This window comes from Durio zibethinus, chromosome 10 (genome assembly GCF_047325235.1).
Source record: "Durio zibethinus cultivar Kanyao isolate XHJ-2024 chromosome 10, ASM4732523v1, whole genome shotgun sequence".
Classification (NCBI taxonomy): domain Eukaryota; kingdom Viridiplantae; phylum Streptophyta; class Magnoliopsida; order Malvales; family Malvaceae; genus Durio; species Durio zibethinus.
Genome location: NC_143171.1, coordinates 9733716 through 9875490, shown reverse-complemented (window position 1 = coordinate 9875490; position 141775 = coordinate 9733716). Strand labels below are relative to the sequence as shown.

The 141775-nt window shown below is 31.0% G+C and overlaps 16 protein-coding genes, 1 non-coding gene and 3 pseudogenes across 28 annotated transcripts; 12 read left to right on the top strand and 8 right to left on the bottom strand.

Moving 5' to 3' along the window:
- Nucleotides 1-4299: 4299 nt before the first annotated feature.
- Nucleotides 4300-7061, top strand: LOC111292170 (hyperosmolality-gated Ca2+ permeable channel 4.1-like). Its single transcript, XM_022884416.2, has one exon. The coding sequence runs from the start codon at nt 4529-4531 to the stop codon at nt 6935-6937; it is 2409 nt and encodes an 802-aa protein (XP_022740151.2). The 5' UTR covers nt 4300-4528; the 3' UTR covers nt 6938-7061.
- A 156-nt stretch (nt 7062-7217) lies between these two features.
- LOC111293295 (uncharacterized) lies at nt 7218-10715 on the top strand. The gene is made up of 3 exons (XM_089766736.1): nt 7218-9850; nt 10043-10094; nt 10194-10715. The coding sequence occupies exons 1-3, from the start codon at nt 9693-9695 to the stop codon at nt 10380-10382; spliced, it is 399 nt and encodes a 132-aa protein (XP_089622862.1). The 5' UTR covers nt 7218-9692; the 3' UTR covers nt 10383-10715.
- Nucleotides 10716-10780: 65 nt separating this feature from the next.
- Nucleotides 10781-14545, top strand: LOC111292490 (aspartyl protease family protein 1-like; annotated as a pseudogene). The gene is made up of 9 exons (XR_016345750.1): nt 10781-11326; nt 11441-11576; nt 11995-12230; nt 12373-12553; nt 12707-12808; nt 12895-12968; nt 13056-13155; nt 13248-13305; nt 13654-14545. The product of XR_016345750.1 is annotated as an aspartyl protease family protein 1-like (transcript).
- Nucleotides 14546-18046: 3501 nt separating this feature from the next.
- On the top strand, nt 18047-22406 carry LOC111291795 (aspartyl protease family protein 1-like). The gene is made up of 10 exons (XM_022883815.2): nt 18047-18536; nt 19171-19306; nt 19545-19780; nt 20218-20436; nt 20575-20710; nt 20795-20871; nt 20944-21043; nt 21127-21184; nt 21816-21887; nt 21976-22406. The coding sequence occupies exons 1-10, from the start codon at nt 18241-18243 to the stop codon at nt 22185-22187; spliced, it is 1542 nt and encodes a 513-aa protein (XP_022739550.2). The 5' UTR covers nt 18047-18240; the 3' UTR covers nt 22188-22406.
- A 161-nt stretch (nt 22407-22567) lies between these two features.
- On the bottom strand, nt 22568-25558 carry LOC111291796 (Putative methyltransferase family protein). 4 transcript variants are annotated; one of them, XM_089766734.1, is made up of 8 exons: nt 25282-25558; nt 25089-25193; nt 24933-25019; nt 24590-24610; nt 24354-24447; nt 24174-24258; nt 23872-24025; nt 22568-23790 (listed from the first exon to the last, which is right to left on the bottom strand). In XM_089766734.1, the coding sequence occupies exons 1-7, from the start codon at nt 25417-25419 to the stop codon at nt 23881-23883; spliced, it is 675 nt and encodes a 224-aa protein (XP_089622860.1). In that variant the 5' UTR covers nt 25420-25558; the 3' UTR covers nt 22568-23790; nt 23872-23880. The 4 variants fall into 4 exon arrangements, with proteins under 4 accessions (XP_089622860.1, XP_022739552.1, XP_022739551.1 ...); XM_022883816.2 differs by having other exon boundaries at nt 23453-23790; nt 24560-24610; XM_022883817.2 differs by lacking the exon at nt 24590-24610.
- Nucleotides 25559-25618: 60 nt separating this feature from the next.
- Nucleotides 25619-27419, top strand: LOC111291797 (uncharacterized). 3 transcript variants are annotated; one of them, XM_089766735.1, is made up of 5 exons: nt 25619-25953; nt 26163-26281; nt 26413-26470; nt 26571-26648; nt 26766-27076. In XM_089766735.1, exons 1-5 carry the CDS (start codon nt 25752-25754, stop codon nt 26864-26866), a joined length of 558 nt encoding a protein of 185 aa, XP_089622861.1. In that variant the 5' UTR covers nt 25619-25751; the 3' UTR covers nt 26867-27076. The 3 variants fall into 3 exon arrangements, with proteins under 3 accessions (XP_089622861.1, XP_022739555.1, XP_022739554.1); XM_022883819.2 differs by lacking the exon at nt 26766-27076 and adding an exon at nt 27083-27419 and having other exon boundaries at nt 25640-25953; XM_022883820.2 differs by lacking the exons at nt 26571-26648; nt 26766-27076 and adding an exon at nt 27083-27419.
- Nucleotides 27420-28721: 1302 nt separating this feature from the next.
- Nucleotides 28722-30525, bottom strand: LOC111291976 (aquaporin PIP2-7-like). Its single transcript, XM_022884135.2, has 4 exons — nt 30203-30525; nt 29633-29931; nt 29347-29487; nt 28722-29198 (listed from the first exon to the last, which is right to left on the bottom strand). The coding sequence occupies exons 1-4, from the start codon at nt 30486-30488 to the stop codon at nt 29079-29081; spliced, it is 846 nt and encodes a 281-aa protein (XP_022739870.2). The 5' UTR covers nt 30489-30525; the 3' UTR covers nt 28722-29078.
- A 24651-nt stretch (nt 30526-55176) lies between these two features.
- Nucleotides 55177-61104, top strand: LARP1C (winged-helix DNA-binding transcription factor family protein). 2 transcript variants are annotated; one of them, XM_022884100.2, is made up of 6 exons: nt 55177-56000; nt 56412-56952; nt 57045-57204; nt 57312-57402; nt 60211-60282; nt 60525-61104. In XM_022884100.2, exons 1-6 carry the CDS (start codon nt 55539-55541, stop codon nt 60810-60812), a joined length of 1614 nt encoding a protein of 537 aa, XP_022739835.1. In that variant the 5' UTR covers nt 55177-55538; the 3' UTR covers nt 60813-61104. The 2 variants fall into 2 exon arrangements, with proteins under 2 accessions (XP_022739835.1, XP_022739836.1); XM_022884101.2 differs by having other exon boundaries at nt 55228-56000; nt 57075-57204.
- Nucleotides 61105-67043: 5939 nt separating this feature from the next.
- Nucleotides 67044-68979, top strand: FD (Basic-leucine zipper (bZIP) transcription factor family protein). Its single transcript, XM_022884986.2, has 3 exons — nt 67044-67816; nt 67914-67991; nt 68264-68979. The coding sequence occupies exons 1-3, from the start codon at nt 67199-67201 to the stop codon at nt 68333-68335; spliced, it is 768 nt and encodes a 255-aa protein (XP_022740721.1). The 5' UTR covers nt 67044-67198; the 3' UTR covers nt 68336-68979.
- A 2728-nt stretch (nt 68980-71707) lies between these two features.
- Nucleotides 71708-72435, bottom strand: LOC111293196 (uncharacterized). Its single transcript, XM_022885973.2, has one exon. The coding sequence runs from the start codon at nt 72290-72292 to the stop codon at nt 71843-71845; it is 450 nt and encodes a 149-aa protein (XP_022741708.1). The 5' UTR covers nt 72293-72435; the 3' UTR covers nt 71708-71842.
- Nucleotides 71718-71789, top strand: TRNAE-UUC (transfer RNA glutamic acid (anticodon UUC)). Its single transcript has one exon. It is a non-coding gene; the product is annotated as a tRNA-Glu (tRNA).
- An 802-nt stretch (nt 72436-73237) lies between the features above and the next one.
- Nucleotides 73238-74308, bottom strand: LOC111293197 (Trm112p-like protein). The gene is made up of 3 exons (XM_022885974.2): nt 74105-74308; nt 73972-74026; nt 73238-73671 (listed from the first exon to the last, which is right to left on the bottom strand). The coding sequence occupies exons 1-3, from the start codon at nt 74203-74205 to the stop codon at nt 73558-73560; spliced, it is 270 nt and encodes an 89-aa protein (XP_022741709.1). The 5' UTR covers nt 74206-74308; the 3' UTR covers nt 73238-73557.
- A 51-nt stretch (nt 74309-74359) lies between these two features.
- LOC111293192 (Pentatricopeptide repeat (PPR) superfamily protein) lies at nt 74360-76470 on the top strand. Its single transcript, XM_022885968.2, has one exon. The coding sequence runs from the start codon at nt 74660-74662 to the stop codon at nt 76334-76336; it is 1677 nt and encodes a 558-aa protein (XP_022741703.2). The 5' UTR covers nt 74360-74659; the 3' UTR covers nt 76337-76470.
- Nucleotides 76471-76823: 353 nt separating this feature from the next.
- On the bottom strand, nt 76824-78321 carry LOC111293194 (SKP1-like protein 1B). The gene is made up of 2 exons (XM_022885972.2): nt 77924-78321; nt 76824-77160 (listed from the first exon to the last, which is right to left on the bottom strand). Exons 1-2 carry the CDS (start codon nt 78218-78220, stop codon nt 76987-76989), a joined length of 471 nt encoding a protein of 156 aa, XP_022741707.2. The 5' UTR covers nt 78221-78321; the 3' UTR covers nt 76824-76986.
- A 411-nt stretch (nt 78322-78732) lies between these two features.
- LOC111293193 (protein MID1-COMPLEMENTING ACTIVITY 1-like) lies at nt 78733-84036 on the bottom strand. Of its 4 annotated transcripts, none has more exons than XR_016345748.1 (9): nt 83758-84036; nt 83093-83330; nt 82457-82893; nt 81147-81565; nt 80594-80703; nt 80269-80332; nt 79794-79900; nt 79235-79328; nt 78733-79002 (listed from the first exon to the last, which is right to left on the bottom strand). XR_016345748.1 is itself a non-coding variant. In XM_022885969.2 (9 exons), exons 3-9 carry the CDS (start codon nt 82865-82867, stop codon nt 78950-78952), a joined length of 1266 nt encoding a protein of 421 aa, XP_022741704.2. In that variant the 5' UTR covers nt 82868-82893; nt 83093-83330; nt 83758-84036; the 3' UTR covers nt 78733-78949. The 4 variants fall into 4 exon arrangements, 2 of the variants coding, with proteins under 2 accessions (XP_022741704.2, XP_022741705.2); XR_016345749.1 differs by having other exon boundaries at nt 83762-84036; XM_022885969.2 differs by having other exon boundaries at nt 80261-80332.
- Nucleotides 84037-94096: 10060 nt separating this feature from the next.
- FBS4 (F-box family protein) lies at nt 94097-97028 on the top strand. The gene is made up of 6 exons (XM_022884595.2): nt 94097-94292; nt 94435-94480; nt 94674-95131; nt 96107-96181; nt 96273-96382; nt 96479-97028. Exons 3-6 carry the CDS (start codon nt 94775-94777, stop codon nt 96738-96740), a joined length of 804 nt encoding a protein of 267 aa, XP_022740330.2. The 5' UTR covers nt 94097-94292; nt 94435-94480; nt 94674-94774; the 3' UTR covers nt 96741-97028.
- Nucleotides 97029-98244: 1216 nt separating this feature from the next.
- LOC111293294 (GDSL esterase/lipase EXL3-like) lies at nt 98245-100487 on the bottom strand (annotated as a pseudogene). The gene is made up of 5 exons (XR_016345964.1): nt 100113-100487; nt 99803-99933; nt 99450-99683; nt 98676-98937; nt 98245-98570 (listed from the first exon to the last, which is right to left on the bottom strand). The product of XR_016345964.1 is annotated as a GDSL esterase/lipase EXL3-like (transcript).
- Nucleotides 100488-101654: 1167 nt separating this feature from the next.
- LOC149516412 (uncharacterized) lies at nt 101655-102112 on the bottom strand. Its single transcript, XM_089766249.1, has 2 exons — nt 102095-102112; nt 101655-102050 (listed from the first exon to the last, which is right to left on the bottom strand). The coding sequence occupies exons 1-2, from the start codon at nt 102110-102112 to the stop codon at nt 101655-101657; spliced, it is 414 nt and encodes a 137-aa protein (XP_089622375.1).
- Nucleotides 102113-112350: 10238 nt separating this feature from the next.
- LOC111292708 (heavy metal-associated isoprenylated plant protein 27-like) lies at nt 112351-113003 on the top strand (annotated as a pseudogene).
- Nucleotides 113004-116199: 3196 nt separating this feature from the next.
- On the top strand, nt 116200-130524 carry LOC111292527 (uncharacterized). The gene is made up of 5 exons (XM_022884956.2): nt 116200-116306; nt 126846-126912; nt 128168-128308; nt 129241-129586; nt 129694-130524. The coding sequence occupies exons 1-5, from the start codon at nt 116200-116202 to the stop codon at nt 130239-130241; spliced, it is 1209 nt and encodes a 402-aa protein (XP_022740691.2). The 3' UTR covers nt 130242-130524.
- The last annotated feature ends 11251 nt before the right edge of the window (nt 130525-141775 follow it).

Sequence of the window (141775 nt, the reverse complement as noted above, 5' to 3'; positions counted from 1 at the left end):
ATTGATATTTCTTTTCATCTTTCCTAACGAGCATACATCCAGACCATATCAATTTTTGAATCATGCGATTAACCTTGATAATATGCTTCACAATATCATCATCGTTCGGATCCATTCGATATTGTGATAATTCCTTCATCAATCTTATGGCTTTCAAAAAATGTGCTTCAGTTCTCATAACGATGAGAGTCTTAATAATAACTATTATGATTTTTTGTAATGCATTGATAAAAAAAATGGTTTATTGATTTATGGCATGCCTATAATTTTAGTTAATTGCAAGCACAAAAGATCACATGATAAGAACTTCTTTTATAGTATTATTTATAAAAGATTTATTCATGAAAAAAAATAAGATAAAAAAAAACTTAATTATTAAGAATATTAATTAAATATATATGATAAGAACTTCTTTGCTTAGAAATGATAAGAACTTCTTACACTTTAGTTTTTACTATGATCAGAGAATTTTTAGTAGAACAATTTAGATAATGAAAAAAGTGAGATGTCAGTTTTTATTGTTAGGAACTGCCTTTGTCTGAAAAGAACACTTTTGATGGTTTTGTGGACTCTGTAAAAGGTAAATTAGTTGGTAAGTAATAAAATGTTTTGTTCTTGAGGCTACAGAAGTTGGGGTTGGCAGAATGCAGTAAGATGAAAGAAGAAGTTAAAAGGGGAGTATCAAAGTACATAAAGTAAATTAGTTTGTGTCTGAACTCCACAATATGTAAAAAAAATTGAATATGAAAGTTTGTTAAAATTTGCAGGTTCAATAGGAATTTGGTTCTTTCAGTAGCTATTGCTGGGGATTTGTTAACCATAAGCCATTAAGAAATGGGTTTCGATATGCCCGTCAAGTACCAGTTAAGACCTCAAAAGCCGAACTCATGAGCAAAGATATGATGCAGAAAGGATTTCGTTGTGTGAGACCTACTGTGATTTATTCATTCATGCACGTGCCAGGGATTGTTAATGATCATCTTGTAACTCGCTTCAGATGCCAAGATGCAATGCCAATGTCAAAAAGGATATAAAACCAAAGATTGAGGAAACAAAAAGGCTAACTAAAGATTTGGAGAACACATGCTTATCTCCTTCCAATGGTTTTTTTTTTTATTTTGAAATATATTTTAAAATAGATAGGCTGAAATTTGCGATAGAGGGGTAAACCTTCCAATGGTTTTTTATTTTTGAAATATAAAAACCCAGCTTTAACTCCTTACTCAACTCAGCTGTCTATGAAAAAATAAAAGCTCAGCCACCGACATTCAACATGGAGGAAGATATGGAACATTTTGGAGTAGTTTAAAATGTGACTATGATATCTTTGTGGAGAATTTAGAAGAAGATGAGATACAACAATTATTCTCAGTTGAGTAGCCAAGAAAAGTTCCTGTTTTGAGTAGCCATCTCTTACTGGGAAGGCAAAGACATGTTGAAACTTGCAACTGATATGAAACAATGAAAGATACTTCCTTACCAAAAAAAAAAAAAATTAAAGATACTCTGTTAAGAAGTTTACCACGTGTTTGACGATCCACCATGTTTGGTACACCATCACATCACTGTACGCCATGATTAGTAACCATTTCCTACCTTCTATTTCATTCGGTTAGTGGAACTTGGAAGGGTAAAATTAATTTGAATATGGAAAATTCATTTAGGTTTCGTTTCGGAAAAAATAATTTTAAAAAATAATTTTTGTATTTTTAGATATTTATTTTATAGAAAATTGGTTGAATAATAAAATTAATTTATTAGTCAATAAAAAATAAGATTATTTTTTTAAAAATTATCTTATGGATTTAAAAATGAAAAAATATTTTTTTTAGAAAATAGATGTTTATGAATAGAATTATTTATTAATATTTTTAAATATAATTTTACTTATAAATAATATTGTATAAATAAATAATATTATAACCTATTAATAAATAATATAAAGAATAATAAATAGTTTTATTTTAAAATTTATATATTAACATAATATTTTTAATATTAAATATTATTAATAAAATATAATTATTTTTAAATATTAATAATAAATATATTTTAATATTTTAATAATAATATTAATATTATTCGAAAAAATAAATTTTTCATAAAACAACCAAACAACAAAAAATATTTTTCATTAAATAAAAAATCTTTTTCAATTCAAAAATTATAAATATTTTTCAAAGTATCCTATTACTTGTCAAAATGAATCTATACTAAAAAAAATCTTTACTTTATGGTTGTTTTGGCAAAATCGATACAGCTGCCTTCATGAAAGCAAATGTAGTTCCATTGGGTGTTTGGCTGTAAGAGTGAAACAATGCCAGCATGAAGGGCAACAGGGACCACAGGGAGAGGAGGATAGGAGGTAGATGACAGAATCATGGAAGCTGCTAGTGAACATGGATTATAAATTAAACGTGGATGCATATTTCAACCCTACAACTGAAAAGGTTAGGTTAGGGGTTGTTATCCGGGACAGGAGGGGTAGGGTTTTACTAAGTGCAGTGCAAGCAAGACTGATATTCAAAATTTTTACTTTCAGTATCCTATTACTTGTCAAAATGAATATGTCATCTCTTGGTTTGGTAATATTACTGAGTGTAGATGATCTGGAATCTCAAATTATGTTCAATGGTTGAGCAGATCTTATTCAGCAGCTATTGCTGGGGATACTAGATGAAAAACAGAGCAGCATCTGGTAAGTCTTCAAATTTCTACATCTTTTACTATCTCTAACTTGGGTATAGGTTTTTGTGAGCCATTTGCACCACCCAAATACAAAGCAGAAAGCTTCCTTTCGGGATAGTTACCATCATTTAGATTTTATTATCTTCAGGGTCCCTAACAAATAAGCCAAATTTGAAGTCCAGTGCTTTTTCTATTAATTTAAAGGAACCTATCACATCTATTCCTTATTCAATTGCTACAATAAAATCTGATCACTTTTGTTACAAGAAGACATTCAATATGGAAAAGAGAATTAAGTATTAAACAATGTGGGTTCTGATATGCCCCGTCAAGTACCAGTTAAGACCCCAAAAGCTGAACTCATGAGCATGGATATGATGCAGAGAGGATTCAGTTGTGTGGGACTTACTGTTGTTTTTCATAAGAAACATCTTTCAAAAGACATAACGGAATTTTAATCTCAAAGAGAAATATGTACCGATGATTTTTCTGCAACTTCTGTAATTATAGTCTCAGAATTGCAACGTCGTTTTGTTAGAATTGTCGAGTAAACAATAAATGTTAATTGATTTAGAATGTAAGAAATACAAGAGTAATATGAAAGCTTATGAGAAGAAAAAATAAAATCACCTAAAATGGAAGAGCAATAAAAAAATAATGCTAAAATCTGTGAGAAAATAAAATATTGTTTGAAAAATAAATTGAATGAAAAGGCTGTAAAGAATCAAGCTATGTAATAGATAAATTTTATTTAAATAATAAATTTATATATAAATTATATTTAATCAGATAATAATATTTAAATTTTAATATTTTATATCTTTATCTGATAATTTTTTTGATATTTTATATCTTGATACCTTTATCTTATATTAAATTAGTTATTATCACATATAATCATTTAAAATTAATAAATTAAAATATTCACACTTATCTTTTCTTCTTTAAACATTTTTTTATGATAAAAAAATTTGTCTTACGTAATATTGTTCTGTAAATTCTATTTACCACATAGTAACTTAAGCAACAATTTCAATGATGCAGGAAACATCATGAAATGGGGGTTGCAATCATGATACAATCGTTAGAGGATGACTAAATGGATATATGGTAAAACAGTCATTCATACAATGGTTGCCTAGTGTTTCCTTTTTTTTTTCCAGCTATATATTATACAAATCATATATATATATATATATATACATATACTTATCAAGCAAATCTATGTATCAAAGCTGATCTATTTTTATAGTTTAATTTAACTTTGTTATAGTAATTAAATATTTATATTAATTGTAGATAAATTAAAAAAAATTAATTATTTTAAAATTAATTCTAAATTAAGATAAAGTTATGTATAAAATAAAAGAATTTTATTAAAATTTAAATTGATTTTTTATTAAATTTTAAATTTTTAAATAATTTAATAATATTTCAAATATATAAATATTTTATGTATCATCATAATGATAAATTTTAAAATTTATCTTACGTATCAAAAAAAAATTATCCATATAAATATTTATGTCACTAATTATTATTTAGTAATTATGTATTTTGTGATATAATATATATATATATATATATGAATGATTAAACCCAAATGACAGCTACCCAATGATAAAAAATAACAGGGGTAAATTTCCAATGAACTCTATCGTTTGTGGGGAAATCCATAATTATGTAACATTTTCTTTCTCTTTCGATTGTCGATTGTTTTTCCAAAAAACAAAAGGGAAAACGCTAAAAATCTCCTTCCTGTTTCCTACTAGCCCCCCATGAATCGAAACGCCAAAATCCAATCACCCAAACCCTAATTTCTCCTTCCAAGGAATTTCCAATGAAAGAAACTTATCCTCCTCCGCCGTCGCCCTCCTTCGACGGTGACGACGTGATCGACGGCGCTTGGTATGGCAACATCCAATACCTGCTCAACATCTCAACCATCGGTCTTCTCTGTTGCATCCTCATCTTCCTCTTCCTCAAGCTCCGCAGCGACCACCGTCGTATCCCCGGACCATCCGCCCTGTTCGCTAAGCTCCTTGCCGTTTGGCACGCCACCGGCCGCGAGATTGCGCGTCACTGCGGAGCTGACGCTTCCCAATTCCTCTTAATTGAAGGCGGTAGCTTCGCTGTCCTCTTATCGGTCGCTTTTTTGGCTGTTTTTGTCTTACTCCCAGTAAATCTTTACGGCGGCACAGCTTTATTAGACGATCAGTTCTCGAAAACCACAGTAAGTCATATTAGTAAAGGTTCAGGGTTACTTTGGGTACATTTTATTTTCGTGGTTTTTGTTGTCATTGTTGTCCATTATGGAATGTCTGCTATTGAAGAAAGATTGAAAATTACTAGGTTTAGAGATGGGAATGGAAATTTAAGTGACCCCAACGCGAATTCGACTGCGATTTTCACAATTATGGTTCATGGTTTGCCTAAGAGTTTAGGGGTTGACAGAAGTGTTTTGCTCCAGTATTTTCAGTATAAATATCCAGGGAAAGTTTATAGGGTTATTCTGCCTATGGATTTATGTGCATTGGATGATTTAGCCACTGAATTAGTTAAGGTTAGGGATGAAATTACCTGGTTGGTAGCAAAAATTGATTCTCGACTATTACGGGAAGAAGATGAAGATGATAGGAATGGAGCTGAAGGGCTTTTGGGTTGGGGCCGATGGTTGGGGAGGAAAGTGCAACGTGTTTTGAATCAGATTATGGATAGATTTGGGTTTACAGATGAAGAGAAATTAAGGAAGTTGCAAGAATGGAGAGCTGAATTAGAGACTGAATTAGCAGCTTATAAAGAAGGACGTGCTCAGGGTGCTGGGGTTGCTTTCGTGATGTTTAAGGATGTATATACTGCAAATAAAGCTGTTCAAGATTTTCGGAATGAGAAAAAGAGGCGGTTTGGGAAGTTCTTTTCTATGATGGAATTACAGTTGCAGAGGAACCAATGGAAAGTTGAACGAGCCCCATTGGCCACTGATATTTACTGGAACCATTTGGGATCAACAAAATTATCACTGAAACTGCGAAGAGTGTTTGTGAACACGTGTTTGTTGTTAATGCTTTTGTTCTTCAGTTCTCCACTTGCAGTAATCATTGCTGTGCAGAGTGCTGCACGGATTATTAACGCAGAAGCAATTGACAATGCACAGTCATGGTTGACTTGGGTACAAAGTTCAAGTTGGCTTGCATCCCTAATCTTTCAATTTTTGCCCAACGTCATTATATTTGTTAGCATGTATATAGTGGTCCCATCAGCTCTTTCGTATCTTTCCAAGTTTGAACGGCATCTCACAGTATCCAGTGAGCAGAGAGCAGCTTTGCTAAAGATGGTTTGCTTCTTCCTTGTCAATTTGATCCTTCTGAGGGCTCTCGTTGAGTCATCATTAGAGAGTGCAATCCTTCGGATGGGTCGGTGCTATTTGGATGGAGAAGACTGCAAGAGGATTGAGCAATACATGAGTGCATCATTCTTGTCAAGATCTTGCCTTTCTTCTCTTGCATTTCTAATCACAAGTACATTCTTGGGAATATCATATGATCTTCTGGCTCCAATTCCTTGGATAAAGAAGAAGCTTCGGAAGTTTCAGAAGAATGACATGCTCCAGTTGGTCCCAGAAAAAAGTGAGGAGTACCCTTTAGAAAATCAGGACCTGAATAGTCTTCAGAGACCGCTGATGCCTGAAAGTGTGTTTGACTCTCCTAGGATGGGTGAAATTGACATTCAGGGACAAGATCTTTCTGTATATCCAATCAGCCGAACCTCGCCTATACCCAAGCAGACATTTGATTTTGCACAGTACTATGCATTTAATTTGACAATATTTGCCCTGACCATGATATATTCTTCATTTGCTCCAATTGTGGTGCCAGTGGGTGCAGTTTATTTTGGATATAGGTATGTGGTTGATAAGTACAACTTTCTTTTTGTCTATAGAGTCCGGGGATTTCCTGCTGGCAATGATGGAAGGCTGATGGATACAGTGTTGTGTATCATGCGGTTCTGTGTTGACTTATTCCTCCTTTCAATGCTTTTATTCTTTTCTGTCAAAGGAGACTCCACAAAGCTGCAAGCCATATTTACACTTGGATTGCTAGTAATTTACAAACTCTTGCCTTCTGATAGTGATAGTTTTCAACCAGCCCTTTTGGAAGGCATGCAAAATATAGACAGCATTATTGATGGACCCATTGATTATGAGGCTTTCTCGCAACCCAGATTTGATTGGGATACATATAGTTTATGATTAAGGAATTGACACTTCCACCAATTAATTAATTCACGATTTGTTCAGCACATCTCTATGGCTTTCTAATGAAGTCGTTTTTATTAAATGTGGCAATGTGCATGTGTGTGTTATATTTCCTTTATTTTTTCCGTCTTTTCTTTTTGCTATTTGTTTTTAGTTTAGATTACAAGAATACAGCTAACTAGATCGTGGTTGACATTTGGTAATCAATATCGATGAACTAACATTTGTGTGTGTCAAACTCCTACAATGCTTCAATCCAACATAATTATATGCTGTCTTGCCTATATACTTCCATTTTAGTTATTGCTTCTGAGCATATTTTATCTGAATGAATACTTAAATACCTGTCTCGAGTTGGATGGAAACTGTTTAACAGGATGATGGAGGCTATTCAATCTTCATAGTTCATACCAGGTAATTACTGTAGTTTGAACCTGGGATCTTAGTTACAATAAGGAAGGATGCATGTCTATCAGAACTCCGGTTGCCTAAGCATGGAGTTGTAAATTAAAGCTTCAGATGTAACGGTTGTTGGCAGGTTTTTGGGTCCTTGATTGATTGCACTTCGTTTAAGACACACGTAACAAGTTATATTTAGTAGCCACATGTTGATTAATTTTGTATTATTTTAGGTCATCCGATGTTGTTTGTTATAATGAATTGGAAATTTCAAATAGTGTTCTGCATTTGTTATTCAGTTCCCTGGTGTGTTTGGATTAACAAACATTTAGGGTTAGGTAAACTGCTGAAGCGGGGAAACCATATCTGGATTCTTCTGGGTTAATTTCGGAAAGTTTTAAATTTCAGTCTGTAGAGAGCAAACAGATTCATGGGACCTTCAACATGTCAAGTAATGGATTGAAGTTCTGGCCGAGTGTGTAACTGACCTGCTTTTATATGCGTACCTGGCTCTTTTGTTTTTGAACAATGTAGTTCAAAGTACACTGCACATTTACATATAATTCATGATTGATTGTTCAATTGGAACAAGGAAATTGACAGTATAATCTTGTGTATTAGTGTGTTGTTTTGAGTTCTCTCATTAAATTGACTGCAAACTGGGTTGGTATCTTTAAAAGCGTATGGCTTGTAATTCTCTCTCATTTTGCCCAAGTGCAAATTGTTTCATGGGTTCTTAAAACCATCAGGTTGAGAAAAGATGTCATGTTAAAACAACGATGTATCGAAAGGACTGGAAAATCAAGAATCAACCACGTTTACGGGAGCTTAACTTCATGCTGCTGATGCGCATCAATCAGTTCATTCAGTTTCCAAGCTGTGAATCCAACAGCTCAAGTACTAGGGGATTAATCTCATCAGCTGTATGCTGACTTTCCAAGCGCTCAAACTTCCAACCGAAGGTTGATAGAAAGTCTGAATATTTGGAAGGGATATTCAGATATCTTCGTTCGTCGTTCTACATTTTCCGTCAAAAAACTTTAACCATTAGAAGTATTCAATTTACTCTAGTTTAGTTATCAAATTGCAAGATCAGAAGCAAGGCCAACTCTCGTCATGTCACATGATATATAATTAGTTCCGGAGATTCATAGCATTACCAGTCCATGGTGGCCTGGAATTGGAATAGGTTCAGATGGTAGCCCGTTCCGTTCTCTATTTGTTTTGTAGATGTTCTGACCTCGTGTAATAAATAAAACTGTCGATGAAGGAGGGTGGGGTTCTATCACCTGCGATTTTTATCGTTGTCGAGTCGTTTCCTCTTCCTCTTTCTAGGCATGCCTAACTGGAAAAAAGTCGCTTGCAAGTATAATTGTTGCTGCAAGTTCGGGTGTTACTGCTGCCTAACCTCATCTTGGTACGAATTTCCTTTTTTGGTCGAAGATAATTTGGAGGTATGGGATGAGAAACGCAACCATACATTTGTTGGTTAGGTTCTGCTTGGTTACGTGTGGGAAAGGAACCAATCCATGAAGACTACTACTATAACAACACTGTGCTCTGCCTCTGCCATTCCATCTTTAGTTCCCTTCACTTCCTTTTGGAATGGACAAATATCAATTTGGCCTCTTGCAACAACTAATAACATAAATGGAAGCCTGTTGATGTAGAAAGTGAAAGGTGTGAATCAGAGTGCGAATTGAACATTCTTTCTCAAGCGGGAAGGAGAAAATAGGGGGAAAACGTCAGCCTCAGCTGTTCTTAGAGTGTGATTCCTATAGCAGACATCAATTTTATTTTGTTTTATTACCATTATAACGATATTTGTCACTAAATAAAGAAAGATATCAAGCGGAAAACAAGGTCCAAAGAATCTAATAATCCATGCTCAAAACGTGACTTGAGGGTTCATTGCGAGTTTGCATCAAAGAAAATGAGAAAATATGAGAAACAATCAACATATTCTGTAATGGAAGGAGAAAAGTTCCACGTGAGGAAACTTGGACGAAATTATTTGTAGGCAAAAATGAGAAATAGAGGAAAACTAGGAGATCAATGACAACTAGTCAAGAGTCTTTAAGACCTGTCCTATATCCACTCCTAGCCAAGCAACGCAAATGGTATCTCTCCTTCACTTGTGCAAGCAAGGTCTACAACCCAATGCGGCTCCACTCATCAGTAATCTCTCTCTCTGGGTGTCTTGTCTTTACATCAATGGATGGTTTTTATTTATGGCCATTTGAATTGAGAGATTAGTAAAAAAAAATAGTCACAAGTAAGTTTACTGTGTTTTTGCTTGTGACTTCGAAATTTGCTTCTTTCTTTGGAGAGGAAGGCCGAAGAGAGAATTATGCAGCATTTACCAGTTAAAAGCAATCTTCTTGATTCAGATTCTGAGACAACCAAGTTTGGCTTTGGAGGTCATGTGCAGCCCCTTTGCCCAAAACCTCGCCGCATTGGACCTGCCATTCCTGAGTTTCTCAAGCCCCTCAAATGCAACAAACACAGGTTTCATTGCCAGCCATGTTTTTGTCACTGTTTCTTTTTGTTTATACATGTTTTAAAGATGTTATTTTCTGCTCCTTTATAAAGTTAATCACAATTGTTCTGGAAAATGCCTGGAATCACATTTATGTTTAAGGAAACCGTCACTTTTCCAACCTCTGAAATATTAACTCATTTGTTCTCCTCTGTAATCAGCCAACCCAATTCTGATGGGAGAAGTGGAGCTCTGAACATGATTGCTGAGAAGGTTAGGATTTCATACTTGAAAGTATTTCTTTCAAAGAATTAAAATGGGAATTATACATTTTGACGATTTCTAATAGCTTCATATAAATTCCCCACTTAGACAATTGATGGAAGAGAATCAGCTTGCACCGGCTGCTCGCCATCCTGTTATGCAGGGTCACCTCCAGGGAGAACAGGCAATCCCTTGGTTCATGACGTCCACTTCATTCATCAAATGGAGCTTCTGTCACCCTTCACTCGAACCAAGCTTTCAGATAAATTTGGCATCTCCTCTGCCTCTCCTGTTTGAGCATTAATGGAAAATTGTCCACTGCAGCAGCCTAAAAAAATGGATTTCCCGGCAGTGGAAGCATCTTTTTGTGGGATTTTTTGGTAGCTAAACTTTAGTACCACTATGTTTTTTTCTAATTTAATTGTGGATTTTTGTTTGTAAATATCATAAGTTGAAAATATGGACTCAGATGTCCATTGTACATAAACATTTTCATCATCAGATTTCGATTTCTTAACTGTTTCAAGTTGGATTACTATTTCATCTCATACAACTTTTCTTAGGAATTATCATATATTTGCTCAACAAATGAAATCTTCCCAAAACTCAAAAAAAAAAAAAAAAAAGATCCGTCCTTTCTACAGTTCTGCTTTCTTAACGACCATACATTAAAAAGAAAAGGTCCCCAGTCCACTTGCATGCTACAGTTTTACTTCCACTGCAACAAACGAGAACAACAAGCACACTTCTTCAAATCCTCCTAACAGAAACCAAATGCTACTAAAATAATAATATTTTCCTCTTGGAAAACTAAAGCAGCCGAAGATTCAAATCCATTCTTTTTTTTTAAGTTTTCCATTTCAATTTTCTTTTTTTTTTTTCCGAATGCAAATCTTTTTATAAGCTCCACTCGAATTCTCCTGAAAATAACCATTAAAGAAAATGTTCTCTTTGTTAAAGACTATCTTTTTCGTCTTGATGCCAATCTGGGTCTTAAGCCTTAAGCTCAGCTATGGCCGTATCTTCACTTCCAAGATGCACCGCCGTTTTTCTGAACCCGTCAAGAACTGGTCCAACTTCACTGGAAAACTCTCTCATTGGCCTGTAAAAGGCTCTTTTGAATAGTACGCCGTTTTAGCTCACCGTGATCGCCTTCTCCGCGGCCGTAAACTCTCTGATATCAATGAAACCCTTTCTTTCTCTGATGGCAACTCCACTTTCCGAATCAGCTCTTTAGGATTGTAAGGATCTTTTTGCCCCATTTTTTTTATTTTCTGGGAAGTTTTAAATTTAGGGTTTAGTTGGAAAGTTGTTATTTTTATGATCTTGTTTGCGATTTTTTTTCTTGGGTGTAGTTTACATTATACAACAGTGCAATTGGGGACTCCAGGGGTGAAGTTCATAGTGTCACTTGATACAGGGAGCGATCTTTTCTGGGTTCCCTGTGATTGTACCAAATGAGCTCCAATTGAAGGAACGACTTATGCTTCTGTATGTTTTCTTCTTTTTCTTTTCCTTTATATTATGAAATTTTTATGTTTTCTTGGCCTTTTCTTCATGTTGCTAATACATTTGGAACTCTAAGAATGTACTTCAACTTGTCCCCATAAATACAGCTATGTTTCGAATTTGTCTGTCTGTAGCAAAATTTTGCACTCAGAACCTTCTTTGTTCATTCTAGATGTCAAATATGTAGTCCAAAGAAGCCTAGTAGTACATTTAAGAGTAGAAACTGTATCTCATTTTGTTTAAATTGCCCCATAGATGCTGTAACAGTCCAACTTTTCGCTACAATGGATCAGTGGGAAAAAGTATGAGTGGGGGCTTAGTTAACCTACTAGGTGTGATGATCACGTCTTTCACTAGTTGTCCTTGTATTGATATTAAACTATGCATTTTTTGGTGGCAGGATTTTGAGCTTAGCATATATGACCCTAAAGGATCATCAACTAGCAAAAAGGTCACCTGCAACAGCAGCTTGTGCGCACACCGTAACCAATGTGTCAGAACATTCAGTAATTGTCCTTACATGGTCTCTTACATGTCAGCTCAATCTTCTACTTCTGGGGTTCTAATGGAGGATGTTCTTCACCTAACAACTGAAGATAGTCATCCTGAATTGGTTAAGGCATATGTCACATTTGGGTGAGCTCTCTTATTATTCAGCTTAACCAGTTGAATATCATATTCTGGTATTCTTCCTTTTTTTGAAAGGCTCTGCAAAGGCCATTATTTGTTTCCCAACTCTTATCTAGGTTAAGATGACAATGCAATATGAATTGTGCAGCTGTGGGCAGGTACAAAGCGGTTCATTCCTTGATGTTGCAGCTCCCAATGGTTTGTTTGGGCTTGGCATGGAGAAGATAGCAGTTCCTGGCATTTTATCACAGGAAGGTTTAACAGCTGATTCTTTTTCCATGTGTTTTGGACATGATGGAATTGGAAGGATCAGTTTTGGAGACAAAGGTGTAAGTGGTAATTTTCTCATTTACTTGATGCTGATCATCTATTAATCTTTAGATAGATGTATTTGCCGATGGAACATTTTATGTTATTCTTTAACATCTAGTCATGATTTATCTTGCAGTCCGACCTATAACATTACCATAACTCAAATTCAGGTGGTGACAACTTCAATTGGTGGTGATTTTACAGCTCTTTTTGACTCTGGGACCTCATTCACATACTTGGTTGAACCAACATATTCAAATCTTGCAGAGAATGTAAGTACTTCACGTGTTAAAATCCGATGAAACTTGATCCTACATTTAAATGATGTCTCAACTTAGTAATTTACGCTCTTTTACAGTTCCATTCTCAGGCAAAAGACAGGCGCCGTCCACCTGATTCAAGGATCCCTTTTGAGTACTGTTATGATATGAGGTCCATTGCTTACTCTTGTTGGTATCTTCTTTCTCTTCACTTAGGTTGAATTTTGTACATTTTATCTTTTTACTTTGTGGCATCCAGCCCTGATGCAAATGCTAGTTTAATACCTAGTATGAGTATAAAAATGAAAGGTGGAAGTCTCTTTCCTGTGTATGACCCGATAATTGTCATTTCCACTCCGGTAATATCCTGACTTTTTTCTTTCTTTCTTTCTTTTCGTTATTCTTAACACTGAAAATTGCATTAAACAGTTTGATCTCTAATTATTTGCAGGGTAAACTTGTATACCGCTTGGCTGTCGTCAAGAGTACAGAACTGAATATTATTGGACGTAAGGCTTGCATATTGAATGTGATTAATGGAGTGCTACTGCTATGTTATTAAGTTGGAAATGATTAAAAGGCAAACCGCAATTTGCTTGTTTTCGTGGAGCTCTTACACTTGTAATCTCACTGAAAAATTACTGCATATGAATCTGGTTCCTTTATTGCCTGGCTGTCTGCGTTAAAGAATGACAATAGGTGAATCAGGCAATGTGATTTCACATTGTTTGATTTAATGAGGCTCATTAATGCACTTCTCTGTAGACTGTAGATGATGAATCAAAACCATCTCCACAGTAACTTATATTTCTCCATGATATGTGTTTGCTTATTTGGCTGTTCTTTCCTCTAAACAGAAAACTTTATGACTGGCTACCATGTGGTGTTTAACCGAGAAAGATTTGTCTTGGGCTGGAAGAAGTTTGATTGTAAGTGATGCTTTTATTCGTAAACATACTTTTTCTCTGGCCTTACAGTTTTGTCTCATAAAAAATACTTTACAAGTTGAATGTGACGTGAACTCTTATATTTCAAGATCAACTCTAGTACATAGCCGATGTGGGATTCATGACTTCTCTCTAAGATCATGACACTGCCTCTGCACCTCCTGCCTTTGTTGCTGGAGTCCATAATTATTCCACTCCAAAATCAGCTAAAAATATCAGGAATAACAATTCTTGCACTTCAGTTGCCTTGCAATCTTGCCATATCCATGTTTCTCTTCTGTCTTTCTTCGGAGTTGTCTCCATATTGCCTCTATTATTATAGGGCATTTCTTGGGCCACTTTCTCAAGCCAGTTGCAGTTCCCTGCTTTAGCAAATTTTGAGCTATACCCTCCTTTTATCTTCACATAGGAATAGCAATGAAACTACCTTTACCAGTTTCCCTAGCCTATGCCATGGTTTATGATTCTTTTCATACATCTATCTTCTTCTTGTTTTTAGATAAATTGGTAAGCTGGTAAAAAATGATCCGCTCACTTCGTTAGGCTCTACGTAGGATTGTATCATTGCTTATTGTCCATATCTTTTCATTTCCTTTAAGCATTTAGCAAAGGATAGGCATTTGTTCATTATATTATTGTGGTATTTTGAACACCCAGGCAGAGACATGATTCTCTTTCATGTATAGCCACAATACAGATTTGGTGGAAAAGCTTTCTGGAACTGAACTATGAATTTGTTCGACTGTGTTTCAATTTTCAAACTTTGCAATCTGAGTTTCCAATTTTCTGCTGAGCAACTTTCTCCTTGACTTTTCTTGCATTTCAGGGGCCACCATTAAGCTGACTTAAATAAGAGTTGACACCTAGCAAAATTATAAACTTAAAATCAGCAAATAGATGGACAGAATTGAGGGGTAAAGGAATCAACACGGCAAAAGGACATTAGAAATTTAATAATTGAAATTTTAATTTAATCGATACATATAATTATTTTTAATTTAATAAATTTAGATTATATTTAATGTATAAGATTAATGATAAGATATGATGATAATTATTTTATATTATATTTGAATTTTTATTTAAAGAAAAAGATAAGGATTATAAGGAGGATTAAAATTTTCTTGATATAAAATTATTTAATCCTCTTTAAGTGAAAAATATTATTTTTAATTCATAAATTAAATTTATATTTTTAATTATATTTTTAAAAATTATATCAATAATTTAAATTATATATTTTTTGAAAAAAAAAATTTGATAAATAAATAAATTATTTTATCTAAATTTTTATATATATTAAATATAAAATAAAATAATATTATTTAATTTTATTTTCTTTATAATATTATTTTATCTTATCTTATCATATCTTATATATCAAATATAATCTTAATTTTTAACATTTGTAATTTTTTATTCTATCTTAAATTGCAGTGTTCTTTGTAGAAAAAAAAAAAAAGTTAAAAACCTTGATAGAATTTCTATAAGTCATCACTCAACTGGGTCGGGGTCGGCCATGGTCTAGACTTTCTACCTCGCAGGAACCTTCGGAAAGTCGATATTTTGCAAATAAGTTTTCTTTACAGGATTGCGTGTGACTTAAATTTTATACATGATTGACTACTTGTCTATGGTTTGGACTTCTAACCGACCAAAAGTATTCAAAGTCTTCTTTTTTTTTTGTTTTTTCTTTTCCATTAACCAGGCATTTGGTTGAGCAATTGCGAAGCTATCGTCGACCTTGAACCATTCTTTTCTTTTTCCTTTTTCTTGTTGGGATGGGAAATGAAATAATGAACTTTACCTTGGCTGTCGTCAGTGTTTTTTGACAACGCCATTTATGCTTCGTGGATGTTGCCTTCCGCTTTCCCTCTTGTCCCCTAACATTGAAATGTTCAAACTTGAAAAGTTAAAAAAAAAAAAAGTAATTAATTACAGATTATTAACTGTAATCTACACTTTAAAATGTTTTATATTTTTCCTGCATATTTTATTTGTTTACATTAAAAATAATTATTGATAATAAAAATTTAAACTTAAATTTTATAAATAAAATATGTAATTTTTATCAATCTAATGGCTCCGTTAAAGTCAACATTTTCATTTAATCCATAGTCTTAATTGTACTTGACTTTTTTTACGGTAATTAAATGACAAAAGGCAAACGAAATATTTCTGCCACGTTTAGTGGGTAGTGGGTCCCACCCTGGCGTACGTTGCGCAGCGACTAGAAGGCGACCGTGTGAAGTGTGGATACGGTTACGGCCACATGATTGAGAATGTTCCACATGTATGAAGATCTTGACTAGATGATTGGAAGGGAAAATGGAAAATATTGAAAGAGAAAAAAAGGACGATGAGTTGATGAAAAATGAGAGTAATAATAAAATATTTTATTATTATTATAAGTTGGACGTAAGATTTAAGGTGGAGACAAGTATTGAACAATGTTGTACACGTTGCAGCGCAAAATAGTTGTAACGTGGAGTCCCACCCTTTCCTCCGTCTCGGTTACTTCCACCAACTAACCTCCAACCCTCCCTTACCCATTTTTCATCCTTCTCTATTTTCCTTTTTTTTTGCAAATATGGCCTTCTTAATTTTTTTCCTTCTCTTGCGCCCCTTGATTCTTCACTTTTCTCTTTCTGCCCCTTGCCCAACTAAACAAAATTTTCTATTATTGAATCTTGCAAGTCTTCTTTTTTTTTTTTTTCTTTGAAGTTAAATTATTTAAGTTTCCTTTGGTTGGTTTTTTATAATAAAAATGAAAAGCAAAAAATATGAAATAAATTAAAAACATTAGACAAATAGCAAAAAAACTAAAATACCAAATACATGAAATTGTTTTCTTTACTTGATTAGTGACTATTGATTAATGAATATTAGCCCTTAACTAATTACATTTAGTTCTATTAAGAAACTAATTTATTGTGTACAAGTTAAAGATAATTTTATTTATTTATTTTAAACAGAAGGTAAGTTGTTTTAAATATGAATTGATTTCAACATCTCATTAGCCAAAGAATTTCAACACAAGTTTCTTAATAAAGTAAATATGATATAGACCTTTCATTAGAATATATATAATGTATAACTTACTGATGATGAGAAAGTACATAATTTCTTAAATGATACTACACTCTGATTGGATAATTAAAGGAAAAATTTTAAGTCAAAGATTTCAAAAATCTTCAAAGCGTAACCAAACAAGAGCTAATTTTTTTGGCCGGAACAAGAGCTAGATGACTAATGTAAAATAATAATAATTATTATTACTATTCTTTTTTTTATCAATAAAAAATTTAGTTAGGTTTTTGGCTTATCACTTTCTTGGATAAATAATTAAAAAAAACAACTAGGCCTGATTCATAATATATCATGCATGAATAATTTAAACATACAAGATAATTAAAGAATCTATACTTACACAAATTAGAATAAATATAAAATTTGAAATTTAATAAAATTAGTTTATATTAAATAATGATATTCATAAATTTAAAATTTAAATCTAAATTTTATAATCATTTTTTCTATCTTAAATTTTTTAATAAAAAAATTAATATAAGCATACATGTAAAATAAAAAAAGCAAAAAAAAAATCATAAATTATAATCAAGTAGAAAAAATATTAGCTAATAGCTTAGGGATTTCTTAGCTAAGCCATATCCAATAACAATTTCTTTAAAAGGGAAAAATATTTACAGAGCAGTACAAAATTTGGATACCAATTAAAGGTATCTAAATAAATTTATAAGATATAAATGAATAAAACATTTAATGAATAATTTATAAATATATTTAGTTTTTATTTATTTTTATTTATTAAATTTAATAAATAAATAATATTTTAAAATTCATTAATTAAATGAATATATTATGAATATATAAAATTAATTTATGTTTAATTTATTTATACCCAAAGATATAAATTAACACAATATTTAATAAACAATTCGTGAACAAATTTTATTTTTTTATTTATATTTATTAAAATTAAAATAAATAATCACAAAAAATATTTTAAAATTTATTAATTAAATAAATAAATTACGAATATAATAAAATTTGTTCGTATTTTATTCTGTTCATTTACACTGAAAAAATTCTAGGGCTTGAATATAAAAAGAGAAAAGAATCAGGTATACAAACGAAAAATCTCCAAAATAGAAGGTGTTTCCCGACAACAAAAGAGGAAAATAATTGTAATAATTTAATTAATAGTAAATATACATACTTTGCATGGGACCCACTTTCCGACCACTCTTGAGGACCAAACGACCGCTGTTTCATTTGACTTTTGCCTTGCAAATTTTTCTTCAAAACACCAACCAAACCCGAAAATGTCACTCCATTTCTCTCAAAGGTTTCGTTTTTCTTAAGTTTAACCCCTAAAGGCCGAAACACCAAACAACAACTTTTTTTCCACATTTTTTGTGGAAGAAAAAGATTTTTTTTTGCAGGGCAGAATTAGAGGAAAGGAAAAGCTGAGACATGAATGAGTTTAGTAGTTACAGTTGTGTGTTATTGTTAGTGGTTTTGGGGTTTAGCGCGGGAAGTTGTTATGGGTTTCAAACTTTCGGGTTTGATATGCATCATAGGTATTCGGATCCGGTTAAGGAAATACTGCCCGTTAATGAGTTGCCGGTGAAAGGAAGTCCGGAGTATTATAGTGCTATGGTCCACCGTGATAAAATAATTAAGGGCCGTCGATTGGCAACGGCTAATGATCAGACGCCTGTTACGTTTTTCGGTGGGAACGAGACTTATCAATTGGATTTCTTGGGATTGTATGATTTCTTGCCACCTCAATCCAACTTCTTTTTTGCTTTTATGAATTTCACATTTTTCTATGATTTTTAAAGAAAGTATTTTTGTTGGATAATTATGTTTTTTTTTTTTTTTTGCTTTTGTAATAGTTCAACAATTATTGGAAGTGAATTTTTGAAAATCCGTAGACTTTACTTTCACTTTTTTTTTTTTCAAGAAACTTTTTCTTTTTAGTTTTTTTTTTTTTTCATTTTTGTTCCGTTTGTTTGGTGAGAAAAAAAGTGGGTTGTTTTCTTTTGTTTTAGTGTTCAGCTTAATTGTTTAGGAGGTTTGGACTATGTTTGGTTGGTGGAAAATGACGAAGGAAATAGAATTGGGAAGAAAAGGTGAAAAAAAAAAACTTTTTCCTTCTTCACAACTCGTGATGATGAGTTATATTATGCAGAAAGCTTCTCAATTTGTATATCTCAAATTTTTTTGTGTTTTTTAAATGCTTGTTTGAGACTTTGAGCTTCCCTTTCCTTCAAAATTTCCTCCAACTATTCTCTCTCACTCTGCCATTCTTTTTTTTCTTTTTTTAATTCTCCAGAATTTTCTTCTTGCTCTAGGATTGAGTTGTGAAGTAATGGTTTTTCCAAAATTTGAGAATTGCAGCTTACATTACGCCAATGTATCAGTAGGGACGCCAGCTTTGTCATTTTTGGTGGCATTAGACACCGGCAGCGATCTCTTCTGGTTGCCATGCGATTGTACCAGTTGTGTGAAAGGCATAAGGATTGCCGATAATCAGGTAATCCTTTTATTCTCTGAAGTTTTATGCTTTAATTACTCCACTTCTTCATTTTCAAAATCCTGTGAAGCTTTCCTCAGTTTATATCTAGTTTATTAGAAATTTGGCCTTTTCGTTTCTTGACCCCTATTTTGACCTGCGACTGCCAATGTATATTTTTTTCCCTCCCTTCTGGTTTAATATATTATTGATGCATGAACAACCATTTTGATGGTATCTTTTGTAATTTTTGTTGCAGTTATTAGAATTTAATATCTATAGCCCTAATACGTCAACTACAAGTTCCAAGGTTTCCTGTAACAGCGCCATGTGTAAACAACAAAACAAATGTTCTTCACCTCAAAGTGATTGTCCTTATCAAGTTCTCTATCTGTCCAATGGCACCTCATCTACTGGGATCTTGGTCGAGGATGTCTTGCACTTAACTACAGATGATGTTAAAACCAAAGCTATTGAAGCCAACATTACTTTCGGGTTTGTACCTTTTGGTTGCTTTGCCATTAAGAAACATTATTGTAAATGCCGGTATTTCCACTTTTCTGTCTTGGAAAATAGCACCAGCGAATGATATGTAACTGTGACCAACATGATTTGCACTGCTAATTTTTGAATCCCATAGTTTTTTTCAAGTCTAAGTAAAATAATATGATTCTCGGGGTACGCTGCTGCAAGTTGGGTGAAAAATCATCCACCAGAACTTTTTTTTTTTTGGAGAATTTATTTTGCAGAATTTTAGAGAGAGAGGGGTGTGGTCAGTGAGGTTTCTTAAAAATGATTATTCATGAAAAATCTAGGTCACTTGTATCCTCTTTCCTTAATATTGCTTCTTCACATTGTTATTGGCATATCTGTTTGGGAATTTTTTACTTGTTGTAGGACTAGGAGTTTGATGTGGTACTCTTCTATTGCAGTTGTGGGCAGATTCAGACTGGATTAGATGGTGCAGCTCCTAATGGTCTTTTTGGGCTTGGTATGGATAACATATCTGTTCCTAGCATATTAGCAAAAAAAAATATTGCTTCGAATTCTTTTTCTATGTGTTTTGGAAATGATGGGGTTGGAAGAATCACTTTTGGTGATAGTGGCAGCTCAGATCAAGGAGAAACACCATTTAATCTCAGGCAATCACAGTAAGTGGTTACTTTTCTGATTGAATTAATGATGATAACAAACTTGTTAGTTTAAGATCCGGCCAAACACACTGTTTCTGATACTTGTTTCTTTTAGTTGGTTTTACTGACGCTTTTCTTCCTGATATTCATTTTCAGCCCCACTTACAATGTCAGTATCACTCAAATAAACGTGGGAGGAAACGCTGAGAATCTTGATTTCAATGCAATTTTTGACTCCGGTACCTCATTTACCTATTTGAATGACCCAGCATATACACTTATTTCTGAGAGCGTAAGTAGTTTAAATCGCATGTATCCTGCTGTTTACTGGATATATATTTTTTTCATAAGTATTTATCATAATGTTATTTGGCAGTTCAACAACTTAGCCATAGAGAAGCGGCATATGTCTAATTCTTCCGACCTTCCCTTTGAATACTGTTATGACCTAAGGTAATCTATTTATTTAAAGCCTTTATCCTTCATAGTCCGAGGCCTCAGGCACTGACTTCTTTTACCTTACAGTGCAAATCAAACCAGCTTTCAGTTCCCTGTAGTGAATCTGACAATGAAAGGTGGAGATCCATTTTTTGTTACGGAACCAATAGTGGTGGTTTCCTCACGGGTAAACGTTCATTTTAATTTTATCAGATGTCAATCCTGCCCCTTGGCTTATGTTGAAATTAATCTTTTCTTTTTGATCTCCAGCGTGGGAATGTATATTGTTTGGCTGTTGTGAAAAGTGACAATGTGAATATCATTGGACGTAAGTATCCCCCGACACAATTAACTTTACTTATTTTTGGAGCTTACTTCACAATGATTATAATGATGATTCTGTTATTTCTCATCAAGTTGAAAATTTGGCCTAGTGTGTCACTGAACTTACACTTTCATTTGATAATTAATTTACCTTTTCTAGGTGGAACTGAGAACGGTGAACATTTAGTGTGAAGAGAATATATAGCTTCAGAAACGCAACATGAAAGCCATATAAAATAATATCGGAAAGTGCTATGATTTGAAATTTCAATAAAAATCATATATGGGTTTTCTGTTTTCCATAGCTACACAAATTATGGTCCATGATTTTTATATAAAACACAATATAAATACACAAATTATTAATATTTTACATAACATGAATATACAAAGTGTTAAGTCTACGAAGATTGGAAGATGCATTGATCTTGTATCTTACAAACACCGGAGTGACAATAGGGTCCACTGTTGCTAAATCTCGTTGTCTATAAAATAATGTAGCTCCTCTAGTTGTATCTGGACTTAATTGAAGCCTGACATGCCATTAGTTTCTGGGTGCATTGAGTCAGTGTTTTTCTTCTAGGTATTCAGTGAATGCTTGATTGCTTCTTACATTTTTATCAAATTCAATCCAGAAAATTTCATGACTGGTTACCGTATAGTCTTTGATCGTGAGAAGATGGTACTGGGATGGAAAGCATCCAACTGTGAGTAACTTCTCCTTCTGTTTCCTGCGCGTTTTATGCAATCCAATTGATATCTTAAATCTCTAACAATAAGATCTCATTTCTACAGGTTATGATATTGAGACTTCCAACACTTTACCAGTGGAGCCACCAATGGCGGTCCCTCCAGCTACTGCTGTGGATCCTGAAGCCACAGCAGGGAACGGTCAAAATTCTGACTTTCCAGGGGGATCGCCACCCTTGTCAAACCAATCACCTCGGATGAAAACTTTGTCGTTTGCACTCACAATTGCTGTCATTCCATTTTTTGCCTTAATTTAATCATTCTTTACTTCAGAGCTCCCCCATCCCAACTCTGTACCGTAGGGCTTGTTTTGGATACACAGGAGGAGAGCATTTTTAGCTTCCTTATTTTCTTTTTTCTCTAGTGGCATAATTACACGGTGTTGTAAATATGTTCCGATTTACCAAGAGACATTGATTATAGCATTTCTTACATTTCTAAGTTATAAAATTTGGAGTTGCGTACCCTTTCAAAAATATTCTGTTTTACATATGCAAGTTCGAGGTTTAAATGTTGGAGACTTAAATTTTAGCATTTTTAATTTTTACAATTTTAATAAATTCAAAATTTAAATCTTGATATATGTAATTTTTTTTAATTTTCAGATTAAGATATATTTATATCATTATGTTATACATGCATCAATATTCTACTATTGTTTGTAAAGTTTAAAACTTCCGGTCACACTGCATAGGTTGTCAAATAGTATCAACTCAATAATGTTTACCTGAACCCAACCCAACCTACATAGCCTATGGGCATCACAAATTGTATGCTATGTTCGTCCTTTGAGAATAGAATCCGCTACTTGAATGCAACGCACGACATCGACCCCTACAATGCATCCCTCGTACATTTGCAGCAAAGCTTAAGGAGTGTTTGCCGATCAATAACAAGGCAAAGAATGCTGGAGCAACAATGGTTCCTTCTTCAACAACTTTTGATAACACCTACTACAAGTTGATCCTTCATGGCAAAACCCTGTTTTCTTCTGACCAAGCTCTTCTCACAAATCCGAGGAAACCAAAAATTTGATATACAAGTTTGCCAGTTAAAAGCAAACTTTAGATAAGGCTTTTGTAACTCTATGATCAAAATGAGTAGCCTCAATGGAGACCAAGAGAAACTGTCTCTAGAATTTATAGCTAAAGAAGCACAACTACGTTATTGTGATAAGTTGAGGCTTTATAGAGATCTTAAGAAACTAGCTTTAGGTTTACTATACTTCATTTGCCCAGTTTAGGCTGGACCGCGTCCTGCTGTGAGAACAACATACTCGCCTTCTGAGTGAATAAGTAAACTATTAAATAAGAAGCTACTCACTGCTCTACTTCCAAACACTTTCATGTTTGAGCTACAAATAGTTCAATAACATGCTACTGAAAGAATAATCTAGGAAAGCACAAAAAAGATTAAATAGTTCCCTCTTCTAGCATCTTCAGGCCCAACATAATTCTAAACAATTTAGATCATCAAACGAAAAAAGCCAGCTTGACCTAAAAGGTCCTTGACATGCAAAGCCTACTTTAAAGATGGGACTTTCATTGATGAAATATAGATGAACAGAAACAAGAGACTTCGACCTTATCTAATGCAAAAGTAAAACTGGCTATATGCATCAAAACGAGTTGTTGACATATCCAGAGTAAAACTGGCAAGCTACATCTCGCAAGCCATTTTCTAACTAACAATAAACATAAATCGAATTAATTTTCAACAATTTTACAATGTTACAATCTTACTAAACTTGAGTTTGTCTATGCAGGCATGGTTCATTTCTGCTACTAAGAGCAGTATAAATCAACACATATATAAGTGAATTAAACCACATAATCATCTGGCACCAGTGCAAGAAGTTTCCTGCAGCAGTCGGAAGTAAGAATGCACATCAGAATGGCTGCATAAAAAACTTCTGCAAGCTAATCTAATGTTGTTCATTACCTCAATCTGCTAGTGATTCAACACAATTTCTGCTAATTGAATGTTTCCACTAAGCCTAGCTGCCTTATCAGATGGCAATAACGAAAAACCATCAAGAAGCTTCACACACTTGAGTCCCCATTTGACCATTAGGAACTCAATAAGATGATGGCCACTGCACATTATTTCTCAGCAGAAACACTTATAAGAACTTGATTTTGGAGAACACGACAAAATTCCCCACCATAATTTCCGATTAGTGTTTCAGAAACTATAGACAAAAATATATCAGAACCCAAATGAGATGGAATATAGAATAGTACCTTCGATTATGATAAGTTGTTATGAAAACTGAGCCTGGGTTCCTTTGGAGCAGAAATGCCACAGTAGCAAAGAGGTCATCAAAAGCTTATGAACACAAGTTTCATTTTCGTTTCAGCTTAAGTTAATTGATTAGCTAAAAGAAAAAGCCAAATATCAAGAAAATTATCAAGAAGTTTTACCACGCGCATCATAAAGGACATCAGCGCCAAGAATAATTTTTGGATGTAAACTAAATATGGCTACATCCCAAACTCCCCATGTTAGTCCTAAAACCTGAAAAGCAAAATTTAAATCCATGAAAATGAAATTGACATGGACACCAGGCCGAAAAAGTAAGACAGCATTCAAGCAAGCAAAATAAAAAATTATTGTAAAGACAGTTTACTTTACACTTCAGTTTATTTAGATCACACACTTTTTCCATGTTGTCCAGCACCTGCATATATATCAAAATCAACACTAAGTAAAATATAATTTATAAGGCTAAATGCTCGATTTAGGACCAAACCTTTGGTATCAAACCTTTAATTTGTACCAAATTAAGGTCAAACGTTTTCAATTTGTGACAATCAAGGATCTTTGATATCAATTTGTAATAACTAAGGATCTTTTATGACAGAGACAAGCAAGTGCTCAACACACGCCGTTAAAGGGATATAATCAAAATTAATTTCCATTAAGCTTTTAAAGCTAGAAAAAAAAAGGACAAATTTCTCCCATGACAATATGTTTGCCAGTAACTAATAAGTAAACACTACCTCCGATCTATTTGCATCATCAGTAAGGGTAACATTGGAGCCGACTTTGGCAGCTACCAATCCAGGTAAGCAAGTTCCGGCACCAAGCTGCAAAAAACAAATATCAACATTCGAAGAAACTCAAAGCTTAAAACTGGAATTAATGGGGAAAAATACCTCGACTACACTATTCCCGGAAAAGCGCAATCTCCGTTGCCAAACATACTCAGCCAAGACGATACTACAAGGCCACACGAACAACCCATAGTCTTCTTTCATATTCTGATTATTGTAAACAAATTTTAAAAATAAAAAATAAAAAATAAATATATACTCTAAAAGCCTTCTCCTTTTAAGAAAAATATACTACCTCAATTATCGATATAGAGAAGGCGATTTTCTCCGAATCGAAGAAAGAGTGACGAGATATAGTCGCCATTTTCTCATCGGTAAGCTCCTCGCCTTCTCCATCTCCGCTGTCGTCGTCATCGTCGTCGTTTCTTCTCATATCGGCTCCTATTTATCGATTTAAAGAAGGTATGATATATAAACTCTTCCGAAACGTTGCGTCTTAAATCGCCAACGGCCCAACGCGACAACGTAGAAGCTTTAGACAACAAAGATTAACGGTCATGATTGAGAATGGCCCACGCGTAAAATGAACTCACAGATCTCAGTACACGTTGCACGCATGCAATCATTATCTTCTATCTCTTTTGTCCGATTTTTATTATTCTATTGTTTTATATTACGAACTTAGAAGTTTGCTTTCTGCAACTTTCCCGAATCGTCAATCGGGTCACTGCTCTTCTTTCTTTCTTTGTCAGTTCACTGATTCTGATGGCTTTTGCTCATTATTTGGTTGCGGTTCCAATTGATACGTCCAAGCACGCAAAAACTTCATTTCTCCCTTCTTCTATGGAGTCTCTGTCTTCGTTAGCTTTCACTTCCTCATCATCATCTTCTTCTTCTCCTTTTCCTCTCTTGTCTAAAGCCCGAAATCTCTCAATTTTTCCCAGAATTAACAGAATCAGACACAAAGGTAACGTGTTTTACTACTGCTATGATTTTCATATTTATTGCAGTGTTGGGTTTAGTGTTCTTGAGTTTATGGAATTTGAATTGACACGGAAAAAATGGTTTACTGGGAACAAATTATGTTGAATTTAATGGAAAATTTAGGCTGACTATAGTTGTTATTGCAAGCTACAATTTTGATATTTTCTGTGTTTTTGGTCTAATTGTGAACAGCCAAGGCTGAACCTCAAAATTCTGAAGTGAATGTGGCAGCAGATGCATTTACTCATTTCAAACATCTGCTACTACCAATAACGGACACAAATCCTTATCTTTCAGAAGGAACAAGACAGGTGACCTTCGTAAACACCCCAATCTAAATTCTTTAAAAGAGGAAAAAAAAATGGTGCTTCTTTAAGATGCCCAAACCCTTGTCTGCATTTGGCTCGTCACCCTTTGGTTAAATTCTTAAATTTTTAAGCAGGCAGCTGCAACCACTGCTGCTTTGGCAAAGAAGAATGGGGCTGACATTACTGTTGTGGGTATGTGCACTGTTCTCTGTCCGTACCATTTTGCATGTATTGTTATAGAACATATTTAAAGCAAAGATTTCAAGAACCAAGTACTCTATGTACGTTGCAGTTATTGATGAAAAACAGAAAGAGGCGTTGCCAGAGCATGAAGCTCAACTGGCTAGCATTCGTTGGCATCTGTCTCAAGGCATGTATTCTATGAAATCTTAAATTTTGCAAAAATTCACTATAGAAAATTTGGAATATGTAAATAATTGCTTACATATATGTATCTTACATTGGTTTGATATTGCTGTGCCTACAGCCATGGCTCAGGGCCAATGGAAAATTCACCATGCATGGTATTGCTTACATGTACTAATGGAGAAATGGTCCGTTGGGCATTTTCTTGGTCTTGCTTCCTAGGAATTTTCATCAGAAATTAATTAGAATCGATATTTGGTACAAATATATTTGACCATATTCTTTGTGTATCGCATGGATGTGCCACAAAAATGTTCTGATTTAAAAGTACAATATATACATGAAATTAAGGTGTACTGTGCTAGTTACCATTTGTCTATTTTTTTTTCTTTAAATGTAGCTTTCTAACCAGGTGCTAACTGGTGTGAAAAGCAACAGGTGGGTTTCAGGAATTCAAGTTGCTGGAGCGACTTGGGGAAGGAAGCAAGCCTACTGCTATCATTGGTGAAGTTGCTGACGACCTAAATTTGGATCTAGTGGTTATAAGCATGGAAGCCATCCATTCCAAGCATGTGGATGCAAATCTACTGGCAGAGTTCATCCCATGTCCGGTCCTACTTTTACCATTATAAAATGTATAATCTTTGAGATTGAACTCAACTGTGTTGCAAATGCCAGTTTTCTCCTAGGCTTTAGTGGTCTCCATTTATTTTGTTTAAGCTTTACTAATTGATTTGCTTATATATGGAAGTACTAGTCTGGTAAGATTACAAGAGTTTGGAATGGCAGAATTGGCATTATCCATGAATGATTGATCTTGGCATATTCTGAGGCAAAAAAAAAAAAAATCTAGAAGTGCCAGATTGATAATAATGTTACAAGTAGAATTTAGGATCTGTATCTCGTTGAAGCAATGAGTACGTACATATAACTTTTTCACAACAGCTGAGAGGGCAACATTTTTACGCAGCGGTGATCTTGGAGGGAGGAATATTTTGTGTTGTGGGGGGGAGGGGGTGGGGCAGCTTTTTGACAATATCCGTGAAAATAGCATTGTGCTCTTTCAGAGAAACAGCTGTAGCTGGTATGAGTAGGAGCCCAACTATGCCCACCTGTAAATCTGAGGGAAAGACCTGTTCTAAGGTAGTTGAATGGTAGAAAGGGTCCAAGATACGTAGCCCCTGAGGGGCTTTCCTACGCACTCTAATGCTCAACTGTTTAATTATGTGGAAAACTTGGGCAGTGTTAGGTGGGTTCTTTAAATAAAGCTCTATTTTACTCCTATTCGAAACATGTGAAAATGAATTTGACTGGCTGACAGAGTTGTAAATGGTTCATGGACCTGCCTCTAAGCATCCATTCCTGATCCTCTACTATCTACTCTTACATACAAATACAGCTCTACTTTGTTTGAGAAAGTAGCATCTAAATTCTCGTGGGGTGGTTGAAAATTTTTTTTAAGAGAAATTTAAGATAAATAAATTGTTCAGTCTTCAAATCAAAAAATATATATATTATATATGATAAAAAATAAATAAATATAAATCATACATTTAATATGATCTTAACAAATGATCATTAATAAAACTTAAATTCAAAACTTTTTATTCTGAGGAGGAAGAGTTTTGACCAATTGAGTCAACACTTATTTGGTGGGCGGTTGACATGCTACACATTATCAAAGGGCTGCTTCTGTTACTGGATCGGATGCATTTAAAATGCAAGCTGAGTACCTAGCAAGATGTAATAGTGTGGTTTTGGTATAAGCCATATACGGGGTTTTCCTCCTTGTCCTCTTCCCTCTTTTATCAATTGACCTTGGTCGGTGTCGGTAAGTTATCTGGGAGCTCCCTCTTTGTGCATCCAAAAGCATTGCATTTTCACCTTAACCTTGTACCTATTATGAATTTATACTGAATGGTTGCTATTTTCACACTTTTTGTCAACGGAGAATGTGTTATTTCTCGTCATCGTCCAACGTTAATTTCGTTGCTACCTTTTACCACATATACAAGCATGCGCGCGTACAGACACATATATATATATATATATTCATACTATATTGTTAAATAGTAAGGTCCCTAGATTAAGACAATTGAAAGGGGAATCTGCGGGGTGCCTGCATAGAAATGCTGTCTTCTAAAGCAAGAAAATGAGTTTCCCAAGACAGCTGGTAGCCCCTTCTGTGCGAATACAAGGCATATAAAACAAAATACGTATAGGAATGTTCAGCATGCCGATCTTGACGCATTAATTACATAAGCCTGGCATTCATATTTCCACTCACTTTTTTTTAAACCTTTATTAAGATTCACTTAATGTTACAACTACAATTAACAAGTGTTGACACTGAGAAAACACACACAGAAGCATATAAATTTTCCAAAAGAAACATACATAGACAGCATATATAGGAGCCAGGGTCCACTGGCCTTTAATTTGTAGGGTTGCTGCGGAAGGATTTCAAAGCTTTGATGGCCGTAGCTCTCAGTATGTATTGATGATATGCTGCTGCGGCAAGCGCTCCAATGAAAGGGCCAACCCAAAATATCCACTGTTTTACATCACCACCACCAATATACAAAAATAACCCTCAAAAGTTAATATCAAACCATCAATACCAAAATGGCCAAGGAAATCTGCCACTAATCGAATTTATCACTATAATAATATGGTAAAAGTGAAATTAATTAACTATATACCTGATCATCCCAGACTTTTTCATTGTCGTAGATCACGGCGGCACCAATGCTCCTAGCCGGGTTTATGCCAGTTCCAGTAATGGGAATGGTGGCCAGGTGCACCACAAACACAGCAAATCCTATTGGCAAGGGAGCCAACACCTAAATGGCACCGGTATCAGAAAAGTTTAAGTCATAAAAGCTTCAGAAAAACAGCAGAAAAAGCTAATAAAGAGTAGCTTTTCTTAAATACGAATCATATTGAGTGGTCTTGTGTACTGGTCCTGTCTGCTACTATAATACTCACAGGGACATAGGAATCACGTGCATTTCTTTTGGGATCGGTGGCAGAGAAAACGGTGTAGACAAGGACGAAAGTGCCAATGATCTCAGCTCCCAAAGCGGTGCCTTTTGAGTACCCAGGAGCCACGGTGTTGGCACCGCCCCCTGGTGTATTATTGTAGTAGTGCCTCATGATGGTTTTCGCTAAACCTGCGCCACAAATAGCTCCCAAACACTGCGCAACCATGTAGAATACCGCTCGAACCAATGAAATCTTCCTGGCCATGAACAACCCCAACGTAACAGCCGGATTAATGTGACCACCTGTTATAACAACGAGTTAACATTTGATCCACCTTCATGTTTTCATTGAAACCAATTTAATCATAGTATATCAATTTTCTTAGCCAGAAGAGATCAAAAAAAGAAATAAGCTTCGCCTATGACAAGTCAATATGTCCTCTACTTCTTAGAGTAGCTTGGTTCATTCTCTGACTAGTTTAACCATGCAAATGAATACCCAATAGCTAGGGATAGGAAAATAAATACAAAAGACAAAACCAAAGTTTCAGTGGAGCTGAAGTTTTTTGATTACCTGAGATTCCGGCGGTGCAATAGACGAGAACGAAGATCATGCCACCGACAGCCCAAGCAATACCGAGAGGACCAACACCATCACAGGGATGTGCTTGCCTTTGGTGACCGATAACGGTGGCAACTAAGATGTAAAGGAATAAAAGGGTAGCAACGAACTCAGCAAGAAGAGCTCTGTAAAAGGACCAGCTCTTAAGCTCTTCCATGTCCAACAAGCGAGCCGGTGGAGGGTCTACATAATCCTTCCCATGTAGCTGGTGAACTTGGCCATCTCTACTATTTTCCATGGATACTATTGTTTCCAATTCTTGCGATAGAGTTACCTCCTTTTTTGCTCAAGTTAAGAGCTGCCGATCTGCTTGCTTTGGCAGTTATGGCTAGGCAGTAGTACTTTCTTGGAATAAATGTTCGAGAGAAAATGCAGTGGATCCAAATTACAGCTACTGGGACCATATGACAGAACAATTAATGCCCAATACTTCGGTTGTAAAGTCCACTTGTGTGCTATCTAATCAAAAGCAAACCAAGCCTGAAATAAGTTCATTTGCATTAAACACTTCTTATAGAACAGGCTAAAATAAAAAAAAAAAGTTTTTGAATTTTATTATTTTATTTAGATAAATTTTATATTTTTATTATATCTAAATAAATTTTTAATTTTTACTTTATATCTAAATAAATTTTTAAATTTTAATTTATATTCAAATAAACTCTTAATTTTTAATTTATACTTCAATAATCTCTTAATATAAATGAAATAAATATTTGCTTAAAAATATAAATAAAAAAATATAAAAATTTATTTAAGTAAAATGATAAAGATTTTTTTTTAATTTTTTTTTGTTGCCGAGAAAGATCTTTTTAGTATTTTAGCCTGTAAAATCACTCTCTCATCACCCGTGATGAAATGCAAAAATGTCACAACTTTGTGGACACGTACTTCTAAAATTAACATACTATTATTAAATAGATATCTTTTTGGTAGAAAGGAAGTTGTAGCAAGAAAATAAAAAAAAATTATAAGTATTGAGATTTAAATTTTAAATTTATTAATTATTATTTTTTAAAAATAATTATATAAATTAATTGAGTTAAGTTTTGAATTTAAATACATATTTTATAATATTTATCCTTAATGTACAAAATCACTCACATTCTTAGGGACTTAAACGAATAAAGCTTTTGATGAGTCATTTGTCATTAGTGAAGAATAGTATTTTCTATTCATTTGTATTTATTTATTAAGCTTAATAAGCGATTTTGAACAGTATTTTTATATTCGTTTATTAAACAAATTAAATAAAAACAAAATCTATTTGATTTATTACATTTGTAAACAAATTTGTTTAAGATTCGTTTAAAACTTGTTTTTTAGTATTCATTTATAATAATAATAATATAATTATATTTTTATCATTTATTTTTAATCTTATTTTAAGATTTATTTATATTCATTTAGGATTTATGTATTTAAATTTATTTGATAATAGTTTATTTATTATTCATGAATATATTTATTTATATATATTTATGAATATATTTATTTAATATTCGTAAATAAATTTATTTAATTTAATCAAATTGAATGCACGTACCATATTATTTAAAACTTGAATGAACATAACAACTTTTTGATCAAACATAAATTAAATTTAAATACTTTTAAAAATAAATAAATAAACTACATACATATATTCATTCATATTTAACACGATTCAAATCTTACATTTAGAACCTTCAAAAGCCCCTTGCTCTTCATCATTATTTCTTAGTTTACATAATAAGGCCAATAAATACATTATTATTTTGAACACTTCGAGAAACTATTCTTTTGCAACAGTCTAAGCTGTACAAGAAGAACGAATAATTTACAAAGTATTTCATATTTGTTTAGCAACATTAACATGAAGCTTTTAATTGGTTTGTCTTAAAAAAAAATTGTAAGAATTTCAGGGCCTAGAAATCAGCCCATAATCTTGGGTGCGGGCCAGTTGTGAAGCAATATGTTTGAAACATAAGGCCGCTGTTTATTCGACGGACTAGGTTTGTTAAGCCCATATTGAAACTTCAAGCCCCCACGATCAGAGGACTGGGGGAGGACTTTTTTTGGGTATCGAAACAAATATATTAGAAAAACATAAAGGTTAAATCTAGAGTTAATTTAATTAATTTATGTAGTAATTCGGTTATTTAAAAAAATAATATACAATAAATTTTAAAACTTAATATTTATAATTTTTTTAAATTCTCATATTACAACTTCTTTTACAAAAAAAATATAAGCATTAGTACAAACAATAACGAATCTAAGATTTTTTTTTTTTGGTGTTTATTCATAATATGTAAAAAAAATTAAAAATTAAAAAATATATTATTATATTATTATAATTATTCATGATAAATTCTCATATTTTAAAAAAATATAATTCCATCATTACTAATATTACTAATATTATCAAATATATATTTTTAATAATAAAATTAAATAATCATTTAACGAAAAATAAAAAATTTTTAATAAATCCAAAACAATTTTAAAAAATTTAAAAATATCCAAAAAAAATTTTCAAATTTTCTTATTTTTCTCACATCAATATTTGCATCCGCTCGAGTAGAGAGACAAAGGACGCTAACACTAGAAAAAAACAAAGTGGAAATAGGCTAACACAAAGGCCTGGGTTGTGGGCTTGTGGTGTTAGCTGCTGCTTTAGCAAGTTTCAGTACCCTTCTCTTGGAGAAGGTATTTATTTCGTCAAACCAAACCTGAAGTTCAATATCTCTTTCTGTAGTGCTTAATGTCACTCTGATATGAGCTAAATAGAACAGAGACGAGGGATTAGCTTCTGCAGTATGCAAAAAGCAATTAAGAGGGAGGGAGTAGAAAAAGTAGAGGATGAAGAAAGAATAGGAAGAAATCTATAGGTTCAATTCCATTATCAGAATTGTATTCAGTAATCATATATATGCCATACAACCATTGTGACATCCCTTATATTATTCCAGCTCAACATGACTCTGCAACAAACGTAACTAGTCCAGAAATTAATAGCAACAGACACTAATTCTAACCTTAAACAGACTTTTAAACTAATTATTATTTATTGGACTAGACTGGACCCCAGCTAACTTCAAGGGCTCATCAAGCCCAACTCCTTCCAGCTTGCAATTTCGACTCGTAACACACTCACGAGTGGCTGCAGGTTCCAGGGTGCTCAGAATTGGCTTTCCTAATGGTTGTTGAAACTTTTTTATTATGAATTATTTGGATGAGTTAGATGGAATTGAAAATATTTGTTAACATAAGATTAATTATTATAATGGTTAAATTAGTTATTGTAAAGATGAAATTAAAATTAATGATAAAATATATGGTTAGATAAATATAGTTAGTTCGACGAAATAAATTGTAATAAAAAAAATAAAGATATTATATTAAAATTTTTATGTAATAAAAATTAGTATGTTTATTTATTTTATTATTTATACACTTATTTATTTTAATTAATTATTTAATTATAAAGATGTTTATTTCTTAGTTTATTATAATTAAAATTTTTTGAATAAAAAAGTAAAAAAAAAAAAGCAAAAAGCAAAAACTAAGTTTTAGGAAAAATTTTATCCTAACACTATATTTTTAAGGATTAGGTGAGGTAATGAAATGCGTTGAGTGTTTTGTGTAATCGTAACATATTTTTAAAATTAAAAGCAAAGTTATATAAAATATCTGTAAGATTTATATTATTGTATGAAATTGAATGTTGGACTATTAAGAAACAACATGAGAAGAAAATGAATGTAATGGAGATAAGGATGGTTAAATGAATGTGTAATAAGACTAAAAAAACAAAATTAAAAATAAAAAGATTTAAAAAAATTAAAAATAGTTCGAATTGAAGAGAAAATAAGAGAGGATTGTTTGCAATAGTTTGAAAATGTAAAACTTAAGTCTAGTTGTACACCAATTATGAAAATTAAGTCTTTAGATTTAGAAGTGATCAAAACATTTAGAAGTAAATTACGAAAGATATGAATATAAATAATAAAAAATGAGATGATAGTTAAGAAATTATATGAAAATGTGATTATTGATAGAAATGAATAACGCAAAAATATTCAAATTATAACTTAATTTAAGGCTCTATTTGGATGTGTGTTAAGATTGATTGTGGTAAGATTAAAAATAATAATAAAATTTACTGTAATTACGATTGAAAAAAAAATTACTGTATCTACGATTAAAAATAATTTAATAAAAAATTTACATTGACTTGACCTCACTTTAGTTGACATTTGAATTCAACTGAAAGTATGATGAGCTTAATCGTATCACACCAGAGGTCCGGTAGAATCCAAAAGACTACTAATTTTCTTATTTGATTTTTCATATAGTCGATCATAGAATATGGTATATAAGGATTAGTTTTATTATTTGTTATTGTATTATATTTTTAAGGGTAAAAAGGAAAAAAATTAAAAATAAAATTAGAAGAAAATTTTCCGTTGGAAAAACAAATTTCAACAAAACTTTAAAAAGTTCAGTGAAAGAATAAAAGGTGGCACGGTTGAATTAACCAAAACATGCTTTACCGATGCATCATTTGGATAACAAAGGATAGCTTTTGGATGCCAACTGCATCTCACCGGAGCTACAGCTACAGTTGCATCCAAATGCACCCCGAGGAGAGGATCAAAGTTGCATGGATTTGTTACCTGAGCATCCAAACTAAATAAAAAAAATAAAAAAAAGGCCTCATTAATTGATTTCTCATAAGATAACTGTTTAATAATTCCTTGAAAACGAAATAAAAGGCCAATAACTCTTCCTTTCCCATAAAAGTTCTTGAGAACGAGTTGCCTGGCAGATGCCTCTTGTCCAATGAGCAAAGGCCCTCAGTAAATTGTCTGTCCAGTTATTCTGTCTAGTATCAGAATTAGAATCTTCAGCACTAGCTCAGTCAGTGTTCTTTTCCTCTGAAAAGAAAAATGTTGACTAGCTCTTCTTAAAGTTAGTTAAGTTATTACTTGCAACAATACTTTAATATTGAATGCGTTAATTTACAATTAATTTGATTAATTTTAATGTATTAATTAATATAATAATTACATTTGTAATCAAAATTTTTAAAAAATCAATAACATTCCTATAACCAGAAATCTTCACTAATTTCAAATATATATTAAAAAAAAAATTCAACAAGCCACCTACAATTCCAAAAGGAAATTCCATCTGCCAAAAGTATTTTAGAACAATATCTTTGGGTTCACCCTCTTTCTTCAGCCAATTTATTAAATTGGTTGATAACCCATCGAAAATGACTTTAATTCCAAGCCACGAAGTCAAAGTGCACCCACTTAAATCACAATTCCAATTCACAGCAAGTCATTGGTTTCTTTTTTCTTTTTTTCTCTTTTTTTTTTTTTTTTTCCAAAAGTCCGAACCCAAATTATAGTTTTTGAGTTTTTTCATCTTTGCTTTAGGCATGGCATTAGAATTGGATTCTACATGAAACAAAATATAGGTGAGGCCTGCACCTAATCATTCCTCTTTAACAAACTTAATAAGAGTGCAATTGCCAAAATGAGCAAATCACCTTACCCTTTTTCTTTTTTTTTTTTCTTTTCCTTTTTGGGATTTTTATATTGCTCTACCATTCAATATCACATACTAACAACTACAATTGCATCAAATTAAATTTTTATTTTTTATTTAAAAAAAAAGGGTTTTGAATGACCGATCATGAATCAACTAATGCTACATTTAGATTATAGATAGATGATAAATAGGAAGAAATTCTTATTACATCATTACATTATTTTGGGATTGGACAACGACGATCCAAATAAAGTTTAAATCATATATCAAATTAAAACTATTTTATATTCTAAAGAACATAAATTTCGAATCGTCAAATTATGTCCAAAAATTGAGAAAAATTAAAATTATATTACTAAAAATTTTGAGAACTAAGGAAAAATTTTTTTTACCTTCTTATGAAGTCTTACCAAAGCAAGAATCTATAAGAAGATGGATTTTATAGAAAAATAAAAGCCATCCAACCCAATCAATACTCAATTACTCTAAAAAATTAATGTCATGAATAATTTAAATTATAATATAATATTTAATATAATATTTTAATTTTTAAAATTTTTAATATGATACTTGTATTATAAATTTGTTAATTAATATGATATTTACTTTTAATATAATTAATATTAAATGATAACACATGATAAATAAATAATTTTTTAAATAATATATTAATTTAAATATTCATAATTTAAATATTATATTAAAAAAATTTTAAATTTAAATATTATATTAAATATTTTATTATAATTTAAAAAATATTCATGATAATAGCCCCTTCTAAAATGAAAATGCTAGGCTGCCACAATTTTGGGCAAGTCCCGTCAAATGATGTTCCTTTTTTCTTCCACATTTCTCACGCCCGAGTCCAAATGGACCCTTTGGACTTACAATGTAAAAAATTAGTACTTAAATTTTTCTTTGATTAAAAAAAAAAAAAAAAAACCAAATATGAAAGCTCAGTCAACAACCACCCCCACAAAAATGCCCATTCTTTGAAATTTTTTTCTTAAATTAAAAAAAAAAAAGAAAGAACGCGCTTGTTTTAAGAAAAAGGAAACATCACATTTTAAAATATTCAAAGATTTATGGTATCCACTACAATTATATTACTAGAATTAGACCAACACTTTGTTGTTGAATTATTTTTTATTTTTTAAAATTATATTTTAAATATTAAAAAAGTAAAATTTCTTATATAAAATTTTAATGGATGACAAATATAGACAAATATAAATGTATTTCTTTAAAAATAAATAATAAAAATATTTAAAAAAACGCAAATACAAATTAAAATCAAATATAAGTGCATATCCCTCTTGGATCTTGACCTCACCATAGCATCTTCCATTCCACCATTATGATTATTCCCTCATCTTGTTTTTTAAGAGAATTGTGAGAGAATAACGGGGTTTAGAAATTGAGATGAAGGAAAATAAAGTTAAAAAATGAAAGCTGCATGTAGAGAAAAAGAGATAGAGAAAAAAGTAAGTGAAAAATGGAAAAAAAAAAAAAAAAAAAAAAGATATTTGGTAAGATGAAATGAAATAACAAAAATTATAATTATAATTGAAAGAAGAAGGTGTACGGGATATTGACCACTGTCACATCATTCTATTAAAAATAAAAGAAATTAAAAAATTTTAAAAAAGATATAAAAAAAGAAGAAGGAAATATAATAAAATAAAATAAAAATTTTTTAAAAATAAAGAAAAAGGTGTGGGGGACACTTACCACCGTCATATCATTTCATTAAAATAATAAAAGAAATCAAAGTTTAAAAAAAAGTTGAAAAAAAAAAAAACATAAAGCTTCAAAATCTAAATTATAAATTGCAGGTACGTATGATTTATTTTTTAATATAAATTATAATTTAATTATATATAAATATAATTTTTATTAAATTGAGTATTAAATAATATTTTTATTAATATAATATATAAACATATATATATAAATATAAATAATAAAATATATTTTTTATATATTTCGAAGAAGTTGGGAGACAAAGCATTTCAAGTACGATTTTGATTTTATGTAAACTATTTAAAAATGTAAAATTCAATATTTCTTTAAAAAAAATACTAATTGGATTGTAATAAATGAAAATCTATCATATATATTTTAAGGAGGGTAAAATACAAAACATCTCAAACCCAATTTCGATTTGATGCAAATTGTTCATAAAGGTAAAATCCAATCTTTATTTTAAAAAATACACTAGTTGGAACGTGATGAATCGGAACTCATCAAATATAATTGTTTTGTCATCTCTACATACATTATTTTTTTTTTTATAAAATTTATCTAATAAAAAAATTTAAAACAAAAAAAATCAAAAAAACAAATAAGGTGCATGTAAATTTTAAATTAATATATTAAATAATAAATTTTAATAAAATTCATATATAAAAATAAAATTAAATAAATAATAAAATATATACTTTATATATATTAAGACTAAGACGTAATATCCAAAACTTTGCTGTTATTCAAGCCAAATAAAATGCGTAGCAGACATCTGGGATGAGGTGAAATTCTTTAAATTTATTTTTTACCTGAACTAATTTACAAAAAAAAAAAAAATTCTTGATCCAATATCGGATTTAAAACAAAAAAACATTTATGTTGAATTGTTGCAAATTGAAATCTAAACGAATTGTTTTATCATCTTACCTTCAATGACTTTTTTTACAAAATTTATCTAGTAAAAAATAAAGTAGGAAAAACAAATAAAAATGTTAAAAGTAAAAAAATAAAAAATATATTTAACAAAAAAATAAAAAAAAATAGATTTTTGAAAAAATTCATGAAGTACCTTGTGGACAACCTTTCTTTCTTTCAATGTCTACATAATTAATATTATTAATTTGGTTACCTCAATTAAAATGGATAAACCTTATTTTCAATAATTAAAAATTTTCCCAACCGATAAAAACATTCCCTATTGTAAATGGTGCGTGTTAGATTAATAATATATTTTTACTTATATTTACTTTAGTCTATTTATAGTATCTTATGATCTCTCAAATCAAAAACACATTATGACTTTTTTAAATTTTTTATAAAAAAGTATAATTTAGAGATAAAAAAGTATAGCAAATGTTAGAATTTAAATTCCAACAATTTATCGAAAATAATAATTCAATTCTTTTTTCCTTTTTATTTTTTCATATATAATAAATTTTCCATTTTATGTTTATCCATAAATAGATTCATTGTATCTGATATTCTAAATTGAAGCCTTTTAAAACTCCTTTGTAATGAAGGTAACATGCCTTGCATATAATAATTTTACAAAAATTTTGTAATTTGAATTTTGACTTGCTTCATTGAATCTTCAAACAAGCTTCTAGGAATATCCTATTAGAGTAAACACTAAAAATCTAGAATTATTGATTTTGGTAAATCTGAAATTTTGAAGAAAGGCTCTAAGGTATGTAATGGTGTCACTTTCTTTAAGGTTTTATTTACTCCTACCGTATTATTCACTTAGTAGGTGTGCAAAAAAGTTGTAGGCAATAAACCTTATGGATACAATGAAGTCCAATAACTAATTGCATTTTGCACTGACGAAATCAATCCACCAAGTAATCATCGGCATATCACAAGATCACTGAACTTCTATATAGATTTTCTGCAACAAACTTTTATAAAAAAAAATTTGGAGTTTGAAGAAAGAGAAAGAGTTCCAAGAATTGTTTTCTATATGTTTTCAGAAAGCCAAAAAAGCCCTTTTTATAAATAGATAAGTATAATTTTTCATAGACATAACTGTCTATTTTGAATAGATAAAAATTGTATATTTTTAAATAGTTGAAACTGTTTATTTTGAACATACTTATCTCTCTGTTTTAAATAGACTTAACTATTTGTCTTTATTTTTTCTTTTCTAATGTGAGATTATTTCTTATATTTTATTTTAAAAATTTCTAACAATCCCCTACCATTTTCAAAATAATCCAAATTTATGATGACCTTGGAAATTAATTGCATAAATAAAGGCATCTTTCAATTTAAATCTTCATTTAGTGAAAACAAGTTAAAGTTAACCAAAATCACATGGTAGACTATGCTTTGAACAAGCTATTCCATTTGGTTAACCGAACTTGTTTCACATAATGATTTCAACACCCAATGAATGCTTGGTATTCGGTGACACATTTATGGCCATGTGTCTGTATCCTCTTTTTATGAGTGCTATTAAAGCCAAGCTTTTAAGCTCTTAGAAACGGCCACACTTCACACTCACATAGGTAGCTTCCATCAAGAGTGTTCTCATAATTATAATACTCTAACATATTTTTGTTATAGGTTTATTAAAAGTATATTAGTCATCATTCCTTTACCATTACAAGTAGCTAGCAGTTTACTTGGGATAACATTAAACATTAGTATAGTACTAATAGTCATATACAGATGATGTACTTTGTCTTATTAAACTTAAGACTTGATGTTATACTAAGCGTTAAGTCAAGTTTTCATCATGGGTGACTTTACTTCATAAGCTTGAGCCTCATCCTTATAGAGGTTTTTTTTACCAAGTTTCTAGCAAGACTTTTTATTAAAGGATCTGTCAAGTTTTCACTTGACCTCATATAATTTATACTGATCAGTCTATATGAAATTAATTATTAAACATAGATATGTCTTAATCCAATATGTCTAGACTTTTCAATATATACTTAGCTATATGCCCTTACCAGAGTTGTTTCACTATCACATCGGATAGAAATTGGTAAAATTGGTTTAGGCCATAAAGGTACTTCATATAAGAAATTTTTTAGCCATTCAGCTTTTTTAGCTATTACGGCTAATGCAATAAACTCGGCTACCATAGTGGAATCCATTATGCATGTTTGTTTTTTAGAACCCCAAGAAATACACCCCCACCAAGTACAAAGATCCACCCACTGGTAAAAGCATGATCTTTCGTATTAGTAATCTAACTAGCATTAGAATATCCTTTTATAACTGAAAGATATCCACTATAACATAATCCATAATTGATTATTTTCTTCAAATATCAAAGTACCCTTAACTACTTGCCAATGCAAGTTACTTGGATTACTTGTATACTTACTCAACTTTCGAACAGCAAATGTTATGTCTAGTTTTGTACAAGTAATTTCATACATCAGACAACCAGTTACTCTTACATATTACAATTGATCAATTATTCTATCAGAATTAAATGCTAATTTCAGTTGAAAATCTATAGGTGTAGATACTAGAATATAATCGAAAATATCAAACTTTTTAAGTACTTTTTCAATATAATGCAATTGTGATAAGGTTATGCCACTATCATTCTAGATTATTCTAATTCCAAGAATAACATTCGCTACACTCATATCTTTCATTGAAAAGTTATTTGATAAAAATTTCTTTATTTCCTTAACTTGTTCGAATCAATGCCAAATATTAGCATATCATCCACATATAAGCAAATTATGACTCTTTAGCCATTTTCAAATTTGCTATATATGCACTTATCTAACTCATTAATTCTAAAACCATTAGCAAGAATGATTTCATCAAACTTTTGGTGCCATTATTTTAGTGTTTGCTTAAGTCTATACAAGGACTTTACAAGCTTAAAAACCTTATGCTCTTGACCTGGAATGATAAATCTTTTCGGTTATTCCATATATATTTTTTCTTTTAATTTGCTATATAAAAATATTGTCTTTACATCCATTTGATGTATAATTAAATTATAAATTGAGGCAAGTGAAATTAAAAAACTAATTATTTTAATTCTAGCTATTGGAGCATAAGTATCAAAGTAGTTTATCCCTTACTTTTATATAAAGCCCTTAGGTACCAACCTTGCTTAAAATTTATCTATGATTCTATCCATCTTCATTTTCTTTTTGAAAATCCATTTACAATCTATTGGATTAGAACATGGTGGAAAGTCAACCAAAATCTAAGTGTTATTCCCATTATTAAGTCCATTTTATCATTTATTGCTTCTTTCCAAAAAGTAGAATCTTGAGACTTTATTACCTCTTTATATGTAATAGGATCAAACTTTACATTAAAATAATAAAAAATTTTATTATTAATGCTTTCACTAGTCCCTTCCATAAAGAACATAAAAAAATCTGATCAAAAATCTTTTACCTTTCTAATCTTTTTTCTTATCCTTATTTCTTGACAAGATTCATCACAAATTTTAGTTTGTTCTAATGGATTTCAAATTTCTTTTCCACTTGTAGAATGAATTTGCTTGTAGTTGTCTCGAAATAGATTTAAATATATTTTCATCAAAAATTGCATCTCTTAATTCAATAACAGTATTAACTGAAATTGAATCATTTGGTTCAATAACAATGAACCTATATGCTTTACTATTTTGTGCATATCCTATAAATATGCATGTTATTCCTCTTTTATCCAACTTTTTCCTTTTGGGTTTTGGTATTTTAACTAGAGTTCTACATCCCTAAACCTTTAAATAATTAAAATTTGATTTTTTTTTCTTCTATTGCTCATATGGGGTTATTTTTGTTTCTTTGCTAGGAATTTTATTTAGTATATAACAAGCTATTAATAAAGCATCACCTCAAAATCCTTATCCAATACAAGAATATGATAACATTACATTTATCATTTCTGTTAAAACCCTATTCTTCATTTTCAGCTACACTATTCTGTTATGGTGTATAAGGAGCAATAACTTGGTAGATTATTCTGGTGAATTCAAAGTAACTTAAATTATAATATTCTCCACCCCTATCTGATCTCAAGCACTTGATAAAAGATTCACATTAAAGTTCAATTTCAGATTTATATATTTTCAACTTATCAAGTACTTCATTTTTGGAATATAACATATAAACATAACAAGATCTAGTACAATCTTCTATAAATATGAAAAAATATTTCTTTCCAAATAATGTAAGAGTATTATGCATATCACAAACAACATTGTGAATTAACTTAAGTAACTTTGTATTTCTTTTAACCTTAGGAAAAGGATTTCTAGTAATCTTAGTTAACATGCATGTATTACATTTATTAATGTCTTGACTAAATTCAGGAATAAACAAAAGCTTACTCATATCAATCAATTTTCTATAATTTAAATGACCTAATCTATAATGCCATAAATATGAAGATTCAACCATGTAAGCATAAACAACATTTTTATTTTTATTAGTAATATTGAGTTTGAACATTTTCTCATACATATACCTTTTCCCAACAAAATTTTTTTCCTTAGATAGAATAAATTTATTTGCCTCAAATACAAGTTTAAAACTAAACTTGTTCAACAAATTTTCAGACACTAAGTTCTTCCTAACTTTGGTACATAATAAACATAATTCAAAGTTAGAGTTTCTTCATAAGTGAATTCAAGTTCAACAGTCCCTTTGTCTTTGATTATTGCTATACAAAAATTTTTCATGTAAAAGACATTGCCATATTCACTTGGTTTGAATGTTTTGAACATGCTTTTGTCCTCACACACATGTTTTGTTACCTTAGAATCAACTTACCAAAATTCATCATTTTCAAGCATGTTGATCTCGAAAATCATGGTAATAAATTTTTTAGAAGTATCCCCTTTTGAGGAATCATTTTTCTTTTATAGCAATCGATATTCTTTCTTGAAATATCCTGGCTTACCACAATGGTAACAATAGTTTTTCTTATTTTTCTTGAATTTAGGTCTATTAGCAATCTATTTGAACTTGAACTTCTTTTTATCAAGCTTTGTAGTCTGTCTTTCCTCTAAAACATGAACTTTGGCATCACCAGAATTAAAATTTTGTTCTTATTTTTTGTATTCTTTTTCAATTCGAAAATGATTAGCCAAAGTCTTAAAAGTTATTTCTTATTTTTTATGTTTCAAACTTCTTTTAAAGTCTTTCCATGATGGTTGAAGTTTGTCTATTATAAAGGACATAATAATTATTTCATCTATACTCATATTATACTGATAAACTCATACTAAAGAAAACTCTGAAGAATACACTTTATCTCTAGATTTAATGAGATTAATTGAGCATGAGGATAAATCTATTGAGCCTCATCAAGAAGTTGTTAAAATAATCAATTTGGGTGATGTCAAAAATAAAAAAAAAGTCAAAATTGGTACTTCACTTCTGACGGTTGATCGACAACGATTAGAGGATTTGCTTTAAAAATTTGTAGATGTATTTACCTGGTCCTATCAAGATATGTTTGGGCTTAACATTAAAATAGTAGAACATAGGTTACCACTAAAACTAGAATGCAAGTCAATACAGAAAAGCTGAGAAGAATGAAGGTAGAGATGTTATTGAAAATAAAAAAAAAAGTAAAAAACCAATTTGATGCAGGCTTTCTACAAGTGGCCAAATATCCTGAATGGGTGGTTAATATGGTACCTGTCCCCAAAAAAGATGAAAAAGTACAAATGTGTGTAGACTATCGAAATCTAAACAGAGCTAGCTCGAAGGATAACTTTTTCTTGCCTTACGTAGATATTTTCGTGGACAACACAGCCTGAAACTCAATATTTTTTTTCATGGATGGATTCTCTAGCTATAATCAGATAAATATGGCTTTGGATGATATGGAAAAGACTATATTTACAACTATATGGAGAACTTTTTGTTACAAGATCATGCCTTTCGGAGTGAAAAATGCTAAGGCAACCTATCAGAGGGCTATGGTAATGCTTTTTCATGATATGATGGATAAAAAGATTGAGGTGTACGTGAATTACGTGATATAAAATCTCAAAAATAAGAAGATTATGTAGCTAATCTCAAAAAATTGTTTGAAAGGTTAAGAAAGTTTCAACTCAAGCTGAATATAGCTAAATGTACATTTGGAGCCAAATCAGAGAAACTGTTGGAATTTATAGTCAGTGAAAGAGGGATAAAAGTTGATCCAAACAAAATTTGGGCCATCCAAAATTTATACTCACCAAGCACGTAAAAGAGGTTCAAGGTTTCTTAGGCAAACTGAACTATATCTTTCGATTCATTTTTCAACTCATCTTTAAATGTAATCCTATTTTCAAACTCCTTTAAAAGAATAATCTCAATGAATGGAATAAGGAATGCCAAAAAGCTTTTATAAGGTCAAGTAATATCTATCAAATATTTTAATATTAGCACCACATATTTCGAAAAAACCACTAATTCTATACATAGTGGTATATGAGAAGTCAATGGGATACGTACTGGAGCAGCAAGATGAATCCAATAAGAAGGATTTACTACTTGAGTAAAAAGTTTACAAAATATGAGTCCAAGTATTCATCACTCAAAAAGATATGTTAGATTTTGGCTTGGACAGCTAAAAGACTCAAGCAGTACGTGCTTTATCATACAACTTGACTCATAGCTAAATTGGATCCCATTAAATACATTTTTAAAAAGCCATCATTGTCAAAAAGAATCACAAGATGACAAGTGATGCTCTCAAAATATGATATAGTGTATATGGCCAAAAGGCAATTAAAGGAAATGTCATTGTTGAATTTCTAACAGATAGTGCCACTAACGATTATGAACATATGAAACTTAACTTTTCAAATGAAAAATTAATGGCCATCTTAAGAATAGAAGAAGATAAGGATGAAACATGAAAGATATATTTCGATGGGGCTGCTAATGCCTTGGGTATAGGATTTGAGCAATATTAATATCTCCAATGGAACATTACTATCTCGTAACAGTAAGATTAAACTTTAACTATACCAATAATGTGGCTATATATAAAGCTTGTGTTATAAGGTTGCATGCTACTGTGGATAAAAAAATTGAGACATTAGAGGTGCTCGGAGATCCAACATTGGTTGTTTATCAACTAAAAGGTGAATAGGAGACAAGGGATTCAAAACTGATCCCTTACCATAAATACACTTAAGAGTTGTATAAGCAATTTGAAAACATCAAGTTTGAACATTTGTCTCGTGAAGATAATCAAATAGCAGATGTTTTGGCAACTTTAGTTGTAATGGTGCAAATTAATGATACCACTAAAATTCAACCCATCAAATTAGATGTAAGAAATACGTCGGTGCATTATGCCAACCTAGAGGAAGAAGAAGATGGCAATCTATGGTATCATGATATTATGCGATATCTAAAGAATTGGTAGTACCTACATCAAGTAATAGAAAATGATAGGAGAGTTCTGAGAATATTAGCTCTGGGACACAAAGATCAAGTGTTACTATATTGTGTAAGTGCCTCTGAGGCCAAAAAGATTATTGAAAAAATCCATAATGGTGTATATGGTGCACATACAAATAGGCATATGATGGCCAGGCAGATTATGTGGGCCAAATATTATTGGTTGATAATAGAAAAAGATTGTACTTATTATGCTTAAAAATGTCACAAATGCCAAATTTATACTGATAAAATCCATACTCTACCTAGTGCTCTACATGTTATGGCACCGTCTTGACCATTTTCTATGTGGGAAATGGATGTCATTGACCCTATTACCCCAAAAGCCTTAAATGAGAATAGATTCATTTTTGTGATGATTGATTACTTTACTAAATGGGTTGAAGTTGCTTCTTTTACAACTGTGACTAGATCAGTGATTTATGAGTTCATCAAATGAGAGATAATCTACATATATGGGCTTTCAAAAAAAATCATATCAGATAATGTAAAAAACTTGAAAAGTAAGATTATGCAAGAAATATGTGCTCAGTTCAAGATTAAACACCATAATTCAGCTTCATATCGTCCAAAAATGAATGAGATAGTGAAAACTACAAATAAAAACATCAAAATAATTTTGAAAAAGATGATCAAAAAATACAAGGACTGGCATGAGAAATTGATGTTTGCTCTACATGCTTATCGAACCTTCGTACACACCACTATCGGGGTAACTCTTTTTTCTTTAGTTTATGGAATGGAAGCTATACTGCTAGTAAAAGGTGAAATCTCGTCTCTAAAAGTCCTAAGAGAAATGGAATTGGAAGAGGTTGAATAAGTCTAAGAGTATTATGAACAACTAAATTTCATTGAAAAAAAGAGATTAGCAACACTCTGTTATGGTTAACTGTACCAAAAGAGAATGATGAGAGCTCAAGACAAAAAGATCTGACCTCATTAATTTCAAGAAGAGAAGCTGGTATTGAAAAAATTTATTCCAATTCAACATGACGAAAGGAAAAAATAGACTACAAATTGGGAAGGACTATATGTTATAAAAAGAGCATTTTCAAGAGAAGCCTTAATCTTGTCAGAAATGGATGGAGATGAGCTTCCTAATCTTATTAATTCTAATGCTATTAAAAAGTATTTTGCTTGACTAAAAAAAAGAGAAAATGGTTCAAGTTAAAAACCCGAAAAAGTGACTGAAACAAAAAAAATTTCAAGTTGAAAACCCAAAAGGGTGGCTTGAATTGAATGAGGGTATCTTGGATGAGTAGAATATGGCATCACTTAAAAGGCATACTAGAGATAGTAAATTTTAAAGAGCTCGAAAGTGTTGGGGCATCATATTTTAATTGAATTTTTGAAAAAATCTAAGATTTGTTATCATGATTATCTAATTACTTATATTAGGGCATTGCTATTCTAAATAGCTATCCCTATACACTTTTATTTTGTTCTTAACCATCTTTTGTAATTTATTACTTATACAAATAAATGATATTCATCATATTTTCCACTTTTAATGTATATTTGCCCTTTTCTTTTTATACCTTGTCATGAATAGAAAAAGTGTATAACTTGCATCTTATATTTTAAAATTAAGACAATGATTAATAATTGAACAAAGTCATAAAAAATTATGTGTTACTTTGAAAAAATTAAAAAAGACAATGACAGCTTGATGAACTTATCCAAAACCACTAATTTCAAATGTTGTCCTCACCAGAGGTGTACAGAAATAATAATATAGATGAAAATTGTGTAAGCCTTAGTACCATGATGAATGCTTCATCTGCATCTTAGATAGGACATACATTCATATCATTGTATGATCATTCATCATAAGTTTCGTTCTCAATGCAAACCAGATCATTTTCAGACTCGCAACATCGTCTCGATCATTAATCTATGATCTCAACTCGATCTTGATCACTTTTAGACTTATGGTATTGTCTCAGTCATCCAATCTCGACTTAGATTAGATCATTTTTGGATTCGTAGCATTGACCTAGTCATTAATTTATGATCTCGACTTAGTCTTAGTCATCTTCAAACTCATAACATCATCCTAGTCATTTGATCTCGGCTCAAGTCAGATCATTTTTGGACTCACAACATCATTCAGGTTATTAATCTACAATCTTGACTAGGTATTAGTCTTTTTCAGACTCTCAGTCATCTGATCTCAGTTCAGGCTAGATCATTTTCAAACTCACAGTATCGTCTCGATCATTCAACTTTCACTCAGTCTTGGTCATTTTCAGACTTGCGATATCGTCTCGATCATTCATTTATAACTTGGCTCAGTCCTAGTTGCTTTCAGACTTACGATATCATCCCAATCATTCGATCTTGGTTCAGTCTCGGTCAATTTTACTCGCTAATTGGACTCGAATAGAGTAGGTGTTTAGGTCTCTGCATCATCTCTATCTAATGGTGATATGCGAAGAAGAGTAGCTGTAGACACCTATCTAAGTCCGAAGCAAATCAAGGCTGATTTTCTCTTTTTTTACTATAGTATAATATGTTATTGTATATTATAATGTATTATTATTAGTATTATCATAATATAGTATATAGTATAATACCTTATATTATATGTTATTATAGTATTTTGTATTTATTATACTATAGTATATTATTATTATTATTATTATTATTATTATTATTATTTACGTTTATGTTTTTCTTCTTTCCTTTTCGTTTGAATCTACTCGTGAATAAGGAAATCCGAATCTGAAATTGGTCAGACCAGAATCTCATCAACATGGTCAAAGATTTTTAATGCAAAATCAAATTGCTGTAACTACTAAAATCAAATCGAAACCCATGATCATGCTCAGATAGAACCATTCCCAAGATTCAAGCTTGGACTAATTTTGCCCGTTTCCTAAAAATCCTTCTAATACTGCCTATAAATTGAGTCGAGAATCAAAAAAACTGGACAAGAAAGGGAATTTCTGGAGAAAATAAGGTCTAAAAATTTTTTTTGAGTAGGTTTCTGAGATTCTAGGAAAAGAAAGTTTCTGGAATTTTGATTTGTGAATTCTATGATTGATTTGAAGTTCTGGGTTTGATTTTAGGCTTCTAAAGGGTTTTGAAAGGTTTCTGGAGGGATTTTGGAGAATCTAGGAAAAATCTAGGTTTTTTGGAAAATTTTGGAATTTTGGAAGAACATATGAATTTTTTGATGAAGTTTTCGGCAGAAGTTTGAAGTTTCTAACGAGATTTTCAGAAACAATGAAGTTTTCATATTCCAGTTAAGTTTTTGGGTAGATTTTTAGAGAAAAGGGAAAGAATTTTTGGGTTAGAGAGAGAGTGGGCAAAAGATTTCTAAAGCTAAACGTAGAGACTTGGTTTTATACTGGTCCAAAACAATAGCGTTTTGAACACCCCAGATCCACATGTCTACCTGAGAACCCGTATGCAGACCCGACCCATTTTGTAAAGTTTTTTTTTTCATTTTTTTTATTTTTTTCATATTTTAAGTTTTATTTTCAATTTTTTATCTTATTTTATTTTACTAGTTTTTTTATTTATTTCATTTAGCAATTCATTTTTTTTAAAAAAAATCTTTTTTTTTTTGGAAAATAGAAGAAACAAAGGAAAAAATCCTTTCCAATAAGGCTAAAAAAAAAAGAAGAAATCTTTTTCAAATAAATTTATGGAATCTACCAAACTATTGAAAAATTTTATAAATTAGTCTTCAAAAAATAAAAATAAAAAATAATTTTTATCCTCTAAACTATTGAAGGATCGCCTTCAAATTAAAGCTTATCAAACTATTAAAAGACTTAATAAAATTCTTAAAATTTTTAAAATATTTTTGTAACAAAATCTCACCAAATTATTAGGAGATTTGCTTCAAAGTAAGTCCTATCAAACTATTGAGAGATTTTACTAATTTTTTCAAATAAAATAAATCAATAAATCTGACAACGGAGTCTCTTCAGAGTGGAACATTAGTCCCTATGAATATTCCTGATGTGAGAGAATTATCTTAAATTGCTACCAAACTATCGAGATAATTTTAAGACTAATTTTAAATATTAAATATTTTGATAAATTACCGACATGTTCAAGGCTTGGATAATATGAAATCAAATCGATACCATCTTTTGGATGGGTGCTGTAGGGGTGTTATAAAATTTTTCACACGTAATCATACTCCCGAACCTAAAATCTGGTTCTACAGATCAAAATCTATATTAGATGACCAATCACACCAAAACAAATAAAGATTGGTGATAACTCCTCTAATCCATGTCTAATGGTGAGTCCACGGATCTATACGTTATAACACAAAGCAATCATGTATATGTATTCAAACTCATACATCATATTATAAAGACGATATATTTACCTCCATTCATGTCAAGCTTTATTGTTGTGCTCATTTGGCTTTGAATTCTTTAATCTACTTTATTTTAGCAAAACTAAGCTTGATTGATGAGAATGATATACTTTGCTTGCTATACTTAAAATTCCAAAATTATAGGCTCATTCATGCTCATTTCAAGTTCTCCTAGTATAGACTTAAAAAATATTCTTGACAAAGAAATGTTCATTAATAGCATCAAGAATATCAATTGATAAAAATTATACTAATTGTTAGAAAATTAATTCCATATTCTAAGTCATTATAGGTAAAAAAAATTTTTGCTCATTAAGCACAAGTTGCCAATTTGCTAGTAGATCATTCAATATTAACTTAAGCTATAGACCATTCATCATAATACACATCATATAGCACAATGGTGGCACTAAAGCAAAAGTTCTTAAGTAATGTGCAAAATATCAATCTTTCTAGATCATTTATAAACACAAAGATAACATATTTAATAATCATGTATATTCAAGAAATCACCAAAGAATATGTCAAAATAAATTTTAGGCCATATGAAAACAAAAAATTTAATGAAGACATTTATTATCAAAAACATATTCAAAAAAATTTTAATACAAAAATATAAATATGTCTACATAAATTATATGCCATAATTAATAATGACTTAAGTTAAAAATAAGCACCATAAGAAAATCATTTACTTAAGTCATGTTGCAACCATGTCAAGTCAAGAAAAGTCATATTTATCATATATGCACACACTTAGACAAGAATAATAGATGAACTAACAACACATATCATTAAACACAATTAGTTCATCAATACTTAATCCAAAACCAAAAGATAAGTCAATTAAGCACAAATTCTAAAATATTTCACAAAATTAATGAATCAATTTAGCACAAGCGGAAGTATGTTTAAAAATATTTTAAAAATAAAAAGATAAAAAATTTAAGTATCTTCAAATCATAAGCATTAAGGTCAAGTTGAATAAATGATCATATGAGCACATATCTTAACCAAAAACATATATAAACAATGAATCAATATATATCACTTAAGTACAAGATGTTCATTAATTTATAAATCAAGAGTTATAACAATTTAGAATGTAATAAGCAAGTTTAAAAAATATTTCACAAGATCTAAGTATTATAAACAAGTTAAGCAATTTTAAACAACATGGTCATATATACATTTTTAACAATCACAAATCAATATATATCATATAAAGTGCATAAAGAAAAATATGAAACATATTCATCGAGCTAAAACCATTCAAACAAATATATTTATGCAAAAACACAATAAGATAATCCATTCAAAACTTAATATGTCTAGGATTTTTATTTTTGTACTTTAAAACTCATTTTTGCTTGAAAAATACCTTAAGAAATCTCAAAACTAGTCAAGTTCATTTTTAATCAACTTGAACCATTCCAACAAATTTCAAATATAAACAAAGTTGTCAAGTGGTGATTAGGCCTTAGAAATAAGAAAATCAAAAAATAAACTCTTAAACCCCATATTTTCTTGACAAAGGCTACTAAGATGGGTAAAAATTTTAAATATATATTTTAAGTTCCTTAAACCAGTTAAAAAAGTTTTCCATCACAATTTCAAATTGTTCAAATGATTTTTATGGCCAAAAAATGTTCAAAAATAAGATTTGATCATTTAAGCTTCAAAAAAGCTTTGAAACTTGCATGTAACACTATAAAAAATTAAAATCAAGGCATGTTATCAAGTTTTCTTTGTTTGAGCAAGTTTAAATCATTTAACATAAGATATTGAAATTAATTTTGCAATTAAAGACTTAATAAAACAAAATTTTATATTTTAAAGCTTGACTCTAGCAAAAATCATTTTCAAATTAAAACTTAACATTTCAAATTCATTAAGCTTTGAGTGTTCCCCCTTAGTTTATGCATAAATATAAAAACAATTTAGTATATAATTAATTACATCAAGCATATATAAAATATATCTCAAGCATTCATGTTCAATATTCAAATATGCTAAATTTATCTATCATTTAAGAACATTCACATGTAATCCCACAAATCCATTAAAGCATTCATCAATTCTCCTAAAAAATTTCTCAAGCAATTAAGCACCTACAAGGTATGATGTCATCAATATCAAACATTCATGTGCACAAGTTCTTATATATTTATCAAAAACAATTTCACCAAACATCACATGCATTTAAGAGCAAAAAATTAAATGCAAACTCAATCAAGCTCATATATATCAAATAAAATTGGCATATTCAAGATATATCAACAAAGCATATACCAATAACCATTAAGCACTAGACATTTAATCAAGAATAGGTAACCAACTTATAAATTCACTTCAAATAAAAAGTCTTAGAGGCTACTCATTTTTATTGTGTGTAGAGTTTCAATTTTTAAAATCAAATTGTAGCTTTTTCCTCTAGCACACCTATAAGAGACATTACTTATTTGATTTTTGGTATCCAAATTGCTTTGGGTCCTTCAGAATTAGTCACAATATCTCTTGTTTCTTTTAGAACCCATACTTATTTAATTCTAAATGGAACATTTCTCTTTATAGGACATGTATGTATAGTATGACCATGAAAATAACAAAAATTATATTTAATCATTTTAGCATTTAAACTCTTGTTTAAAAGCTCTTGTTTTTCATTCATCAAAACTTTAAATTTCTTTTTCAAATCAACATTTTTTTTCTAAAATTTCATTTCTATTTTGAGAAGCTTTAAAATTTCATTTTCAATATATCATTTTGTTTTTCCAAATCATTCGTTTTATTTATTAAAAATTCATTTTCAACTTTTAATTTTGAAATCATTTTCTTATGTTTCAGTTACATATTTTCAAATTCAATTACTAAATCATTGTAAAAATCTTGTAACTCATCAAAAGTATAAGAGTTTGAATCAATAAAATTAAAGGTTACCTCTAATTCGTTAATAGTCATAAGAGATGATACATGTTGGTTGAAAATTTGACTTTCATATAACTCATCCAACTTCCTCCATATCTTATCAAAGGTTGAATAATTTGAGACCAAGATGAAATTGTAATCACCTAAAGCTCCATAAAGAATGCACTTGGCCTTTACATCATCTATTATTTACTTTATATATTTAGCATATTTGCAAAGAGTACTGAGCCCTTTTTCCATCACATTTCATGTTCCAAAGTATTGGGCCATTATGAACACCTTCATCCTTATTCTATATTCACAAAACTCATATTTATCGAACATGAAAGCTTTAAGGATTTTCACATCATTTTGAAACCTAAATTGAACCATAGGATCTTTACTCAAGGTGATTAAACCTATAAAAAGATACTAAAGCTTTTATACCAATTGCTATAAACGTGCAAGAAGAAATATTTATAAACTCTCTCCTTTTTTATTATTATAAAAAAAACAGAGATCAATTCAAGGCATATGACAAAATGCATGATACCAATAATATCAAGAGTGTATTGAATGCATGTATTCAAGTATAATATACATAAAAATTTTGCATATATGTATTCAAATAGAAAAGCATAAATGTATCAATGTATCCAATTTTAGCAATTTGGCACAAAATCATTCATAATTTACTTTATGATAATTATGAGTAAAAAGATAAAAGAATGATATGCATGTTACTCATAAATCATGTTTTTAACAAATGTGCTTTAAACATAAAACATTAATTTCAATTAAGCATACAATTAAAGCACATATATTTAAGCTTATAGCAAATGTTAGGGATACCAATTGTTAAAAATATATCATCAAGAAGTGAACAATTGGTATTAAAATTACTAAAAAAAATTTTAACTTTAATGGAAACTTGTTTATAGCTTGTACATTTCATACAAAATTATGTGTTCCTTAAATTCTTTTAAGACCTCAAGTGCTATTAACTCTCCCAAAAATAATTGCTTTTAGAAAGAGGCATACCCTAACCTCATAGTACATTCAACATACACAAGCGCCTACAACGTTTAAGCACATGGAGTTTATGGACACGGTAAACCTCCGATCTACCAATAATCTCTCTTTTCAGCAACACCGCTTAGACTTTAAAATTGAAATCCATAGCAAATTAAACTATATCCAAATATTGAATTGTTGCATTTGTTTGAATAAAACTGATCTTTTGTATTATATTACAATACAAACTTTATATTGTAAATCTGTAAGCCTTTAAAAGCTTATGAAAATTCATGTCCATAAGTCTTTAAAAGTTTATAAAATCTATGGACATGAATTGTTGCATTTGTTCAATTTTAAAACTTTTAAAGACTTATGGACATGAATTTTCATAAGCTTTTAAAGGCTTACAGATTTACATATCCATAAGCCTTTAAAAGCATACAAAAATCCATTTCCGTAAGGTTTTTAAAACTTATGAAAAACCAAATTCACAATACATGATTTCACGAAAAAAACCATAAACCCAAATTCATTTGAAACAATATTTAACAAATAATCAACTATTTTTACCTTTGATAGATTAATTAGTCAAAAACTTGTGATTTAAAGATTTGATTATTGTTTTTGGGGTTCAATTTGGTTTAGGTTTGATTAGGGTCGATCGAGGAAAGGAGAAAATGAAAAAGAAATGATTAAATGGATGTAAAGAATATGGACGGAAAATGATGAAATGTTTGGATGAGATAAAATTAAATTATGGGCGTTTTTAGTATTTGGATTAGAAAGTTATTTTCTTTTTTTTTTTTTTGTAAATAGAACTTTTGAAAGCACCAATTTCAGATTTTACAGCGGTCAAATTACCCAATTTCACCTTTATATTGACAAAAATATATCCTTGACTTGAGGGTAATATCGTAAAACCAAAATAGCTAGCCAAAAACCCAATAGTTAAGCAAGCCATCAGCAGCAGAGGAAGTATAAAAGGAGAGACGCACGCAAATATAAAAGTAAAAAGAAAAGAAAAATAAGGGAGAAAAATAGAAAGAGGAAGAGAAAGAGAGATAGAGAAGCAGAGCTTACAGAGCCTCCATCGCTCTCTTTTCGCCGATCGGATCATCGAATCCCTTTTTCTTTTTTTTTTTTTTTGGAGAATCCCAAAGTTTTGCATTTTCGAAACCTTGAGTTTTTAGCTCTTTCTCTTTCTCGTCCTAATATTTTTATTTTATTTTTCAATCAAAATTTTGTTCTCCGTTTTGAGTGTTTTTCCCGGTCGATCAACTTGTCGACTTAGAAAAAAAAGAGGAAAGGAAAATCCAATTTTGTTTAATTAGGGTTTGATATGGCTGCAAATATTAATACGGCTAATTTCAATACCTCCGCTGCAGCGACAGCTGTTAATCACTCTCCCAGTAGCCCTAACCAATCACGTCGTGCCACGAGGGCAGTTTCTTCGCCCTGGACTCAAATCGTCCGTGGAGAATCGGAGCCGATCGCGGCTGTTCCTTTATCGCCTTCTTCCTCTTCTTCGTCGTCACCATCAAGGGCTGTGATTGAGCCACCTGCTACCAACGTGGTCGAAGAGGAAGGCGTGGAGAATGCGAGTGCTGGGCCCAATGGCAATGCCGGTAAGAGGCCGGCTTGGAACAAGCCTTCTAACGGTGCTGCCGAGATTGGGTCCGTTATGGGGGCCCACATGTGGCCTGCTTTGTCTGAGTCCGCTAGGGTTTCTTCCAAATCCTCTTCTGATTCACCCAGAGCTTCAGCGGATGGATCATCTTCTCCTGTTGTCCCTGTTTCCCAGGTTTGTTTCCAAAAAAATTAAGCCCTTTATTGATTTAATTTAATTGTTACCATTTCAAGTATTTTATTACCAACTGTTAAATAGCTAAAATAACCTGTTTAAACTGAACTAAGTTAAAATGAATTAATTTTCCAATTTGTTTTGTTATCTGTTTGGTAAGCAAGAGATTAAATGCAAAGAATCTTAATTGGGCAAAAAAAAAAATACAGGGAACCTTAAATTCTTAATCCAGTCTTAGGGTTTACTTGAATTATATTTCATTTTAAGGAATCTGAATTATAGATGTTATTTATGTATATAATGAGTATTTAGAGATCCGCTCGCCCAAAGTTATGTATGAAGTAACTTTGTTTGATTTTGGATTCTGAGGCTGCTTAGTCTTGATGGTTTTGTATGTTGCCTAAATTGTAGGGGAGTGGAAGTGCATTATTGTCATCGTCTTCACAGAAACAAGTGAACAACAGTGCAGACTCAAATTCAAATTCAACTCCAAACCATTCAATGCCTGCACGCCAGAGGTCAATGAAGCGAAATAATAATAACTCAGCATCTAATGGTGGCCTCTCCCAGCCACCACCTCAGAGTTCTATGGTTGAAGCACCTGTGAATAGCCCTTCTTCTAAGGACCATATGCAGAGAAGTGGATTTGTGTCACAGCCTCATACTGGTGGTAATGATCACCCACACCCTCGGAATTCATTCAGACATCGTAATGGTGGTTCGCATCCACGAGGAGATGGTTCTCACCATCAGAATTATGGAGGCAGGCGCAATCATGACCATGGAAATCATGATTGGAATGGTCGAAACTTTAATAGTAGGGATGGTCACATGCAGCCAAGAGTTGTTCCCAGGTTAATGAGGCATCCGCCGCCACCTCCACCACCTAATACTGCAGCATTTATTGCTCCCCCGCATGTGATCCCTTTTGCCGGTCCCATTGGATTTCCCGGTATGCTGTACTTTGTTATTATTATTATTACTTTTTTGGGGTTGGGAAGAGTGTTATTCTGAGTTTGCCCTAATATCTCTATCTCCTTTCAGAATTGCCATCTAATGTTTATTTAGTCCCAGCTCCTCCTCCAGAGTCGCTTAGAGGTGTGCCATTTGTTGCACAAATGCCCCCGGTGTTTTTCCCTGCTCCAGAGCCTCAAGACCATTTGTTGCATGCTAGTATCGTGAATCAGATTGATTATTATTTCAGGTAATACTTTGCTTGCATGTTGACTTATGTCAACTTAGTTAATCCAATGGTCATATCTTGGTAATTTAGGTCACCCTAGAAGCTAACTGCCTGTTTCTTTATTGCAGTGATGAAAATCTAGTTAGGGATATATACTTGCGGAAGAACATGGATGACCAGGGCTGGGTTCCTATTAAATTAATAGCAGGCTTCAAAAAGGTGTGTTTTTGGAGACTTTGAATCTGGTTTCATTTATTTGATTGTTATAGTTCTTGTGCTTAGAGCTTTTTCATGGTGATCTACTTTGATTCTTTAGCATCATTGTAAGTTCATAACATCTATGCCTATTGGACTAATCGTTTATTATGTAATGGCAAGTCTAAGTGATTATCATTAAAATCAAATTTATTTTAAGATTTTGGAAGAAGCAAACTAAATATATACATTAATAAGTTAGTTAAGTAATAGTGAAAAATACATATCGATTGCTTTCTGTAATCTGTTAGCATAAGATTGTGAGAGAGGAGCTTTTCCAGAAAACATTGAGGGGGAAAAGATAGATATGAGAATAAAGGCCAGCACCCTCGTTCACTATAACGCAGATGTGAAGGATTGAGATTTTACCTGTGGTTTTAATAACCCCTTGAGATGATGATACTTCACCAATGCAATTTCAAAATTTTGGAAAATGGTGAAAACGTCTGCAGAGGTTTTCATCATTCCGGTTTTATGGAATTGTTTCTAGAAATTAGATTTCGAGAAACACTTGACTGCTAGATTTTCAGGCTAATTTTCTATTTTGAAGAAAACAAATTAAAATCCCAACAAACCTAGTTTTCACTTTTGCCCTTGCTCTGGTTGAGCTAGTTCATGAATTTTCATTGTACTTTTAGCATATGCTTTCATACTTTTTTTTTTTTTTGAAGGGAGCATTCATCTGTATTAATACAATACTGCTAGAAATTTTAAGATACACTTTGTATGACTATTTGGTGATAAATGTTATTGGTAGTTGCTTTTTCTGGTTAATTTAATTCATATAGAGAGAACCTTGTCTTGATGCCAGGGGTTTTGGCCCCCCTTAGCTATTGAAAGTCCAATTGAGAACAGCATATTTTCAAGTAAGAAAAGGGTCAAATTCTACTTCCCCATGCCCCCCCCCCCCCCCCCTTTTATTTTTTTTAATTTGGCCCATCTTTTGTAAACTTTATACAATAATATGTTAAACTGACCTTTTCAATTTTGTGCCTATTATTAATTGATTATCTTTAATTCTTTATTTAATTTAACATTATTATATTCTAAAAAAATGTCATTTACTTAAATTTTTTTCTCAACCAATCAAATAAATATATTGACATCAAATCATCAATTATGGGGTGTCAATTACTATTTTCTTTCTATGATGTTAATAGAAAACAATTAATTTTTCTTACATTTTTTAATCTTTGATTTTTTATGAGGGTTACATTAATAAGTAGAAATTACATTTCATATGATATTTTAACATTCAGATTAATCATGTATATATCCCCCCCCCCAATTGCAAAATTTCTGGCTTCGCCCCTACTTTCTGCACTTGTCTATAATCTTAAATAACCTTTTCATGTTTTATTTTGTGCTACTTATGTTTCCTATAATTGCTCTTATTGTTGGTCACTCTTTTCATATGGTACCGACTGCTCTTGTATTTAATTGCTAGATACTTTGGCTAAACCTTAGAGTGAGAATTAGTGCTAATTTCTTGCAAGTTGCTTTCTAGATATAGTTTTAAATGTTTAAGGCTTACAACCTTTTTGTTTAAGTTGCAAACATAATGTGGCATGTTGGGTATCCATCATTGACTATATGCACCAACACTGTTGAAATCACAATTTCTCATGCCATCGTTTTGTTTTTATATTTATATACACTCTCTATCCCAATTAAATTGTCACATTTGACTTTTTTGTCAAAATTTTTTAACTTTGACCTCTATTATTTTAAATATTTAATCAATTAAATTTTATAAAACATATATTTAGAAACTATTTCATTCAGAGTTTTTAAAATATATTTTTTCATATTTTTATCAATAATAAATATAAAATAATAGGAGGCCAAAGTTTAAAAATTTTGACCAAAAAAGTCAAAATGTGACTATTTAATTTGGATGGAGGGAGTATAAGATTAGCATGAAGTTGAGGCATTTCATACAGTTAATCTGTGTTTCTATACATGGATATCCCCCACCCACACACATGCAATCCCCATCCTTTAGATACTGGCAGAAGTACTCTGTCTATTTTTAGAGATATTTAATGTATAAGCAACTGCTTACATTACTTGTTACGAAGTACTGTGAATCCTGTAGTCCTTCCATTTGCTTTTGTACCAACTCATCCTACAGATGGTATAAAATTTTTGTTTTTTAATTCTTAATGAAGAGCTGGATCAAGCACAAGGGGTAATGGTCTTGTTTTTAATTTGGAATATTAATAAATGGCATATAGTTAACTTGATCATATCTTAATAACATTTCTAATTGATTGGAACATTCATGCACAAGAAATTTGATATTCTTGTTTTACTAGTTAATAACCCTGAAAATTCAATAGGTCAATAACATTTCCAATTTTTGCTTTTCTTTGTTGGATTTCTCTTGAATTTAATGCTATAGGATGATTGTATAACATTTAAACCTTTTGCCAAAGGTATGTGGTGTTAAACAACGTCAATGTAATTAACCTACTGGTTTTCCTGGTTTCCACATTCCAGGTCTGGTAGTGAGCGTCACTTTCTAGAGTTAGTCCTATAAATAGTAGTAAACTACTGTCATCCTCTGGAAGTCCTAACTTTTGGATTTTGTCCTTGTTGATTTCTAAAATTTGTATCTTTCTCCTTGGAAATATATTTTGAAGCTATACCTATCTAAGTTCAGAAGCTTGGCTGTTGGATGTGCTTGTAGTATGATTTTGCTTCTCCCAGAGCTGTTTTTTAAAGCTATCTGTGCAAAGGCAACATTTTTCTATGGCTTCTCCTTTTCAGGTTTCACTTTTGACTGATAATATTCAACTTATATTGGATGCTCTGCAGAGTTCAACAGTTGTGGAAGTGCAGGTATCTTCTAGAATGAAATCCTGGGTTGTATGTTCTTCATTGATTGATCAATAATGAAACTTTTCCCTTTACTATCTGCTTCTCTGACCCACCTCCAAGACATGCATACATGCACACATACACACACGGTGCCTCATACTGTTCATGCTTAATTGATGGTCCTGATAGAATGGAGCTCCGCATAATATGACTAGAATGGTGTGGTTTCTTTTGTTTTAATAACCTCTGCATTTACATTTTAGGGTGACAAAGTAAGGAAGCGGAGTGATTGGATGCGATGGATAATGCCACCTTCTGTTCAGTTCCCTATCATGTCTGTTCAGGATGTTACGCTGGTTGCTCGTGTTCAAAATATTTCATTGGATCAGAGAAATGGTAAGCAGAGTGGTCCAAGGAGCCAAGAAGATTCTCATGCTGATGGACTATCAGGTAGATCATCATCGGGGGACTTCAATAATCAGTCACAGCTATTCAGAAGTGAGGGAACTGTTGTCGCTGCTCAAGGTGGTGCCGCAAGTAATTCAAAATAAGCTAAATGTGTCACAACACATTTCTTTGCTAAAGTTCCTCTGGAAGATAGAGCCGAGGATGCTTTTGAGACCATGGGTGATTATCTTGCCTTTCTTGAAGAAAGTGGTTTTGCCTTGGCACGATGAAATATGATTCATCGTGCAGCAAATTAGAGAAAACATTACAAGAAAACGAAAACAAGATCTGGAAAAAGAAAAAAAAGAATTTGAACCTTTTAGACTTGAGCTAGTAGCACGAAATTATTGTGGCTGTATGTATTGGTTTTTTTTAAAAACGGGTTTTCTTTCACTATTTGTGGTGGCTTGATTGGTGTTTGAATCTGGGGAGTTTTGATTTGCTTCCCCTAGTTACCCCTCAGCTGTTTTTTTTTTTAACATGGTTTCCTCCCTTCAAGGCCTACATCATTTACCAAGAATTGCATTTTATTTATGTATCTATAGATGTCAAGGACGTGCATTTGCTGCGTAAAGTTGTCCTTAATTTGTGGGACAAACCTTTGAAAACGACAAAGTTACAACTGGATGTGTGATTTGAGTTTTGGAGCCGCTGGTACTTTTAACTCGTTATCGAAGAATATAACTACCGGTATTATTTATTAATCTTTGCTTACTGGACTTGTTATAATCTTTGTTCTTAAAATGAGAATGAGGCAGTAATTCACCTTTAGTCAAATATCCGATGTGAATGGAGTATTAGATTGAGTCCTAAGACCTGACCAGGCACAACCTTTTCCTTGCAAAGGTAAGATCTGATGGGTAAAATTCGAAAGCTGTGGTTTGATGGTGAACTGTTAGGTGTTGGTTAGAACATATGATAATGAAGGACTTAAACCATGTTCAATAAATGTTTCTGAATCAGTTGTTCTATTTCTTTTGTCAGCCGAAGGGTGGTCAATTACAAACCATCGTTTGTTAAAAACCCCACACGGAGAAAGATCATGTGGATGCATGGAGGAAGGGCAGACGTAGGCTTGAAATAGCAAGAATATTCAGCTATAGAAAGCAAAGTTTCTCCCTCTTTCAGAAATGGATAATACAGGGGGTAATAGCATTTTCTCTGAGAATATAAAACATTCTTGAAAGAAAGAAAGGTAGGGGAGGGGCGGGGAGGGAGTGCGGGAGTGTTCTCTGCTCGATTCTACTAGTAACATTCATAGAATTGCTAACACTTGTTCTCAGTTTGTAGCTACCGTGCATCTTAAAAGCTCGGGGGATTCATTTTTTAGGCAAAGGTTTACCCGATTTGTGTTGCATGGCATATATAGCAAAAACACAAGAAGAGAAGCACAAAAGGGTAGCCTGGTAGGATATATTTGGTTGGTAGAACTGGAAGTGGCTGAATGCACATGAAACAACAGCCCTTTGAAATGGAAAATGGTGGTTCCCATAGAAGGTCAATTCCTTTCGTGTGCCTACCTGCCCGAGCCCTCCCCCTGGCCCTACTACTGTTCATGGACCCACCTTCAGACCACTTGATTGTCTCGTTGTACGAGCTTCTTAGTTTGATGGGAGCATCCAACGGTTAATGTTCATTGCTCTATTACCTTCCAAAGGGTCGTGGCCTTTAAACGGACAATCACCAATTTTAAAGAATAAGAATCAGAATCTGATTGATAACGTTTTTCTGGGAACTCAAATATGGAAGGCAGACGGGTCTCGATCAAATCAGACTCCGAATAGAGTGAGAAAACTATCCTTTTAACTTTAAAAAGTACTATCATCTTTGCTTCTCTTATTCCTCCAATCCTATGTTTAAATAAACCCGTAACTTCCTTTAATCAAAATCTCCAAGCTTAACATAATTGTTTACTGCTAACTGACCACTGATCTATGGTTAGTTCCAATTTTCAACCAGCTCTACCAAGGCAGAAGTTAAAGCCCTTTGCTAACGTTTAACCTGCTTAATTTCTTATTAATCAATTAGAGGTTCTCCTGTTCTTAAGAGCGGTTCTTGCATTAGGTGAACATTAAGTGCTTGAGTGGTAGATCAAATATTGAAAATTTAATTAGTAAAGATTAAGATAAGATCGATCTATGGTGCTTATACCAGCTGAACTAATTAATTGCAGTACAAGATTTGATTGAAAACACAATTTTGTACTTCTCTTTTGTACTCCATCAGTTAGAATTGGGTGTGGTGAACTGTTCACACAGAATACAGACAAAGGGTGATACAGTGCTGGGCTCAGCAGGGAATGGTGTGGAGTGGACCCTGCAGATATGGTTTTCGCTCAGTCGTTGCAGCCGGTACAGTAGACTTCTGAAATAAGTGAAAGAGTTTGGGACAGTGCAATGCAGAGTCGACAGCTGTTCACTTAATATCCTAGTCTCGTGAGAGTTCAGGTAGTCTGTCTAATCTCTCCCCTCTTCTCTTGTCCATATGACCACCGATGCATGTCCATTGCGGACTACTTTTTGTTTCTTCTTCTAGTACTATTTCATTATGAATTTGCAAACGAAATTTACTTATTGGCATGATAATAAATAATAAGATTAAACTCGATGAGAGAGAATTTTTATTCCTAGTCAAAAATTTCTCATGCAGGTGGATATGTAGTAGGGTTAGCTGAGAAATTGTTGTCATTTCCCTTATCCATTAGCATACGTTTATAGATTATTTCTGGTGTTTATGATAAATTTATTGTTGGATTCTGCAAATGAATCTATTTCAGAAATCAGAATGTGGGTAAATACTCATAAAAGTTGAAGTCTGAGATGGACCCACAAAGTGGGCTCAGTGCAAGTCATTTTACTTTCCTTCAAGGTCTGAGCTTTGCAGATGAAGATGGGATATTTCATGTTTCTTTTTTGTTAATGAAGTTGGAAAATGAGGAAGAAAAATATAAAAAACAAAAGCCATTTGAGGGTCTTATAGCCTATGAGCCTATAAATATAAACCCTGCACTACGTTCTTTCCTTTGCATGATTTCCTTTTAAAGCTTATTAATAAAACATTTCCCATAGATAAATGAATATTATAATGAAAATGGGGAGGGCGGCATCCTGAGAACTAAAGCTCCCTTTGGATACAATCCGATCCAGTGGGGGTTGGTCGCCATCTTTTTGCGTGTTCATCTCATCTCGGTGAACATTCAAAATGGGTGTTTGTCCTGCTGCAATTGGTTGCCATGGGTCACCGGATTTTTTTGTCCAGTTGGTCACTTTGTGTTTTTGTTTTTTATTTTTTTATGTTAATCCAAAAATGTCACAAATTTTTATTTCAATTTTTAAATTAACAAATAAATTTTATTATAATGTAAAAATAATTTTTTAGAATTTTTAATTAATTATTAATTTATAAATATTAAATAATTTAAATTTTTATTATATATAAGTTTTATTTTAATTTATTATACTATCATTTTATTTTTACGTTCATATGTATATTTGATCATTAATTTTAATTTTATTATTATAATAATTAATCTCATTTTTAACGTTAATTTAATTTGGTCAAAGCTAATTTTACCTCCTATTAATATGAACCCTAAGTAAATAAGTAACCAGTGAAGGGATCAAAAGAGAAGATGGTTTGTCCAAGAAAAGTAAGTTGAGAGTCTGAAAGGGAAGAGCCAATCGCAACATTTTACCCTATGAACAAAACAGGTGTCCAAATCTGAGAGCGTTGGAGAATCCCTTCAGAAACTGACGAGTGATCGATCAATCTTAACCTATTCTTTTATGGCGGCACGATGCTTTGGTTCATCCCTTCTCCCCACTACTCAGTCCTCAGAGCTACCCCTGAAAGATCGTACTACTAATCTTTTCTTTCTTTAATTTCTCTTGCTATCGTTATTAGTTTTGTTGATTCAATTGAGGAAAATGATAAATCCATCACATCAAAGTTCAGCTTTCCGCTTCCCTTCAAATAATTCCAACAAAACTCTCATCTTCAGTCTTCAGACTTTTGGGGAGATACTGTTACCGCGGCCGCTTTTATTATTGGTCAGAGGGCAAATACGGTATAGTATTAGTATGTTTTAACTGATCAGTAACTTTAACTTGAGGTTCAATGCCTATGAAGTTGATGGGCTTCGGATTTATACTGTTTTATGATGTTAAGATCTCAAACTTTTCTATTGGCAGTTGGCTCAATGAATCAGTGCAAGTGACAACATTTGTTCTTGTTGATCTCCTAATGTTCATAGTCACGAGTGGAAGGGAACACCGTTATTAATATTCGAACGTAATTTTCCATTGAGAAACTCAAGAAAAGAAAAGTAAAAGCATTAAAAATAAAAGAAGGAAAACAGAAAACTAGAAGAATAATTGCACTTTATTTTTGTCATGTTGCATTTCATGGACCAGACAAAAAAACTATAGTAGCAAACATCATTGTTAATTGGACTCAAATTATTCAAAAAACCAAAGTTTACGGAACACGACCAAATATAATTTTGTCATGTCCGGAATATAAACATTTTTCTGGCATTTAAAATATCTACCTGATTGATTGATTAATTAATTAAACCTTGTTAAAAATGAAGACTAGTGTAAAATTTCAATGCCAAATAATTATATGACTTTTGTTGATATTTGATAATAAGACAACCGTTAATAATCGTATGATGAATTAACAGAGTTTTAATTTTTTTTTTTTTTTAATTTAAGTGATGAGATACCAATGATGAAAGATGAGGTGCTTTGCATCGCGTCAAGCTAGCACCTAGCTTCAAACTTTTTTTTGGACAAAAACCGGAAGAAATAGAATGAAAACCAAACCACCATAATCACACAATCCTTTTGTTCGAAATGAAGATGTATGTTCATATTTTTAGTAACAAAGAAGCGAAATTTTCGAATGAATTTAGCTAACTCTGTGAACCAATGTTATCGTTATGGTACACCAAGAACTTTAATTTGATCTTTAGAAAAGATGGTTATAATGCATCAGAATAATTTACCATTCAAGGTTCCATGGCTATCTCAAAGATCCTGATGGCAATAGAAAAAAAAAATGGTAGAAAATGTAGCTACATATGAGATATGCTATTTGATTTTAGGAGGAAGCCAGAGACACAAACTCACAAAAATATGAAAAATGCTATAGTATTAAATTAAGGTGGGCAGTGCGAAGTGTAAATTCAAACGGCCGTATTTTCTTTTACATTTTCCAGGATAAATCAGCAAGAGAGAAGTTCATTCATTACAAGTTTTATTCCAATATTCTCTTTGTGGGTGTGGAAGAAGATGACGCTCGTCGAAGAAAACAAAAGGATGACTAGGGGTCAGGCTGATAACGAAGGTGGAAGAAATAAAATAAAGTGAAAAGGGAATGAGATTCATAGTGGGGAAGGAGGATGATGGATCCACTAGAAAAAAGGATAGACTTGGAGAGACAGCCACTTGCTCTATATCATCCATCTATATGCTTTTAATACGTGCAATTTTGTACTATTATTAATCCCATCATCGTTGACGGTGTTTTCGGTCACCGAGTTTATTGCTGGAAGCTTGTTGGGACATTGACTAGGAAGTTGGAGTGATTAACAAGTGACAAGGGTCCGAGACGAGATTTTAAAGCGTGTTACGTTACTCAAACTAACAAGGTGTAACAAGTAAGGGAAGAAAGAAAAGGTAGAAAAAAAAAAGTGACAATGAATAAAGGGTTAAAACGAGTTATCTGTATAAAAATTTTGTTTTTTATTACTTGGCTTGTACTGGTGTGATCAATTAATTTTTATGATATTAACTAAGTGTCAGATTGGCTTAAACTAATCGTTGTCTTGACTATCAACAAATGCTAACTTGACTGATTGGATGATTAAAGCATTGATTTCACCACTAGATATAAGAATCATCATCTCATTTTTTTTTATGTTAGTACAATAACAATAATAATTTTCAGATTGACAGTATGAAAATATTTTAAAAAATCATATTAAATCAGAACTTTCATTTTTTTTTTTACGTTAGTAAATGGCATAATAATTTTATCATCGTTTATAATATTGGGGCTGCTATATATAGCTATAGCATCATATTCCAATGGTAAGGTGCTTGCTATATATATAGAAACGTATATACGAAGCGATAAGGTACCATGGTGGTATGATTTATTGACATTTATTGTGCATATTAACCGAGGGTAGGTTTAAGGCCACAGAATATGGAGTACTGAGTTAAAAAGGAGCTTTAGTGCACCCCACTGCCCCCAATGTGGACCAATTTTTCAGCGAGTTGCAGCTGAGGGAAGTCACACCACACCTATTGCTATAAAGTAGTAGTTACACTATATATGTCTTCCTTGGTCCTTCCCAACAACAGAGACTCCCAACTCAAAGGCCAAAGCTGCAGAGTCATAACCAGATGAGCTCTAATAGTAGTAGCAGTGCTGGTATATCAGTTTACACTACTTGTCAACAAAGGCTTCTGTTTTTCCTCCAATGTTGTCATCGTCAGGTGGGGAGGACACCAACAACAACAAAGCAACAATAAGCTTAAATAGAGTGTCCTCAGTATCCTCAAAATCATCATCAACTTCTTCGTCTCCTTCTGCCGATCTTCACAACCAAATCCATAGATCCAAAACTATGGAAGAGGTTTGGAAAGATATTAATCTTGCTTCTCTACATGATCACACTTCCAGGGAAGGCCTCTCTGTAAACCCAAATCCTCACAACCCGCATTTTATCCTTCAGGATTTTCTCGCCAGACCTTTCAGCAAAGACCCACCAACCAATAGAGTCTCCACAATCGGGGAGGCCACACTTTATGGCTCTCCAGCTCCACCTCCTGCCACTGTTTTGAGCCTGAATTCGGGTCCGGCCTTTGATTTTCTTGATAACTCGGGTTCTCTCCGGTCTAACTCTCGTTTGCAAAGCGGCCCCATTTCGAATTTGTCCACTTTCAATTGTCCATTCGAGGGTCTAGCTTCATCTTCTAGCTTGGCTTCGTTTGGTAAGAAAAAGGTCCAAGAATCAGATAGCAGTTCTGGTGATCGACGGCACAAGCGCATGATCAAGAACCGAGAGTCTGCAGCTCGATCAAGAGCTAGGAAACAGGTAGTTAGTGCCTTTATTTTCCCGGTCATTTTCCGTAATATTGAGATAGTTTCCTAACTCCGAAAATATCTCGTTCCTGATATTCCTTTTCTAGCAGGCTTATACAAATGAGTTGGAACTTGAAGTTGCCCATCTTATGGAAGAGAATGCAAGACTCAAGAGACAGCAAGAACAGGTAACTTGGGCAAAATTAAGTTCCATTAGCAGACAGATAACCTATGAAACAGCCTAAAAAAAGAAAAAGAAAAGAGAAAGGACCCGACCCACTAATTTATGTTTCCTCGTTGGTATTAGAATACTTGTGCTCCGCTTCACCTAAATCTAATAACCCAACACTAAACTAACATGCTTGGAACTCGGAAACTGATTTGGTCTATGAAGAATTTTACTAGTATTGAGTATTGAGTATTGACATTGTACTTTGTATCTTGTTTTGGGGGCATGCAGTTACGCGTAGCTGCTGCTGCTCAACTTTCCAAAAAGCGCACGCTTCAGCGAACGTCAACGGCTCCATTTTGAGGAAAATATCTATCTGAGCCTTCCTTTTAACAAATGTGGTGTGGACGAAGAGGATTGTACCTCCAGCAAAGTGCAAAGACGGTTGATTTTGGGAAAGAAACATGGGTTGTTGTGTGGAGAGGAAAGTTGGGTTTTTTTTTTTTTTTTTTTTTTTTGCATTTCCTAATATGCAGGAAGTTTGGTGGGTCTTTGTTCTGCTTCCTCGGTTCGATTGTATCTTTCCTTGGACTACTAACCTTTTTGTTCCTTTCTTAAGCTAATTTTCTCTTTCTTCAATTTCCAACTTTCCTTCTCATGCGAAAAAAAGAAAATGTTACAATTTGTTGGCTTGGAGGTGGAATCTGTAGATCTAACCAAATTTAATGCTACTAGCAAAGCAAAACTCAACAAAATTGAACGGTAAAAGAAAAGGATGTGACACACCTGCCATTAGCTTTGTGACAACACGTCAAACCGTATTCCTTATCAGGCCCTCAATCGACCGCTTTTTATCTAGCCAGTAATTGATGCTCTCTTTTGTTTGATATAACATCAATCGGCGTCTTGTATTTTTTCTTTCAGCTTTTTCTTCTTCCTGATTAAAAGGAAGCAAAAAAATGCCTCCTTTTGATCGTTTTCCCATCTCCAATAGGGAAATGGCAGCATCATCATTCATCTGTGCATGATTCAGCATGATTATTCCATTGTGAATCAATCCATTTTTCACGATACTCAAAATTACATATCTATGTTAGACTTGTTATTTGGTTATTGTTGGTTATATATTTCTCCTTTTAAAGTGCAAAGGTCACATTGGCCTTGGGGCCTTCCCCTGCATGCTAAAGTTGATACAAAATTGATTCACTGTATTTAGGTGGCCTAGGGTGATGTGAAGATGTGTTATGCTGTCTCTCCAATGTATTTTTAATTAGGTGATCCAAAATTTGGAGAGGCAAGAAATTAATATTGTACAGTAAATGTACCTCATTACATCTACTGAAAATTATTTGAGTGACAAATAAACTCTATACCAAATTATCCAAAAACTTTTTTTTTCATCGATTTAGGATTTATTTGGATAAGTGGTCAAATTAATTTCGATGAGATTGAAAATAATGATGAAAGTGAAATTGAATTAGGTAGTGATAAAATTAAAATTAAACATAAAATATGTGTTTTAATATAAAAATAACGGTGAAATAAAATGTAACAATAATAAAAAATAATTATTAAAAATATTATATTAAAATTTATATATAATAGAATTTGTAAATTATTTATTATTTATGTAGTTATCTATTTTAGTTAATTCATATTAATTATAAGGATATTTTATTTTTATTTATTTATTAATAATTTATTTCATTATAAATTTTATTATTTACTTATGTATTTATTCAATTTCTAGTTATTCATTAATTAATTATTTTATTCTATAATTATAAAAATTATTTATTATACTAAATTAAAGATTTTATTTGAAAATTATTAAATAAAAAATAGCAAGAAAAAGGTTAATCTCTATACTGTAGTTCTAAGGGTATAATAGGAAGAGGAATTGTGGTGAAGACTCAAAACTTTCGCCGGACGGGGTTGCACGCGATTGAAGTAGCTCCACCGTGCCTCAACTAGGAGATCCAAATTCCAAACGATATATCAGTGCGATTGAAACTTGCAACCACACTGTACTGGAGCTGATTGGGGATCCAAATGGACCCTCAATGCACATAATTTTGTATAGCCCCGCGAGTTATTGGACTATAATTTTAAACATGACACAAATCGATATAAAAGAATATACAAAATTAATATAATTTAATAAAAAATATTTTATATTTTATATTTGATGTATTCATATAAATTTAATGTAATAATTTTTTTTATTTTATGTATATTTAATATGTATATAAACTATTACATCTTTTGTCAAGATCATAGATATTATCTCCGTTTAAGTTTCTTATGGCTTTGTTAAAATCTATTGTTAATGACAAATATAAATAGGGTAGATTTGCAAAGCCTGACCTTTTTATTATTATTATTATTATGCAAGACAAATAGTACGGTTTCATAAATTCAGTTAACTCTGGAGTTAGGAGTTGCTAACTACTACAACAACACAAAACTCTAGGCTAAGTGCCAGCTGAAATTGAGAGATGGTTTGAATTAGGTTCACAACTTGAGTAGTTTGGGGAAATGTAAATTTTTTTTTTAATTTTTTGCGTTGCTTTCTAGCTAGGAATATAGGGTTTTAATTTGAAGGACAAATGATTAAATGCAAATTTGTCAAACATTTGGTTCGCTTTGATGTTGGGGCAGTCACGTCCATTTGGTTCAAACCATTAATAATACACTCTATATATGCCTTTGTTTTTGTTTTGGTTCAAATGCTGGAATTGATTCTATATGTTTCTCTATTTTCGTCTTTATTATTCAAGATGTTCATCAGCTTTTCTTTTTCATCTTTGTTGCTGTCATATCTCAGACCTAACTTATTTTACTGCATTTATGCCTCCACTTTTGCATTTTTCTGATGCGAATAAGCTCAGAAAGAAAAGAGAAATTCATTAAGGAAATTGAAAGAATCACTGCGCCTTGCTGGCATATTAATTTCCAATAAAAAAATTTTAACATAAGATATAACTTAAAACAGCTTTAATTTTGTAAATTATACCAATAATTTTTGTGAGTATTATTTTTTTTTCAAAATTGGCTTTTTGGTTCAAATCCCTTTTAATTTAAGCTCCATTCGAAAGCTTAATGGGGCTACGACTGAAGTTCGATATCCTACTTTTAGATCAGTTTTTTAGGATTTGATTGAGTGAAAAATAAGAGATAAGGGAATTTTCTTCTTTTTAATTACTGCTTTGGGTTCTTTAAAAGAGATGGTGCAGTTTCATAAGGTCGTTTCCAATTCTCCATGGTTGAGAGAAGGATGCAAAAATCCAACCCATAAAGAATAATTAAAATACTTTTTATCTTTATATCCCACTTATTTCCAACAAGTTACCTACCTTTCACTTCTTCCTCTTTCCATAAACCTACTTTTTCTATTTCGGACAGCTTATAAATTATGCCCAAATATCATTCTATATAAAGCCACTCAATCAAGTTTCGTACAGAATATCATTCAACAAATGGGAAAAATCCAATTTTCAAAATCAACAGTTTTTTCATGAAATATTCATTTCTCTTCCCATTTTTCCAAAATACAAACTGGACCAACCTTGACCCTGGCCTTTCGGTCCAATGGATTACGGTTCATATTTGTCTTTTATACAACATCTGCATACCTTTGTCCTTTTATCACCTTTGTCCTTTTATCATTGTTTTCTTTTTATTCCACTGATTACCGCGTTACTCTTTATATTAATTATTAACATAGAAGTTCTTACAAATCAGTTCCGTTGTCGTCCAGCGGTTAGGATATCTGGCTTTCACCCAGGAGACCCGGGTTCGATTCCCGGCAACGGAATATAATTTTTATCAACGGTTTACAATATTACATTGAAAAAAAAACAAAAAAGGCTAGAAGCCAGCTACATGGAAAGATGAAAACCAGGTCAACATCTCCTCAGTGAAGGCTTCCCTTCTATGAAACCTCTCTTCTTGTCCCATAGAAAACCGGCATACTGGGCAATTCTTCCTGCATGCATTGAGCCACCTGTCAACACACACCCGATGAAACCGATGCAAACAAGGAAGAACACGCATGTCATCTCCCTCCTCCATGCTTGATAAACAAACACAACATATTTCACCTTCTGCTGAAACTTCACCAGGGCTCAATCTTGTTCGGAAGTTGCTGGCTGATCCCTCCTTGACCACATTCTTTGAGATATCTGGCTTGATCGCCACATAGCCTGCCGTTGCTGCTTCTTTTATTCTTGCATGAACTCTTACACCAATCAAGTTGCAGATGAAGGCTACCAACTTGTTGAGAACCATTTGGTTTAGCAAAGAGTTAAAGATATCCATAGCATCTTTAATAAGAGACTCGAAGAAAATTAAGTTCGTGAAAAATGACAAGCCTTCCTCTTGCTTAAGCTGTTTTGCTTGGTTTGAAAGGTTTGTTAGATTGAGGAGAACCGATTTTGAAGGATTAACACGAAGCGGTTGCACCTAAACCAGGAGTGTTACAGATGACCTATATCTTTTATTTTTGCATGGTTTCCAATAGATTAAATCCCTACATCATGAATGTACCAAAAAGAAAATTCCTTATACTGCATGAAATCCAAGTTTTACTAAATCAGTTAATTATATATTTGGGCATGGACTTGGGAGAGCCAATTTTTTGTTTTGATTTGTTGTGTAAACTGTTGAAATGAATGTATAAATTTATAAATTTTGTTGAAATGAATGTATAAATTTATAAATTATATGATAATTAACTTCAGCTCATGGTCTTCCCGAAACTTTCTACACAATATTCCTTCGAAGAAAATACATGAAATCAGTTGTCTTGAGTAGTAGATATATAGCTGAAAACATGTCAATAGAAGCTAATGATAGTGTCATATCACTTGATCGAGTGAGAGGAGCAAAAAGAGCTTCTGGTAAACATGCTCATTGAAAGATCCTGAATAGTAATCAGGATGTTAGGTGAAGTATATCCATTAGGTGATGAGCAAACTATCCCATAACATCAGGAATTTTGCCGAGTTCTTGGTGAAATAATGATCATTTTAATCCTAATATGCTTAATTTACTGTTTTGTAAGAAATCTTTAAAGAAAAATTGAGTCTTGAAGTACACGTATGCTTGGAATGAAAGCAAGAGAATGATAGAAAGTAATTGACCATTGGCAGTACGAATCTATGCTGATTCCTCAGACTTGAAGAAACCTGATTAATTCTAATGTAGTTTACAAGCATAACTTTTTCAACATATGCTGCAATAAATATTGATACCCGTAAACCATATCCCAAAGTATTTCAATGCATGAATTTAACAGTGCAATTCTCAGGATTTACAGGAAGAAACAAAATAGTTTTGTATGCTCATGCCTGACACTATCGAAAACACCAATCATAATTGTGTATCTCAAAAACAATTTTCCATTCTATGTAATGAAAGTGTGGGTTTCCTAAAAAAGGCAAAATTAAGCCCAAAAAATCATTTGAGGTAAGTGATAAGATAGAGTCAGCAGTTTATGAAGAAAAATGACCAGTACAATCGAATGGGAACAGGACATTGCTAGAAGCAGGAAACAGCAAGATGAAAGGATCCCAACCTCCTTCCTAATATGTTCTAGCTGAATCCTCAGCAGTATCGTCATCTTTCATTGTATCATGATCATCAGTATCAAGTATCTTCCCATCTGTCGGCACCAAACATGGAATCCCATCCTTTATCTAACAAACCACAAACAAACATAAGATCCAAACCCTAGTACATCTTACAGCATCAGATCAGTTTTCATATATGTCAATTGTAATGGTAATTATTTTGTTTCTGATTTCTCCAATATGTTCCATATATCAGCAGACAATTCCTTTTCTAACAGTAGAATTGCTAGTCCTATGCTAATTAGAATGTTATCAAGATTAATAGCATGGCCAACAAATAATTAGATACCCAATTCCCAATGAAATTCAAGCATACAATAGAAAGAAAATGTTGAATGAAAAAGGGAAACTAGAATTTTAACTTACAGGAAAAGAGACCCCAATAGAATCACTGATAAGAGAAGCTGGTTCCTTGCAAACCCTATCCAATTAACCAACCAAAAAACAAAATTAGCAAACAGAAAGCATCATAAAGGAGAGGATAAAAACAAAGAGGTACCTTAAAGGTTGTTTGGAAAGCGGGCAAACGAGGATCTTAGAAAGAGTTTTGTTAAGTTCAGATCCTGCTTCTTTTAGAAGCCATTTGCTTAATCTCACCATTTTTTTTTTTTTTTTTTTTTGCCTTCAATTTCTGAACCCTTTCACTTTTAGCCTCACTCTGATGATTTCTGTCGGCATTCGGCTTCAACTCCCAATTCTTATTTCTTTGGGTTTTGTTGGATCGAGGTTTGTGAAGATCTTTTTTTTTGGGCCTTGAACATGGGTTATTTTGGGGTTTTATGTACGTTTTGCTTGTCCCTGGGTTTCGGCTGGTTAGGCCCTTGGCTTTTCCTATGTCGAGTCGACTGATGGGAATCGGTCTCTAGTACAGCTAAATGATCCCTATTTGCTAACCAGAAAGCTTAAAGCAACAATTTTGAAGAAAGTCTCTCTCTCTCTCTCTCAATGCTACAAAGTAGAAACTAGAAGGCTTCTCCTTTCACCCACAATAACATGCTTCAATGGCGGTAATCAAATTGAGTTGGAGAAAGCATCAAAACAAAGTCCCAAATGAATGGCAAGGATGTCCATTCGTGAACTCCTTCGTTTCAGATACAACATCTTTGCTAACCCAACTCTCCGATTTTCCTCCCCATTTTATTCTACTTCATCTAAAACACTCACTTTTCCTCATTCAAACCTTTGGTTGCTCGATTCATGTGAAGATATAAAGCAACTCTTTCAAATGCAGGCTCACTTGATCACTTCGGGTCTCTTCCACAACCCCTTTTGGGCAGACAAAGTTTTGAAGCATTCTTCAAAGTTCAGCAACATTGATTATACTGTTTCGGTGTTTCGATGCATTGACAAGCCTGGTACTTTTTGTGTTAATACAGTGATCAAAGCTTACTCTTTTAGTTCTTTTCCACATCAAGCTTTGTTTTTTTATTTTCGGATGCTGAGTAATGGATGCTTTGTTCCAAATAGCTATACTTTTGTGCCACTTTTAGGCTCTTGTGCAAAAATAGGTTGTTTTAAATATGCCCAAAAGTGTCACGGCCAGGCAGTTAAATTTGGGGCAATTAATAAGTTGCAGGTTCAAAACTCTTTGATTCATATGTATGGTTGTTGTGGGGTTATTGATCTCGCTATGAAAGTGTTGGTTGAAATGTCTGAAAGGGATCTTGTGTCATGGAACTCTTTTATTGATGGGTGTGTAAAAGTTTGGGATTTGAGTCTAGCTCACAAGTTGTTCGATGCAATGCGCAAGAAAAATGTGATTTCTTGGAATATTATGATTAATGGCTATTTAAAAGGTGGGAATCCAGGGTGTTCATTGAAGTTGTTTAGAGAAATGGTGAAAACGGGATTTGTTGGGAATGAGAAGACTGTGGTTAGTGTGCTGAGTGCCTGTTGTAAGTCAGCTAGATTAAAGGAAGGAAGATCAGTTCATGGATTTTTAATCAAGAATGGCTTGAAATCAAATATAATAATTGATACAGCTTTGCTTAATTTCTATTGCAACTGCCAGAAAGTAGGATTAGCTCGTAGAATGTTTGATAAGATCAAAAATAGGAATCTTGTTTGCTGGAATGCAATGATTTTGGGGCACTGCATTCATGGGAACCCAGAAGATGGACTAAAATTATTCATGGATATGATGGATCAAAACAAGATTAGAGAAGGGGACATTTCTCCGGATGAAATTACTTTTGTTGGTGTTCTGTGTGCTTGTGCTCGTGCGGGATTGATAGCAGAGGGCAGAAATTATTTCAGCCAAATGATCAATAAATTTGGTATAAAGCCGAACTTTGCTCATTTTTGGTGCATGGCTAATCTTTATGTTCGTGTCAGACTTTTTAAAGAGGCGGAGGAGATCCTAAGGCAAATGCCATTTGGTGATGATGATGTATCATCTGATTCTCTGCTCTGGGCAAACTTGCTCAGCTCATGTCGTTTTAGAGATGGTGTGACTGTTGGGGAAAGAATTGCAACATCTTTAATTGCAAAAGAGCCTAAAAACTTCTCATATTATCAGTTATTGTTGAATGTCTATGCTGTGGCAGGGCAGTGGGAGGATGTTGCCAGAGTAAGACAGATAATGAAGGATAGGGGGATAGAAAGAGTTCCTGGGTGTAATCTTGTAGATTTAAAAGAAATCGTTCACAATTTTAAAGTGGGAGAACGATGGTGGGAGAGTGTCGAGCAACGGGATGCTAAGCTTGCTGAACTGGCTCAGAGATCAAGCTAGTTCAATGTTTTGCTAGAGATTTTGTTATTATTATTATTATTTTTAACAATAGATTCAGTTGAAATATTTGACTTGCCATTGATACCAAACTCTAATCCATCTTGTACATTTAGCATTTCTCTCGGTTTCTTCAACGACTTCTCTACATGTACCAAACTATGGTGGAAGAGGGAAATTATGGAAGAAAAACAATCTAACCTGACCCCTAACCATTATGAATGCAAAAAAAGATCGTTGCCTCACCTAATAAGAAGACCGGAATTGTTTCATGGATATGAGCATTTGTTTGCCATGAGGATGCCAATGGTGTTTTCTTAGGTTAATGTTTATTTTTTCCATTTTTGTTTATATATACAAAATCTTAAACCTTAAGGATGAGTTATTGATGTGGCAAATGGAATTTAGACGATCATTCCCATTCACATCAAAAACCACGATAAAGGAACAGATAACAAGGGTAATAAGTTGATACGACACACTGGTTAAATTGTATGAACAGGCAGGCTCACTTGAAGTGTTAAAAGGGCTCACAAAATCCAAAAGAGTACTGATGAAGACAAAGAAAGATGATAGGTCAGAGCAATTAACTACATCTAGTATAGAAGTTTGACACGATTAAACCACTTAATAGCATCCAAATAGCCAATACTTCATTCAAATGCCCACTGGTTCTCCCGACGAACCTCTTCCTCCTCCTCAGGCGTGAAGTCATTCTTGATGTTAAAAGTCTTCCTGATCTCTTCAGGGGTCTTTCCCTTGATCATGTCAGCAACAGTTTGACAAGTAAGATCCAGCAATCCCTCGATGTTCAAATAGTTTGCTGCCTGCAAAAACATATTCCAAGTCACAAAACAAGACTCAATTTTCGAATTTTGTAAACAAAACCTAATGAAATAAGACATTATCATCACCAACAGCAACAATTATTCAATAATTCTGCGATGCAACAAGCAGGCCTTACTCAGACAATGATGTGAACAGAGGACAATTAGTTATAGATTTATACTTCTTATTGAATATATGCACAACCACAATAGCAACTATAAGAAAGTATTGATGCTCATAATTCTAATACATGTTTATGCATTATAGTCACACAAGGTATTAATAATAAAGAATCAAACTTCTTCATCTAATGAATTCTAAAATGAAACAAGATAACAGTTTCATCAATAAACGCGGAGAGAATCAAACAAAAAACATGACAACTATACTATAAGTTTAGTTACAGATGGAATAAGTAGCACAGCTTCTCTGCCTGTATCCTTAGAAATACAAGATACACGACAATGGTTTGTTTTCTTCAAATTTTTAAGATAACCCTACGACTTGTTACACAATTGTACATTCAACAAACTATCTACGAATTCATTAGCCTCCTAAATCAAAACACCAAAAAATCACCAAAAGCAAACAAATTGAAACATAGTTTAAGATGCATAATCATATGAGAAACCAAGTCACATCACAATCCGATTCCAAAACCCTAGCCTTGTCATTAAATAAACCATTAACAAATATACGAAACATCAAGAGAACAGAAAAAAGAAACAAAAAAAGGGATAAAAGAGAGAAAAATCGACTGACCAGAATGAGATCAAAGAGAGTGACTTGATCGACCTTGACAAACTCAGCGTCCCAACTTTTAATTTCATCATTGGCCGCTCGATCGTCAGTCTTAGGAGTCTCGACGTGCTTTTTGCAGTACTCGATCACCTTGGCCAGGATCTTACTCGTAACGTTGGGCAAAGGTATTCCGTTATCGGCGCAATCATCCTCGATCATGTGCTTAATCGTTTGCGATTCCACCGCCACCGCTTCGTCCACCTCGAACGATTCGCCGTCCGAGCTCTTCAGAGTAATCTTCCTCCCTGACGACGACATCGTTTTGCTGCGGATTTTTCAAAAGACAAAAAAGAGATAATCAACTAATCAGGGTTTTCTTTTTTAGGTGGGGGCAGTATAAGAAGGGACTTTTTCTTGATGAAAAATTTGTTAGGCTATCCTTATTTATAGAGAGGGGCGGGGTAGTTTGGGGAAGGGAAGGTTTCCTTATCGAAACGGTAGGAATCATAGACGTGGCGTTACGTGATTGTTCATCGTTCTGAACATACCAATAACATATTAACACGTGTAGGAAGGAAGGGAAAGTAAACGAAACATAGGATTAGACGCGATGGCCTAGGACTTTTACCATTCATTCATGTGAAAAAGGGGACCGTTGTTTAATTTAATCAAATCTCAAATTTAGTGAATCCCAATATCCATTAAATTAGTAAAGGCTTTGTCAAAGGAAGGAAACATTTAGAATTTAATTCAATGACCCTTTTTGGCCTTTTTCCATCCAAAAGGAAAAAAATTTCTTGTTTGGCAGCTGTTCTTTATCTCTGAAGAAATAAACATGGATCCAAAACCACTATACTGTTAAAAATTAGAGTATGATACAACATGTGCTGAATTGGACTAATTTACATATCTGTAGATTCCAAGGCAAGGGGAGCAATCTTTTAGTACAGTATCAATTTAACAGAGCTACTGGAGGCTGCTTATATTCTACATTAGGCTATGTAAAGTATAAACCTTCCAAGGAAATAAGCATTTCAGTCCTTTTACTCATGATTCCATAAATTGTGATGGTGGAGGGCTTGTTTTAGTCTTCTCAGAACCTGCAAGTTCATATGATTTGCCAAGATTATGACATGAAGAAACCAGACCACAAAAATCACAAGCATCATGGGTGAAAACAAAAAATCACTTGATATTATCAGACATGATCAGAGGTTCGCTTTAGAACTAAAATCATCTAATATATGTTCTAATTTACTTGTCATTAGATAATGTAGAAGAATATGAGTATTTCGACAAGATCATGAGGCTCTTGGCGTATATAGGACATACCATAAGCCCCACGCATCTCTACTTCTCGCCATTCTTGAACAAGGGCACAACAGCAGCACATCAAATGTGAGAGGAAATCATCAATAAATCCACCCTGCCAGATGAAGAAAAGTGTAGCATTTTAAGGAAGCTGAATTCAAAGATCAAAACTTACTGTGAACAACTAATTGTAGAGCTTACATCCAACACTAAGCTTTCTGTTGAGAAAAAAAAAGGTTGCAGGAAGTAATTATCATTGAATCACATGGAGGTATATATGCACCCAACAAGAAGAATAGATTATGGACATGATCTGATGTTAGCCCGTTTGACATATGGAATAATGGAAAGCACTAGGCATGCTAATCATGTTCAGACAGCTCTAAACCTCATACTCATGATGGCTATGATTAGCAGAGCACCACAGATGGCATAGTAAGGGATATAATGTACAATAATCTATGACCAATGAGGCCAAGGTAACAGCATCTATGCCATATTCTGACATAGCAGAAAACTTATGATTCAGGGTTTTTTATTTTGCACAAGCAAAATACTTTTTCATTGGCAGAGAAAATACCGTAATGTTCAATGCCTTGCGAAGTTTCCTTCTGACGCAGCAAGTGTAGCAACAGCATGACAATATCAATGAATATGCCATCAATTCATTGCATGCCTCTGCAGAAGCTGAAAAAAATTGCTGTGTAAGCTTCGAAGCAATACCAAAACTGAAAATAGAATTTCAAAGGTGTTGCAGTTGATAAAACACTATTCTGTAGCAAGCCAACAACAGAAAACGTAATTTCCTTTCCCAAGAAAAGCCGAATTCACTTAATCACTTATGCATGCATGCTAAGCAATATAGAAACACATACATACATATTTTAGTACAAATATATAATCCTTATAGATCAGGGTAAGTTAGAAATCAACACATCAAATTCTTGCAGATATGAAAATAATCAACAAAAATGAAGATCACACAGATAAACACTCAAGCTACAAAGAAATTATTAAGTAATCTAAATATAATTCAGAAATACTTACACACGTGCCTGTTTGTTGCCACAGTAGCAATCTTTGAAAATGTACCACAAGGATAGAAGAATGTCCTTATACCTGCAATGAGAAAAGGTGGCTTAGAAAATCAGATGAACAACAACAAATACAGGAAGGTCAGTTCCACCAGAGATACTGTCCAAGAAATCTTACTGAAGACTGAGTCCCTCTTGTCCCTCCAGAAAATGAAAAGAAACAAAAATTAAATTATTTATAAAAAAAAAAGTGTTCCCATCGCCTTTCTAGGAGCTAAACAATCTCAAGTTATAAGTTGTAACTTCTACGATGTCGGAGGCAGTAATAATGTAAAAAAAGACATACACAGAAATGGTTCCGAGCAACAACCGAGCAAATCAGCATGCCATTCTTCATACCCATGCGAATCTCTATCAGACAGCAGATCATGTCCTGATGAAACTGAAGACGTGTTTCTGAGCAAAAATATATGGCATAGAACTTTTAGAAACCACCCTTATATCTGAGTACATGAAATGCATAAACTGTGACTGCATATTAGAAAGCTTAAGGACTCAAGACACAAAAACTGAAACTCAAATGCCAAATTCCTTGTAAATGGAAGGGCATCAAAATGTTGGCAACTAAGTCTTGCATTAAAAGCATACAAATTTAGCTTTACAACCTTTTAACTTTATCACAAGAAATTAGGAGGCAAATTAATTTATCAAGTAAAAAATCTATTTGTACAGTCCTAATAATGTCTACATCAGCTTTCAATTCTTATAAGGCATAAGGCCAAAGGTAAATGGCAAAATAGGGACAGATTAAAGGGGATGTTGCTGCATGAGAAAGTTTTTTATATAGAACCATGATTGCATTTTGAAAATGTAAAACTAAAAACGAAAACAAAACTAACCTTGAAGTTGTGTGAGAATCGGGCTTATTTGGATAGCTTTCATCATATGAATGACCTTTCTGACTATTGGCATCTGAGTAATTATGCTCTACTTTCTTAGACCCTTTCATGGATGTACTCTTTTCGGGAATAGAAGTTGCAGCAGCAGCTTCTGTTACATCAAGCAAATGCTGGATTACTTCACACTGTTGAACATCATAATTAGCTTGTGATCGTTGTAGTTCCAGTTGAAGCTTCTCGTTTTCCTTTTGAAGTGCTTCATTAAAACACAAGTTTGGATATGAGCAAGAAAGAGTTTTTTTCAAAATCATGGCATCATTTTTTGAGGGCTCTGGTTTCAGTATAACATCTTGCACCCTTCTGTCCTCTTCATCCAAAGTGTACTCATTTTGATCTTTCTCAATAACTTCTAGTCTCTCCTGCAGGTTTGGGAGAACTGAAAACTTTAGCAAAGCAGGCTAAGCTAGAGATATGAAATTGCTCCAACCACAAGAGATTTTAGTCACTTAAATTATCCCATTGATTATTTTTTCCAATGATATTGTGGCCCATAAGTTCCTATGACTAAGCAACATATTCCAATCTTCCAAAGAAAAAATCATGTCCTCTGTGACTTAGATTTCCATATGATACTAGGAAAGAGAAGATAAAGTGGTCGAAGAAACATTCGCTAACTAGAAAAGCATTAATAGGTAGGAAAATCATATAGGATTACCAACCCATCCAAACCCCACTTTGCCAAGCTAAAAATGCAAATAAATGTGACAAATACTCACTAACCCTTGCACTTTATTGAAGTTAAGCGAGCCATTGTGCTATAATTGTACATGACAGTATCTTCTTGAAGAGTAACATATAAAGATCCATAAAAGCACTCATGTTCAGGCCCATTTCCTAGCATTTCAAGATCAAAATGGCATTTGTATCCCGTAATTTTTATCATTATTACCAGTAAGTGTAAACAATTATAGAATAAAATCTAATTTGGCAGGTCTTCAAAGGTTGTCTAATGTACTAAGGAATGAAAGATAATCCTACATTTATGATAGCCAAGGAAAGAAAGATAACTGAGGAAACAAAGGAAGAATCAAGTGCTATTGGAGATCCATTAGAAGACGCTTTACAAAGTTTGCAGCAACCAATTTTAGACAATCGAAACAGATGACAAGCATTTCTAAAGCTTACCATCTTCATTTTTCAAGAAGCAATTCCAAACCCAAATATCATTTTCAAAGCTTTTGAGAATCATGCAAATAAGCAAAAACAAAGCTAAGGGGAAAAGTTAAAAAAGCAACAAGAGTAATCAATACCCTGACTCGAGCATTATCCACCAGAGTGATAAGAGGAACAATCTTCAAATATCGATCGATTTCATTCTGGGCCTTCCTAAACTGATACACAATGTTCCATCCCATGGCCAGAAGATAGAGATAGCTCCTATCCTGACAACTATTGACCAAAATGTAAGACCTCCTTAATGCATCCTCAAGCTGCTCCAATGGCTCCCGTGTCTCAGGATACCTCTTAAGGTCCGAGATCTTGAGCTGCTCCAGCAAGTTACCGATCAACTTGAGATGCTGCGCGAATTGCCTGCAATTCTTCTTATGCATTCGCGCTGTGCTTGCAGCTTTAACTATCATAGCAATTAACCGCACTGCATCAAAGCCCGCGAGCTGGGCTACATTTGCAATTTCACCAAAATGTTCCCAAGAAGACGCCATCGTTTCCTCTCAATCAAACCTAAAACCTGCTTTATATATAAGTTTTCATTACATCGCTCCACAATCCATTTTTAATAAATTAATCAAACAATTTGACCAAATTATATATTTCCAGAGCCAAAATTGAACTTAATGAGCAGTGATTTATTACACACACACACACAAACACACACAAAAAAAAAAAAAAAAGGCTGAAGGAGAGATTTTCGCTCGTTTTCACTTCACCTCTTCTAAGCTAGAAGCTTCATCATAACAAGAGCTTTGATGTTTCCGCTACGCTTCTTTGCTTGCATTGCTCAACAAAAGCCAGAGCTGATTTGTTTAAAGAATCGACAATACGTAGCTGAAACTTGAGAAATAACAGAATCTGTGGTTTCAAGCAGGCATGATCTATCCAGGAATTGCATACTCAGTCGAGATCTTCGATTTTTCAGAGCTAAGAAGAGCGCAATATCCGTTTCAACTGCTTAAAAAAAATTTTTTAAAAAGATCAGTTTGTAAGATACCATAATCTAGAAGATTACCCGTCACGCTTCTTCGTTCACTTTGTCAAGTCAAAAGAAATTTAAAAAAGAAAACGGAATGCGAAGCGATCCAACTCTTCAAGATGAAAAAAGAGAGACAGCCAAAAGAAAAAAAAAAAAAAAGAAAAAGAAAGTTGAAATGCAAATGCAATGTATTTGACTGAATATACAGATGAGCTATTCTATGAACCCTCATTAAGCTTATGACCTTTTCTTCAAGGCCAACAAAAAATTATAGTAACAAAAGAAAAAAAAAAAAAAAGGACGGCAGGACCTGAAAACAGACAAGTAATTAGAGAGAGAGGAATCAAAAAGATAAGAAATAAATGACAAAGAAAAACGTGCGAATGGTAGCGAGACACTCACTTACTCCTCAGGAGTTTTCTCTTATTTTATGCAATGATTCTTTTTTCTTTTTTCTATGTTCAAGAAAAAAAGAGTCCGAGTTTAAAAGAAAACGAGGATTGAGTTCTGGAATTAACGGGCATTGCTTTGCGCAAAACGGAGAGCTTCTCTCCGCTCTTATTCTTCTTCTTCTTCTTCGCTCAAAAAATAGTTTCTCTCTCTATCTTTTATCGCTCAGAGTTTCAGTGTTGTTTGTTTGTTTGTCGCTGCGTGGGTGCAGACCCAGTGACTCACCACCATGCCAGACAAGCAATGAGTTTTGTGACTTTGACGTGGAGGTGGTAAATTTCAAGTACGCAAATGTCCTCCTTTGTTTCTTTTATCTACGACAATGCCAGCGATTTTCGCGGAGGGTAATTGCACGGTAAAAGATTTCAGATTTCTGAAGGGTGGACTCTCATGTCGTAAAATAATTGAAGGGCAGGGACGCTCACCCAGCTGGCATCAAACGACTGCTCTGGTCTAGCTTTTGGATCAACTAAACAAGTGTCCTATCAAAATTTAATAATTTTCAAGATGATATATATAATAATATGAAAATGAGATTATTTAACATGTCATATAAATTACATAATGTTTATATTTATATATATTTAATACAAAATAAATATAAATACACAAATTCTTAGGGTAATACTTGATATTTTTTACAAGATAATCATATAATATAATTATTGGAGTAATTTTATTATTAAAATGATCTTAATACTCATAATTTAAAATTATTTTATTTGATTAACTATAATTAATTTTTAAAAATTAAAGAATATTGTGCTTGATATTATTAAAAACCTAAATATTATTTTATGTAAAAATAAGAAAATAATTATGCATATTGTAATAATTATATAAAGTAATAATTTTAAGGTTATTTACACATAATAATTTGTAAAATATTGATAATATTTATTTTATAATAAAATCTAATTAAATTATTAAATTAATAAATATATTTATTGATAAGTAAATTGATTTTTCTAATATAAATTATGTAAAAAAAATATTTGAATTAGAAAATAAAACCATTTTATTAAATTCATAATAAAAAATAAAAAATATATTATATATAAAATATTAAAAATAAAAAAATGTAAATTATTTTAAACTTATTATAATGAATATTAGTTTAAAAATATAAAATAATTATAATATAAAATAATTACAATTTTAAGATACAGTAAATTTTTAATTCATATATTGAATAGATAAAATTAACTATTATTAATTTTACATATTATTTCATCTTTATGATAAAATTTTTTTATCTTTTTGTATAAAAATTAAATTACTTTTAAAGGCAATAATTCAATTACTTTCAATAATTCAAAATTACTAGCACGTAAAATTTTTAAGTACTTATTAAATATAATAATCTAATCGCTATATTTAAATTACCATAATTTTTAAAATGATCAACGTTACCTAAATTTATATTCTACAATAGAGGTAATTGTTGTCAGTGTGTCATTAAACATAAGCCGTCCTACCTTAATTAAGACATAATAATTTTTAATAAGTGCTATGCATAGAACTTATTTTTTATGAAATTATTTTAATTAATTAAGTCTTAAATTTTTTTTATTTTAAATCTATATGTTGTTGTTATTTTAATTTGAAACCAAAGTATAAAAAAATCTTCTTATAAAATTATATTTAAAATTGGAGAGTATATTATATTTTTATTTTTTTCCAACAATCTTAAATTATGTTTTGTAACTTAAATTTAAAAGAAGATATTTGAATTCTAAAATTATTGTAAAATATATGATAAAAAAAACATGTATAAATATAAATATTATTTTATGATTATTTTTCAAATTTAAAAATTTTTTGGATTTTGAGTTTGAAACATTTATATAAAAAAGTGAATTTGAAATTCATTTTTTATATATTTCAAATTAAATTAATAATCATATTGAATTTTATTAATTTGTATAACAAATAAAATCGAAAGTCATTTTGTTCAATTCACATTTTTTAAACGTAATAATAGTGTTTTCGATTGAACGCCCACTTATTTAAAAAAATATTTTAATTTTTTATGAATTTATCAAACAAAAAACATTAAAAAGTTTATAATCTAAGAAATATATATTAAAATTAATTTAAATTTTTTTATATTTAAAACCTAATAATTTAATTGTAGTCAACATATTTTTATATATCAAATAACTATTAAATAATTAATTTTAAAAATTTTATTTGAAAACTCATACTTGGTCATTGATTATATTTTCCTACTTCTATATACATACATTTTAATAGATCTTTTTAGATTCTAATTTTTTTAGTATTCAAGATTATCATAATTTGAATCATAATAACTGGAATTTAGTGTTCAACGTTCTATTAATAATCTCCATTGTTGTTGATTTTTTTAAAATTATAATTGATTCTAAATTATAAATATAAAAGACTACATAATATAACAATCAAATCAAGGTTATGTAGTATTAGTTTAAGGAGGGGTGAAATTTTTTAAAATAAAATAATACAATTAATAAATTATTTTTATAAAAATATATTAATTATTTTAATGATTATATAATTTCTAAATATTATAAGTTTTTGTTTGAATATCAAATAATTGATAGGTAATAGGTTTTTTAAATATATTTTTGAAAATTTAATAGGAAGCAATTCAAATTCTTTTCTCTTATGTTAGAAAGTTCTCTATTTAATGTAGTATTATAATATTAGAAAGATAATATATAAAATTGAAATTTGATTTTTTAATAATTTAAATTCATTTTATTATCTTATATAAGTATAAAAAAGACAAAATTTTTGGCACAAAAAAAATGTCCAGTGTGAATAGTCTATACATGTGGACGGTATTAAAAAATGTTATATTTCTTCTAATAAATATATTTTATTTTATTTGATACATTTTTAATTTAAAAAATAATTCAAAAAAACTAAATTAACTACATTTATTTTTTATTATTTACCTTAAATCACTATCATTAAATTCATATGAAAGGTATTAAAATTTTTATTGCTATTAATAATAAATAAAATAATTTTATGTTTTTTTTTCAATTATAAATATTCAACTCTTAAATTATATTTATTAAAAAATACTTTTAAAATTTTTTAAAAATATAATCTAGTGGCTCCATCTTTTAAGTTATATATATGTATATATATATATATATATTTAATACATTGATTTTAAAATAATTAATAGATGATCAAATCAATTAAAATTAATATTAGTTTGTCAAATCAAATTAATTTTATTATTATTATATTAATTTAAAAATCTCTCTTTTCATTTATTCCAAGCACATTTAATCTATATTATACTTGACTATTATAATTGTTAAGTATAAATTACTCTCAATTTAAAATACTATTACTCTTAATTTTGGTCTTAATTTATATTAGTTAATTAATCATTTAAAAATAAATAAAAATCTTTCCTTGCATATTAATAGAAAAAATTGAATGTGTTTTATAATAATGAAAATCAAATATTTGAAATCAAATTTATTTTATCATTAAATTCTAAATTTTAAATTTTAAATGCATATTCAATTCTGAACATATATCAATTTTTTAAATTATTCATATGTAAAAAATATAAACTATTCACATTAGATTTTTCTTTTGTTAAAGATTTTGAATTTTATATATTTATATAAGATTAATCTTTTTATTTATACTAATAATTGTAATAAAGTCTTCAATTTTTTGATTTAATAGTAATTTTTAAAAATATATATAAAGAAAAAAAATTCAAATTTTATTATTTTCATTTTTATTCCCTCTTTCCAATTTTGAAGATAATAGTACATGGTTGATCACACAAAACCATGGTTGAAGGCTTTTTGGGTGAAGAAAACATAAAAGGTACAACATGATTTATTAGAATAATGTTTTACCAACGATGTGGTTGTGTCCTGGCTTTCTTGCTTGGCTTAGAAGCCTGGTTTACCAATTTCAAGTTGACAAGAATATGTTACTTAAAAGGTTTATAGTAACATAAACGGTGGCTTGATTTAAGCATGGTTTAAATCTTGGCATCTTTACACTACCTCCATTTCCAATTGTTAGAAATTCTTTAATTTTCACAAATATTTTAAAAAATTAAAATTTAATTTTATATAAAATTAAACTTTTTATAATTTTAATATCAAAAGTAGGAAAAAAAAAACATAAAAAATAATTTTAGTGAACAAATAACGAAACATCCAAAAAAAAAAAAAAAAAAGACAAAAGGAGTAATGAACTACTTTATCTAATAAGGAGGCTTAAACACAAATAATACCATTTTTTTTAACAATATCATTGGTAGTTTTAGATTTTGCTTGATTCTCAAATTTTTTTTTCGATATTTTAAGCAGCACATTTTTGACTTCACATGCATTTAAGATTATTATTATTTTTTTTCGTTTCTTTTTTAAAATTGATTCGTCATTGATAAAATCATGGAAAAAAGAAGAATTTTTTTTTTTTTATCAACAATACGAACTTATGTGATTTAGTTTTTTCAAATTTTTATTATTTATTTTATGTCAGATTTCGTACTGATGCTTTTTTTTAATTTATTTTTAATTATCTTTTATTATAAAAAGTAAACAAACAAAAACACTAACTAAAAGAATTATAAAAAAATTATTATCTTTATAATATAATACAAATATAAAAAATATCAAAGTTGATAGTTGGTCTCCCACTAGATCAATTTTTACTAATGAAAAAAAAAACTCCAACGCAATTAATATATTCAACCAAATAAATCACCAATAACTTAAAAGGACGCAATTAGCACTCACCGTGGGTGCGATTGCATCCAAATTGGCCCTAAGTTGAAGCGAGGGTGGTGGAGTTTAGAGATTGGAAGCGATAATAATGTAATTGGAGAGGGATTAAAGGCAAAGCCATCATAACCAAAGGAAGACAACAAAAAAAGAAGCAAGGCAAATAAGCCTCTATTTGAATAAGCAGTAAAATTAATTATGATAAAAGTAAAAATAATAATAATATTTATTATAATTATAATTATAATTATAATAAAAAATTTAATAAAAAATTTATGTTAATTTAATTTTATTAAAATTAATATTTAAATTTAATTAAAAATATAATAAATTTAATTATATCGCACCGAGAATTCGTAATCCAATCAGCTACTAAAAAGAGGACTACGAATATTCTAGTTGAACATCCATTCTCTGTGGCAACTGCCGTGTGGGCTCATTAATTGTACGACCATGACAGTACCTCACATGCGTTCCATTTACTCGTGTCCACATTCTACCTCCTTTTTCCTATCTGTTAGTCGCTCTCTGTCTCCTCACCCCCCATGTTACAATCAATCACAAGCTAATTACAAATTTTGCCACTCTTTTTTCCTATCAAACCATATAAACATACTACAAACTCTATCACGACTTCATGTTTTTTTCACCATGTATATGTATATATAAATATATATATGTGTATCTTTTTTTTTTTTTTTAACAATTATATAACTTCATATTACTCGTTGATTAGTTTATTTGCATCTTTTTAACACGAGTTTATAAAAAATAACCTATCTTCACCATTAAATACTCTCCTTATCGCTAGCTAGATGTATAAATCAAAAATTAATTGTGTTATACCTTAATGGTTACCTCAACAAATATTTTGACTATCATATCATTAATGATATCATATAGTTTTAGGATAAATAATTATTTGTTCCCAAATCACATTCATCAAATGTAAAAATAATAATAAACATATAACATTCTCTTTTCCATCTTCTCTACTTCCTTTTTTATTAATTTTTTCTTGCTTTGCTTTTTTTTTTTTTGTATATTTAATTGATCTGAATATCGAATTGCACCTTGAAATATTATTTTTAGTGCCTTTGATAATGCCGGATTCTTTAAAGTGTCTAGGGCGTCATATCCCCCAAAAAATTTATTTATTTTTTTTAGATATGTTATCTTCATAATAGTTTTGAATTTTTTTTTTATATAAAACACTTGTTTGGCTCCCTTAAATTTAAATACAAATTTTGAGGGAGCCAAACAAGTTTGACACAAATTCGAATAAAATCTGAAACTTTTTATAAGTACAAAATTTTATATATTTTACATATAGAAATAAGTAAAATATTCGAATATGATACAAATAATAAATGTTTTATTTAAATTTATTAATTAATTATTTATAATAATTGGAATTTGATATAAACAAATCATTTTATTTACTATTTATTACATCCCTAAATAATAATAATAATTGTGTCGTACGCTTCATTAATTATTATTATTATGTTCCTAAATTTCGGAATCAGTTCATCAAATTAGGGAAAAAAAATCATTAGGATCAGGCCCCATTTAAGGTCATTATTGTCGGATGGCATGAAAACTAAAAGGAGAGAGAGAGAGAGAGAGAGAGAGAGAGAGAGAGAGAGAGAGAGAGAGAGAGAGAGAGAATTGATGAAGTAGTTTTTAATTTCTGGTCATAAAATTGATGGCTCAATGGGGTCCCCGGCACCAACTTTGGCCGAATTACATATGGGATAATGTACTGCAAGCTAAGGCGTGAAGACTTGATGTTTGATGATGGAAACACAATTGACAATCCACCTTTCCACAACAAAACATTTTAAAGCAATATTTATGAGATGATGCATAAAGATGAACTGTCTGTTTTTTTTAGATGTGATGGTCCTAGATAATTATTTCGTTCTTTACTAAATTTAATCATTAATTCGTGTTTCGCTTTGATAAATTTGTTGTCTTTTCTAAGCAACGACGATCAATGCTAAGTAGTAGTTCATGTGTAATTTGCAAGTCAATTTTGAGTCTTTTTCAATGGTTATTACCATGGTCGCCATTCATATAAAAATATCTACCAGCCTTTGAGGGTTGTTAATCTAAAAATGCACAACAAAGAATTCATATAGAACTATCAAACTATAAAATTATGTTTCATTTGAATAGTTGATGAAAAAATATCTTTATCGTACCATTGCACTCGTTTTTCGTAGGATTTATCCAACTCAATATCTTGAAATGTGGTTTTATGTATATGATCATAACATTGCTAAAAAAATAAGACAATTGGTAGTTTTTGGTTTTGGGTTATAGGAAATTGGGAAACAAACTTTTCCTTTTTAATCAAAAACACCCTCCTATTATGCTATCATATTCATCCATTTGCAAATAAAGAAAATAAAAAAAAAAAAATGAAGCAAAGGGGTAGTTAAATAAGGAGGAAAAAAGCCAAGCTGAACATGGTAGGAGATGGATTAGAATGGGATCATATAGTTATTTAAATAATACTATGTTTTAGACAACAAATTTGTTTTATATATCCTTGTGTCCTTGGGCATCTTTTATATGCGTATATTCTTTGGTGAAATATTCAATCTTTAACATAAAATTTAATTATAACAAAACAATAATGGTGCATTAATCTACTCCTTTATTTTACTAAACATAATATTTCCTTAATGTCACAGGGCGAGATACCTATATTTCATTGTCACGAGTGGGTGAGATTCCACGTAAAATAAAAACATATCATATTAAAGCATCCATTACAAATTGAATATAAAACTCATCGGAGGGAAGATTGAAGTTGTTCGCATTCAAATTCAAGCCTCGCAACATACCACAAACTTTTTTTTTAATTAACCGATGAAGAAATTATTGGTTAATTGAATATAAAATTCTTTTGTTTCGATTATAAATTTATAATGTACCTTATGCTAGTGTATTGAATAGGACAAAATAAACCCTTTAGTATAGTATTTTAATATGTTACGAATACATTAATATAATTATTTGATGCTGTCCATGTGATTTAGTAGGCAGATACAGCAATTTAATTATATGGTTAATATAAGCCCAAAAAGCCATATATGTGAAGTAGGTCAATTGGAATCCGCAGATGTGTTTAAGTCAGAGAAAAGCCATAAGAGAGTTAAAAGGTAAGCTTGTGAACAGAGTTTATCACTAGAAAACAAACGAGTCTTGGTTTTAAACGCTGGAAAGCTATTTCCATTTAGGGGTTGTTGAGGGTTCCAAAAACAGTATAAAAATCATCTAGTTGGAATTGAATTAATTTTGCAGGTTGCGGCAACTACGATGGGAAACCACTTTCCCATTCCTTCTTTTTCATAGCAAAACTTTTCGTGACGGTGTAAAAGTTTGGACCCCTTTTCTTTTCTTTTCTTTTTTTTTGGGTGCTGTGAACGTGACTCCATTTCTTTTTGGGCTGTTATGAATTTTTAGTTTCTTGTTGTTTTTCACAATCTTTGCATTATTGGAAGATTGGAACAATTCATGAAATATAATAGTGGAAATAATCTAATGAGGACAAATGAAAGTGCTTACCGGGGGTTTGGAATAAAATTTAAAGTATTTATAGGATAAAAGGATAAGATCAAGTTAAACTGTTGCCGTGTTAGATAATTTATGAATTTGTATTATGTTTGTTTTATATAAATAAATATAAAATATAAAATGTATATTTTAATTTTTATATCTTATCACCATGGTATTATTTCTAAAATTATCGCCTTGGCGCAAAATTCACAGCTGCCGGTCGGTCTTGCCAAACCTACGTCAACTCGTGGTCCTTTTGGAGCTGTTGTCCTTGTTGTCGCATCCATGATAATTGTCTCCCAATTCAAGTCCTATTTTTCCGATTAATTAAGGGGAATGGGGGAAAGTAAAGGAATTCTTCTAAGTCACTCCTTCCCCCAAATTTAAGTGCAATAAAGGGAGTTTCCTTACCCATCAATGCAAATGTAATCCAACCTAACATCCAATCCCCCATTTAAGTACTAATTAACAAACTCTAATTTATGATATCATCACGTATGAGGGAGCTTTTTAAGTATGGATCCCCCTAAATTTATGTCCATACCTTAATATTTTAACATTTGTAATTCTATCCATGAGTGAGTTATGAGAGTTGCTACATACTCTATTTAAATATATTTAAATTAATTAATAAATTATTATGATAAATGAAAGAATATGTTATCATATTTTAATTGAAATTTAAAAATTTTATTGATAATGTGTAAAATAATATTTAATATGAAATATTATCTTAATAGTCAGAGATGAGATGATATTTATGAATTTTTTTTTTTACAAAGCCATAATGCCAACATAAAATAACCCTAAATTTATTAAATGTTAGTTTTTAAACATAATTGAATAAATGAAATGAGCAAAGTAATGTATTCTATTTTTACGTAGATTTGAGAAATTGAGATATGATTCAACGATCGCTAAGCACAAATTTGTGACCGAGGTGAGCAATAAATATGAAGGATTTGCGGGCTAATCATAGGTACGTTCAACTGGCTATGGATATGGATTTGGACCAATCCTTGGAAACAAAATGAAACCTGCTCCCCAGGTTATTGAAAGGGCCCATGATATATATGTTTTCAATCAAGTAAATAAAGGCATTATTTCATTTATGAAGGATAATAAAGAATTTCAAACTATCAAATGGATAATAAGAGAAATTTCAGCACTATTTCAAAAATTTGAACACTTCAACTTGGATATAGCCTTAAATTTATCCATAAATATTTGTTATAAAATTTTTAATTGGTTAATTGATGGTCAAAATTAGACACTTCTCAACTTAGTCCGCTTAAATTATTGGAAATTACAGAAATTGTTGAAGACTTTATAGACAAAAGAAACTTCCACGGACCATAGCGCCCTTGGAACTGAGCTTCAAAATTGGCTAGACTTTGGGCACACAGGTGTAATAAATGATGCGTGAAAGGGTTTAAATGGTCCTTACGAAAATTTATTGTATCACACGAAGTGACTGATAAGAGACGAGTGTCCCCTCGTGTCCCTCGGCTTCGGCATCTACTAAAACACAATCCCTAAAATGCCCTCATAACTATGCCTTAAAATAGAAAAGCTCTGGCATTGGATTCCATTTAAATCAGAGAAAAAGGAGGTTTAAGCGGACAATGGTCGTAAATTACCCATCCATTGAGGCTAAAATAGTAATTATAAAATGTTTTTGATATTATTTCCCTCTCATATCTGCTATTTGAAATTTGACAAATTATAAAAAAATTCAAAACACCACCTTTTAAGGAAATTCAATCTTACACATTATCTAATTAAACGCGATCTACGCCGTTCGATTGGACGCAGTGACCTAAGCAATAAGGACACGATCTGGCCCACAACTTTGATACCCCAATTGTAACCTGCCACTTGTGCGTACAGCTAGATCCACTGGTTTTCGTTTTCTTCGGTTTTTCATTTGTTTTATTTATTATATAATTTCTTTTTCGAAAATGGCAACTGTTGTTGAAAATTTTGGCGGGCAATTAAGAGAAATTCGAATAAAAGAGCAAACCCTAGCGGGCAGCGGCCCCATTTCTTCCCTCTCTCTCCGTCTCTCTCTACAAACCCTTCTGACACACTCTCTCTCACTAAAATTCCTCTCTTTATGAAATTTCCTATCACACGGGAATAACTGTTAATTTAAGGCTGGTAAGTACATCTATTTCCTTGATTTCTTTTTTTCTATTTAGGATTTAGTTCTTGTTCATCTTGGGCTTCGTTTTCTTGATGAAGTTCTTGCTTTTTTTTTTTTTTTTTGTTGGCTGATTCAATTTTTGTTTTGGAACTACAGAGGAGATAAATTGAAGAGGATTTGGACATGTCAAATCATTAATCATGTGAGTTTTACTTATTTAGCATTTATGTGGCTTTTTCCTGATTATCTTTGAGCCCTCATTTTGCATCTCTGATTGTTCGATTTTGGTGGTTTTTTGAGTTGAAAAAAAAAAAGAGAAAAAAGAAGTACGTCCTGTTATAGTATAAAAGAAAGTTCATTTTCTTGCATTTGAATGTGGGGTTTTTGAATTTCAGTTGATTGCTGCGTGGTAAGGTGTAATTATTCAAAAACTCAGATTAAATCAATCAGGGAAAAAAGGTATAGAATAGAAGGAAGAAAAGAAGAGTGAGAAAAGATGGGAAAAATGTCTCCGAAAGATGGGGAATTGAAAACAACAAAAAGGAACAGGCGATTGAAGAATTCCAGCAGTAAGTATCTAAAACCAGGTACTCTCGCTCAGATTCGATACACTAAAGCTTCAGCCACCAAGTTGTGTACCGATCTTGGGAAGAAAAGGGTGGCTGTATTAGGTGCCAAGAAACCAGAGGATGATAATCTTTTGATGGAAAATAAGGTTATTGAGAAAAGCCCTTTGATGTTGTCGCCCGTGGATTTGCATAAACAGAATAGTTTGGTGCGGACTCCAAAGACACCTCGGCCTGAAGAATTTGAATCAGAGTCAAGGCTTGAGTCTCTTCCTATTGATTTACTGGTATTTATTTATAGTAGCCTTTATTATTCTATTTGAATGGCGTGACCTGAAAATGCTTTATTCCTACTTCATTCAAGGGATTGCTGATTGTGTATGCATGTAGGCTGTATGACATTACAAAGTTAAAAAGTATTTAAAAGTCATTGATTTTAGATGCTGCAGAATTTGCTAAATTATTATTATTTTTTTATTTGTTTGGGTTGTATATTTGATCTTAATTTGTAGGTGGCATACAGGATGGGTATCCTTCATGGATTATGTCGCATGTTAATATGTTTTTGTTGGCTTTACCTCTTTTTGTGGTCAGAACCACATATTACCACATTGTTGGGAACTTTAAACTTGTAAATAAATTTGTTCAAATAAAAGTGTAATATACAAGGATTCTTTTAGCTCCGACTGATTTCAGTTATTGTTATAATATACATGATTTCAAGTGGAATTTAACAGAAGCAAAATTTCTTGAATGAAATGAAATTTGTATTTGGTCTATAGTCTTCTTCCCAAAGTTTCTTTCTCTTTCTATTATCATCTTGTGCTTTATGCCCTTTGAAAACCAATCCTTCAGATATAAGATCAATTACTTCCATGTTGACTTACCAACGTGTTTCAAAGACATTTTCTTCTATATATTAGTGTCTGCAATTGATTTTAAATAATTTGTTTATTTACATGAATATAAATCTAGGCTAATCCGGGTGATTGTTGTTATGTTGTTTGACTTGGTATTCTCGGATTATTGCCAAATGATAGTTGGGAATTTTTTCTGTAAGACACCAGTGGATATATGTTTTATAGTTTACGTATGAATAAGTACTGCAGCCAAAATTCTGAGTTTCAAGTTTGAAATTACATTATATACCCCCCCTTTACTTTGGATGATTGTTGTTATCTGAAACTGCTTGCCTTCCATTTTTTAGAGATCATGCCCCTTCCCCTGAGTACTGATTCCCATTTCTTTTTTGATATATTGAGGTTAAAATACTTTGTCACTTGCACCATGACCAACTGAGGGCAGTTTTTCATGTTTCTCAAAGAATAAGAAAAGCTGTAAGTCAATCTCTCTCCCTCTCTCTATGCTTGCGTTTCCATTTTTGTGTGTGGATCATGTTATATAACCATTAATGTTTGTTGGTTGCAGGTTTGCCTTGCAAGGCAATTTCACTTCAATTACACAACACCCGATCGCTCAAGACAGGAGATGCTGAGTACGATGACACCAAGGCCTACAGAACACTGGCCCTTTATGAGGTAGGCCTCTAAAGGTTTTGGGTCTTTCCAACATTCTGTAAGAATATGGAATAAAAATTTGTCATTTTGTTTGCAATGTATTGGATGCTTTTCCAGCAAGGGTGTTGGTAAAAGTGTTTTGATGGGAAGCCCACACACTCCAAAAGCTCCAAGGCATGGTCCACGGCCACCTTCTCGTGTTAAAGTCACCGAGTTGAGGCAAATTGCAGCAGTGCTCTTTCAGGATTCAGGATTCCCATCGAGGTGCATGGTACCATCTGTTCTCCCAAAGCCATTATGCAAATCTTTGGCTTCCAATCGAGTGCTATTCTACGAGGATGAGTTATGCCAGGCTGTTGCTCAGAATAAGCTTCGCTGATTTCTTTCCAGTGTTCATCTCATACGCTGGATTCCTGTGTATAGTTTATTTTTCATCCCTATAGGAGATTGTAGTTAGATTTAGAAAGTATTCAAGTATGCAATTTTGTAGCTTTGCTTGAGCAGTATTAGGTTATATGAAATTTCATATGAATCTTATCTGCGTTAAGGGTTGGAAGATCTAAATGATGAATGTTGGGTTTCACAATAATAGGTCCAGAACTGGTTGCTTGTATATCTTAGTCTTAATATATATGTTTGAAAGTATCATCGGTTGCCTTCTTCTCAATCGACTGGTTTTAGATTGAATTTCGCTTACGTACTATTTTTATTTTTGCTTGAAAGTGTTTGACACTGAAGGTGGCAGTGGTTACTGTATTTGCTTTGCACAGACAATTTACTTGACCCAAGATCGTATATTTTTGTCACCGACATTTATATCAATCTATTCTGTATTTGCGAATCCTGCTTGAAACACTATTGCCCTCAGATAAGAAGAGTGCCATTTAGGAAATTTGCTGATTAAGTGACAAAGGGACGAAAGAGTTAGCAATTCGATGGCTAGGGTGTGAGGAAATTTCAGTTTTTTAAGTTTAGATTATTTGGTATTTGGATTATTTTGATTAGGGATTTTTTGAATTTGATATTTAAATTATTTGAATTTAAAAAATAAGTACAGGTCATTTGAGTTTAAATTATCAAATAAATTTAATTTTAAATTATTTTGATTAATATTTGGGTTAACATCATTTTAAGTTTAGATTAATTTATGTTAAATTTGTTAATTGTTTTAGGAAAAATTCAAGTCGGAATTAAGAAAAAATTTGGGATCGACTAGATCAACTGATTGGACTAATCAGAGCCAGGTGTTGAAGAGTAAAGCGATTTAAAAGCTTCGTAATCAAGCAAAAGGAGAATAATTCACTTGGACTGAAGTTGGAAATGTCATAAGGCCGGCCAAACTTGGACTACGCTAATGTTTAATAGGGCAGCATTGACTGAGTAATAAGTATGGTTGGGTCCAACCTGTCCACTAGCGATTAGCCGAGCATAGGAAGCTCTTCCATTTTACAATGAGGATTACAAGCTGCACACATTTTTACCATTGGAATTTACCAATTCCATGCTCAATGCTATCAAAATGTCGGTTCCTTATAATTTACTATGAAAATAATGCAATTACACCGAGAGCCTTATTATTTGTTAATTTCAACAGTCATATTTTAATTTTTATAATTTATTAATTAAATATTATATTTTAATTTTAATGAATATGATTTAATTTATTGATAATTTTGAATAAAAAAGATAATTCAGTTATAAATAGCTTAATCGAATAATGTGACTTTAGTCAATGGTTGGAGGCTGGTCATTGTTGTGGACAGATGTTATTTCTATTTTTTTTTTTTTTTTTTGCTGAGGGGAAATAAGGAGGTGGTTGTATAACTCATTCAATTCAATTTCGAATTTAATGAAATAATAAACACAAAGTATTTAGTCAAAATAGAAAAGATAATTTTCGCATAATTTTCCATTACAAGTATTAAATTCCATTTATTACTTTTTTTTAGTACAAGAGGGTGGGGATGGGTTGGCTCGAAACTAGTTACATTTTTTTTTAAAGTTAGTTGAAGTCAAAAAAATTCATTCAGGTGCTTGTTGATTATAGTGGCTACAAGCATCTTGTAAGCCTTCTCGGAAGGATGGTAGCCATCCCAGAAAATGTATTTTGAGGCATCTTTGCATGTCAAAGGGATGCTAAGAGGATTACAGAATACGCTGGCTTATATAAGTCCCGTGCCACAACATCCTTTATTTGCCACTTGAAAACCTGAATCAATCAATATGTACCCAACATATTATCAAGAAAAAAAAAAACATGGGTCAAAAGCAATTATTAATAATTGCTTAATGTCTGCATGGGATAAGTTTTTACCATATTTTGCAGGGTTTTGGATGAGGGAGAGCAGTGGATAGTAGATATCAAGAAAGATGAGCTTTGTGTCTTGAAAAGTCAAGACCGACTTGAGAGAATCTATTACGGAAGAGAGCTTGTCGTTGTAGAGCGATACTAATTGGTTTTCATCCTCGTAACATTCTCTGTTTTTGCCTCCACCTATGGTTCGCTGAGATGGCACACACCCTATCGGTGGCAAACCCAACAACCCGATTCTTCTTGCCCCTAGTCCATATAGCTCCTGCCAGATTTCCGGGTAATTAGCTGGATATTGATAGTCAGGACGATTTTCAAAAGAGTAATGCTACATAGAGTCCAAATTTCAAGCTTTTACTGGGAATTGGTTTTTCTTTTTTTGATATAAATTTTGTAGTATAGGAATAAGAGAGAGTCGTAACTGTTGGGGATTCAAATTTAAAATTTATTGGATATTATTTTTTAAAAGTGATTATATGAATAAATTGAGTTAAATTTTGATTTAGACAAATTGTTTCTTTATTTTATATAATAAACCTTTTGAAAGTTGCTTCAGGTGCTCTTATACATAAAAATATGAGAATAAATAGATTGCTTAATTTTACAGGTTTCAATAAAATATATGTATTTCATCGAAATCAGGGATTTAAGATTAATACCAACAAAATGTTACCAGTAAGATTCAGAGTTCAAACCTATAAAGTTACTTAAAATTGATTATAGTTAAAGTTTGAATGTAGTGTCAAGAATTTTAGTACTAAATATGTTTGTATATACCTGCAAGAATTTAGAAGCATAGCTGGCAGTGAATTCTGAATATGAATTGATATCATAATGGGGTCTCCTAATTGGTGTAGAAAAGTAAGTATTGGCAACATCGTTGCTACCACAGCACACTATATATATGCCTTTTGAAATTATGGTTGCAGTTTTCTCTTCTCCCACTGCTAACTGTACCTTCGTTGTGTATTGTTTGAACAGTTCTAATTGATCCGACATTGATAAAACATTCTGGTAATTCTCAGACAAAGATGAGATATAATTAGTCCGACACCGTAATAAATTCAAGAAAAAAAAAGAAAAAGAAAATGAAGAGAAGATATATCATATATATATTTATTTATTTATACCGCTAATTTAGGTGTGATAGGATCATATCCCGCAGCCCCTGAGGCAAAACTGACACCAGTGAGGAGGTCTTGGAGCGTCAGGTTTGGATCAAGATAAGCAGGCACCAGCTGTTTTACACCAAATTCTTCAGCTGCAAATGGTTTTGATTGAAAATCATTAACAATGTATATTAAATAAAATGTGAATTTCTTTTTCTTTTTTTTTTTACTTGAGAGTGTAATATTTGACTTCTGATCACTAGAACAAGAATCCAGCATTTTATCAAGAGACTACATGGCTCTGGCTACTGGCTTAGGCTACACTACCCACCTATAATGTCGGAAGGGACCTTGCCATTGGAGAACCTTCCGGTAGGTCCTTTCTTGAAATCTCTGCCATACGGGAGGAAATTGGACTTGGCTATAGTCTTGAGATTGTTGTTGTTCCCAGGATCCACTATGGAATCTCCAAACACAAAAATTGCTGGAATGGTTTCATTGTTAGGCAGGACCAGGGCAGCTTCAATATTCTCATGACGGTATAAAACCACAAAAAGTGAGATGATAATGGTTCTGTAAGAAGAAGGAAAAGAAAAAGGTGGCCGAGACATCTCAGAGGGAAAGGTCATCTTTTTCTTATAGCTTGTTTTCCTTATGATGCAAAGTCCCTCTTCTAAATTTATAAGGGAAAAAAGAGTAACGGTGTTACCACGTCGAGCTGCAGTAATTAATTTTGTCAATGTGGCAGGTACTTCTGAGCTTGCTTTATCCTTTATGACAAAATATCAGCTGGCAAGCTTAAATGCGGAGCAAATTATTATTATTTTTTTAATAAGTAAATAAGAGCAAATTCAAAAATAGGTGATGTGGAGGAGTCCGTCTTTAAAATCATTTCTGTACAGATGCAAACAACTGTTATTTCTCAGAAAAAAAAAGTGCCATTTTCCTCAATAATTCATGCAATAGAAAGCTGTCGTCACGCCCAGGATTCAAGTCAAATCACTGCCCTACTTTGTTGCAATGCTGTGAAGAACGCGAGTCACACCACAGGCAGGTATTAGTCAATGTCCCAATATTAATACTAGTTTGGAAACATCAACCAATTCAACGCCCAAGTAATCTGAAAATAGGATGTTCAGATTTGGATATGTAGCAGGCGCTCACAAGTTGATCTTTTTAACCTCAAAATGCCAAAAAAAAAAGAAATCTCAGCTTTATGATCGATACTTTTAATTTTGCTAATTTCAACTCAACTTTGACCATCAATTATTATGTCACGTGTCACTATTTTTCCTTTCTTCTTTGGTTTCTTTAATCATTATAACTGTGTGAAAAAAGAAATAGAATTGATGAAAGAATATTATCTTAAAGCGAAGAATAGTTGGTGATAAAATAAAAAATAGAGTTGATGGGGAAAAAAAAAAAAAGGTTTGTTGCTATTTTTGCTAGATCCGACTAATTGGAGGCTATTTTCAGTCAATCCAACCTTTGGATTGGTTTTTTTTTTTTTTTTTTAACCCATTTTTGATGAAAAATATGTAGGTTCTTACTTTAGGTTCTCTATTTTGTATTTGTAAAAACAATGACGATGTTGGAGATTAACATATTTTTTTGTTTGATTTTGTTTTTTTATTAATAGTAATATTTTTGAAAATATCGATGAAATGGCAGATTTACTTAGCCGTTTTTTTTTTTTTTTTTGTTCTTGCATAAACATAACTCACTGATCGAAACATTACAAATATAACAAATCCAAAAGTTCAGACGGCATGCATAAAACCCAATTAATAGGGCATTTCCTCTATCGAGTCATCCTAGCAACCCAGTCAGCAGCACGATTAGCTTCCCTGTGGACATGGTAAAGCATAGAAGACTACCAACCTGTTTTGAGCGTCTTTATCTCCTCTTCAATCGTCATAGTTTCCCAACTTTCTTGCTTCAAACCAGAGTTCAAATGTTGGATAAGCTCTTCGTTGTTAGACTCAAGAATGACGTTTCTCCATCCCCATTTATCAACAAGAACTCTACCCAGCCTTAAAGCTAAGGCTTCAGCCACCAGTGCAAATCCTGCATGAACCAGTGTGTTGGTTCCATCGACAACACAGCCATTATCATCTCTAGCAATCACGGAAATACTTGCCTTTTTGAGATGGGGGTCAAAAAAGACATCGTAATTGACCTTAATCCACGAGAAGGGTGGCTTATGCCATTGAGAAGGACTAAGCATACGAACAGAACGAGCATGCTTCTCATTATACTCGTGAAAGTCCTAAACAGCAGCTTGCCAGGTATTAATCAGATTGCCCTAAAAACCTTGGAAGATGAAATCATTCCTCACTTTCCAGATATGCCAACATAAATATGCTAACAGCCCTGACGTACAAAAAGAGCCAAAATCGTAGAGGTGTGAACACTTAATTTTGTTCAAAATATTTTTAATAAGATTGATTCAAACTCATTTGCAAATATGATTAGAGCCAAGTATCTAATTATCAATGTAAATTAAATGTTAAAGTTTTTCTTGTTGAAACATTAAGAAACCAATTACAAGTTGATGCTATGATTCAAACAATTAATGCAAAATTTGGATACTGGATGTATTTGGTGTATAAGATTATTCTAAGATATAATAAGATGATATTAAAAATAAGATTAAATTAATTAATAATATTTTATATTATATTTGATGCATACAAAAATTAAGAAAATATTATATATTTATTGCACTACTAGAAAATAGAACATCTTCGATAAAATTTTATTAATAGAATTTTTTCATTAGTAATTACCAACGGATTACCGACGGAATATTGACGGAACATAATTATAAAAAATTTCGACCATCACCAACAAAATACTGATGGATTATAGATGAAATTTATTGATGAATTTAATTCTATTAATAATCTATAAGTAAAAATATAACGCAAATTATTATGAAGATTATCGACGAAAAATTTCATCAATAAAAGAAATTTTTGAAAATTTTTTTTAAAGTGACCATTTTCCGATGAAATTTTCACCGGTAACTTATCAGAAAATGAAAAAAAATTTAAACTCCTATTCCTAGATTTGTGAAACCCCAAATTCCTCCTAAATTGAGAATTCTCCTTTCTTTTTTGACCCAATCCCAAATCCCCCAAATCCTTAACCCTCTTTTTCTCTCTCTAGACCCCAAATCTCTAACCATCATCGAGTCGATCTCTCCCTTTCGTTGATGATGTACCGTTGCTCTCGTTATCACGTTTCTCTACTTTCGTCATCACGTCGTCGTTGGCTTTTCTAGGTACCTCTTCTCTACCATATTTTTATTCATTCATGCTTTTTTGCATTTTCGTTTAAATGTAGGTGAAACAATTTGGTAAAAATGTGAATAATATGTGCCAACAGCTGTTTGATGATGGTAGGTCATTTGATTCTTAATTGTTTTCATTTTGGTTGAAACAATGAATTTTTAATTTTTGATAATTTTAAATGTAAAAAAAATGTGAACAATTTTGTAGACTTGTATTCTTTGATAATAGAACACAAAAAACTCACCCAAAATCCTACAACCTAGTAAGCAAGTCGAAACAAACATTTGTTACATGCCATCGACAAATTTAAGACCATGCCATGCATCTGTTGCTTATCCGTCTCTCAATTTTTCCTTTTTTCGACAATATATATGAAGGCCTTTTCTCAATCTTATGGGTAACCTCATCAACCATAATTTTTACTTTCCTAGTTGGTCTATTTTCAGGTTGTAGACATTTTCTTCATGAGTCTGTGGACTTGTCTGCATAGTTTAATAGTGCCATTTTTAAATCCTGAAGCATAGGATTTCCTTAGTCCAAAGTGAGAAACTTACATAGTGGACTGGACCATGGTGACCATCATTGCAACCTTTAATATGGAAATCAAACATGTTCCAATACAACTAATTTTGCATTGTATAGACTGAAAATTTTGTGATAATCAAGGTGGTAAAATAAAATTTTGTGATGAATGCAAAGACTTGACTTATAGTGGAGATACATCATCTAGGAGTATATAGTAGTTTCCTACTCATTATACAGGTTTCTTTAGTGGCAATTAGAAAGTGTAAATATAGTGGATTTCTGATGCAGTGTTGTTGATTTGCTAATATGATCAAATCATTTTTGTCTTCAATCTTGCTACTAGGAGGCTAACCAGTAATCAAAACTGGTCACCTACACATTTATTATTAACTATAAATTTCAACTACAACATTGTTCAGAGCACTATCCAAGGAATGGCAAGTTTTATAGCATTGATTGACATTACTGCTTCTTGTCTCCCACTTATTCTTTCTCTTTGATTACCATGGCCTTTTGCTTTCATATTCTTTTTTTTTTTTTTGGGCATATGTTGTTGTTGAAGATGATTGGAGATGCCACCAAAGTGTTTAGTTATTGCCTTCTCCTTTGCTAACATATTCCTCAATCTATCATCATCAATATTGGTGCAAATTATTTTGGAGGAAAGATAGATCAAATATTCACTCAGTTTCCTAATATATCTAGTTTTGTCTTCTCTTTTTTTTTTTTTTTGTTTTAAATGATAGTTTTGGCTAAGAATAAATATTTTAATGATTGTAGAATTTATGAAAAGGGAGGACTTAGGCTATGTAATAATTCTACTAAAACTCCCATTTTCATTTTCAAGGCTAAAAGGAAAAAGCCCAAATGGCACTCTTTTTGTCATTGGGTTGTGCCTCATTAATTTCCTCCTTAAACTACGATCTTAACCATCTTCTTCCTCTTTATCTGTGAACTTATAATATTATTATCATTATCATTATTATTTAATTATTTAGGTTGTGAATAAATATGTGAAACAATAATATTATATATCTTGACTTCACATCCTAGAATTTGAGTTTATTTTATTTGATAGATTTGGATTTTAGATTGAATGATTAGTGGTAAAATATGGTTGCTGACATGTGTTATCGTTAGGTGTAACATCACACTTATCCCTTTAAGTTCCATTTGAATGGTTGGCGAATATATAGGAAAATTTTTTTAAAAGATTTAATGTCAAAATGATGTGATAATATGATAAAAATCTTTTAGATTAATGCCTTTTCAATCAACTATTTTTTCCCATTATGTTATAAGAATTCTTTTAGTTATTATTTTGTCCTTCAATGGTTTTTCTTGATTGATGGTTTTGGATCATACACCTCAAATGTATGTGTATCTAGATGAGAATTTGCTAAATGGTAGCCTTTGATTGCTTTTAGTAGCTTGATTGGGGTGGTAATGTTTAATTGTTCATGGTATAGAGATTAGTAAATAGAATATATTTTTTCTAATCCAGTCCTCTATCAGTTTGCATGCAATTTGCATATGATTTATATGTGAAATTTTCATGTTCAATCTTACTTTTTATTGAGCGCTTAATTTTTTTATGTATCTCACTTTCTTTTCTTGTCTTCTTTGCTTAGGCATTTACATGTCATCATTTATTATGGGTAGAGGTGATAAAAATGAAATCCATGTTTCTTATCAAATGAAAGAGGTATATCAAGTTGTGTCTCAATTGTATTTTATTTTTATTTTTTTTATTATTTTGAATATTCAAGCCAAAAATTCTTTATGACGTGTATAGAATAATCCCTGATAGATTGTATTCTGTTGTAGTCATGTAAAAATTTCATTCCACTTTCAACATTTTTGTGTAAATTGCAAATAGAATAGGGCTTTTGTTCCTTATATTTTTGTAATTAGAGTTTAGAAATAATTTTATAAAGTATTATTATCTTTGTTTATAAATGAAATATAATATTTTATTTATTTATTTATGTATATTTTAGTATTCATATAATTATTTTAAAAATAAATAAAATTATAATAAAATTATAAAAATTATAAAATAATAGTTAAATATGACTTAAAAATAATATTACCAACAGAATACTGATGGATTTGAGTTAATATCGATGGAATAGTATTACCAACTTATCTATCATCATCGAAAATTTTTGTTGGTAAATTCTGTTGGTAATGCTATTATTGATGAAATATTACCTTATACCGATGAAATTTTTTGTTGATAAAAGTTACTTTTCTGGTAGTGTTGGTTAAAATTGTTTTTGCTCAAAATTTTTATAATTTAAATTATTAATATGATTTTTAAAGGTATAATAGCACATATAAGTTCAATCCCAGGAACTAAAAATAATCTTATCTAGTTTAGAAGGATTAAATCATCTTATATTAAGAGGATGATTAATTTTACTTGCAATTACAAGGATAATTAATCATCTTCTTGGTATATGTTGATTCAATCTTCTCAAAAGGAAGATGATTATTTTTAATCAATGTAATTGAACTTATATATCCTATTATACCCTTTAAAATTATATAAATTTTGAGGAAATATAATTTTGATCAATAAATAAATTATCTTATATTAATTCTTGTACACATCAAGCACAAGATATGATGAAATTATTTAATCTAATCTTATTCATAATATCATCTTATCCTATCCTATCATAATTTTATGTGTCAAACATATCCTTCGAGCCTTAAATTGTTTATTTAAGTGAATTTAATCTTTGTTTGGTTGAAGGATCTTCAAAACTTGTCTATAAAATCTTTTAGGGGCTTTTGGTTCACAGAATTTTGGATTTCAGGAGAAAGTGTGATCATCGAAAAAATACGATACTCGGAGTTTTTTTCTATTTTTAGGGTATTTCATATTCAAATCCACTCATTTGGTTGAGAAAAATTCACATATATTAATTCTTGAATAATTGTCATAATCTTCTTGACACATATGATGGTATTTTTTTATTAGCTTTTAGTAATAATAAATACCCAAACGAGTAATTTAAGACATTTTTTATAAAAAAAAAACCTTAAATAATTTAAAAGAATTTTTAAAGGGGATTATTTAAGGCCTCTTTAGTAAAAAATATCTTAAATAATATTTTTTGTTACTTATAAGATTTAAGAGATAAAATATAAAAAAACTAGAGTAACTTAGTTGGTTAAAGCATATGGTTATTAACTATAAAATTGTAGGTTTGACCATTCTTTCTAAGGTTTTAATGTTTTTGAAGGGTATTATTTAAATAATCCATTTTATTACTTATAAGATTTAAGATATAAAATATAAAAAAATTAGAGTAGCTCAGTTAGTTGGCATATGACTATTAATCATAAGGTCGTTGGTTCAATCATTCTTTCTAGCATTTGTTTTTAGGGATTACTTATAAGAATTTTTTTTGGGATTATTTAAGACATTTTTGGCTAGAAAACACCTTAAATAATACTGAATAATTTTTTAAAAGATTATTTAAGGTATTTTTTTGCTAGAAAATGCCTTAAATAATATAAAAAAAATTGAACAAGATTATTTAAGGTGTTTTTCATGCTAAACATCATTAACTGTAATATAAAAATTTTTTTTTAGCAGTAAAAACTTACAATTGACTTGTAGTCACTTCTAGATATGCTTTTTAAAATGGTAACGATTATTTCATAATTTTTTATTCAGGTTAAATTTAGAAATAATACAACTTTCTCTTTCAGAATCTTAAAATATCACAGGGAGAAGTGAGTTTTTGATTCTGAGATTTTGAGTATTGTTGAAAATCTATCACTTTTTTTTCAAGATCGAATTACTTTAAATCAAATGTTAGAATCAAATACTCATTAGTAAGATTTGAGGGAAAATACATGAATTTTTTTCGAACCAAATGCCCCTTTGAAGTTATCTCAACCTCTCAATTTCAATAACATCTAATATGGGACATAATAAATGATTAGAGGGTTAATTAAGGTGTGAAATAAATTAGTTAAGGGTGATTTGGAGAAAGAATTTTTGGTATATTTTCTTTGTATTTGATGCATGGCGATCAATTTTTTTTTATTATTTTATTTTTTTTGTTTGTTTATTTTTTTTATTAATTTGCTTATTAATTAATTAATTTTTTATTTACATATATATTTAAAATTTTAGATTAGGGACATGTTTTGATTATTTGACAAGCATAAAAAAAAAACTAAAAAAAATTGTTAGACAAACAAATTTATAATTCTTTTATAATTCTATTTATTTATTTATATGTATTATGTAATTTTAAAAAATTGGAAATAAATGAACATTTTTCCATTGACATAATTAAAAGAGAATTACAAGTGGTGTGTTAAATTCTTAAGTGAGGAATTGTCTTAGAATCTTACAAAAAGTGTTGGAAAGATTTGAAAGTATTCCAATAAAGAATTTTTTATTTACTTTTTAATAAAATATTTAATAAAAAAAATAAAGGTTGGTAAAATCAAAAATAAAAATAAACTTTTTTTATAAAATTTTAAATTAATCCGAAGATAGAGTTTTCTTAAAAAAATATGATTTTTTTAAATACTATTGAAATGAGAGAATTTTTTTGAAATTCTATTAAAATATTGGAGAAAACCTAAAAACTTTATAATATTTCAAGTAATGAAATTTAATTATAAATTAATGCGTATTTAGATAAATTCTTTAAGATAATATAAGATTAATTGGTTTTATCTTTGAATGAATGTTACAAGGGTACTAATATATTTTTTACACATAGATTAATCAATAATATACAATAAAAGTTGTCTCTAGATGGGGACAACTCTCAATCAAAAGATAGCTCACAATTAAGCTATCAAATTAATTTTTATTTGTCAAATAGTTATTGATTGATAAAAAAATTGAATAAGGTTTTGGGTTTGGCAGGTGTGTGTTGGGTTTTAATTGGATTGGAACATGATGAATTGGGTTTTAATTGCATTGGAGAAAGGAGTGTAAGAGTTTGTTTGATGTTACATTGTAAATGGGTATTTTTTTTTATAGGTTTTGAGTTTTATTATTCATTATCTATAATAAAAATATAATAATAATTATAAATATAAAAAAAATAAAAAAGTTACTTTTCTTTTTCCCTTTCTTTTGTTTTATATATTTTTATAACAAAAGTTTCTAATTTACAAAAACAAAAAAATCATATATTTAATCAAGTAATTAATTAAAAATACTACACTCATAATATAACATGAAAAAATAACAAAAAAAAATGTAATGGTAATATATGAATACTATATATATTTTTAATTTAAATTTTTAATTTAAATTTTAATTTATTTTATATTATCTTTATATTAAAATACTTACTCTACTCCAATATAACAGAGATTAATTTTAGTTAATATAATACATATCTCAAGACAAAGGGGACCTAAATTCCATTACAAAACCTTCCTTTCATGTTGGTTTTCCTCCCTTACCATCCCTTCCGTAAGCAAGATAGACATCTGCTTGGCATTCAAGTTAAAAGCTTATCACGGTAGGTTCATATATTGTCATGCACTTATTGGAGGGAAAACCAGATTTTCAATGAGCAGATCATGAAGATCTAAGTTCATCTGGATAAGTCTACATTTTCAATTATTTGTAATCTTAGTTGTTATATATATATATATATATATTTTGTATTTTAAACTTGTAATTATTGATATCGGATTATAATAAGCAGGCTATAAGCCTTCATTGTCAGTTTCATCAGTTTTTTATTCTAGTTTGATATGATATCAGTTCATCTCTAGTTCATTTCTGGTTCACTTTTTTTTTTTTTTTCAATGGCTAATACTACATCAACCAACAATTCGTCCAACAACCATTTCTACCATTTTGCTTGTAACACTATTCTTAGTACTCAAAACTTGAATAATTCAAATTTCTTCTTTCCCAGTCAAAAACCTTTAGTCACCAACTCACCATCAATGTTCCTGCTCAATTGCCCATCAAAACCCAATCGTGTTAATTACTTTTGTTGATGGTATTTTTGAGTGTTTAGCTGGAGGAAAGTTAGTTGGAGGTTGCAGGTGAGGGAACCTCGACTTACAGGTAAAAAAATACTGTTAAGGAGCGTTGGAATTATTTTTTCGAGACGCACTTTGATATTTAAATCAGTTAAAGTGTCTAAGAATTTGGTGAAGAAGAAAGTTAAGAGCACTGAGGAAGGAGAAAAAATGCTTTAAGTTTTACGCATCTTACTTTTTTTTTATTTTATATATGAGATAAAAATAATGATTTGATTAAAATAATTAATAATTGATGATAAATTACATAATATTTAAGAAGAATTTATGTGAATGATTATACATGAATAATTATAAATTATATTTAATAATTTTAAATAAATTGAAGATTAAATGTTTAATTTTAAAATGATTACTTTATGAAATGTTAATAAAGATGTTAAACGGGCTCTTTCCTGACAAAAGGTGTTCCTTATTAATGGTAATGTGACAGTTGAGCATGTGTGGGTTAGACGATCAAGAAAATTGATGTTGATGGCCGAATAAATAGTTAAAACAACTCTCCTCTTTGAGAGCACAGTTTAATTCTTTTCAACTTGGCTACTTGGGTATCTTTCGGGGATGACTAGATGTGATTAGCGACTATCATTTCCACATTGAAAAGAAAAAAAAAAAGAAAAAAAAAAGTGCTGCTGTGAATATAAATGTCTGTGAAGATACAGCTAGATTACTTGACTGATTCATTTCAGTACAGTGTAATGGGAAAGAGCCGTCAGCAACACCCCACCATGTAAATCCAACCAACCATGGGCCTACATTTTGGGGAAAATAAATATTATTACTACATCTTAGTCCGTGTGCATATTTATTTGATTTGATAATAACATCAACTTCCGAATGTGCAATCTTGTTTGAAAGTTTTGTGTCGCTTTTAAAACTAGAACATAAGATATGGCGTTGATGCAAAACACCTTTAAAATTTATTAAAGCACATGAAAAGTTTAACAAGTTTTCATCTCCTTTATACCTTAGAAATTGATATATGTATGCATAATTTAATCAGTAAACAAATCATTCCTCAAAGACATGAAATGAGATTTTAAAATTTGATATATTTATTTACTCAATCATCGTGATCAACTTTTAAAAAATATTTAGTTAATTCACATCCAATAATCATATCATCTCTACTTAAAGAATTAATTTGTCTTTCATTAAAAAAAAGTTCGTCTAATATCTACACTAACATTCAATTAAAGTATCGTATCAAAATTAAACATTTAATTCATAATTTATTTAGATCATTAAATGTAACTTATAATTATTTATATAGATCTTCTTTCAGCTTTATGTATATTTTCTATTAATTAATCAATTTTTTCAATCAAATTACATTCTTTTATCTTATATATAAAATAAAGAGAAGGCCTAGGTACGGAGAAAAAAAGACCATTCTTCACACTTAAATATTTTCCCTTCATTAAAGCTTCATCCACACACCTCACTTTCCTCTTTTTTCCCTCTGCCTTCCCTTACCACCAATACTTTACTAATTTGAGAGTTGCAGCACGTCCCGAAAAAACAACTCCAACACCATTTGACTGTGTTTTGTGGCTGCCGGTTCAGACCACTCAATCCTCATTCTCACCTCATCCAAAAATATCATCTACAAGATTCAAATAGAAGAGAGAAAAGGGTAAGGGATGAAGCCATGGAAGGTCTTTTAGAACCTAATAATTATCAAATGAATTGCATACTTCTAATACTTGGGTAAGTTTCAAGAACAGTTATTTATTTATTTTTTGTAATTTTAGATTCTTGTTAGTTTCTTTTATCATCCTACACTGGATTTTGGGTTTGCTGGTATGTACTTCTTGGACCTATTAACGGATCCTTGCTTTGCACCAAAATCTGGATCAGGGCTATGATAGTCCAAATTGTATTCTTTTATTAATACTCGCAACCCAACCCATTTAAAGCTCGGCTAAATTGGATAAATCCATAGACATGCTTAATGCTCCCATTTCTCAGGAAGAGAAGTACTAGTAATTTCACTCTGAATTAAGAACATCCTTGGACACGATTAAGTCGGTAAGCAGTAGTTAAGCATCATTGCCAAAAATATTTATAAACGAATCATGTTCTAAATTTGAGATGAGCATCTGATAAACACATATCCTAGAATCCTCTGATGTTAGGTTCAGAACTTACTGTATTGATGCCAAAATCTTCCCATTCCTCTTTCCTAGCTAGTTTAGATTAGAAAAAAAATAATAACACGGCATCTCTAAAAGCAATCGAAGCAACCAGAAGACCCCAGGTTGATCTGCTTCTCATTTAATATAAATCTTTTTGAGATAAATTATGACATGGTCTCCCATTAGAAAGCCCCAGATTCCACTAAAACCTGAAGAAAAAGCTATCTGAGCCTGTCTTTAACCGCCAAGGGTGCAGTAAGCACACGCGTTAGTCCAAGACATTTGCCCCATCAAGGTTCATCTCTCTAAGCCTGGAACTTGCAACGATCTTGAGTTTTCTCGTTTGCTTAGATTTGATATGGCTTTCTTGGATTTTTTCTCAGAACTCTGTGACTGTGACTTGCCTCATTTCCACAGCCACAAAAGGATAAAAAAGGATAAAAAAGAAGCAACTACAGGTATAAATTCAATCTGTTTTCACTCTCTTTGGACCAGGTGTCCTTTTTTTTTTCAGCGTTTGATAGTACTGTATTTCATTCTTGGTACATGGGTGCAGACGGTGGAGATAAAAGTGAAGATGGACTGCGAAGGATGCGAGAGGAGTGAAGAAATCAGTGGAAGGCATGGAAGGAGTGACAAAAGTGGAAGTGAACCCGAAGCAGAGCAAGCTGACGGTTATCGGCTACGTGGATCCTGACAAGGTTTTGAAGCGCATAAGGCATCGAACTGGCAAGAAAGTCGAGTTCTGGCCTTATGTGCCATACGATGTAGTGCCTTACCCTTACGCTCCAGAGGCCTATGAAAAGAAGGCCCCGCCTGGATCTGTCCGGAATGTGCTCCAAGATTCCCAAGCTGGTGAGCTCGCCCATGCCAGCTCCATTGAAGTCAAGTACACCACTGCCTTCAGTGATGAGAACCCAAATGCTTGTATAATTATGTGAAACTGTGAATCTCCATCCTAAATGTGTTTATATCTGGCTTATTTGTGCTTGCATCTGCAGAAAAATGTGTGATCCACCGGAATTGAAAATTTGCAACCCTAAACTTTTTTGTTAATTAACTAGTGGGTAGCGAGCCTTGCAAGTAGTTAAGTTTCGGCTCTTAACTTGCAATTCAAGGGAATTCCCAATCACCCACTTCCATGATATATATATTTTTTTGGCTGATTGTATGTTTTTGAGTATTCTCTATTCTCGAATCCATATAATCTTAAATTGTTACTCTGTCGATAGGGTAGGTGTTACTACTTACGTGATTTAAGCATCATTTTTCATTCTATTAAAAAAAGTGTTAATAAAATCCGAGTTTAGCATTATTGTTAAAAATATTTTTTACGGTCAGAAATTACTTTTGATCCAATTTTGACACTAAATAAATTTTTTTTTTTTTTTGACTTTTCAGTTTAAAAGTATGGCTTTGCAACCCAATTAAAAACTATTCAATGGGTGATTTCGGATGAAAAAGTATTTTTGAGATAAAAATTATTATATTACCTTATATTTTTAATATTTTAATATTACATATATATCTTTTTAAACATTTAAATTATGTACAAAATTTTTTACAACAATAATAAATATTTAAAATTTTTAATCACACTTTTTAAACATATTTTTTTTCAACCTAAACCTTTTTCATTCGCAATAATAATTCTAAACTAGCAATAAGTGAAAGAATTGAAATCCTTTTGAATACTTAGTGGAATTGAATTTTTATCTATACAATAGATTAAATTTGTCCCCAAATCTCAATTTCTTGTCAAATCAGCAATTTTACTATTTATTCAAGTGCCAAATAAGTAGCTACATTAGCTTAATTAATTAATCATTTTTTGTCACGTAAGCATAATTAAGTATTAATTAAACTGTCAACTAGTACTTATCATCTCCCAGAAACCAAAAAAAAAAAAAAAAATTGTTTTTTTCATTCCAAACCTGTGCTGAAAATTCTATCATATCATACTACCAATTTCAAGAAATGTGAGACTCTCACTTTAATCGGACAAACAAACTAATAGTGAAGGACCCATAAAAGATTGCTATTATGTTTTTGTAATACCCGTATAAATAATAAAAGGATTATTTTAAATATTTTTATAAGTGGAGGGATATTTTAATAAAAAAATATAAATGCATAGGATTTAATAATAAATAACTCAAATTTTAATAAGGTTTATTTAGACTAGTTGTTTGATCGAAATATAAAAAAAAGCTTATTTCTTCACTCTTCTTTATAAAGAGTATATAAGTTGAAGGATTTCAATTGAAAATCAAGTGCAATATATATATATATATATATTTCAAAAGTAAGTAAATAATCTCCTTCAATTTTAGAAAAATAATTTTTGATTGTCAAGTCTTAGAATTTAACTTGTAATCGAGAAACCTAAAAATCTTAAAAAATCCATTATTGCTTTTCAAAATTGGTTTGGGAAGATCAATTAGACTTTATTTAGTTCATAACGAAGTATTAAGAAGATTTAATAATGTGATTTTATGGCTGTAAAAAAAAAAAACTAAAAATTGGATAGGGTTAAGAAGGAAAAAATTGTATTTCGTACTAACTATAATGTTTGTAGTGGTGAATTAATACAAAATTTTATATTAAAAGATAAAATATTACTATGATTATAATGTACTATTGGGAAACTTGTTGAATTTAATTTCCAACGAAACAAACGAAAGTCAATTTCAAATTTTTTATAAAAATTATCTAATTTTTACTTAAGAATGTGTAGGTTGTCTGGCAGTAGTAGTAGCAGGAGAAATTACAAAAATTCTCTTAGATTTTATACAATGAATTACTAATTGAGCTATACATGTTTGAAAATATTATTGAGTCTATTTTCATACAAAGCAAGTGAAACTTAATATTGAGTCTCTCATGAATAAATATTTATTTTTTATTAGAAGGTATATATGCTGTCTAGTAGTAATGTATGATATGGATTTTAAAAATTATTTTAATTAATCTACAAGGTATTACTGAGCCATATATGATCAGGAAACTTATCAAGTCATGTTTCTAACGCACTAAAAAAACTTTAATTTAGAATTCTCTATCTTGAGATAGGGTCATTTTAGGGAAATGAGTTCAATATGTCAGTATTAGTTAGTTGAGTTAACTTTTTTATAATTTAGTTGTTTTAGTATAAATGATCTAAAAGAGGTTAATTAATTTCTGATATGTTGAAATGATCTTGAATAGGCTGTTAATTATTTTGGGTGAAAAGTTAAGTGGTGAAATTGAAAGGGATAAGTAGAATCTCACACACGTTGTTTGTTTTTGGATTTATGTATATATGTATGTTCTTAAGTGAACGAAGGTTTTATTTATTTATTTTCGATATATGAAAATAAGATCAAGCACATGATAATTTTACGTTTTGCTATATAAATGATAGATCATACTTATGAATAAAATGAGTAATTGATTTATGCATAAAGAATAATTTTATGATAATTACAAATGAATCCCTGTAAAGTGAGATTATCGACACCAGAATTAGTTCTATAACCTTAGCTAATGGGTTATAGTAGTTGGCATAAGGCTCTAGTTAATAGGTTATAATAGTTAGCAATGACTATGAGGATAAAATTATCGATACGATCATTGTCACAGGTTATAGTAATGACCGTAACTAATGATGAACTAATAACAATGATGATTTATGATGATGAATTTATGAATTTCAAAATTGATACATGATTTGTATGAAATATGTATTTGACCATGATTTATGATTTATAATTGATGAAATGATATGTTTTGATATGATATCAACCCTTTGAATGCTTACTTAAAAGTTTTGGAAGCATAATTTAAATGATGTTTTTGAATGATTTATATGTATGTATGAAAACGATGTTTGATTCGAATAAGTGTGTGAGCTTATACTTATTAAGATATGATTTGCTCATTTTCTTTTTACTTTCTCTTTGCAGATGATTAAAATGATAAGTTTGCTTAGTCTTTGAAAGAGTTGGAAGAATTTGGGCATTAGAGACGTTATTTGGCGAATAAGATTTTATAAAATAAAGTTTTTAAGTTGTATTAGTTTACATTGACTTTTTAGAGATTTGTTATTTAGTTGGTTTATGGATATGAAATTTATTTAAGGATATTATTTTATTTGACAATTTTTCAATGATTATGAAAAATATTTTGTATTGCTTGGGGTTTTACTGCAAGCTAATATGATTGTATCTTAGGACATGACATGAAGTGCTATTAGAGCTTAAGTTTAAGATCTAGGAAAGTGAAAAACCTCGATATAGTTAGTGTGAAATTTAAGTATTCTTAGCATTTAAGTTAATCAGATTTGTTTATTTCAACTTGATCTTTTATGAACTATTTTTGTTGTTACTAAATATAGGTGAGAATGAGCAGTACAAATGAGACGTTGGTAGACATGGCTGGTAAAAGGAAAAGAACTGACAGGAGAAAGGATGAGTATGAAGTCATTGATGTTCAAGAGAAGCAAATTAATATTGTAAATGCTTCCAACGCTCCTATAATGTAAGATGATTTAACTTGAGTATGTTAGTCAAGTGGTGTCCAATTTGATAGTACAATAGCAGCATATACAAGAAAATTTACAACAACGTGAGATAACTTATAAATGGTTTCGAAAGGTCAACCCATCTTAATTTAAAGATGACCTTGATCATTTGGCTATAAAAGTTTGGGTTAAAGAGTTAGAAAAACTCTTTAAGCCAATGTGAATTTATGAAGATTTAAAGTTGAGTTTGATTGTTATTTAACTAAAGAAAAATGCTGAGTATTCGTGGGATATTGTAAATCCCATATTTGAAGATTTGAGTGAGTTTTTGACTTGGGAAAAGTTTAAAGAAAAATTTTTGACTAATATTTTCTAGAGTCGATGAAAGTGAAGAAAAAAAATGAGTTTTTACAGTTACAGCAAAAGTATGATATGTTTGTGTTAGAGTATACCGATAAGTTTAATAAGTTGGGATGTTTCTGCACTCGCATAATTTGCTCAAATAAAAATAAGGCAATATGATTTAAGCATAGGTTGAAGCCAAGTTCTCAATCTCATTTGTCTTCTTACATTATTGATGGATATAAAGATGTGTCACAACAAGCATTAAAGATTAAGTTAGACATGAAAAGGTATGAATAAGAAAGGAGTGACAAGATATGCCTGAGGTTTAAGAAAGATCGGAACAATCGCTAGAAGAATGTAAAGGGAAATGAAAGTAAAAAATAGGGTAAAATATGGTATTAAGCTCAAGAGATATGATTCTTACAATCGATTTCATTTTGGATCAATTTTTAAGAAAGCATGAGTTTGCTTTAAATGTGGAAAATTGGGCATATTTCTCGAGACTGGCCTAACAGGAAGAATGATACTATTAAGGCTAAACCAAAGGAACAACTAGTAAAAAGAAATGCTTAAGTTTTTAACTTGACTCAATAGAATGCTGATGCAAGTTACAGTGTGGTGACAAGTATTATTCCTATTAATCACATCAATACCAGTGTATTATTTGATTTCAGAGCCTTTTATGGCTTTATATCTATCAAGTTTGCTATATTTTTGAGTACTAAACCTGAGAAGTTGAATGAGTCTTTATATGCTACTGCTTTTGTTAGAAAAATTATGTGTGTTGATATTATTTTTAAGAATTTTGTTATGCATGTAAGGGGTTATGAATTACTTGCAAACTTAGTGTAGTTAAAGATACTAGAATTTGATATGATCTTAGGAATAAATTGGTTGTTTGTGCATCATGCATTTATTGATTGCTATGAAAAAAAAGTAGTGTTTGAATGTCTAAGACAACCTTAACTTATATATAAAGGTGATCATCTTAGCCTTCTTTGTTGGGCTGTATCAATCTTAAGTGCCATGTAATCCTTAAAGATAGGGTATTAAGGTTACCTTGCCTATGTGAAAGATAATTAAATGAATGTAGACTCTATTAGAATATATTCATATTGTTAGAGATTTTTCTAACGTCATTCTTAAAAACTTACCTGCCTACCTCTTAATCTAAAATTGAATTTGAAATCGACCTTATCCTTGGAACTAGACTAATATCTAAGCTTCTTTATTGTATGACTCCATTTGAGTTGTGTGAACTAAAAGTGCAATTCCAGAAACTATTAGATAAGAAATTCATTCATCCAAGTGTGTCAACTTGAGGAGTTCCTATTTTGTTTGTTAAGAAGGATGGGAGTTTGTGATTATGCATTGATTATAAGGAGTTATATTAAGTGACGGTGAAGAACAAGTATCCACTTCCTTGAATAGATGACTTGTTTGATCAATTACAAAGTGCACAAGTCTTTTCAAAGATTGATTTACGATCTAGATATCATTAGTTGAAGATTAAGACAGGTGATATACCTAAGATTATTTTTTGGACTAGGTATGGCCATTATGAATTTTTGGTTATACCTTTTGGATTAACAAATATGCCTATTGTATTTATAGATTTGATGAACAAAATCTTTAAGTAGTATCTGAATCTGTTTGTTATTATTTTCTTTGATAACATTCTGGTTTATTCTAAAAGTGAGGAGGAACATGAGAAATATTTAAAGATTATACAACAAACCTTATGGGATAAATAACTTTTTGCAAAGTTTAGCAAATGTGAATTTTGGTTGGCAAGTATTATTTTCTTTGGCCATGTTGTTTTTAAAGATGGGATTTCGATTGATAAAAAAAATTAAGGCAGTTGTGAATTGGCCTCGCCCAACAAATATGACAAAAATAAAAAGTTTTATAGGCTTGGCAAGGTCTTATAGAAAATTTGTTGTTACCTTGACTTATTTAACTCAATAGCGAGCAAAATTTGAATGGATTGAAGAATGTAAACTGAGTTTTCAAGAGTTGAAGCAACGATTAATATCAACGCTTGTCCTTACCCTATTTTCTAATATTGACAATTTTACCATTTATGTTGATGCTTCTAAAAAGAGATTGGGTTGGGTGTTAATGCATAATGATAAGTTAATTAGTTATGTTTTTAGGTAATTAAAACCCTATGAAAAGAACCCATTCATGACTTGGAGTTGGCCCTATCATGTTTGCTTTGAAAATATAGAGACATTATTTGCATGGGGAGCCTTATGAAATTTATACAGATCATAAGAGTTTAAAGTATCTATTCAAGCAAAAAAAAAAAAAAGAACATGAGACTGAAACAATGGTTGAAACTAATAAAGGATTATGATTTAACTATCAATTATCATCTAGGTAAAACTAATGTACTCGTTGATGCTCTTAGTAGAAAATCTAGTAGGAGTATGGCTATTTTGATTTCCTCGCAACCAAAATTGTTAAAAGAATTTGATGCATAACAAATTGAGGTGGCTATACAAAGAAAGAGTGTTGTTTTGGCTAGTTGTTGGTTTAACCAACTTTGATCAAAAAAATAAAATTTGTGTAAAAAGATGATAGTGAATTGTATAGAATCAATGAAGATGTGCAGAATGACTTGCAACTAGAGTTTAAGCTTTACAAGGATGGCACATTATGCTTTAGGAATAGGCTATTTATACCAAATGATTTTAAGTTAAAATGAAAGATCTTGGAGGAAGCATATGAGTCTTGATTCACTTTACATCTTGAAGGCACTAAAATATATGAGATTTGAAATAGAATTTTTGGTGGAATATCATGAAACAAAAGACAGCTTAGTTTGTGTCCTAATGTGTAATGTGTTAGCAAGTTAAGGATGAACACTAAAAATCATCAAGGTTACTACAACCCATGAAGATACCAAAATGGAAGTAAGAGCATATCTTTATGGATTTTGTGATGAAATTACCTAGGTCAAAGGGAATAATGCAATATGGGTAATTGTTGATAGACTCACTAAATTAGCTTATTTTCTACCTATCAAGTCAACTACTCCATTTGATAAACTTGCACAATTATACGTAGATGAAATTATTTGATTACATAGAGTTTCAGTAGGTATTGTGTCAGGTAGGGATTTTAGATTTGTTTTTAAATTTTAGGCAAGCTTGCAATGAGTTATAGGGACAATTTTAAAATTTAACATAGCTTGTCACTTTCAAACGGATGGGCAAACGGAGAGAACAAATCAGATTCTAAGAAATATGCTTCAAGCATGTATCATTGATATAAATGGTAGTTAAGACAATTATACCTTTAGTAAAGTTTGCTTACAATAACAATTACCAATCTAGCATTGAAATGGCTCTTTTTGAAGCCTTGTATGGTAGAAAATGTAGATCTTTTTTATGTTGGGTTGATGTTAGAGAGAGAAAAATTTTAGGGCCTAAAAAGGTGTAGCTAATTGTAAAAAAGATCAAAGTGATTAAAGAGAAACCTAAAAATTACAAATTGTCAAAAGAGTTGGGTAGATAAGAAAAAAAAGGGCTTAGAGTTTCAAAAGTGACTATATCTTTTTAAAGGTGTCCCTTACAAAAGGTTTTATATGATTTGAAAAGTGAGGAAAGTTATGCCCATGCTATATAGGACTATTTGAAATTCTAGATAAAGAGGGGGAAGTTGCATACAAGATAGCCTTACCACCTTAGGTATTTGGTGTGCATAATGTATTTCATGTGTCTATGTTAAGAAAATATGTCTTTGATATGAGCCATGTGGTAGAGTATGAACCTTTAAGAATTTAAGAGGATTTAACATACTTAAAATATCCTATCTGAATAATTAATAAAAAAGAACAATTCTTGAGGCATATAACCATTGCTTTTGTAAAAAATCAATGGAGCAATCATACACCAAAAGAAGTAACTAGGGAAATGAAATACAATATGAAGAAATGATGTCCTTAATTATTAGAAAATGAAAGTGGATCTAGTTTCAAGTGTGAATCTTTTTATAAGTTGCTAAGAATGTAATACCCATATAAATAATAAAAAGACTATTTTAAGTAGTTTATAAGTGGATGCATTTTTTAATGAAGAATGAGAAATGCATAAGACTTAATAATAAATAGCCCAACTTTTAATAGGGTTAATATATTCTAGTTGTTTGGCTGACAATTAATTGAAATAAAAGAAAAGGCTTATTTCTTCTTTCTTCCTTATATAGAGTAAATAAGTTCAAGGATTTCAATTGAAAGTTAAGAGCAAAATATACATTGGGATTTGTCTTTCACATGTGAGTAACTAAGCTCTTTCAATTTTGGAGAAATAGTTTTTGATTGTTGAGTCTTAAAGTTTAACTTGTAAATGAGAAATCTAAAAACCTTAGGAAATATGTTATCACTCTTTGAGATTGGTTTGGGCAAATCAATTAGACTTTATTTGGTTCATAATGAAGTGTTAAGAAAGTTTAGTAATGTGATTTATGACTGTAAAAATAGAAACTAGAAATTGGATAGGGTTAGGAAGGAAAAAATTCTATTTCGTATGAACTATAATGTTTGCAGTAGTGGATTAAAACAAAATTTTGATTTAAGAGATAAAATATTACAATGATTATTATATATAGTTGGAAAACTTGTTGAACCTATTTTCCAACAAAATAAACAAAAGTTGATTATGAGTTTTTTTATGAAAAATTGTCTAATTTTTATTTAAAGATGTATAGGTTGCCTAGTAGCAATACAAAAGAATTATAAATTTCTTTTAATTTTTACACAATGAATTACGAATTAAGACATACATGTTTGAAAAGATTATTAAGTTTAATTTTCTATGAAATAAGCAAAATTGAATTTTGATTATCTTATGAATAAATATTTAATCTTTACTAGAAGATATATATGTTGTCTAGTAGTAGCATATAACGTGGACTGTAAAAATTATTACAATTAATCTACAAGAAATTACACTGTAAGCCATGTATGGTTAGAAAGCTTATCAAGACTAGTTTCTAACGCACTTAAAAGACCTTAATTTTAAGTTGTGTATCTTGAGATAAGGTAATTTTAGGGAAAAGAGATCAGACTACCAACATTAGTTAGTTAAGTTAACTCTTATATAATTTAGTTAGTTTTAATATAAATGGTCCCAATTAATTAATTTTTGATATGTTGAAATGATCTTGAATAGCTATAACTGTTTTAGGAAAAAAGCTAAATGGTGGAATAAAAAAGACGTATTTAGTGTCTTACACACTTTGTTTATTTTTGAACCTATGTAAATGTGTGTTTTTCTAAATGAGTGAAAGTTTTATTTCTTTAATTTCGGTGTATGAAAATAAGATTAAGTGTATGATTATTTTGCGTTTTACTATATAAATGATGAATTATGCTTATGAATGAAATGAGAAATTGCTTTATATTTAAAAAATGATTTTATGATAGCTATGAATGAATCTTTAAGAAATAGGATAATCGACAATAGAACTACTCTAATGGGTTATAGTAGTATGCATTGCCATGATCATATAGCCTTAGCTAACATGTTACAATAGTTAGTATAAGACTTTGGCTAATGAGTTATAATAGTTAACAATAGTCAGAAGGATGAAATTGTTGATACGGTCATTATCACGGGTTATAATAGTGACCACAATTGAGGATAAGCTAATAATAATGATTTAAAATGATGAATTTATGATTTTAAAAATTGATCCATGATTTGTATGTAAGTACGTATTTGGCTATGATTTATGATTTATAATTAATGAAATGATATGTTTTGATATAATATTAATATTTTGAATGCTTACTTAAATGTTTTGGAAACATAATTTGAATGATGTTTCCAAATGATTTTATATGTTTGTCTAAAAACGACACATGATACGGTAAGTTATGTAAGCTTATACTTATTAAGTCTTAGTTTGCTCATTCATTTTTTACTTTTCCTTTATAGATGATTAAAATGATAAATTTATTTAATTTTGTGAAGAGCTAAAAGAATCTGGGCATTGGAGACATTATTTGGCAAATAAAATTTTATGAAATAAAGTTTTTTTGGTTATATTAGTTGATATTGACTTTTTGGAGATATGTTATTTTGTTGGTTTATAAATATGAAATTTATTTGAGAATATTATTTTATTTGAGAATTTTTTAATGATTATAGAAAAATTTTTATATTATTTTAAAATTTTATTTCAAAATAATATGATAGTATTATTTTTTAGTATCGTGTCATGTATTATTTCTCGGTCTCAAGGTAATAAATTAGAATCCAACAAAATCTTTTAAAGATTCAACCATTTTTACTGGCCATAGACATAGGACCAAAATTAGAATTAATGAATAACCGAAACATGGAGAAAGCAATATATATTATATGTATGTGTATATAAGGTTGTATATATATAGACACTAGTATATTAAGAGTTCATTGTAGATAATTAGGTGCGGCATATCTAAACATATATTAAATACAAGGCATACAATTGATGTTTGCTTTAGCCTTAATGGGTAGTGTGACATGTTTTTAAATTATATATGCAGCAAATGCATGTTTTTCATGGCATTCAATATAATTTTGATTTTAATGTTTTTAAGATGTATGATTCAAGCTGGCCATAGTTATACATATATGGGAGATTAGACATCTACATATAATAAGATGTATAGCGTTGGCCTTGTTAACAATAAGCGATATAAAATGCTAAAAATGTATACAAATTTTATCTATATCATGGTTATATATTTGCAACAATTTTTTTGTTGTCGTATCACACATTGAATATTTGAGTAAGCAACAATACCATAAAATAGTTGAAAATATAACTAAATATCACAAAGAATTGCAGTCATTGTTGTTATGAATATAATAGGAATTTGCAATGATAAAAATTATCATTATATAATTTTTTTTATTGGAAAATTTGTTGCAAACAAAATAGGTTTGTCCCAATAATATGTTTTTATAGTTACAATATGATAAAAAATTTTCTAATAGTTTTAAGTCATTGTATAAGATATTGAAAAATTAAATTAAGTAACAACATTGACAAATTGTTGCAAATAAAACAAGTTTTTGCAACATCTTGATGTTGTTGTTACAAATAGTATAAGAATTCTTTAACAACTTTTTGTTGTCGTTATATAAAATATTAAGAAAATAATTTAATTAATGACATTGAAAAATAGATGCAAATAAAACAAGTTTTAAAAACAACTTGATATTGTCTTGCAAAAATTATAAAATTTTTTGTAACAACTTTATTTGTCATTGTATAAAATAGTAAAAAATAACTTAAGCAACGGCTTTAAAAAATTATTGCAAATAATAAAAGTTTACACAATAACTTTTTATTGTCATTACAAATGTGATAAAATTTTTCATAATAATTTTTTGTTATTGCATAAAATATTATAAAATAATTTAAACAACGATATTAAACAATCATTACAAATAAAATAAGTTTTTGCAACAACTTTTAGTTATCGTTACGAATAGTATAAGAATTCATAACGATGAATTTTATCATTATATAAAATATTAAAAATTTTTAATTACACAACAATTATAAAAAATCATTGTAAATATATCAACATTTCACAATGATATTTTCTATTGTTGCAATAAAGGGTTGTTATATATACATTTTCTTTGTAATGTAATATACGTTGATAGTTGGCTATTGTCACTACGATCACTATAGGGTCATTTTCATTATTCACTAGGATGTCAATATCTTCTTCTAAAAATTGCACTTGTTAATCTTTGACTCATTATTTTTTGGGTGCAACAACAATGGCCATCACATTGTGTAGGTGCAATTTACACTTGGACTTGTTATTGGCCCAATTTTCAATAGTTCATACAATGATATGGATAATGCCTTGGATTAGGCATTTGCTTGCAACTTTTTCTTGACAGGCCTCCTCTGTTTGGTGGGATAAACCTTTAACTTACTGGCGATTGATTGATTCATGGTTTTGTCAGGATGAAGGGTTACTAGATTGAGATTTAGATTGGGCATTTACCATGTTCTCTAATCTTTCGATCTTCTTTGGAGAGTAATACATTCATTAGTGGAGTGTCGTCTAATTTTATAATATATATAGTGTCTTTTCGATAGTGGTTGGTTATCTGGTTGTCTGAGTAAAAGTTTTGTTTGGTTGTTTATTTGGGGTGGTCATTGGGCTAAGCATTGTGTGATGGCATTTGAGATCTTATTTTAGTTTAGGTGCTAGTTGGACTATGTTTGGGGGTTTTTGTTATTATTGTTATTATGTTAATATCTTTTCCTTATTGGTTGTGAGCCTAACAGTTATTAGGAAACTGTTAGCTCGATGTATCAATCTGTTTGCTCTTTGCTTATGGACGTTTTGACATTGTTCATGTCGTTCAACCCTATCTGCTGCCTTAATTACTTCAATGTCAGTAAATTTCTAAACCCTTTTCATATAGTTGATACAGCTGTTCTTTCTTATTTTTCGTTAACAATTATCTCAAATGATTATGCCTTACCCTTGAAGTGAAAGCCTGAATGGCCCACTCAGCATTCAAATATTTGATCTCTAGAGGGTGGTGTTAAACTTTTTTAAATACTATTGTAAAGTTTCCTTAGGCTTTTGGTTTATGGCCAATAAACTAGTAGAAGAGCATACAACAATACTACTGCTAAAAAAATATGCCAAGAACTATCTACTTAAGGCATCAAAACTGTCTGTAGTAGCAAGAGCTAGAAAATAAACCATATCTTAGCTCTCTTATACAATGTTTTAGGAAATGTCCTACACTTTACCACATCAAACACATTATGCAAGTCCATAAAAGTTTTAAAGTGGTCTAGGTGATCCTCTGGATCAATGGTTCCATTGTGCATATCTGTTGGTAGTTTAAAAGAATATGGGACGTTGGCTTATCTAATGGTGGGGATAAAAGGGTTGTGGTCATCCTTCAGCCACTAAAGATATTAGTTTTTATCTTTTTTAAGCCTAGCTAACTTTTTGTGCAGGATAACGATTTACACAACTAGTTTATTTTCTAGGTTAGGGTTTGCATGTGTTTGATTTAGTGTTTGGTCATGATGGTGGGCCTTGTTATGCACTATTTGAAGGTAGCTTTCTTTAGGTTGGGTTGCATTCTGAAATGGTGCTAGTTCTTTGAAAAAGGATGTTGAACTTTTTTTAGGATGAGGTTATTCTTGAGGAGATTGTTGAATGGCTTTTTAGTATTGTTAGGGTAATCTTAGTTGGGTTGCCATTTAGGTATTTAAAGTTGTATCTAGGCCATAAACGTTTGATAAAAATCTAGTAGTGTCTGTATGATTGGTGGGTATGTTGGGATTTGTGGACATGGAAGTGAGACATGCATAGTGGAAGTTACAGAGAGAATATTTAGCCTGTGGCCAACATTAATGGGTTGTGAGGAGTAGATATGTGTTATTGGTAGTTGAAGAACAAGGTTTGAAGGTCCAAGTGTTGTAATATGGACCAACGGTGGTGTTAGTATCATGTTCAAAGATAAAACTCCCATTAAATTTTGATAATAACCTAAAGGTTGTAATGCCTAAGCATTTAACAAAGGTTGACTATTGGAGAACAGAGAGTTCCAAAAAGGTAAATTTGGTGAAAGAATTTGATAAGGGGTCGGTAAGAAATATGTTACCTCAATAGTAGCTAGAAATTGAGTAGTAGCATTAATGGTGGGAGTTGGCATATCAAAAGAATGTGGTTGGTGTGACATGGCTGTTGTTTCCCATGGACGGTGCCAATTGTTGATGGTATTTTTTGATATCTTAGCAAAAGGGAAGAAAATGAAGTTAAAGGGAAAAACATTTGTAATCTACAGTCAGAAAGTATGATTAGAAGGCCTCGAGTTGTCATTTCAAGATACGCTCTGATGTTCAATTTAGTGTAATGCTTAAGGTATGATTAGAAAGTAAGGTAAAGGTTAGGAAGATGGAAAATGGTGAAGTGTGTGGAAAAAGTTATCTTAGAGAGAGAGTCAGAGAGGTGTAGGTTTTTCTAATTGTTGTGTACCTGGTTTTTCTTTACCTCTTGTGCGAGATCAAAGGTGATGATCTAACTAAGATGATTGACAGTTGAGAGGATGTTTTTGTGGAGCTCGATGAAAGTTAACAAAAATGAATGAAAACCGCATTTAATGATCTTAGGTAGGCATGAGCTGTATTTAATAATCTTGAAGCGGCATTTAATGATTTAGGGCAAATTGGTGGTTTATTGGCCAATTCCGAAGTAACTACCTTGATAAGCCATTAGTGAGACCTCAGGTGAGTTATCTCCTTAGAGTAGGTAACATGGTTGTTTGGGCATGTCTTGATTGGGCAACTTAAGGGTCTTGTTATGTTAACTGGTTGGCTTAGGTATAACAAGAATTGTATCCTAACCAAAAAACTAAAATTAAATTACAACCATAAAATTTAAAAAATTAAAATTAATTTATTCATTTTCTTGCTCTCTATTCTATGAAAATTTCAACGATAATCTTTTACCAAAAAAAATAGGAGTTAAAAGAAAATGTTAACAAAATTATAAAGTAATGAAAGCCTACAGGAGTAAAGCTAAAAAAAAAAAAAAAACAAAGCATAAAAAATGAAAACTCAAAAGGTCCAGACTCCTCTTTCATAAACTTTGTTTTAATATTTGATCACAAATTTAGGTTGAAAATATGAAACCTATAAAATAAGATTGAGAACTGTGATTCAAAAAAACTCAAAAGGATTTAAAAAAAAACAAAGATTTAAGAATATGATGAGATTTATTGAGATTGGTGCTAAACTTTGAAATGGAAAATGAAGGAGAGATGGCACCCGTGTGAGTTGCAAAAGAATTAGGATATATATATATATATATATATTGAGAATAACTTGTAAATAATTAATTATAAATTATAATATATCATAAAATATTAAAAATAAAAATTTTTTTGATGAAATTTATAAATTACTAAAATCAAACATAAAAATATACAAATTTAATTTAATTGATAATTTAAATTACTTGAATTTGATTAAATAATAACAAAATTATATTCAAACTTTTTAAAATTGAACTTTGAATAATTTTCGACCAGTATTACCTCATTTACATCTTAAGTTATTATCATACAAATTTAAGGACAAGTTTCAGCCCGTCATCGGCTACCCTCTCTTTGCTTCCAAACAGGCCTTTAAATCGCTATACCCAAAACGCATTCGTTTCACCGGTAACCCCAAAAAGAATGGGTCAAATCCTCGATAAATACCCCCTTAGGCCCTCCTAAGTCATTTTGGATCCAAGGCCTCTCTCTCTCTCTCTCTCTCTCTCTCTCTCTCTCTCTCTCTCTCTTTCTGGATCTAGAGCGTCTCCTCTCTTCAAACCCTAATATGAAAATGCCCCCTCTGTCTTAATTTTTTATTTTTCAAAACAAAAGCAAAATTTTCTTTTTTGGCGGGACAAGTGGAGGATTTTCAATTAAAACACCTAAGATTTCAAAACCCTAGCTACCAGTTTTTCTTAATCCGATTCCGATCGTATTCGAGCTAGGGTTTACTTTTTCTTTCCCTTTTCTCTTTTCATACCGTTCGGTTGTTGGTGAATCAACAGATTTCTCGGTGTTATCCGTTTCCTCCACCGGGGTACGTAAAGAACGGTATCCGCGATGAGGCACTGATTGAATCGATTAAGGTTTGTTGAGCAAATACCCAATCGGCTTCAATGCTTTGTTGGGTTCTTACCCTCTTTGCTCGACTGCTCTAATTCGCTTCTCCCCAATAGTTATTTCGTTTTTTTATGTAGTAAATTATTGCTATGGCAAGAAAAAAAAGAAAGAGAGAGAGAGAGAGAGGGAGAGAGAGAGATTTTGTATCCGAGAGGTGGGCTTTAGGAAGAGTTAGGATTTTGTACCTTAATACCGAACCAAGATTGGATAAAGAATCGAGCAATTTTCGTATGTAACTGTTTTCTTAGCGTCCTGACCTTGTTTTTATGGGTTTCTTGTAAAATGAATGGAGATTTACTTTAGTTCCTTAAAGTTTAACAACGAGAAATTGAACCCAAAATTATGCAAGACACGAAATGATGCTGATTGTTTACTGTTTCACTCGTTTATCTGGAGAAAGTGCCATTCCTACTAGTTCATTGTCTATGTAAGAACTGTGTGACTGTGTTTGAGAAAAAAAGATTATGAGCTTCTCTTAAAGGTTAAAAAAAATTGTTAAGGCATGAACCAGAATTTGGTCAATCCGTTGTTTTGTCATCTATATTGAAAGAAGCATGGTGAAATGTTGCTTGAAAAAGAAATATACCTTATGCTAAAGCTTCTTGTAAATTTTTACAAAGAATCATGCAAGTTATATAATGGGGAATCATACAATAGATTATGGCCTTTTTTTCTCGGGAAAAGTGTTGTTAACACATCTCTGTCTACATCTTTATTGTTGACTCATTTGTTATTAGTAACATAGGGAGAGGTATACTTTCATTTGGACATGCTGTTGTTGAAGTTTGGTTGTAGGACTGCCTGTGTTCTTTCACTGCACTTTTGCTTTTGCTTTTGCTTGTTTGTATTGGCTTCCCCAGCATGTTCATAAATTGACTGTTTCTCGGGTGATCTGAAGATTCAGAGAGAAGAAAAGAAGGCCAAGAAAGAAAGGAAGAAAGAAAAGAGAGAGAAGAAAGAGAAGAAACGGGAGAAGAAAGACAGAGATAATGTCCGGGACAATGGACAAATTGAAAGTAAAAAACAAGGTCATAAGAAAAGGCATAAAGATGAGAGGAGCCAAGATGATAAAAAAGGAGGAGATCATCATAAGAGAAGAGATAATGAAGTTGAAAGTTTTGAGAAGAGTACGCTTACTGAAGAACATGGTCATGCAGTGGGACCCCAGAACTCTTCCGACAGCACCCTTAACAGCAACGAAATACAGAAGATCATCTCAGCTCCTGACAGTGGGCATATTCCTGGTGAGTGTGTCTGGATCTCTTCCTTAACCTAGGGAAGGCTGTTTACTTGTTGGGTTTGTTTGCTTCACATGGGCACTCATATTGTGTATGTTATTATTAATGTGAAGGAAGCATTATCCGGATCCGTTTGCCTTCTCAAAGGCATAAAGATCCTGAAGTGCTGCCCAGCAAGGAACAGCCTTGCTCTACCTCAGGAAGGATTGATGATTCCTTTGTTCAAGCGATGCATGAGCATGCTTCTAGACCAGGCAGAGAACTGGAAAAACGTCCTTGTTCTACTTCCAGTATTGGACGATCAGAACTAACTTTCAAGCTCAGCAAAGAAAAACCTTGCTCTTCTTGCGCATCAGAAAGTCTTGGTAACAAGGCTGAGGCATTTTTGCCATCAAACTTGTGTGGCAGTTGCTCTCCTACGCTAGCTTTAGAATTCAAAATTCTTGTGGAGGATTGGGTGGTGCCTACACTGCAGACTGAGTGGACCAGTTTTGGTGATGAGGACTGGCTGTCTCAGAAGAAGCAGAATCTCAATGGTAGGGTTGAACGCAGCAAAGATGGAAATGTTGGCTTGAGTCAAATGAACTCAACAACTTGGCCACATGCTTGCTACTTGCCCGAGGCTGATATATATGCTTTACCTTTCACAATACCATTCTAAAATGTGTGCAGAGGAAAAGGCGTGCAAAAGTGCTGAAAGGGGTGGTTATGGTCTTTGTTCTTGGTGCTGAAAGTGTGAAGTGTTTGTTGCCGGCATTTCAGCTTCTTCTTTCGTTTGGTGTGGGGACTTGGACCTCAATTGACAAGGATAAATTTTGTGCGGCGACCCTTACAGGAAAATGGCTACAGAGGCTTTTTCTTTTTTATGTTTTATTGGTGAAAAAGAGTATTGGTGAATCAGAGGTTCAATTCTTTACAGTAATACGAGTATTATTCTTTGTTCATGATCATGTTGTCCTTCCATCTATCACCGTTTTCTGGTAATGATTTTTGGGCATTGTGAATGGTAAAGTGCTTGAATAGTTGAATTTGCATTATCAATCATCGTCCTTTGGCTTCTGCCAGAGGGCAGGACTGGTTTGGGAAATGACGTGCAGACAATTTGTGAGATTAGACTCGAGCTACGGGTGATGCTGGTGAGATTGGTTAGATTGGAAACAGTGGAAGTGGAAAAATTAGTTATGCAGTGATGATATTGAGATTAAAATAGGATATGTATTTGGATGAAAATACACCAAGAGTAGTGGGATGAAAACACACCAAGAGTAGTGAGATGTCGTAAAGTAAAAAAACAAAATTGATTATTAATGATATTAAATTAAAATTTGTATACATTAAAATTTATAATATATGACATTTTATAAATTAATAAATTATTAAAAATTATTAAGATTATTTTATATTAAATAATATATTTGTTAATAAGTTGAAAATTAGTAAAATTATTTTTTATATCAAATAGTACTTTTATTAATAGATATTTGAGAATTATTCTTATGTATATATGTTAATGTTATTTAACATTTAAACCGTAAAAGCTTTATTTAATAAATAGTGAAATATTTTTTAGATTAAACTAATATACGAAGGCTAAGAAATGTTGTAATTATTTTTGAAATTTGCTTTAAGTTGAAGTATTTATAATAATTTGCTTTCATACACTTTTAATATCATATTTATAATAATATTTTATTTCTCAAATCCATTGCAAAAACTAACAAATTTAATTATATTAACATCCTCGCTTATTAAATTTTGAAATAAAATATCAAAATGAAGAAAAACATTTAGACATCGTCATTTAAAAATTCCAACGTATAAAACAATGAACTTGAAATATAATGGAGGCTCAATTTTAATTTATGAAAGACTAAAATTTATACAAAATATAAAAGTTATCTCAAATTATCTTGCTTTCAATTTAAACCCAACACAGTTTTGGTATTATATATAATTTTAAGATTAATTTTGTACATACAATTAAACTTTAAGCATGTCAGTGTCTTTTTTTCAGGTGTAATAAATTTTGAAACAGTTGAAACTCGCCTTTTCCACATAATTGAAACCAAGCAGATGCATAGCCGATGGCAACGTCTGTCCAAAGCATACGAATGAATTTTTATAATTTCAAAAGGCAATTTGGTTCTTTCCTTCCAAACCTTGGTTGTATTGGAGAAGACTGAACCTCAGTAGTAACGGAGAGACTGAGAGTTGATTAAAGAAAGAATTAGAGTAAAAGAAAAAACATTTTCAGACAATAGAGAAAGGGGAAAAGAGAGAGAAACAAAAAAAAATGGAAACAGAACAGAGAAAGGAAGGTGGAAGAAGATTGGTTTGTATTTGAACGATGACAGGAGAAAATATAGAACAAAAAGATCAGATTTTTGGGGATCGAGAGGGGGAGGTGCAGATTGTAGGAAGAGAAAAGGTTGAAGCTAGTCAGCTCATTGACAGGAGCCAAACGAAGTTTTTCTGGCCGAAAATGGAGCGGAGAGAAATAATTGAAAAAAACCAAAAAAAAAAAAAGGAAAGAAAATTTATTGGTAAGATGTTTGTTCTTTGATTTAATTTTGCTTATTTTGAGGTTTTTTCTCTTGATTTTGTTTTGTTTTGTTTTTTTTTTTTTCAGATCAAGAATTTTCTTTCATTGATATAAAATTAAAATAAAAACTTACAGATTTGTGAATTTATTTATGCATGTGATGTTTGACAGTTACCCAGTAAAAATGGAAAGAAAATAAAAAGGCAAACAAGAACTCTGAACAATGGATGATCTAGTAAAGAGAAGAATTGCAACAAACTACTTCCCTCTTCCGCATATAAGTGTAAGTTCACTTTGAATATTTAGGTAATTAAAGCAAGTTACAGGAAAGCAAAAAATGACGACTGCAAAAATACAGCCATTATAATATTTTACTTAAATAATTTTTCCAATACAAGAAAACAAATTAACTTTATAAAACATGAAAAGTTTAATTAAAATTATGTAATAGACTAGAGCGTATGAAAAGACAAACCCATTAGACTATCATTATTGTTTTCTCTTAACATTGTAATTTCATGATCACTTTTTTTATAATTAATAAAATTTGATTCATCCGGATCAAAATCACTTTTAGAAATTGGCATGTCAGACATGTTTTCAAATTCTTTAAATTTTTCATCACTTGATCCCGTGTGTCCTTGATTGTAATTATGCAAAATCATTGTTGCATTTATGATCAGAACTTATCAAATAAATAACTTGAATATCTCGTAAAATTAGCCCTTTTTTCTTCTACACTCCAAATGTTCATTTAATCATAGAACACAATGAAAAATGTGTATGATTAAAGATTTTTTTCTTGATATCCGACAATTACCTCAACGAAAATCAAGTAGATAATATCGTTTTCCTTTATAAGGTCCAAAAACTAACTATTTGTGAATAGCCTAAATCCTCATGATAATATTTAACTTAAGAAGCAAAAGATGGAAGGTGATAGCAGTTGATACTACACGAAATGATGTAAATTTGACATATGAACCAGCTGCTAGTGGAATGTAGACCACATTTGAAGCTCATGATACTCTTATCTCTACTGGTAGAATCCCATTCACAACTGGACATGACTTGTCTCTGAATACTGGTATGGCTTCAGTTGCATTCATTGAGCTCCTCTTTGTCATAGAATTTGTTGCTCAGTTTCTAGGCAAAGATATATTATCAAGGCCATTGTCTAGTGCTAGTCGAGTGAAGAATAAAAAGCTACACAGAGGAGCGAAAGTAGAGGTAACACATAAAGGGAATGTATGAAAAAAATACTATGTTTTAGGACTGACTCCTCAACTTACTAGAAAACTAGTGTCTCGTGTTAATAACAACTCAACAATTCAGCATACACAATCAAAGATTTAAATAACGGTCACGATCATCAAGGTCATCGCAGTCGTAAATTTTTTTTTAATTTTGCAAAATTTATTATAAAATATAATAATTATAATTATAATTATAAAAACTCTTATTTAGTGATTTTTAAAATAGTTTATGATACTATATTTTTTATTTTCTAAAAAAAATTATTCACAATTTTATTTAGATTATAATAAAACATTCATATTTAGTTTAGCAACAAAATTTTTGCTTGAGCTAAGTGCATATTCATTATCAATTCTAAACAAAACAAGATATTAACAAAACATAATATGTTAAATACCAAGTATCTATATTTAATAAAATTACAAACTTAAAAATATAATAATTTCAAATTCTGTCAACTCTAACTATTGATATATATATTTCAAATTTTACCACATGATAGAATGATGGGGAGGATCAAATTCTCTATTTTCACTTTGAGAGTCAAGTCGACTCCATCTCATCTCTGTGGCCTTTGTTCTTGATACATTTAAGGTAGATGATATATTTGAGGATGATACATTTGTGGTGGGGGATACATTTGTGGTAAATGATACATTTGAGATGGAGGATACATTTGTGATGGATAATAACCATATATAGGTGGATAACCATGAGGAAGTTGAAAATTAGGTTGTTCCGACGAGTAGTAATGTCCTCGATTACTAACATATGATTTACTATACTCAAAGTTAGTAAAATTTGGTCTCTTACTTGAAGATGAAGAACCTTTAAAAATATCATAATGGTACTTCTTAGCTTTTCCTTTTGATTGAGCTATCTATGCACTTTTACCCCCATTAGATTCAGCAGATGGATTTACTACGTATTATGCTATGTTAATGAGAACTCCATTAGTAACAGTAAGCCCAAGTTCTCCTCTAAGTGGGTTGTAAGGTCAATTTGCATCCATATTACCACCAAAATTTGCACCATTATCATCACCATCATCTGGACTTAAACCCCCACCATTATTACTTTGACTTAGTGTTGGATTTGAACTTGAATGAAACACATTCCTTTCTTGAGATTGACATGATTGTTCAACATTCATTTCATTATTAGAATTATTTGTAAGCAACCAATTAGAGTTTTGACCATCTAACAAAGGATTTTCTTTCTCTTGCAGCCATTTTATTAGTGGATCATTATCTTCAAAAACATGATCAAGGCTAATAGGATTAAAACTATTATTTATCTCGTCAATACTCATTTTTTTTTATGTTTCATCCTCAGCCTTATGTTGTAATAGGTATATACAAGTTTTTGAAGTTTTCAAACTTCAATCTGTTTCTTGCTTTTGTGTAAATATAGCTAAATGTGCTCCAGTTACATTCACAATTTGTTGCAGATGTTGTTTGACTAAGCACTTTGATTGTTAGTTTTTATAATTCAAGAACACAAGTGCCATATATCATGCACTACTCAGCTGTATAAAATTATTTAAATTAAATTTGAACGTGCTATTCAATTAAATAATATAATAAATTATAATTATTTAATTTACTAATTACCTGGATTCATTTGCTTTCAAGCTCTTTATGCTTGTGGAGTATCAAATGTTTTATGCTTATCTTGAAATAATAACAACTACATCAATTGAAAATACAATAATAAATGAATAAATAAAAAATAATTTTATTTTTAATACATAAAATAAATGTCAAAGCTATAAAATAGTATTAAATAAAAATCTGATTAATCATTCTGATTAAAGTATCTACATAAGGCTCTAATTTTTCTATAACTATTATTGTACCTTTTAATGTTTCTTTAAGTACATTTGCAGAACGCTCCACTTCAAATTGAAATTATGGATTTAGATAATAACCTAAACATAATTTATGACAATAATCTATTAAAATAATAAAAAATAAATATATAAGCAATTTAAGTATAAAAAATATGCATATTTTTTAATACAATTTATATTCTTGGTATACTTACCAGCTGAATGTAAGTCAGAATGCATAAAACTCTATTTATTATCAATAATCTTTTCATATTTAGCAGAATAACAATAATTTTGTTGAATTGCTTGTTTAGCTTTATCCGTAGTCTCGTAAATAAATCCTATTGTTGGCTTTTCATTATCATCAACAAGGTGTAACACTTTTACCAAAGGCTCATAAACTTTTATTATATTGCTTTTTTTCAAAAATCTTTTCCTAAAATGATTTTTTTGGCTTCATAAGCAGGCCCTGATTTTTGTTATTCTTATTTTGATTCTTTAAATTCCTATACATTCATCAATAAATTTTTAGAGTAATATATTTTAAACTAATATTTTAAACAATGATATCATAGAAAGATGTTAGATTTAAATATGTACTAATTACTAAGTACTAACCTTTAAATTGAATATCTTTCTCAAACCTTGCTTTTGCCTTGTTATTTTTTCTAACTATATGAAATAATTGGCAAATTGGTTAAAAGTAGGATGAAGTAATTGCTTCTTTTGTGTATATTTCTTTATCAAATTAATAGTCCAAATATGATTGTATATAAAACAAGTCACTTTTTTTGCATCATCCAAAACCTTTGTCACATTTTTTTTCTTGCCAATATCCTCAAGGCACAAGTCCAAACAATGAGCTGAATATATTGTCTCTTCTCCATTAGTCTTTTTCTTGTAGCCTTAAATGTTGCCTCATTATTAGTGACTATTTGAACAATATATTTTTCTCAATTTCTTTTATAGTTTTATCCAATAATCTATAGTAAAAATTTGTATATTTATATGAACACTTGAGATATCTATAAATTTTCAAAAAATGGTCCCTTTACTACAGTAAACAAGGAAATTAATGATATGGATTTGATTCAAACTACTAGTCTAACCATCACACATCAAAGTGGCTCTCAATTCATTCTAATGAGCTTTTAATTTATTAACCCATTCATAAATTTATTAATACTCAGACTCTAAATACACATCTAAGACCTCATAAGGTGTTGAAGATTTCACATGTTGGCTAATTTCTGTTGTCACAGAAATCAAATTATATAACCATAAAGAGTTTGTTAATTGAAAAGGAAGTCGATCATATATAAAATTTTTTTATAATGATTCACCCATCTTCCTTCTTAATGTATTTAAAAATGAATCACTTATATTTGGTTGCTTTGAACTCTTACTTCTAGCTAATTTAGATATAGCTTGTTTTAATGAAAATTTAAACTCACTTAGAGTTGATTTCTTTGTTCTTTCCTCAAAATATTCAGTAACTGAGCCATAAGAGCTTCATCATTCTTCATGTATATTACTCCGACCACCAGTTCTTTGTCTGAATTCTTATATTTTGTGCCATTCATATTATGATTAGATACTATCTCATACGGCTTGTCTAGTAGTGGTGTCTTCATCAATAAAACCTTCATAGTTATAGTCTTTCCTTTTTAATTGTGATAAGAATTCATCTTTTCTCCTTTTATTGTCAACTTTTGTTTATTTGTTTTATTGAAAAAGTTTCATCATACTTTCTCTTACTATACCTATTAATAATATAGTTAAGAAAAAAAGAAAATTTAGTTGCATATGTTTATGTAATTTTATAATTTTCATTGCGAAATTAACAATAATATTTTCAAAGGAATTATAAAAACATAACATAGTAATAACGTTGGGGCATGGTATAACATTGTCAGTTTTATGAACAATGTGTTTTTTGAAATGTGTTATTTCTCATTTTACAACTTTACCACAAAGTTTGCATAAAATATTTCTTTTTATATTTGGCATAGGTGTTCAAAAATGTCAACTTATATTATCACTAGGCGCGCCTTCTACTCATTTGCTCAAGAACTCTTCATATGGTAGCATGCTTGCTATTTTTCATAAAAATAAAATAAACTTATATTTAGAAATATTAATGTTACTTATTTCATCATTAAAAATTGAATCTATGTTAAATATTTTAATTTTTAGTTTTTAATCTTAAAAATAATAGATCGTAAAACGCTAAATTTATTAAGTAACTTAATCATTTTTATAACTAATTAATGTAAAAAATTTATTATCACAAATTACTTTCAATATATTATATAATAAATAGAATCTTCAATAATTACACAAAAATTAAAATAAATTAATAAGAATTAATATAATAGTAAAAGAATTAACAATAATATAAATACCAAAACAACAAACAAATTATTAAATTTCAAATATAAATTTATAAATTAATAAATAACAAAATCAAAATATAACATTTAATTTTAATTAAATCAAAATATAACATTTAATTTTAATTACTTTTCATCTAACTTATCCAAAAAAAATTATTAAAGTTTTTCATAAAAAATTCCTATATATATCATATTAAATTATTAATTTCTTAATTTTTTTCAATTATAAATTCTTAATCCCTCTAACTAAATTTTATCTAAAAAAATTTTAAAAATTACAAATTTTTAAATTTAAATTTTAATAAAATTAATTATAAAATTAAATAACATGGTGGCATGCTTGCTATTTTGTATAAAAACAAAATAAACTTATATTTAGAAATATTAATGTTACTTATTTCATTATTAAAAATTGAATTTACATTAAATTTTTTAATTTTTAATTTTTTATCTTAAAAGTAATAGATTATAAAACGCTAAATTTATTAAGTAATTTAATCTTTTTGATACACTAATTGATGTAAAATTTTTTTATCACAAATTACTTTCAATATATTATATAATAAATAAAATATTCAATAATTACACAAAAATAAAAATAAATTAATAAGAATTAATTTAATAGCAAAAGAATTGACAACAATATAAATACCAAAACAACAACAAAATTATTAAATTTCAAATATAAAATTATAAATTAGTAAATAACAAAATCAAAATATAATATTTAATTTTAATTATTTTTCATCTAACTTATACAAGAAATTTATTAAAATTTTTCATCTAAAATTATTAATCTCCTAATTTTTTCAATTATAAAATATAAATCTCTCTAACTAAATTTTATCTAAAAAATTTTTAAAAATTACAAAATTTTTAAATTTACATTTTTATAAAATTAATTATAAAATTAAATAAAAATCACTCACCCACCCCATCCACCCTACCCCCCAATACACCCCACTTCGAGACAAGACTCAGCAGTCCCCCCCAAATCTCACCCACTCCATGATTCTCTCTCAAATTTTCCCTAAATCCCTTAAATTTTTCCTAAGTTCCTCTTCAAACTTTTTCATGGCATCGCCTTGGCCCTCCCTCAAATCAACTTAATCAACCTTATTCAAGTATTCTTTTTTTTTTTTTTTTTGTATATCTCTCTCTCTCTCGCATTCCTTCGTCTAACAAAAAAATCAACATCATTTTACAAAATTAAAAAAAAAAAACAAGTAATTTAATTTTTTCTTACCTTTTTTTTTATTTTGATTATTGATTGAGAATGATTTGAATTTGGGTAGCTGCCAATTGAATTGTTAATACTATTTTTTAAGTTTTTTTACATTGATTTTGAAATTGAAAATATGAGACTGAGTTATCATTTGTTTTTTGCTTTTGTTTTTATTTTTGCTTTTGTAGTCTTAGTTGTTTTATTTTGATTTTTGGGAATCTTGGTAGATTATGTTGAAAGTTTATTTATTTATTTTTTTTAATTTGTACTAATGATGAAAAAATGGGATAACAATAATAACGGACTGTTGTTGCCGTTATTTTCTATTACGCAATTTTTCAGTGACCATTATACACCGTTTTGAGTGTGATTAAATTTTTCAATCGTATTTTTTTAAATAGAGGTGGCGGGTTGTGGTGCTACCTTGCGGCCACTATTCCGTTATAACAATGCTATTTAAATCACTATGCACAATTACCTTGCTTTCAAGTAGGAAACCAGAGGAAAGCAAATTATTTACCTATGGTGAGCATGTTTAATGCACTTGAATATTTGGTAGAAGCAAGGAAAGGATCTGAGTTTGAGCATGGTACTCTTGTCGGTGGAATGGTGAAAGATGGACCATATGATGTTTATAATAATTGTGGCATGAGCAGCTTTGCTGATTTATGTACAGAGAAACATATAATTGCAAAGGAGGTTTTTGAGCTGATGATGAGAATTACATACACTGGATCAGTATATGTTATGTTGGATATTATACTAGATCTGCTTAGAGCAGCTGATCATTATCTTTTGGAGGGAATCAAGCGACTCTGCCAGAATACCATTGCACAGGATATATCACTGGAAAACGTTTCAAGCATCTGTCTTAAGATTCTGTCACAGCTCATTTCAAGAAGATTGGCTTCAGGGGAGCAAGATCACCATTATAACAATTTGGGTATTTCTATTAAAACCTTAACTGGTAGAGTTAGACCAGTCCTTTGTCTCCTCCTATTAGAAATGTTTCTTGGATGGATTAGGGCGGAGGCAATGACAAATTGTTTGGCTATCCATAGGGTGAAACGCTGTGATGAGGAAGATCCAGTTACTAAGTCCATAGGAGCTATTGATGAGATGGCATTCCATTTTTGTGAATATTACAAGTTACTGGTCTTACAAATCAGCTCAAATTATGAACTAAGATGTTTTTGCCACACGACAGGCACTGCTGCTCTTTTAAAACTCAACCAATCCAAAGTAGATGATTTGGAAATTATTGATTCAGTTTCAATCGAGGATAATGGTTGCATTTCCTCGGCTTATGATTCAATCATTAGTTCTCAGTTTCATCATATGATCCTTAGGGACAAGGATTAGCTGCAGAGGACGGTAATGCGATGAAATGGGCAGCTGTTACAATGATGGAAGCTGGAATAGCAAGGAATAAAGCGCACATGTTGGTTGATTAGGGTCGCTGCGCAGAGGAGCTGAAGATGGCATATTCTAGAAGGATGACTAAGCACACGAAGTTGGCATAATCGTTGGAATAAGTTGAACTGGCATATTCTGTCAGACTTCTCATTGGATCCTTGTTTCAGCAAATAAAAACATGATGTAATTGATATATTTATATATATATATATATATATATATAAGGCAATATTGTAACCAAACTGATTATGAATGGAAATAGTCTATGTTCCTCTTCTATTTTCTTTCCTTTTTATTCCCCTGGTCTAATCTTCTATTTTCTTTTTCTTCTTCTCTCTGGTTAATACGGTCACACTCAATCTATGACACAGCTTCGACGAAAGTTGAAAGAGGAGACATCAAAATGGAGGAGGCGACAAGAAGAAGGCGCGGCAATATGAAGGAAGACGCAGTTTAGGGCTAGAAATTTGGGAGGGTGATAGAGAACAAGAAGAAAGAAAAAATAATAAATTTTTAAGTTTTTTTTAAAATAAAAACACATTTAAGGATATAATAGGAATGAAAAAAATAATAATGAGGTAAACCGCAATGTTTCACTAAATAAGGATCTATTTGAAAGCAGCAATAAAATTATTTTTGATGAAATTAAAAAAAAAAATAATAAAATTAATTATTATAACGATAAAATTAAATATTATAATAATAAAATTAAAATCGATAATAAAATATATATTTAAATACAAACATAAAATTGCCAATGAGATTGAATATTGTGAGATGATAAAATGATCATTAAGAATATAAATTAAAATTTATATATAATAAAAATTTTAAATTATTTATTATTTACAAAATAAATAAAAAATTTTTAAAATTTATTTTTATATCAAATAATAATAATAATATAGTTAAGAAGAATAAATAATTTGAAAATACTTAAAGTAAAAAATACAAATAAATTAACAAATAAAAGTAAACAATAGAAATTTGTTTATCACTTAACTAATTAATAATTAATAATTAAAAAGGTGACAAAATTTTAAAAAATGAGAAGATAAAGGGGCAAATAAGGAAGAAAATAGCAGTAAAAGATCATAGAAGTTCCACTGGACCCCAATCAAAAATTTATCTCCACTGACGTTTAAATGCAGAGAGGATGAGACCAAATGAATGTCCGGTAAACTTTTAGATGCTAATCGCATCTCACCATGGCATCAATAGAATCCAAACGTGGCCTAAACCTCTAGTCTTCAACTGATGTGTTGATGCGATCCAGAACCCTAACGCGCACACCATATGTTACCCAAACATGGTTCCGGTGGGATTGGGCAAAAAAGGTCGCACAAACGCAACTTATTGGAGTCCAGTGACAACCAAACGAGCCCTTAGTGATGCAGATGTTCCATCAAAGAAGTTAATTACACTAAAATCCAATCCCGACTGAGCTGGTCAATAAGAGTTTTCCTTTCAAAGCTGTTCTATCGGGAGTTGAATTCCATTCATTGCTCTGCCAATTGAACATGAATAG

Excerpts from the sequence above, each read along its gene's own strand:
- LOC111292170 (XM_022884416.2), top strand. The coding sequence starts at position 4,529 with ATGAAAGAAACTTATCCTCCTCCGCCGTCGCCCTCCTTCGACGGTGAC.
- LOC111293295 (XM_089766736.1), top strand. The coding sequence starts at position 9,693 with ATGCAGCATTTACCAGTTAAAAGCAATCTTCTTGATTCAGATTCTGAG. Across the intron at positions 9,851-10,042 it reads CTCAAATGCAACAAACACAG|CCAACCCAATTCTGATGGGA; the intron begins GTTTCATTGCCA and ends CTCTGTAATCAG. Across the intron at positions 10,095-10,193 it reads TGAACATGATTGCTGAGAAG|ACAATTGATGGAAGAGAATC; the intron begins GTTAGGATTTCA and ends TTCCCCACTTAG.
- LOC111291795 (XM_022883815.2), top strand. The coding sequence starts at position 18,241 with ATGAATGAGTTTAGTAGTTACAGTTGTGTGTTATTGTTAGTGGTTTTG. Across the intron at positions 19,781-20,217 it reads GAAGCCAACATTACTTTCGG|TTGTGGGCAGATTCAGACTG; the intron begins GTTTGTACCTTT and ends CTTCTATTGCAG. Across the intron at positions 20,872-20,943 it reads GAATACTGTTATGACCTAAG|TGCAAATCAAACCAGCTTTC; the intron begins GTAATCTATTTA and ends TTTACCTTACAG.
- LOC111291796 (XM_022883816.2), bottom strand. The coding sequence starts at position 25,419 with ATGAGAAGAAACGACGACGATGACGACGACAGCGGAGATGGAGAAGGC. Across the intron at positions 24,448-24,559 it reads TAAATAAACTGAAGTGTAAA|GTTTTAGGACTAACATGGGG; the intron begins GTAAACTGTCTT and ends TTTGCTTTTCAG. Across the intron at positions 24,259-24,353 it reads TGTCCTTTATGATGCGCGTG|CTTTTGATGACCTCTTTGCT; the intron begins GTAAAACTTCTT and ends TGTGTTCATAAG.
- LOC111291797 (XM_022883819.2), top strand. The coding sequence starts at position 25,752 with ATGGCTTTTGCTCATTATTTGGTTGCGGTTCCAATTGATACGTCCAAG. Across the intron at positions 25,954-26,162 it reads TAACAGAATCAGACACAAAG|CCAAGGCTGAACCTCAAAAT; the intron begins GTAACGTGTTTT and ends AATTGTGAACAG. Across the intron at positions 26,649-27,082 it reads TCGTTGGCATCTGTCTCAAG|GTGGGTTTCAGGAATTCAAG; the intron begins GCATGTATTCTA and ends GAAAAGCAACAG.
- LOC111291976 (XM_022884135.2), bottom strand. The coding sequence starts at position 30,488 with ATGGAAAATAGTAGAGATGGCCAAGTTCACCAGCTACATGGGAAGGAT. Across the intron at positions 29,932-30,202 it reads TTGCACCGCCGGAATCTCAG|GTGGTCACATTAATCCGGCT; the intron begins GTAATCAAAAAA and ends TTGTTATAACAG. Across the intron at positions 29,488-29,632 it reads CACGTGATTCCTATGTCCCT|GTGTTGGCTCCCTTGCCAAT; the intron begins GTGAGTATTATA and ends GGTGCCATTTAG.
- LARP1C (XM_022884100.2), top strand. The coding sequence starts at position 55,539 with ATGGCTGCAAATATTAATACGGCTAATTTCAATACCTCCGCTGCAGCG. Across the intron at positions 56,953-57,044 it reads CGGTCCCATTGGATTTCCCG|AATTGCCATCTAATGTTTAT; the intron begins GTATGCTGTACT and ends ATCTCCTTTCAG. Across the intron at positions 60,283-60,524 it reads CAACAGTTGTGGAAGTGCAG|GGTGACAAAGTAAGGAAGCG; the intron begins GTATCTTCTAGA and ends TTTACATTTTAG.
- FD (XM_022884986.2), top strand. The coding sequence starts at position 67,199 with ATGTTGTCATCGTCAGGTGGGGAGGACACCAACAACAACAAAGCAACA. Across the intron at positions 67,817-67,913 it reads GATCAAGAGCTAGGAAACAG|GCTTATACAAATGAGTTGGA; the intron begins GTAGTTAGTGCC and ends CTTTTCTAGCAG. Across the intron at positions 67,992-68,263 it reads TCAAGAGACAGCAAGAACAG|TTACGCGTAGCTGCTGCTGC; the intron begins GTAACTTGGGCA and ends GGGGGCATGCAG.
- LOC111293196 (XM_022885973.2), bottom strand. The coding sequence starts at position 72,292 with ATGGATATCTTTAACTCTTTGCTAAACCAAATGGTTCTCAACAAGTTG.
- LOC111293197 (XM_022885974.2), bottom strand. The coding sequence starts at position 74,205 with ATGGTGAGATTAAGCAAATGGCTTCTAAAAGAAGCAGGATCTGAACTT. Across the intron at positions 74,027-74,104 it reads CTTTCCAAACAACCTTTAAG|GGTTTGCAAGGAACCAGCTT; the intron begins GTACCTCTTTGT and ends TTAATTGGATAG. Across the intron at positions 73,672-73,971 it reads CTATTGGGGTCTCTTTTCCT|ATAAAGGATGGGATTCCATG; the intron begins GTAAGTTAAAAT and ends GTGGTTTGTTAG.
- LOC111293192 (XM_022885968.2), top strand. The coding sequence starts at position 74,660 with ATGGCAAGGATGTCCATTCGTGAACTCCTTCGTTTCAGATACAACATC.
- LOC111293194 (XM_022885972.2), bottom strand. The coding sequence starts at position 78,220 with ATGTCGTCGTCAGGGAGGAAGATTACTCTGAAGAGCTCGGACGGCGAA. Across the intron at positions 77,161-77,923 it reads CTCTCTTTGATCTCATTCTG|GCAGCAAACTATTTGAACAT; the intron begins GTCAGTCGATTT and ends ATGTTTTTGCAG.
- LOC111293193 (XM_022885969.2), bottom strand. The coding sequence starts at position 82,867 with ATGGCGTCTTCTTGGGAACATTTTGGTGAAATTGCAAATGTAGCCCAG. Across the intron at positions 79,329-79,793 it reads GCAAGGCATTGAACATTACG|GGTGGATTTATTGATGATTT; the intron begins GTATTTTCTCTG and ends TTCATCTGGCAG. Across the intron at positions 79,003-79,234 it reads AGAGATGCGTGGGGCTTATG|GTTCTGAGAAGACTAAAACA; the intron begins GTATGTCCTATA and ends ATGAACTTGCAG.
- FBS4 (XM_022884595.2), top strand. The coding sequence starts at position 94,775 with ATGGGAAAAATGTCTCCGAAAGATGGGGAATTGAAAACAACAAAAAGG. Across the intron at positions 96,182-96,272 it reads CTCAAAGAATAAGAAAAGCT|GTTTGCCTTGCAAGGCAATT; the intron begins GTAAGTCAATCT and ends TGTTGGTTGCAG. Across the intron at positions 96,383-96,478 it reads GAACACTGGCCCTTTATGAG|CAAGGGTGTTGGTAAAAGTG; the intron begins GTAGGCCTCTAA and ends ATGCTTTTCCAG.
- LOC111292527 (XM_022884956.2), top strand. The coding sequence starts at position 116,200 with ATGGCTGGTAAAAGGAAAAGAACTGACAGGAGAAAGGATGAGTATGAA. Across the intron at positions 128,309-129,240 it reads CACTGATTGAATCGATTAAG|ATTCAGAGAGAAGAAAAGAA; the intron begins GTTTGTTGAGCA and ends GGTGATCTGAAG. Across the intron at positions 129,587-129,693 it reads TGACAGTGGGCATATTCCTG|GAAGCATTATCCGGATCCGT; the intron begins GTGAGTGTGTCT and ends ATTAATGTGAAG.